At 41.2% G+C, this 144,179-nt stretch overlaps 1 protein-coding gene across 1 annotated transcript; it reads right to left on the bottom strand.

Moving 5' to 3' along the window:
* Positions 1–41,049: 41,049 nt before the first annotated feature.
* Positions 41,050–143,205, bottom strand: CPLX1 (complexin 1). Its single transcript, XM_058823580.1, has 4 exons — positions 142,992–143,205; positions 142,091–142,193; positions 78,433–78,608; positions 41,050–42,405 (listed from the first exon to the last, which is right to left on the bottom strand). Exons 2-4 carry the CDS (start codon positions 142,119–142,121, stop codon positions 42,208–42,210), a joined length of 405 nt encoding a protein of 134 aa, XP_058679563.1. The 5' UTR covers positions 142,122–142,193; positions 142,992–143,205; the 3' UTR covers positions 41,050–42,207.
* Between the last annotated feature and the right edge of the window lie 974 nt (positions 143,206–144,179).

The following is a 144,179-nucleotide window of genomic DNA, read 5'->3' as shown; positions in this document are numbered from 1 at the left end:
GGGGATGGCTGAAGAGATGGAAAGAGGCGAACTGGCAGCGAAGAGGAAAACCAATTTGGGCTACGGAAGAGTGGAAAGATATCGCTACTCGGGTAGAGAAGTTACCTGTGAAGATTCGCCATGTAGATGCCCATGTCCCCAGAAGTAGAGCTAATGAAGAGCAGCAAAACAACCAGCAAGTACATCAGGCTGCAAAGATAGGGGAGTTGAAGATAGATCTCGACTGGGAGCATAAGGGAGAGTTATTCTTAGCACGATGGGCCCATGATGCCTCAGGCCACCAGGGTAGAGATGCCACCTATAAGTGGGCACGAGACCAAGGGGTGGATCTAACCATGGACAGTATCTCTCAGGTTATTCGTGACTGTGAGACGTGCGCTGCCATCAAGCAGGCCAAGCGGGTGAAGCCCCTCTGGTATGGGGGGCGGTGGTCTAAGTACAAATACGGGGAGGCCTGGCAGATTGATTACATCACACTGCCTCAAACCCGCCAGGGCAAGCGCTATGTACTAACCATGGTAGAAGCCACCACGGGATGGTTGGAAACCTACCCTGTGTCTCATGCCACAGCCCGTAACACTATCTTGGGCCTTGAAAAGCAGGTCCTTTGGAGGCACGGTACTCCCGAGAGAATTGAGTCGGATAATGGAACTCATTTTAAAAACAATCTTATTAATACTTGGGCTAGGGAACATGGCATCGAGTGGATATACCATATCCCCTATCATGCACCAGCTGCAGGGAAAGTGGAAAGGTATAATGGATTGTTAAAAACCACCTTAAAAGCATTGGGTGGGGGGTCTTTTAAAAACTGGGAGCAGCATTTGGCAAAGGCTACCTGGTTAGTTAACACTCGAGGTTCCACCAACCGAGCGGGTCCTGCTCAGTCTGAGCTCCTTAATATAGTAGATGGGGATAAAGCCCCAGTGGCCCATGTCAGAGGTTTGTTGGGAAAGACAGTATGGATCAACCCTGCCTCGAGTACAGACAAACCCATCCGTGGGATTGTCTTTGCTCAAGGACCAGGTTATACATGGTGGATAATGCAGAAAGATGGAACAACACGGTGTGTACCTCAGGGAGACCTGATTGTGGGATGAGACTCATATATGAATGTCATTGTTTGTTGAATGTGAGACAGAAGGAAACTGTAAGTGTCAAAGGTCTGAGCAAGTAAGATGAGAGGAATGCGTAAGTGTCAAAGGTGTGAGTAAGTGAAATGAAAGTTTTTATTGTATATTCACGATATGGGATAAGGGGTGGAGTGTCGTGGGTTGACAGCCTTTATCCCAATATCGTGTGTTGTGTCTGGCAGCTGTGCCTTTTCTCTCTTCCCCCCCCCCGGCCGTCTTGCTGCGGCGGGGCGGGGAAGAGAGGGGGGAGTGTTTGACCAGGCCTTTTTGCTTTTGGCTTTTGCTGCTTGGCTTGGCTAGCCGCTTTGCTTGCTTGCTTTCTGCTTTTTTGTGCTGTTTTTTTTCCTTTTCTCTTGCTCCCTCTTTCTTACCCCCCCCTGAAGATACTGGACCGGCTCCGGACGTGACCTGAAGACGTCCAGGACATCCGAAGCTTGCAGAGAAGCGCCGCGCCCTCTCAACACACAGTCTGTTTTTTTCTGTTTTCTTTTCTTTTCTTGTGTTGGGGAGTGTTCTTTTGTTACTTGTAAATAAATAGGTTTTGTTTTCCACTTTGCTCCTCCGAGAAATTCCTTCCCGAACCCGGTGTTGGGGGAGGGGTGGTTGGAGGTTTGTTTTGTTTTTGGGGGGCTCCCTTTTGGAGATTTCCCCTAATTTGTCCTAAACCAGGACAATGACTAAGCTAAAGGCATCACATTAGTGATGGGTAATTGTGAAATCAGGTGTCCACCTTATGGCCAGTAGAAATCTTACAGACTGTGTTAAAGGCAATGATTTTTTCTTGGCACATAATCAGCATGCAAAGAAGATATTGCTTGCTACAGAAGCTGGTGAGCCAAACAGAAGTTGCAAAGCATAGGGTGGAAAATGTGGAAGAAGAGTATAGAGTACTTATCAGCATGCTGGTAAGAAAATCTTCTGGTAGGGTCCTTCCTTGGCTGTGCTTAGGAGACTGTTGTGCCTCAAGGAGTTAGTGTTCTACAGTACAGCTAACCTGAGCATCCAGGGGCCCCTCAACGCTCCACAGACATGGGGTTCTCAGCATCTCAAGTGACATAAGATTTACTTGCTATCTATATTTCTCCCTTGTTTCTATCTTATTAAAGCAGCTCTTTTATTAAGCCATTTTTTGTCAGACCTTTCTTATTAAGACCAGAAGAAGATCTGTACCATCTCAATCTCTTTCACCTCACCTCTTTTCAGCTTACCTTCACACTCTCACTCATGCAGAATGGGCCAAAACCTTGGCTACAGCAGTGAAGGATCCCTAGTTTTGGGCCACTGTGCCGAAATAATTGTGTGGATTTGAAGGTGTAATGGAGATTTGTCTCTTGATAGGGGTGGTAGGAATGAAGAAAGGAGAACCTGTCAGGTGAGGGAGCTCTGAGACCGTGGAGCAGGAGGCTATGCAAAGGCAGATGGAAGAGCCATTGCAGAACAGCTCTCCAAAAGTTGTATTATGTAGGCTGGGGATGTGGGTGTTTCTGAGACAATGTTAGATATGGAGCTCAGATGCAGCCCTGTCTGTTCTGTACTATTCTTTTTGCTAGCCTTTGTCAGAGGGACTAGGGAGGACAATCTGGAAATAAATCTTTTAACATTCTTTCAAAGACAGAAAAAGAAATAAAGTGAGATAAAGTGTTTGCAATGTGGCTTTCCTTCAACATTATCCCTTGCTCCATTCTATTTATCTGCTGAAGGACTTTTATTATGGAATGCCATTTCTGGCAATCCTATAAAGAGTATTACAGAGAGAGGGTGGAAGGCAAGAAAGAGAGGGTTGTTTCATTTTCTGGAGGTGCTATTGTCAATCATCTGTGATCTTTCAGACATCTACAGAAAATTGCAGAAAGACAGCAAAAATAACTGGGGCTTTGCCTGTGGTCATGACTTTGTTTTGCAGCCTCACTGCTGTAGGTGCCTTGTGACCAGCCACTGTGCAAAGCAACACATCACACTGATTTGCTTTCTGAAACATTTCTCTTGACTTGCCTTCAGATCACATCCTTAAAGCAGGGATGGGAAAGGTAACACTTGTATGGCTTAATGGTAATGAAGTTATGAATCAGAGACAAAAGGATGTGCCATAAGCAGTGTTACAGCAGTGGAAATCTAAGGACCCCTCCCATTTCCATAATGAGAAATGGGAAACATCATCATCTTCTTTCTTCTTGCTGATGACCTCGAGGTGAGAAGATCTGTGTGGGAAGGGAGGAATGGAAGCAGGGACCAGCTTCTTGCAGAACTGTTTCCCACTCGTACGTGAGTAGATTGTGTTTTATCAGCTGATTTTGAAAATATGTGTACGACAGTTCTCTTTCTCTGTCTGGAGAGCCCTCGCAGCATGGTTGAGCTGGAGCTAGAGCTTGGAAATGTCTTACTAGATTCTGCAGTCTCAAAGATCAGAGGGAAGCTCTTTCACATCCTCTTTTAGGCTGTCTAATTCCCTCACAGGGCTAAGTGACCCCTGAATGAACAGTATTCAGGTGGCCTAGTGGCATTTTTATGCATTTACCAGGACAAAACTCATTATGATTTTGCATTATGATTTTGCATCTCCTCTCAGCAGTTCTTCTCTAATCATTCCAATTCATGCTTTTACAGCAGCGTCCATAAGAATGCTTTTAGTGCATTAAGCCTAAGCAGCTCTAGCTTTGACCCAGGCATCCTGCCTCTAGCTTTTGTTGATCATCATAAAGAACTGTATAGAGCAGACTGCACAGAACTTCTGTTGCTATGGAAAATGTAAGAGGCATGTCTTTGCACAGTAGGAACCAAATAGAGCTTTTGAGAGCAAAGTAAATTTCTTTACCAATCCTCTTTGCAACCCTTAACATTATTTGCTTTGTAAAGGAGGTAGAAGTGGGTTTTTTTCCAATGAGTTAGGAAGGAAATTAAGTGTGCCTATGAATATGCAGCAGCCTTTATGACAGTGGTCTATACAATAGGTTGTGGATGGAAAATGCTTGGTTGAAAAATAAGGTTGAAATAATGAAAAATATGGTTGCTATGTGCAACCTTATTGACTGCGTTTGAATTCAACCTACATTTGTCTGGTTGAAAATGAGAAACAAAATCATGTCTCACTCTCTTAGAGGTGAGGCTAGCTGCCTAGCACAGGGACATTATGGCAGAGGAAAGGAGCTGCCATATCTGAGGTTCTAGAAGTGACCACAGAGAGGTTTGGTCTCTGGTGATTCCAGGATTCTTCTGCAAGTGGGTATACCCACAAAACACAATTTCTCTGTGACCTTCCTAGGAATCAAACAACTCAAAACTGCACTCTCCACTGCATGCAAAAAATGCTGGAAAAAATTATTTTTGTAGTCAGACAATAGTCTGATTACAGCAATAGCCATGTAGGAGGTGTTTCTCAGCCTGCCACTCAGTTCAGTCAAGTCACTTTATTTCACAGGGCTCCAGTTTCTTTCTCAATAAACTGAATAAACACTCAGGTTCCTCTGAGAGGTACTTTCAGCTTTACCTGTATATTGTTTATAAAATAGCTATCCCTAATTGTTCTTCCTTAAAGAATGAATTAGTAGGCTATTTCATTCCTGTCAGTTTTGCTATTAAGGAAGAGGATTTATTTATTACATGTAATCACAGGATGTCTGTTGAGAGGGAGCCTCAGGAGAATCAGGAAGAGCTCTAGGACTACTGATTTATTCTCAAAGAAGCGGCTTTTATTCTTCTTAGCCTATGAGAAGGGAGACTCTGGCTGTGTATCCATTCACTCTTTCCATTTCAGTTTACTCAGGAAAGGGTTTTGTTAGATTTTTGTCTAGATGCTGGATATGGCTTTCAAAACTTGTAGGCTTAAAAATTATTCTCAAATTGAAACATGTTTTAAATGTGGTGGGATTTTTATCAGGACCTGCTTTTTTCCCCCTTAAGCATACAGTTCTCTGTAACTACATTTTATTTTTATTATCAGCCTTGAGTGTATTTTTATCTGTCATATATGCATGCAGGATCACGAATATCTTAAATGTCACATATAAATGAAGGAGTCATTTTCCCCATCATATTGATAGCACAGCTGGTGGCAATCATTCCAACTTCAAGCTAACTAAGGTCATCATATTTAAAATTCTACCAAGGAATTTTAATAAAGAAAGACTCGTGACAACAGCCAAAGCTTTACAGAGACTACAGATCATTGGACCTCTTGTGATTTATTTTTCTTTATTGGGATGGAGTCTTCCTGTCTATTAATTCCGATTTTTATACCAATTTCCTGTCTAAGATATTTTTCTCATGGCCTATCTCCAAATTTTTCAATAATCGTGATGATTCTTTGCAAAGATATCTTGCTAACTCCACTAAATTAAAGTCAAATAATCTGTGACAGACAAGAGGAACATAGTTAGAAGAAGTTTAATAACAGTATTCAATATTCACATTCATGTGTGGTTTTTTTCCTGGATTTATCTCTCCTAGTGAAATTCAATTTTTAGCATCTCCTGAGGTGTTCTTCAGCATGATATGGCACAATATAATAAGACTTACTAGTCATAATTAAAATCTCACAATTCTGAACTCAAATGTCTTGCAGGAAGATTGCCTCCCATTTCTAGAGATTCATTAAACATCCACAACAGCAAACAGTGTGTTGGCCAGTACAAATTGTGGTGGGAGAGCTATAATCCTAAGCCTGCTATTGCCTCAGACCAGTGCTCATTAGCCTGTCAGTGACTTAGCTGCCTTTGCTAACACGAGACTCTTGCAGTTCACACGTACACACACATTTGTGGATATGACAAGTACCATCATGGGGCCTGTGCCTGCCCGGCATCCCTTCCCCATTCCTGCCCTTGGTTCCCTGACTCACTGCTGGTCCAGCCTGGTGCCCACTGCAGACACACAGTACTTATGTCCCACTTGTCCCACCCCACACTCACGGGTCCCCCAGATCCCAGCAGGGACTGTCCACTCACCTGATAGCCCAGCTCGGAGCTGTCTCCCCTGCTCATCTGCGGTTGTCAGCCTGAAGATTGCCAGTGGGTGCGCGCACACACACACACACACGCACACACACACACGCACACACGCACACACACACACACACACACACACACAGACACAATATCTCTCTCTATGTCTCTCTCTCCGTCCATGCACAGCAGGTTTTGGGGAAGGTACAAACACCCACCACCCCTCCAGCAGCTGGCACCTGTGTGTGACCCGTGCTCCAGCTCCAGCTGACAGCGCTGAGACCTGCACGGGCACTGCTCACCCCAGAAGTTGGTTTTCAGGGCACAGACAGTTCCTGCCGCAGTGCTGGGGGTTAAAGACCCCCCTCGCTCCAGCTGCCGGCCCTGAGAGCCCCCTCAGTCACTCTGAAGCGAAGAGCCCGGCCAGAGGCACCACGGCCGCGGCCTGAGCGCGGCAGCCGCTGCCGGGCCTCACACGCTGCTCCCCCGCAGCCGCACCGAGTCCTTGCAGCCCTCACTGCCCGGCACGGGAATGAGGGGCCCAGGGGAGGAGGATGAGAGCGGCAGGGCACACTGTGGTGATCAGCTGCAGGGCTCCCCAGACAAGCCACTGAGCAGCTGCAGCTCACAGGCTGCAGGCCCCTTCTGTCCCCTTGTCTGCCCATCCCAGCTCTTAGTTCCTCCCTGCTCCCTCTTCCCTGCACATCTCCTCCATGGCTGGCGTAGTCTCACTGACCCACTGCAGCATCCCGGAGCCTGAACTTTAACATCCTTGTCTTTTGCAAATTTCCAGGTTTGCCTACAGATTCTTAAAGCTCATTAGCTGGTGTCACTGACCAGGTTTGTTTCTGGTTATTGTTTTCAGCAAAGGTAATTGCCCAGATTTAAGTCTGAGTGTTGCTTTTCCTTAATTTATTGCCACAGCTGAGAAAATAAAGATTCTCACACTGCATATCCATACAAAAGCATCTAATTTATAAGCTTTTCTGTCTATCCCTGTATTCTGCCCTTTTCCCCTACATGTCCCTTGATACCTTCACTTTCTCCAGCTGGTTGTCCAAGAACAGCTTGGGTTGGAAGGGACTGTAAAGATCACTCAGCTCTTAGCACGTTGCTGTGACAAGGACATTTTCCACTACAGTAAGCTGCTCTAAGTTCTATCCAACCTGGTTTTGGGCAATTTCAGGAATGAGGCCTTCTCTAGGCAACCTGTTTCAGTGCCTCATCACCATTACCATGCCTTGCTGGTATAAAATTCTCTGCTCCACTTCTTTCCTTACTGGTTAGTGCAACTGAACAGGCTTTTGGGCCATTGTCTTTATTCACAGCAATTCATCAGGACTTCTGTGAGACAACCATTTGCTCCTTCCTATCATCCCAGTTTTGCAAAGGCCCTTGTTAGAAAATCTTAAGGAATAAGATTGCCACACTTTCTATATACTTTCAGTCTTGTGTAGCACTTGTCTTCAACAGACTTGTCAAATAAATTCAGGAGTAGGTATTCCAGTTATTCATCTGGTTTGCCAGGTGAGGCCATCAGGTAGATTAGTTTGTTACTTAGTTTGCACAGCTCCCAGATTTCCGCTCTTCCCAACTATCTGGGCTTTTTTCCACAAATTAAATTATTAAACAAATTCAATCCTGCTGCTTATCTGTGTTTTCATTCCAGTTCAGGACAGAATAAATTGATATTTGAAAATTTGGTGCTTTTTCCAGAGAATTGAAAAGTCTGTTTTCTAGCTTACTCTTGGTCTTGATCTCCTTTGTAGAAACTTGGTAAAGTGCTAACTGCAGTATGCATAGTCACATACTGAGGAATTAATCACATTTTATTGTATGCATTTTTGTCACAGACAAAATCTCTCAGCCTTCAGAAATCTCTAGGGTTTTCTGTCTAATCTCACTGAAAATATGCAACTGAAAAATATTCAGGAAAATATCAGTCAAGGAGAGGAAACTAGCTGTGTATAATTACACCTGGCAGATTGATGGCTGAGGGAAGAATTAGGATTCTAGCTAAGCACCTTAATGAACTGAGCTGAATTAGATGAAAAATACTTAATTGACATTTCTAATGCAGTGAAATATTAAGCACAGGAAAATAACCATCCATTCCGTATCCTTTAGTACCTGTCAGGGTAACGATCAGAAATTCATTGTGAGTAGTGGGAATGGTCTTTTTAGCAGAAAAAATTGCCAGGGGCCTCTAGTATACATATTAATATTTCTCTTCACAAAAACTTCTGTATGAATTCAGCATACTAATAATAATACCATAGCAGCTCTGGGGCAAAGACCACTTCTTTGTGTGGGTGTCCCATAACTTGCATAGAATTTGGTTAATTGATGGCCACTCAATGCATCATTTTCTTTTCTTCAGCCTCAACATCCTCTCTTAATATGTAGATGCAATATTTATACAGTTTTTACTGGGGGATCCCCACCAGACACTTTTGTCACTAACAGCATTTCTCGTGTGTGTATGGTTGATCATTTCCAAGGGAACTCTGATGAGCTCAAAGGGCACCCCTTTCCTTTAACTACCAGATTCTGTGAAACTAGACACCTGGATACACAGGTGAAATCAGGATTTGAAAATTGCATCTGGCTACACAGCATTTCTTTATAGTGTCTTGGGACAATATTTAGAGGGCCTCTTGTTATGCCTCTGCCAATCCCATCTTTGTATAGAGAGATGCAAGTTGAGGAGCAAAGGTAAAGATGCAGCTGTTCATTGAGCACAGTTCCCATGTGAACCCACAGCATATAATGTGGACTCAAATGACAGGACTTTGGTTTGGGAAATTGCAAGAACTCTGTATCCAAACACTTCGAATCAAAGCCTTAGGGCAGAAGCAGCTTCCAGACATTCGGGTACTAGTAGAGTCAAACCGCTTCTTTCTAACTGTTAAAGTTCAGTAAATATTTTGTGGAGAATACAGATTTTTGAAATGAATGTCAGCAGAGCACTTTCTTCAGTACCAGACATCTGTATTTTGAAACACCCTTTAATCTTATTTTGTCTTCTTTAAGCATAACTTATATGTCCAGTGGAATGAAAATGTTTCTTGATCTCTCCATTCTCATTTGTCTCTCTCTGTTTATCCCACTGCAGACCTTCAAGTGGATCTGGACAGTTTTCACCAGTCAAAGAATGACTTAACCCTTTCCAAAACATTTTTTTTTTCTCTCAGCTTTTTCTTTTCCTTTTCCTTCCCTTCCCTTCCCTTCCCTTCCCTTCCCTTCCCTTCCCTTCCCTTCCCTTCCCTTCCCTTCCCTTCCCTTCCCTTCCCTTCCCTTCCCTTCCCTTCCCTTCCCTTCCCTTCCCTTCCCTTCCCTTCCCTTCCCTTCCCTTCCCTTCCCTTCCCTTCCCTCTTCTCTTCTCTTCTCTTCTCTTCTCTTCTCTTCTCTTCTCTTCTCTTCTCTTCTCTTCTCTTCTCTTCTCTTCTCTTCTCTTCTCTTCTCTTCTCTTCTCTTCTCTTCTCTTCTCTTCTCTTCTCTTCTCTTCTCTTCTCTTCTCTTCTCTTCTCTTCTCTTCTCTTCTCGGTACTTCCCTTCCCTTCCCTTCCCTCCTCCACTTCTGCCACTTCCTTCCGCCACTTCCGTCCTTCCTCTCTCTTTCTCTCTCTCTTTCTCTTCTCTGGCAAGATGAAAATTTTAGAAAACAGCAACAAAATTCTGAAAAAATTAAAATGCCACTGCTTTTCAAAGTTCCAAATAAAAGTATTATTGAAATATCTGACGGGTTTCGCTGAAAATAAAAAAATTGGTTAAAATTTTTCATAGGGCTTTGTGGTGGGTGGACCGGAAATGAGATTTCTGGGATGCCATCAGGCCACCAGTGGATGCTCAGATTTTAAGACTGGCATTTGGTACGACCACTGAGGATTAGATCCGCCTCTGAGAAAACACAGGGGTTAAAAACCAGAGCTGCAGGCTTGGCAAGCTGTTTTGGGACTTTGAGGGAAAGATGTCGGATCTCCCTCCCCCGCTGGGGAGACAGAGGGCCAGCTGGGCGGAGGAGGGGCAGCCCTGCGGTAGTCCTGGGGCTGGACAGAGATGGGGAGTGAGGAGGCCCTTGAGGATGGAAGGGTGGAGGAGCACCAAGAGACATCGGGCAGCCACCCCTCCCCCACCCCCCCCGGGAAAAGGGAGAGGGAGAGGGAGAGGGAGAGCTGGCATCTGAATTTGACATTGGCGCCGGCCCAGGAGGAGAAGGGGGGAGTGCGGTGAGAAGGTGCTGAGGTGCCCGGCAGGGCAGCGTGGGAGTTCCAGAGCTCTGGGACAGGCAGAGACTGAAATTTTTAACCGTTTTCTTGCATGATTGAGACCTTGCAAATGCTGATCCTCCTGAAGCTGAATGAGAAGAGAGATAAGAGATAACAAGGGATAGGCCCGAAGGAAGTGGAGAAGACTCTTGAGTGGGTTGAGTGATGATGGAGTGGCCTTTTGGCTGGACTTTTCTTGTGTGGCCATAGACTGAACCATTTCTTTTCCTGTGACACAGTGACTGCATTTAGGGGGAGGCAGTGCCTTAGAACCAGGAGGGCTCAGTGTGGGTGCCCCTCGGCCCAGGGGGTGAAAAATTTGCAGGGGACAGATGTCCCGAAGGAGAGACTGTGCCTTTGTGGAGTGAGACAAGTCATCTTTGAAAGACAGCCCTAGAAGCAGCTCTGGTCCATGCACAGGGGTGAGAGCACTGGGCATGGAAGGAAGATGTCACGATGGCTAAAGGACTTTCCGGGCGGTACTGAGTGACATGGAAACACACGAAGTTTCAGCGGGTTTCCAGGGGAAGCCTATGGTGCAAGAAGGACTCCTCTTCATGAACTGAAGATTGAGTATTCTAAAGGGTGGTGCCGGACTGAGAGTTGGTGATTTGGGGGAATGTTTTGCATTGGGAAGTTTGGTGGGGGGGAGGAGGAAAATGCTTTTGTAAGGTTTTCATTTTTCCCTTATGGTTTTTTTCTTCTTTTCTTGTAGTTTAGTTAATAAAGTTTTCTGTTGTGGTGTGCTGTTTTCCTTATTTCTAAGCAGGAGCCTGCTTTGCTTATTCCTGGTCACATCTCACAGCAGACACCAGTGAGAGGGTATTCTCATGGGGGCACTGGCATTGTGCCAGGCCCAAACCATGACAGGTTTTCAGTCCAGAAGGAGCACTGACAGATAGATGAGAATCTTTATGTGGAGCACTGATCTTCTGCATGTCTGACACACTTCAGGTGATCCCCATTCTTGTTCTTTCTCTGTCCCTCCTATTTACATGCAGCACTGTCATTATTTCTGTGGGATTTTGTTGTCCAGATCAAGTTTTGGACCTTCCAAATCCAACAGCTTTTTTGCCTCCAGTCACTGACCTGCAGAGTGCTATCACTGTGTATGTATCCTGGGACATCATTATGATTTCCATTATGTAGTTTACAGACACTAGGCCAATTCAGTCAGCTTTACAATTGATTTTATTAAAATGCATGGATACAGAGAAGTGTATTTAGATTCCCCAGTCATGCCTACATGAAGCCATGTGTGGTATTTTTCTGTTTCTGATGTTTCCAGAACAGATTCTGTCCATTTATTCAGAACATACTTTCATGTTATATTTCTGCCTTTTTAATAACACTTAGATTTCTTTTTACATCTAATTCATTTTCTAGGCATTGCAGTTGTTCTGCCTTACATTTTAATGAATTAATGAAAATAACAGGACCTGGTATCATTGTGCCCTCTACTTGTGAGCATTTCAAGTGTCCTTAGGGGTTTCCTTTATGCAAATGACAATCTTTTTTCATTTGGCTTTTATTGCTCAATTTCTCCCTAATGAGATGAAACTTTTTTATACTGCTTTGGGATACTTTTTAGCGTTTTTATATCAAAGGTTATGATTCTGTGGCTGATTCAATTAAATGGAAGAAAAATCCAGACAATCTAACAGAGCAAGTGTTTTATCTCCTAAATGGGAACACAGATCCTTGTGACTTCAGCCTGTCTTCTAATGATTTCTAATGTTTCATAAGAGTTCAAATTATGTAAGCCTTTCTGTAAACCATTATTTCTCCTATTACTTGAAGGTAGGTAAAAAGCACCGCATGTGAAAAAAAGGAATGTTTTTAACTTGCACAAAAAACGCAAACAGTAAACCACTGCTATTGACTGAAAACAATGGTTAGCTTAGAAAATGTAATGGTGATCCTGCTCTTATACTGAGCCTTAGTAAGGCACATCTGGAGAGCTGTGTCCAGACATGGAGCATTCCAGGAGCTCCATGTCTCTCCTCAGCACAGGAGAGACATGGAGCTCCTGGAATGAGTCCAGAAGAGGGCTATGAAGATGTTTGAGGGATAGGAGCATCTCTCTTACAAAGAAAGGGTGAAGGAGCTGGGCCTGTTCAGCTGAAGAGACAATTTAGCGGGGACCCCATCAATGTCTATCAGTATCTGAAGGGAGGGTGTCAGAGGAGGGAGCAAGAGGAGGGAGCCAGGCTCTTCCCAGAAATGCTGAACAAAAGGCCGTGGACAGAAACTGATGCATAGGATGTTCCACTTGAACATGAGGAAAAGTTTCTTTACTCTGCAATTGACCATGCACTAGAACAGGCTGCCCAGAGAGGTTGTCTCCCTCACTGGAGATATTCAAGAAATGTCTGGATGAAATCCTGTGCAATGTGCTCTAGGATGACCCTGCTTGAAACTTGAGCAGGAAGGTTGGACCAGATGGCCCACTGTGGTCTTGTCCAATCTTACCCATTCTGTGAGCCTGTGATACATTTATAAATAATTAGTTTTGACAAAAGTATTTGTTGAAATTACTTGCTTTTTGTCCTTTAAATCTAAATGCATTCTCTGTTCATTCCTTATGCTTTGCCACATTCTAGTTACATTCTGTCCTCTATATACTGTGGTATCTTTCTGCTGACACATGCAGATTCCCAAAATATTCATTACTTATATGAAGGTGCATATCCAATGTCTACCCAATGCAATATGCTTTTCCCCTCAGTTTTTCATATATTTGCAGTAGCCAGGAGTGAGAGAGCCATTCTTGGGCCATTGATGGAGAGCACCGAGTGTTTCCCTCCCTACGTGTAGTAAAGTAGTTCTCCAGCCAGATCTGGAGTTCTCTTTAGAGGGTAGAAAGTGTAGTCAAATGAGATGGTTAAAACACAAGCCTCCCAAGATCTGAGAGAAGGAGTAGAGCTGCTGGGGAGAATCCGGTCAAGAATCACTTCTCAAGGGAGAATACAAAACCACCAACATGATGACAACAACATGACACAGGATCTTCAGATCCATCTCTGAGACGTATTTGATTTACTCCAGGCAAATGAAACAGGAGGAACCTCTGGTCCCAAGCTGTTTGAAAGGTTTTTCCAAGCTGTTTTCTAATTATTCTAAGAAGGAGCAAATATTTTCTGAAGATCATTCAGAGCTGTGAAAGATTATTAAGAAGGACATACTAGGATGTATCACAACTCCATGTCAGCTGGGAACAGAAATTAATTAAAAGAACTTAGGAACATTATTCCTATACACATCTTTGAAATGGTTGTTGTGAATGAGACACTGAAGATTATTGACTGAAATAATTACCTCAGGTTGTGTGCCTCACCTGTCCTGAGAGTTGAGAGACATATCTATCTTTCATATTGATGAGTATGAATGAGACATTTCTCACCCTTCTTGTGGTGGTATTACTCCACTGTGCAAAACTGCCCCAAAGAAGTTGGAGCAGGAATCAACAGGTGAAATTTGCTCAGCGCAGCACCATGGACCAGGTTAAGTTTCATAGTAAGTACTCATGTCAGTATAATTTTTTCTCCAAGGATGGCTGAATTATAAACCTTCTTGCAGAAAAGGCAATATTATTGATGGCAAGTCCTGAAACTCTTTTGAAGTTTGGAGTAGGTAAAATTTGCAACTGTGCTATTTTTAGTTTCTGTGCCACAAAAAAATTCATTTTAATAGCTTTATCCAAATCTATATTTCTGTTTGAGCTGTATCTCTATGCAAGACGCTACAATACCAATACCTACAATGTGACTTTGTGCAGCATATGTTGCACAAGAACCAAACTAAGCCTAACATGCAAAGTGTTTTCTCTAAGTCTTATGAAGACTTAGCTAGAAATCATGGTAGCAAGAAATTACAATACATATGCATCTGAATCCCAGACTTTCCTGGAATTTTTGCCAAGTCATCAAGACTCAAGTAGAATGTATGGTTATGAATAAATGGGACAAACTTTGTTTCAGGCAGAAATATTTCTGCCTTTTTAATAACACTTAGATTCCTTTTTAAAAAGTTCCATGGAACTGAGGTATTCTGTGGTAAATGAAGAGAAGGATGTAAGGGATATGAAAATTTACAGGCTTACTCTAATAACTTCTGAGTGGGAAGGTGCCTCATTATCAGCAATTCCTAAACTTTTGAAAAACCAAACTAAGATTTAGCTGCTGGGAGTAATTTTCAATACTTGCTCATAGCATCAGAAAAGATTGGTTACATCTGGCACTTTAGTGTGTCTGCAGCATTTGCTGTAGCTGCATATATTCTGTGTGATGTTGTTGATTAATTATATTTTTGATAATAAAGAATAGTAGAAAACAGATGAACAAAAACTGGACTCTCTATGAAGGGCAACTTTTCTTGGTACAAAAGTCCTCTTTTTTGCTCTTGCAAAGCCTTCAGAGTTGCTCAAAAGCCTCACAGCTGGTGATGGAAATATAAGATTTTTTGTTTTCATGACTGGTGATAGGCTGGGGAAAGAATTTACAAAACAAACAATAAAACAAACCTCCTCAAAACCCCAAACAAACAAAAAATTAACAGCCAGAAAACATGGAGACTTTCTGAGTACCTAGCTCTTCTTCCAGGAGAAACTTTGTCTGTGATCATGTTCAGCTCCAGAAAAATAACAAAACCCCCAAAATTATTATGTGTTATTAAAAGAAAAACAAATCCCAGAAAGAATAATTGTCTCGCAAGAATTAAAGAAGGTAGTGTCCCAGACCAACAGGTTGAGTGTCTTTGAAGTGCCATAAGTTCCTGCTTCTACAAAAACCACAATCCTCAATTGGAAGTGAAATGAAAGTGAAGCAGTAGAATTGTGCAAAAAAAATAAAAGTCATGAAAAGTGCATGTGGAAGGAATAAGGGCTAAGCTGCTTGAACTTATTTGAAGTGTACTTGTCTTAGGCAGACACAAAATGCATATTGCTGAGCATGTGGCAAGGAAAGAGTAGTGTTTTGTAGACTTCTTTATAGGACAAGGCAAGACTTGGAGGAAGGGAGAGAGGGATGGGTGCCGAATGCAGAGGACTTCCAGATTTCAGAAACATATTGTGTTTATTGAAGTTTGAAATGTAAAGACATCCTTATGCCAGCTGCAAGAATAAAATGATCAATGATATTAATAATATGTCCAAAGAGGTACAATCTAGGAAAGCAGAAATACTGCATTTTGCCAAGTCTTATACCTGTGGATTGCTATATGACTTCAGCTGGAGGCCAAGTGGGGACTGCAATGTCTTCCAAATATCTCTTAAAGTCACATTTATGGACAAGAACTAAGCCAGAAAATCATTCATTTTTCTCAAAACAGAGTGGTCCATTCTGGATGCAGCACTGCAGATGAAACCTTTTCCCCTCCCCTGGAATGTGGATTCAATATTCCTATTAATACATCCCAAAAGACATGCAGCAAAATCTGGCTGCTCTTTGTGAGTTAGTTTCACCCTCAAATCCCTAACATTATACTAGAGACCTGGTTGCCTTTCTCATATGTGACATCTGGTTTTTTCCCCTCAAAATATATCACTTGTCTCTGTGGCATTTCATCTTGTTGACCCCAAGTCAACTGTCCAATTTGTAGAGATCGTTTCAAATTCTGTTCCAGTCCTCCTGCATGCACCTTTCAGTTTGGGTCATCCGCAAGTACTGTAAATGCACTTACTCTTCATCTTCCTAGTCATTAATGAAACAATTGAATAACACAAGGCTCACACAGACCCCCATGGGAACCAATTTGCATCTCTTCCCACAAATTACAATGAATCTTCAATAATTATTCTGGCTGCCTTCTAAGAAACACGTAGACCACTACCCAGCTGGGTCTTGGTTCCCTAGATAGCTCCCTAGAGGTTCATTGTGTGCTAACAAGGAAGTCATGTGCAGGTTTATTGAAACTGTTATGTATTACATCCACTGAGTGTACCCTCACAAGTGAGGCCAGCTACTCCACCCTCAACAAATGCCTTCTTCCTCTCTTTGCCTTCTTTTCCTCTACAGTGAGCTCTGTTCGGTCCCAAATTCTGTGGTTTCTGTGGTTGAAGTTAGAGTGATTACCCTAGAGCTCTCAAAGGATCAAATTTTCCTTTTAAGAAGTGGGTGTATGTTTTCCCTGCACTTTCACAGGGCTTCACATTCCCTCTACTACTTCTCAAAACCAGTAATCCTTATGATTACGTTGGCTGTTTCCTTCACATTTCTCCAAACTTGGCCAGGTTTCATGGTATGTTTATGCTGTTCTTTTCCTTACTGTAGCCAGTGGTTTTTTATGCTATAATGTTGTCTGATGACAGATAGTGAAGACTAGTGAGAAAGAAAAAGAAGTGCAATATTTGTTCGCATCACCCATTGTTTGCTCTTTTTTCCCATGTAGCAACAGATCTATTCTTTGTTTTCAAATATTCTGTTGTTCTGAAGAAGAGCTTTTCATTGCTTTCTCATGTGTCTCATACACATCCCTCCCTGTTTATATCATGGTACTGTAGCTTTTGAGCCTCTAGGGTAACATTTGTAGTAACAGCTGTGAAGACTTCTATCAGTGGAAAGGAAATTCGCCTGAAGATGAGATTACCAATAAAAATGCAGATGTGATGCTATAAAAATACAAAATGTGAGGAGCTGATGGGGCAAGCATTAAGTGTGGTTGGTAAGGTCACAACAGACTAGTAGAACTGATCTCTGAGAGATAAGACAAGAACATAACCTCACACTTTTGCATTCCCTTTGAGTTGCTTTATTACCTACCTTCCCCTTAGGATGTGGGCCGATATGATCAAGAAATAATTGGGGAAATAAGAGAACCTAGAGAATTTGGACAGTACACTTATTTTTGCTCTTTTGTTATCATGTTTCTAGGCCACAGACTTAGCTCCAGTCAGTTCACTAGGAATAACCACATGTAGTTGCTCTCTAAAGATAGCTGAATGTCTTAAATAGCTTGGTGGCATAACCATTTTATATATCTCTCTCAATGTGATGTTTCAGGCTAATGCATATTGCAGCCTGTGGAACTTCAAGTATAAATTGTTAATCAGAGTAACTGGAAGCCGTTTAGGACTGACATTGATAGAGAAGTAATATTTGCAGTTTTTCAGACTAATGTAAGAAAATTAAAGACCAATCTTGTTGTTGGCCCAATCATAAAAAGTAAACGCCCACAAAGTGACAGCACAGATGGCTTGCAAATCCTGTATGATAGAATTGGCATTAATTGCAAGGCTGAGCTGGGGAACAGTTTCAAATTCCTACTGTTGATTAGGGGGTTTCTTATTGCAAGACTAGTCATTACATATCAAACTGGATATGAAATGAATTTCCACTGGCTTGATACCTAATGGGTAGAGATATGAGTGACAGTACCTGACCATTACAGTGCTCATTCTCTAGGTGCCATCATGTCTGCAGATGCTGCAGGTTGATGAAACATCAGAAAACTATTTTTTTCTTAGTGAAGGAGACTGTCACAGCTTCTTGTGCCATGTGTACATGTGCCTATTTAGGAATTCTGACCTAACAGCTCTGATCAGCATATACCACAGTGACGATCAGAAATGACTGCATGTGAGATGACTACTTTTATCAGGTCAGCTTCTGCTCATGTGAATAAGAATACAGAGACAATGTGGTCTCAGACAGCAGGGTCACATCTGCTTGTCTAAAGAGCTGGTAAGCTGACCTTTTAATTTCTTGGGAATAAATAGAGGCTTTTGTCCAGATGACCTCCTTGAGGATTTTTATTAAGATTCTGGTCATCAGACCTGTGTGTTGAGTAGGCAATAGGCAGCAGATACGTGTATATGCTTAGCTGACTGATGTTGTGTGGCCTATTTGGTCTAAGCAAGTTTGGAGATACTATGTGTTTTTATTTCAAAAGCTACTTCTCAGTAGATTGGTTTTTTTTGGTTGACAAGACAACAAATAAGCCATAACTGACACTCAAGAAATGTTTACATGTAAGTGTAACTGACCTACATTCAGAGATCATTCTCCTACAATACTACTTCAAGTGAAGCAGTATTATGTATAGGATGTCTTTTGCCACCATGGAAAATTGTTAATCATATACAGCATGCCTGCTTGGAAAAAATACCCTGAAGTCTGAATTAGAAGAGCCCTGTTTCCATTTTCCGACATTGCATTAAATATGAAGCCTATTGGTACTTTTTAATGGGATCTGGATAGAGCACACAGAAAGTTAGAGACAAGATGCAAAGTGTTTGATGCTGTCCCACACAACATCCTTGTCTCCAAAGAGACATGGATTTGAAGGATGTAGTACTTGATGGGTGAAGAATGGCTGGATGGCTGCACAAGAAGGGTCGTAGTTGACAGCTCATTTTCTGTGTGAATAACAGTGGTCAGGGGTGTCCCTCAGGGGTCAGTACTGGGGCTGACGCCATTCAACATCTTACCAGAGACATGTACAGTGGGATCGAGGGTGTCCTCAGCAAGTTTGGCACCAACACCAAGCTCTCTGGAGCAGTCAGCACACTGGCAGGCAGCAATGCCATCCAGAGGGGCCTGGACGGGCTGGAGGGGTAGGGATGTGCAAACCCTGTGAAGGTCAACAAGGCCAAGTGCAGGGTCCTGTACCTGGATCAGAGCAACTCCAGACAGAGCTGCAGGAGGGAGGGGATTCTGCCCCTCAGCTTGGCTCTTGTGAGACCCCACCCTAAACACTGTAAGCAGCTCTGATGCCCCCAGCATAAGAAGGACATGGAACTGCTGGAGCAAGTGCAGAGGAGGGCCACAAATACGCTAAGAGGGCTGGAGTACCTTGCCTATAGAGATAGACTGAGAAAGTTGGGTCTGTTCATCCTGGAGAAGAGAAGGCTGTGTGGAGACCTCCTAGCAAGCTTGCAGTACCTGCAGGGTCCTGCAGGGATGCCAGAGAGGAACTCTGCATCAGGAACTGTAATGTAATGTCAAGGAGTAATGAGTACAAACTCCAAGAGGGGAAATTTAGGTTACATTTTGGGAAGAAATTCTTTACTCTGAGGAGGGTGAGACACTGGTTGCCCAGGGAGTCTGTGGAGGTCCCAGCCCCATCAGTGTTGAAGGCCAGGTGAGACAGGGGTTAGAGCAACCTAATAGAGTGGGAGAACTCCCTGCACAAGGCAGCAGGGGTTGGGACTGGATGATCTTTAAGGATCTTTAAGGTCCCTTCCAACTCTTCATTTGTAATACTATGAATCTAACCTATTCAGCTTTGCCTCACTTTTCTACACAAAGCTTCATGTCTCCTCTACTAGAATTTCTCTCCATTGAAAAAGGCAGTCTGCCATCCTCGGATTTCTCTTTATTTCCTTCAGCATGTCTCACCACTCATGGCTGTTGCTTCTGCTTTCACCAAGTTCCAGATTATTTGGTTTTAGTCTGAAGAGTACAATGAAAAGTTATAACTTGTTAATTCTGACTCTTCCTGCTCAACCAGTGGGCACTTCCTTTGCTGTCTTCTGTCAGAAAAAAAAAAAACAAAAGAAACCTGAATCTCTGGTCCTGACTTTGTCTATAGGAAGTCTTAATTTTTCTGCAGTTTTGCAGGGTGAGACCAAAGAGAGATGAAGCAAGACTAAGGAAAACTTTTTTTTTTTTTTAATGCTTGCTCCAGGACTGTCCTCTTCCTCAAGTCTAGAGCCCTGAAGGCTTTGTATTTTTCCCTTTCTTCTCCTTTCTTTTCATTTCAATTCTCCTCATTTTCTTCCATCAAGAAGATGGTTGGTTATTTTCAAGAATTTATGTATCCAGTCCCATTCACTCCAAAGCACCTGGATGGGAATGTGTCAAGAAGGAAAAACAGTTCTTGATTACAGTATCATAATAGAAGAAAAAGAGGTTATTCTGGAAATGTTCCCCTTTATCATATTTCTTCATGACATCTGTCGAGACAAGCTTCATTCCAGGTTCCCTAAGGAGAGATTTACCAAGCATGCTTCAACAGGAAGAGAGGAAATTGAGAAGTAAATTTTGGAGTTACAGAGAGTTCTGCCTTGCAGATTAGATCCATGTGGGTCTGGATCAGACTATCTTTAGCATAAAACTGGATGTTAGGTGTTCTGTTTATCACTGTTGAACAAAAAGTCTTACTGTAAGAAAAGAATTTACAAAAACAAACATTATAAGAAAAATGCAATTTCTAAGGATTAAAAACCTTTTCATGCTTAATTGACAAATGTCATTGTTTAGAAATGAAAAAAAAAAGTCAAAGGAATGGGTACATATAAGATTTGAAACATTATTTTTAAGCTATGAGGTTTCTTTGAAGTTTGACTTTAATATCAAAAGATTGCACAATCAAAGATAGTATTAAAGTCATTTATTTGTTTGTCAGGCTCAACACATCAAAAACCCAGACACCTTGGTCATAAAAGGTAGAAGAATTAAGGGGGAGGAAAGTAGTCCTGCAGCTCCACACTGTTTGCTTCTGCAACTGAATGTGGACCCAGTGTTATGTGCAAAGGGAGGCTTGCACTGGTAGAGAGCATTATCCCAACATACGCAGATGTCCAGCACTCCCTGCTTGTGTATGACCTTTCACAATAAACAGGTTTACACAGTTTGGGACAGAGCACAGATTATACTGGGTTGTTCATGATTAGCACATCTGGGAAGGCACATCAGAGCACCCGTGTGGTAGGCAGTGCTAATAATGCATAGTAAGTAGAGAAGGCAATGCTGCAGTTTTCTAAGAAAGAAGGCAAAGCAGCAGGACCCTACGGACAGCTTTGGACAGAGATGAAGGAATTCACAGGGATAAAGAGATGAGGAATATCTTGACATACCAAGTTCTGAAGAGGGTAGGGTAGAAGAATCAGTACTTGCTACAGAATATGCTGACCTGTTCATGAAAGCTTCATTAATTTTACAGAGGTTCATTTTTTAGCACTAATGGAATGTATTCATAAATATATAAAGTTAAAAGAGAGTTTCGGGATATCCTTAAGATATGAACAAGAAGGTAATTAAACCATCTCTAACTCAATGCTGTACTTTCACTAACATGTAGAAAAAAATGGCATCACAGCTTTGCGATGAAATGGGATGAAGCATAAACATTTTTGAGATGGAAAAATTTGAAAACTTTTAGGAATTCAGTTTTGCAGCAGAAGTGCTGATATTTCTGAGTGCAAATTGCTTCTGAATGAAAAACAGGTTTCTATTTATGGAAAATATTTTCCGTTAACAACCTTAGAAAAAATTTATGCCTTTGCTAGGGGAAGAACCATGCAATCAAAAAATTCCTGACCAGGAGTAGCTAAAAAATAGTTAGATTGATTTCTTTTTCTCTTCCATACTATTAAAACAAAATGCTACCCATGTAACTGTGTCTTTTGAACACTGTGCTTCTGCTAACAGCATAAATCACCAGGATTTCCATGTATTTTGAAGCTACAGAAAAGTGAAAATGAGAGGTCAACCAGACATTGTGTTAAGTATAATCACATCAAGACATAGAAAATAAGACTGCTTTCCTGCCTAAAAGAATTGGTTCAAGACAGAAGAGTTCACATGCCTTTTATCCAGGAACAATGCACAGTACAAGTTATATAAAGAGGTTGGAATATATTGACTGTGCAGTTGCTATCTGATTGTGATAAAAATTGCAAACAATTGTGCCAATTAGACAGCCATAAATCACCCATTTGAGACTAGATGTTGGTGAAAACAGCAGGAAATAACTGATCATGTCTATGCAAGCAGTATCTTATTTCCTAGAAGCGGGGAAATGAAAATGAGCATGGACCAGGCTAGTCAAGTGTGTCTGTCAGGTGTGCTGTGGAACACTGTACTAGATATTGTATTGTGTAATGAAACAAATCTCTGGAAAAACTACATTTTATTTTCCTTTGTCTCATTTCTCTACTTCTCTCAAAGCGAAGAAGGCAGGTCCTGGCCTCTGTACAATCAGCAGATGTTCTGAGAGTCATTTCTATTTTGGTTTTGGTGTTTGCTCTTAGCTTTCCCTGTTAATGGAGCTGTCTGGAAGAAAAAAGTACTTTACTGTTTTCTCAACAGTAAAGAATTAAGAATTAGTTTGTTTGGTGTTTTTTTGTATAATGTCTTTATGAAATTAGCATTTTCTTTCACTGTCAATTTCCAGAGGGGAATTTAATCTTGCTTGAATTTATGGGAAAAAGAAACTTTTGACTGGCAAATTTCCTCACTAAAGAGGACACAGTAAACCCTCAAATGGCATGAAATATTTACCAAAATAAAGCTGAAATATTTACCAAAAGAACAAGAACTTTTTTGATGCTGCTACTGAAAAACTGCAACAAGCACATTCCCTTTTCATGTTCTTTCATCTTGTCTGAAAACTCAGAAGAGAATAAGTATTGCGGAAGAATTCTCACTGCCTCTGACAAGATTTTTTTCTACTTACTCTAAAATCCAGAAGATTTTTTCCTACTAAAGTGAACATTTTTAACAAGCTCAGACCATTCCAAAGACATTGATGTCTCTGGGATAAATCTGCTGAAATGAGAGGACCTTCCCTGGGGTTTACTTTATAGAGCTAACCAAACTACCTATGGTGCTAAACAGTCTTTCACCTGGATTTTTGGAAGACTATATGCCCAGTTTATTTCAGCAAAATTAATTCTGCTGAAAAAATGCCACAGGAGAGTTCAGAAAGCAATCTCTGGACATCTGCATCTCTTTGTGTTAGTTCCTTGACTTTCTCCATCTTCGTAGACACGAGAAGGTGTCTGAAAGGGGACCTGAAGGGGACCTGAAACGTACTCAGATCGATATGCCTTTGCTATAAGGTGACTTCTCTTTTCCCCATGTTCAAGCTTTACTTAGGAAAGCATTCTACTTTATGCTTTGTGTCTTGAGAGAAACCTCCAGCTCCTTCTTTCTTGTGCTCAGAATTTCACACAGTACATTCTTTTGTATGTAAGAGAAGGGTTCTTGTGATGTGTCCTGAAAATCAGTGTATTTCTTGTGATTTGGATGAGCTTAGCCCAGTTCCTTCTGAAAACATTTTCAAAGTACGTGTTCTTATAGTGCACCTGCTAACCAAAGATTTTCTTGTATTCAGGCCACACAGAATAATGATGTGAACTGGATTACAGGGCATGGACCCTCCTGCCTGGCAGCTGTGGAAAAAGCCTTATTTTAGCACAGGCTACTAACTAGGCCTGCGTCTTCATGCAGATGGAGTTACTTCCTGGTCCTTCTGTTGCCATTTTTTATTCCCATTCGTTAATTTGATATCATTTTGACTAACAAGGATGGATAACATCGTAACCAAAACCTGATGCAAGAGTTAAGGTTTTGTACATGGTTTTAATAGCAGTACAGACCAGGCAGATTCATCACTACATAGGAGATAAAATTGCAAAAAGTTATTTTAAGATACCAGCTTTTTAAAAATTGGTACTCAAAAAGCACTCCTGGAAAATTGATTGCTTAGTTCACCTTGTACATAACACAGCTAATTCTTTGAATCTTACAGCATCACATGGAAAGGCAGTGAAGTGCAAGTCTATACTAAGTAGTGAGGTCATTTGCTGACATTAATATCATTGTGGTTTGCTCTGATCTTTCAGTACAGAGAAGCACAGCTGCAGCAGAAGGCTGATCCCTTCCTTGAGCAAATACTAATTCCTTTGGTCCCTGGAAAGCTTAAGTGAAGTCCCTGATAAACTAAGCTTTAACAGGCTTTAGGACCTTAATCATTTTCGAGTCAGCTGGGAAATCTGACCCTTTTCTGTTTGCAATACTGTTGTTTCCATGGGTTTGTACACGTCAGTCTTTCGCCACCCACTAAGGTTGTGACAGTAATCTAAAGGGCTTTTTATTCTTTAAATCCAAGTACTTTCTTCAGTTTCAACTCCTGAACTGGAACAGCTCAGGTAGGAGACTTTTAAGAGTACTCAACAGAATCCATATATTTCTTAAAATTAATATACAAAAAACCCCAACATGCTACATCAAAGTAATATTACACAAAAAAAACATTTTGGGAGCATAGCTGAAGAATCCACTGCTGCCACCTGTTCCTGCTAGGTTCCCGCATGACTTACCATAACAGAATTTCACAGAGTTCTCAAAGATGTTGGTCTCAGAGCACCTGTGCCAAGCTGTATGGTGAACCAAATGAATTAATCACATTAGCTCACACTAAAAGACTCCATCAGATATTTATCCTTGTAAATCCCAGTTGTACTGGATAATAAATTATCTTAGGGAGGCTGCTGTGCTCAACAGGACCATTGCAGTGCAAGTGGGACATCTGCTCCACAATTCAAGGTTCTGATACATCTCCCTTTACACTGCTTCAGTTCATGCTTATTGCCAACAGTAGTTTGTGCTTAAAGCAGATCTGCAGGCAGGGAGAGGTGATTTGGAGAAAAAAAAGAAATCTTTCATTCCTGGGTAGACTGTTGTCATTTTCTGGTTCCATAGTGGAAGAAGATGGTCTTGGTGAGTCCATGTTGGGTGACATTACTCTAGGTCCTCATTTTCATGCAAGCAAGAAGAAGCAGTGGGCAATTATCCACTGATTCCTGCATGGGATACCATTGGACCTTACAAACCTGAAACATCCAAGGCATCTGGATGAGCTACCTCCCAGATTCCAGTAAAAGGGCATCTACCATCCACATAGGTATTATTCTTCCCAGAATGCCGGCCTAGGGCTGAGTGTGTGTGGGTGTCTCTTTTTTTTTCTCTGGTCTCTGGGGCTGCTATGAGCAGCAACCTAGGAAGAGAGCTTAGCTTCAGCTGCTGTGCAATACAGCCAACTTTTGGTCACCACCTTCTTACAGCCTGTCTGTTTGTAGTTTGTAGCTGAGGGGTCAAAATCATCTGCCTCTCCTAAGAAACTCCCAATCTTACAGGAATGCAAGCATCAACATTAGCAGGAAGAGAAGCAATTCACAGACAACATAGAAATGCACTGTGGTTATCATGATTGCCATCACAAAAGGAACTATTGAAAAGGACTCAAAAAGGGAAAGAACCAAGGAATTCTACAATTGAGGCTTTAATTCAGCAGAACAACAAAAGGCTCACAGCTGAACTTTCCTGTCTCCTCACTGGTCCTTTGAACCAGTGCTTTCTGTCTTCAAGGAAAATGCATTCATTTTGATGGAAGCACATTATTCATTGTTTCATTTTACCTATATAGTCCACAGACAAATGCAAATTATAAAAAAAGCACTAATGTGAAATGGCAACTTCATGTTACCATCTATAAAAAATACCTGGAGGCAGTAAAGAACATTCTGAATAGCATTTCAAAGCTGTAGTTTTTAAAGCTATCTAAGAAATGATGGATTTTTTTCTTGATTACTCCATCTGAAAAATCTGTTAAGCTTTCATTCAAAATCTATGAGTGCTACCACTCATAGAAAAAGTGTGAAACAAGACAGAAATTAAGCTAAACACTACTGTCAAATGGTGAATTTTCACTCTTTCTCCACATCTGTAAGCAAGAAGTAAGGTGTCAGTGAAAGTGTGAGAGAACAAATACTAACTTCATCTGGTTAAGGGAAGAAATTAGAACAAGGAAATCCAAGGTTAAAAAGTCTTTTTCTCAAAGTGATATCCAGATCAGTTTTTTATATGAAGTCCATGGAAAACAAGTTAACAGAAAAACAGTATGCACTGGTCTCCAATTTCCACAAGAAAAGTGACTAATGACAGGGAACAGTTTTTGCAGAGTTGTTGGACAATCCACTCAGTATTGACTACTGAACTACTTAGAAACCCCACACATTATTATCTTTCACATTTTGGATGAAAGGTCTAGAAAACAAAGAATTAGATAGATTTTTTTAAAAAACCCTTTCTCGGACATGATGAATATGAAAATATCCTTCCTTTTGATGGTCTTAAGACACTTTAAGTTACTTTTCAGCATTACCTTTTGCCTTACTATAGCTGAATTGGGAGATTAACATGGTGCATATTTCATAAAACTATATATATTCTCTTCTGGGAGAACAGTGTCCCTGCTGTGCCTTCCATAGCCTGCTTTCTCCTGGCAGGCCCATTCAGAAGATTGATTGAAAATGAGTCATTCTAAAAATACATTGTTTTTTAAATCTTCTTGCAAATTCAAGAAGATTTAATAGTGCAAATATATCACTGTGACAAATTTAATTAAGAAAGAAAAAAGGCAGATTAAACCAATGTCTTTCCTAAATGATATGAAGTAACTTTCATCCAATTAAATGATGTCAGCTTCTGCTAACCATTTTCTTGAGAAGTACAATTAGAAAAAAGGGTCCTCCAAAGATAGCTGAGAACCTGTAAAAAATGTTCTCATCTGCTGAAACAATACCTCTTAAACTCCAATTTAAACTATTGTTCTTAGTGTACCTGCATCTTTGCAGGACTGCCACTGCTGAAACCCATTCATTCTAGAAAATAAATGCTTAGCTAGAATTACTTTTCACATGTTAGGAGCGTAGTGATTCATTGTATCCTCAGAAAGTTGTTTTAGGTAGGTGAGATTAGCTTGGGAATGATGCTGATCCAAATTTGACAGCAGGCCATCCTAGTTTGCTTTACAAAGACTTTATCTTCCTCCTTCTGTTGTGGGATGAGGGCTGAGCACAGATCCTGTTTAAGACAGAATTGGCATTAGTATCCACTACTCAGCCTAGCATGAACACAAAGCAATGTTAAATCCCCTGCAAACCAGGACTGGAGGAGGGAGAGAAGAAAATGACAGAAACTGGATTCTTAGTAAGACATCAGGCTTTATCCTTGAGGAAGAAGAACTGAAAAGGGATTCAGAAAGAGCACATAGCAGACCTGAAGACAGCAGCTATTGAAGCAGCAGTTCAGAGCTGTACAGACAAGGTAAGGGATGTAAGACAGTATCAACCCTCCGCCAATTTTGTTTTGCAGAGAGGCAGGTCTGAAAAGCAATGAACAATTAATTGATTGGAAGATTAGATCAAGCATTTAGCAGCAACAGGGATTAATATTATTCTTAAGCCCTGTAAACTTGTTTACGTTTTTAATTCAGTTAATGCCCAAAAACATGGAAAACTACTCTTCTACTAAACTCCATGGAATCTGTCAACATCATAAGCCACACTTAGAAAAGCTGTCGAAGGAAATTTATCTAAGATTTACAAAGTTTGGAGATGGTTTCAGTTTTATGTCACTTACCTTTCTATCATATGCATAAGTTTATAAATTATATCACACTCCCAAAAATAATATTTGACACATTAAATTAAATACCAATTAAAATACAAAATTAAATACAAATTGATTAGTAACAGGAAAATTTCAGGAAGTTACTATCTCTCTGCATCATTACAAATGCAAGAGGTTTTCTATTTCCATTTTCTCATCCTATATTCTTTAGCTCATTAACTAAAGATCCTCTCATTGCTCTGCTGCAGTTAAGCTGCATGACTCTATTCTGGTCTTCTCATCAATTTAAAATAGCACTGTCATTTCTTAACTGCAGCATATTGAAATGCACAATAAGCATGTGGTTAAAATCCAGTGTTGCCCAAGTTTTGTCAGAAAAAGTTTTTACTGTCTGTGGATCTCTCCTTTTCTAAAAAGTCTTGATGGTTATTGACTATGGATCTAAATTTTATGCTTATTCTTTTGTAGAAGTCCTATCCTCCAGCATGTAACATAAAGATGAGAGAATGTTTTTCTATATGTGGAAGCATCCCCTTGAGCATTATGATAGCTTTAAAAAATTGATACCTTCATTTATTTTGCATTTATAATTCATGCAGATTTCAGTTTGAAACAGCCTCTTTCTGGAAGTTTCTGCAGAAGGAAATCTCCTTGGAGTCTCAAATTTTTTTTTCCCTTGCAAGAGGAATCTAATAATTAATCCATACCATAGGATATAAACACCCAGTTTCTATGGATTGTTTTATTTTGAAAGCAGGTTCAGCTCTGTCTTGGCAGTTTTCTTCTTCAATGTAAATAAATATCTATATCATGATTTATATTCTAGGAGTGTCTCATAGTCCCAGACACCTGAAGCCACACTGGCACACAGCACCTGAAAAATCATCGGTGCAAAATTTCTAGATTTGAGGTGAAAGTAAATAAAAGGAAGAGGCAGAGAAAAGCCACAAAAGCCTGGTCTGGTGACCTAGCTCCTAGTCCATCTTTTTTTCTCCATGCTAGTGATGCTGCAGCATTCTTCCTCTGGAATGCAATTCACCTTCACTTGAACAAGCCAGATTTTCCCCAGGGCATGAAGAAGAGCATTGTTGCTCTGCCACCCTGAACTCATTCAGTCTGGTTTCATCTCAGCCACAGAGTATTCTAAGAGCAGGATGAGATACCAAATACTGAATCTTCATTTTATTTTAGTGATACCTTTTACTAGCTAGGTCTCAAAACCAAGAAAAAGGTTCAAGGAAAAGTAAGCACTCATGTCATGTTTGTCAATGAGAAAGGAGAATTTTGCTAGCAAGAGCTCAATCTTTGTGACATAACTTTAGCAGGTTTTCTAGTGGGCTAGGATATTTTGTCTGCCATATGTGTGTATCTGAGTGTGTTTGACTGATTGCATGTTCTATAACAGCCTTTTCTCTCATGTGGACTTTCTGGGTAATTTGAATAGGTCAGACTCACTCACAGCCAGCTCTGACAAGTGCTTTCATCTGCAGCTTCCTATTAGCTCCACAGTGTTTATCCAGTTCTTGTCCTTAGTGGGGGAGGTTTTCAAGGCTATGTTTATTGCTGTGGGATTAGTTCCTCCACTTCTCCCATCAGTTGTAATTGTTATTTTCAAGCAATTCCTTGACAGTGACAAATCTACACTTGCTTACAGGTTTTCATCCTCAAAACTGTGACTGCAATGAAATCCATACCTCATTTGTTGTTCTGTCCTGCCTTTTTTCCCCCCCTTTGTCTTGAACAGTTTAACTTTTGTCCAGCTGCAAAAGTAACTGGGATTCTTTTGAAGCATTGGTAAGCTGTAATGCTAAAATTCAAAGTAATGCACAGCTTGAATGGTGTGGCCCCACTGGATTCTTTTCTGCAGTGATGGCTACTAAAATACCGGTGCTTGGTAGTGTTCACTGCATTTGGAAGTTATTTTCATGTGGAGTGGACATGGTTTGGTCATTGTGTTTTACCTAACAATCTCACTGTGAACAAGCATTCCTGTTATGGCATGTTTTGTATGTGGAAGAGGTCTAAGGCAGAGGCTAAAAAGAAAAATCTATTAATTTAATTTTACCATTTTACATGCAATGCTATAAAAAGTCATCCTATGCTTTATATCTGATCTTGAATTTAAGAGAAAATTGGTGAGTAATTGCCAAGTAAATTGATAGATGTGGTTTTGTGGAAATGACAGGGGGAAACATTGCTAACTGGTGCTTCAATTTGTCATTCTTAGCTTTTGAGCATGAGTTCACAGAAGATGTGCAGGACTCCAAGGAAGGTGTAACCTTGTTATTATGAATTTCCTTGTCCTGTCCTCCATGCCATTTCATATTCTTTTGGAAGACATCTGCTACTTCACATAAGGAAATTTAGTTGCTCTTTTTTCTCAATGTCTTCTTGCCAAAGAAGAGCCAAGCTGTAACTGGTGAGATATAACAATGTATTATCTTCTTAAAAAGACATTTCTACAGCATACCTGACCACAAAGGAAGATTAGAAGGAGGGAGCTGTGGAGGGAACTCCTATTCTGTGGAGTCAAGTCTCAGTGGTGTACCATAGCCATGCATCTTCTGCCTTAACTTTTCACAAGAGCTCATGACACAGTTGAAATATGTTCACTAGCAATGTGTCCCTGGAAAGCAATTTGTCTTTAGCAGTTAGACTGCAAAAAGCTGGTAGTTTCCCAGTGGTTCTCTCTTCCATTAATCTCAGTGTTATCTGTACCACATTCTGCCCACACTGCTGCCTTGCAGTAGTGGCCAAAATATTACAGCTTCTATTTGGCACAAATAGGGTATGCTACAGGCACATGGCACCCATGGTCCTGCAGGAATGTGTTTCTCTGTAAAGTCTCATCACAGAGGGTGACAGAGTGACATAGTCACGTTGAGATGATGCCCACTTATGTGACCTCAGTGTCACTCAGAATTGCTTTGAACATAAAGACCTGGCTTTGGATGGAGTGCATTTTTTGTTAAGACAATTCAAAGTTTTAGGTATTGGAGGCTTTTGCCAGATAAGTATCTCTGATTCCCACTGGGAAAAGGCAGGAATGTGCATTGTTTGATGAATCAATTAAAATTAATTTCCCCACAGCCAAGCCATCTTTGTGCTCATTAATATGGGTAAATTTCTTGTTAATCTGTCATTTTTCATCACATTAATACCATCCCAAGAGCATGGGAAGCTTAGTATAGTTAATCCTCTTGAAGATGAGAGTTGTTGCTTTTTTTTCCTTACCTAAAACATGAAGGTCTCCCTTGGAGAAGCACAAATAGAGTTTCTTCACTGTCAACTGACAAAGTCTATTGGCAATAGCAAGGCAGTCTGTGAAAGATGTAAGCTTAAGTCTCCACCAATTAATGAACCAGAGCACTGTTAAATGCCAGCAGAGACCTAGGATGGACCAGAGCCAGACATTCTCTGCCAAACAGTAACACACTGGGGAAAAGTGGATGCATTAGCTCCAAATACAAGCTTACAGATGTGGCTGTCTGTTGTTTTTCTTATTTAAACATTCTGAGGTTACTGCACTTAAAATGTTGTAAAAACCTGGGTGAAGCTCTCACTCTTGGGAAAGAAATGGAGTAAGCCTGGCAGAGAAATATGTTTCTGAAGCCTACTGCTCACAATAAACAAATCCTAGGCTCCTAGGCAAAAGGAAGGTCCTGGCATTTTTACCCCAAAAGCAAGGAATCTCGGTGAGAGCTCAGGTGTCCTATTTAAGGGAAAGGATCTTTTTCAAATTTCCCTCTTTGGCCTACTAATACCCAGAAGTTTGAGAAGGCCCCAGGTTCTCCATAAACATATTGGTAACCAAATAAACAGGATGCCATTAGGCAGAAGGAAAGAAGCGTGGAAGCAGAAAGCAAAGTATCTTGCATGTTGTCACTGACTTTCTGTGTTCCAGTGACAGCTGGGCAACCTGCTGGCTCAGTGTGCAGTTTCTGGGGTGGTCTCCCAGAACAAATGCGGACCTCAGCTTGCCAAGCTGCCCTTGAAGACCAGGATGTACAGCCTGTTCCACTGCCTCAAAATTAATTCTCACCAGCTTCTTTCCTGCCTGGGAAAAGCTTCTAGACGCCTGACATGGCTGGCATAACTGACAAGGGTACAAAGAAGTTACTAATCTTGTAAATTGATGGTAGTGAGGGCAGAGGTCCCAGCTTCATGTCAACAGACAGAAATAATAAATCCTGCAAACGTGGCAATGGAGATATGAGTCATTTAATGCAAGGGTGGAGCTGGCCAAAAATGTTTTCACCTGGAAATGTCTCATCCTTTCTCTTTCCAGGCAAAAAAGAGAGAGGTTTGGAAGAACAATTACATGATGTGTAGGTCTGGGATTTGGAGTAGGGCATGTGTTTCTCTGTAATCACAGGGCAGCGCAGGAAACAGCTTTCCTTGCTAGGCAAGGAAGGCAAATGTGTTTTCTGGCAGAGATTAGTTGACATGAGAGATCAGTAGACAATGCAGCAGCCCTATGAAGCTCTTCTAATATTTCCACAGCCAAGCCCTGAGCTTCTCAGGTTTATGAAACCTTTCCCCTAGCAACTGCAAGTCCTTCACTGTCAGCAAGCAGGAGTACTGCCAAGAGTAACTCTGCAGAGACTCACAAACTGCAGAAAGGAGAGGTATGTCTCCTAGCCTTGTCTCTCCAGAACATTTCAAGGAGATGTTGAAATGGTCAACATTTCAGCCTTGCTCAGCAGCCTTTTCTTGTTCCATAACATGCCACATCGCTATTAGTATGTGTTTGTGCCCTTCCTCACACCTTTTGCTTTCATTTAGTCATAAAATCTGTGCACTTTGGAAAGAAGCAAGCCAGGAATTTACAAGCTGGGGCAGTCAGGGCTTAATAGGTCATCGGTGGAGAAACATGATGTGTACTTAGCACAGTAAGCCAATTTCTCAATGCAATGCTCTCTCTCTCACACACATTTCTGCTTTCTTGACCAGACAATCTCCTCTGGCGCAGGAGATCTGCTGGGCAGTGGGCTCCCAACAGGCCTGTGCCTCTATCCCAACTACAGCTGGTACCTGATATCTGAAACCTTGGGTGCAGCCCAGCTTGCTTCCATGGGGAACTGTTCTACACTGGAGACCTCCTGTCACCTGTCTGACAGTGACCATGGCCAGGCATGGCAACGTGGAACATCACTCACAATTAACTTGGCTTTTGTTCTGTACTAAGCATTGCTTCCCATGCTGACTACAGCCTCTCTTGGACACTCACTCAGAGCTGCTAATGGGAAAGAGGCAGGAAGGGGTCTCGCAAAAGTTTTGCTCTTTGTTATCTCTTACGTTATTAGTAATACGTAAAGCCTTTGGAGTTTTATTCTTTATCTGCTTTATCTGCTTGTCTGCTTTTTAAGAACAGTTTTTTTAAAAAGCCAAGATTTTTGTCTTCTTGCTCTTCCTTCCAGATCTTGCTCTGTAAGATCCTAGGCCGTGACTTGGAAGAACTCATGTAGAGGTACTTGACATTCTGCTTCTGCTGAGACTTTCTTTAACAACCATTTAACAACCAACAACATCTGCTGAATTACTTGACTGATGCAGGACTGTCTTCTCTCAGCACTCAAAAGAGGAACTGAGGACTTGAAGAAATTTTTTGAGCGGAAAACACTTGTAGTCCCTGAGAAATAAAAAACTTCTAAGTGAAAGATGGTCATTCTCTGGTCACCTTTAAAGAGGCTTAGATCAGCTCATGCAGAGGGGAAAAAGGTCACCAACAGATAAGATTTACCATCAATGAACATTTAATTGTGTTGAACTGATTACTCTGTATTGACCTGTTTGCTAAGCTTCTCTAAGGGAGCACTCCATGTGTTCTGCTGCTTAAGTATGGTGTAGAATTTAAAGCAGGTAAATAAATTTCCACCTAAAAATATATGTATTTAAATATCTGACTATCAGCTAGGTTGTTCTAGTTAATATTCTTGGTGTTAAAACCTGCAGAAACGTTTAGTAAGTGATATAATTTTAATCTGTTTCATCTCTTCAGTCCCAGGAGTCTTTCTGACATAGATTCCTTCGATGTTGTTGATATCTGTTTCAAGAGTCCTCAGAGAAGGCTGCTTATGTAAAGGACAAGGTGTCTTGCTGAAACAGCTCAAAGATGGTTCAGTACCATTACTCTCACTTCACTAGTGGATGAAAATCATTAGCTCTAGCTTCCCCTACTCAGGCAAGTGAACTGACAATGGGCACTGTTCTCTCTCTTTGCCTTGCATGAGGGTGGATCTCCACAACCTGCTTTTGTGCATGACTTTAAGTGTTCATGCTGAGCTATCCTTCATAGCACAGTAAATAAGAGAACTTGTATTGTCTGCCTAGGAAATTTCCACTAAAATATTCTACTCTCATTTTTCTCATCCAAATGTAGTGCAGAGCTCTGTTGAGTTAACCAAAAAAAAAACCAACCCCAAACTCATGAGCAATTACCATCTGCTTGCCCATTATTTTGAATGCGTTGTGGGCATTTCCCCCCCTCTTGTTGTCATAGCCTATTAAGCTATTCTGGCTCATGTCCATACTAAAAAAACCTGCAATACCACAAGACAATAAATGATTTTATTTTTTAGGTAATAATATGAGATCATTAGGTGTTTCCTAACACTACACTATAACAAAATGTGAAAAATTTCCAAATGCCTTACATCTCATTTCCATTTAGCACAGTGAAACCAAATTATTTTTTTAATCTATAATAAAATGTGAAAAATTTCCAAATGCCTTGCATCTCATTTCCATTTAGCATGGTGAAACCAAATTATTTTTTTAATTGTCTAAATAAGAAGCTTTCAATCTGTAACTTGATTGTCAGTTGGCAATACATGTTGGAATTTCTTCAAATATTACTTTGAAAGAGATAATAATGGGTTTTGTCCCCAAGTGTCCCAGATGAGTTTCAGCAGCAATATATTTTTTCAGAGAATCAATCTCTATTAATCTATTTATTTCTAGGTGCATTCACTTTAAAATGTTCAGACTTAGTCTGAGATTCCCACAGCATTCTCCTGGTGAAATGGTGTTTCTATGGTGCACTGTTTACTTGGTAAAAAACTGTCAGGATGGCCAGGCCCAGAGAGTGATGGTGAATGGCGTTACATCCAGCTGGGACCACTCGCAAGTGGGGTTCCTCAGGGCTCAGTTTTGGGGCTGGTCCTCTTCACTGGTACCTGGATAAGCATGTCCAGGGAAGGGCAATGGAGCTGGTGAAGGGTCTGGAGCTCAAGGCCTGTGAGGAGCGGCTGAGGGAGCTGGGGTTGCTCAGCCTGGAGAAAAGGAGACTCAGGGGAGACCTTCTGGCCCTCTACAGCTGCCTGAAAGGAGGGTGTACCCAGGTAGGGGTGGGTCTCATCCCCAGGCAGCAAGTGAAGGGTGAGAGGAAATAGTCTCCAATTCCCCCAGTAAGGTCTAGACTAGATATTAGGATATTCTTTTTAATTTTTTTTCCTGAGGAAGAATTGTAGAACATTGAAACAGACTGGAATGGGGAAGTAGTGGGTGGAGTCACCATTCCTGAAAGTATTCTAAAAATGCTTGAATGTGGCCCTCAAGGACATGGTTTAATGGTAAGCATAGGGTGGAGCTACATCAATGGCAGGGCTTGAGGATCTTAAAAGTCTTTTCCTTCCGTGATTCTATGATTTGCCATGCTCAGACTTCTCGAAAAAGAGGTTTCTTTGTGGCTGAGGGGTGAATGTCTGATGAGCGTCTGCTCAGGTCATGATAAAATATAGAAACCTGAAAATGTGTCTCAATTTCAATAATTTAAAAGCAAGCTGCTAGATATTGGGTTTGTATATGCAGAAAACTCACAGCTTATCCAGCTATGAAACTGATGGTTTCATATCAGCAATACACTGGCTTCAGGTTGATAACACACATAAAAAAATTAGAAATGATCGTACTCATACTTTGGCTATTTTCAGCAAAAGTAAAGTGAAAATTTAAACAGATTATGAAGTATGTTTACCTTAATTTCATTTCAGTAAACATTATCCCTTTTTGTGCAGACCGGCTTTTCTTGAGTTTGACTTTTTTGACCAGCAGCTGAAAAAATTGGAAAGATATGTTCTATTATCTGTAAATTTAAAGATTTTTTTTAATTAAAAATTTAATAGAAATGAACTATACTTTCAGTCACACATTTGTTGTTTGTGATGGTCTAAATCTCTCATAGCCCAGCTGAAATGTTCACCACACAGGTTTTAAATAAGTCCTTTTCTAATTCCAAATATGCTCAGCTGCTGCAGCTTGAGGTTCCCAAACACATTGTTATATCTGACCCTGTCATACAAAAATAGTTTTTTCTGAGAAAAGCAAATCTCAAATGAAAAAATTGTTTCCATCTCATAGCACTAGCAGAATTCAGCTTTTCAATACCAAGGGCTCAGGAAAGCATGGGTGTTTGACATCACACGTTCCAGCCATTTGTCTTTTTCAGAAATACTTTTACCACCTATCTCAAACTAAACTGTAAAATCACAGGTGACAGGCTGTAACAGAGTTATCTTCAACAAGGAATACCCCAATACAGTTACATTCTTGATGTGAGGTTTTTTTGGTGGTGGTGATGGGTTTTTTGGTTTTTTTTTTTTACTGAAGAGGGGAGGGTCAGTTACAGAAGAAATAAAAATCTCAGTTGAGATTTTTAAACTGGGGATGTTTACGGTTGCCACAAACCGCTGGGGATCCCAATATACAGAACAGCATCGTGCCAGCATTGTTCAGTAGCCTTCATTTAAAACACATTTTCAGAGAGAGCTTTATGGACCCTAGTTCATCTGTGGCACTTCAGGAAGAAAATGAAATTAACACTTTAAAATGGACTTAATCAGGACCACGATGAGTATCTTTCCATCCAGACTTTCATTTGGAAGTTAAATATTTGCCCCAAATATGTAGTCCATGCCACCCCTGCTGTCAGTGTGAAGAGAAGGATCTTGCAGAAGGGCTAATCATTTCACCCTTTCATCCTAGGATCAGTGTCTGAGAAATAAATCACTAATGCATCTTCATAACTGGAGAAATTTTTAACTCCAAAGACCCTAATCATGATTTCTTTTTTTTGTTTTCCTCTGGAGAGGATTTTACCTGACAAAATGTACTTTTTAAATGGGAAAAGGTAGATTGCACCAGCCTAACCCCTGGAATTTATCCTTCTTCTTTTTTCTTTTTTTTTCCTAATAAGAAAGCAGAAGCTGTTTAAAAAGAAACATTTACCTCCATTTCAAAATGAAGCCTTTCAAAATCCCTTGCTTTCATTCCCCAGTATCTGGATCTTGTCCCCAACACTTGTCTGATATGATAGCTCTGATTCCCTTAAACTGTCTGTTTCTTGAGGAAACCAGTGAATGGTATATTCTTGCCCTGTTATCTTTGTCAAACACAGACCTCTCCTGGAACCTGAAGCACATGGAGAGGCTGCCATTGAACCCGTAGGCTGCAGCAGCATCAGCATGTGTCAGTTTTGGCAGTGTGTTCTGGCACGTAAATAATATGGTCTGATTCTCCATGACAGTCCTGTGGCTGCTTCTGTTAGTAAAACACCCCAAAAAACCAGAATGATCAAGCAATTGTCCTAAGGAAGGGTAGGTAAAAGGGTATTGGGTTTTCCTATGAGTAATATCTCTTTCTAACGTGATGCAACACTCATGCTGAATACAACTGCTCATGATTCGTGCCTAAGAAAGTAAAATGAGGCTTAGCTGTGTGGAACTTGCCATTCAAAGAGTTTTGTTGTATATGTCACAAATTCTGGATCCTGAGATATATTTCATGTCATTGCAAATCAGTGTTTCATATTTTTTGTCTTAAGATCCAAACATATTCTCACTACACCGTAGCTAAATGTCCATGTTTCTTTCAAAGGAGTGTTGTTCTGCTCTTCTTACGGAAAACTAATTCCTAGTAGCAAAATTTTTTAAAATTTGATCATCACCTGTACAAATTAAAAGTCGTCAGTGTTTCTGACAAATGAAACAATGAGCATATTTATTCAAATAACATCCATGTTGCTCCTCAATTCTGTTACCATTCTATTTGTATATGAGCCTCCATGCTTCGATTTCCAAATGTAGCCTGATAGGAATTTCACAGGAAAGCATTGCAAACAATTTATGAAATCACTGGGGTTTTTTATTGGCTGTGATTCCATTTTAAAAGAACATCATACCACTTACCCACATCATGCAGGAAAAAATACCAGTAAAATAACAAATTAAAATCACATTCACAATGTCTCTACTTTAAATAATCTTCAAGTACTGCATGCATCTGAAAGAAAGCTGGGGAGCATTTCTACTAGAAAATGCATGATTAAGTTAAATTTTTCTCTGTGTGTATGAAAGAGAGAAACAGGCAATTTTTTAATGACAGTACTGAAACATTTTACTAACTCAGTGCATGAAGAAACAGTTATCTTGGTAACATATATTCAGAACAAATACAGACAACTTTCAGATACAGAAGACATTACATTTAGATCACAACAGCTAGTCTCTAACAATGCTTGTTCTAGCACAAAAAGCTTGGCAAAAAGATGTATTCAGCAGCACTGGTATGGTCTTTCTTGATGAAGGAGAGAGGCTGGGAGAGATATGAGCCAATGTATGATACTAGAAACATAGACAGAGGAACTCCAAAGTGATTAAGCACATGATCTTATATTTTGTTTTATTCATTTTAAACACAAGAGGAGCATTGATAATTAATATTGCAGTCTGATTTCATATGGCTTTCTCTACATACAAATGTGAGTTCTCAAGGTCAATGGCAAACTAAATCATTTACCCTCCAAATGAGAAGGCCCTTTGACTATTTTTTCACTAACCTGTAAGGTCTTGGAGTTGTGAGGGAAAATGACTGCAGTGTCTAGCCAACAACCTTTCTGTGTAAATAAAAACTAGTTATAAAACTAAAATACCTCATTTACCTGAGATTGAACAGACCAGTGAAGCAAATAAAACAATGCCATGAAAGACAAAAAAATATTCAGAATCCAAACAATGAACCATGCTTCTCTTTGGTCTCTTGTTTAAGTGCTTCATCACCTGCTTGAATGCCAAGGGGAAAAATGTGAGAGACAATGTTTCTGACTTCCACACATGAGCCAAAGGTGTCTGTGTCCCTTGTTACCAGTTCTGAGTGGGAAGGGAAATAGATGGGCAGAAGAGAAGGGAGAGTGCCTTGCTCTCGAGTCTGTTCAGCATGGCTTAGGCACTTCAGGACTGTGGAATGACTTGAGGAGAGGTCCACTCTCATGCAATGTGCCAAAGTTGTATGAGGCAAAACCAAGCAAAACCTATCCAGTACCTGTGACAGATCTTCTGTCATGTTTCTTATGGCAAGAAAAGGAAAATGGGAACGAGCAGCTCACACCTGGATGAACTCTCTCCTGTCGATGGAGGAAGGGCTGGTGCAGGTGTGCCTAGCTGAGATGCAGAAGTGATGAAATGGCTGAGCTGGGAAGCCCCCACAATGAAAAAGACTCAGTAAACTACTTAATAAACCACCTTCCCTTTACCTCCTACTCTATGAACCTGGAATGAAGCCTATATGACTCAGTACAGTGATTCTATGGCCCTCTTCAGGTGTTCAATCCAGATGTTGACACAGCTCAGGAGCTCAGCTCACAAGAGCAGTATTTTTACTATTCTGAGCCCAGGGATAGCACTACCTGCTTAAGAAATTTTACTACAGTCTACACAAGATCCTGTCTTAGACCAGTCATTCAATGCCACATCTGCTGAGGCACAATTACCTAAAATGATACCAAACACTCTTCGTTTCTCTCTCTTCCCCCCATTTTCTCCCAGTTCCCCACCTTCCACAGATGTGTGCACAAACATGCACAATCAAACTGCCAGAGAGACTGTGAAAACAATCAGCACTAACATTCTGCAAGGGGAATGCTAGGCAGAAAATTCTGATCTGACATCAGGAACAGTATTTGGTTGGATGAGGAAGGGAATCAGTAATGGGGGCTAGGGAAAGGTCAGCAAGCAAGTGGTAGAGAAAAGCCAAAGTAAAGTGGAATAAGCTTATCTTCTCATTTGTTTGTTTGTTTGCAGAGTTCTCCAGCACAAGGCCAGGGGAATATATGAATAGACATGTTCATTTTAGCACAGGCACATTTCTGCTGGTTTTACTTATGTGTTAGAGGATGCGTGCCACAGAAATTAATCAAGGCATTTCAAAAGTATTGATGTCTGTATGTCAGCGATCTATGTTAGGAGATCTAGTGACCAGTGAGTGGCTGAAACGAAGAGCCAGGCTGTGCTTTTTAGCTTTTGGGGATGTTGGATACTCTGTAGCAGAGCATTAAAATGAGCTGCTGCCCTTGTGACAGAAATAGAGTTTCCAATTTTGTGAGATTTACTTAAACAGCCTCAAATTACTAGTTGCAGAATTTGCATGGGGTGAGTAGGATACTCTTCCTAGAAAATGGTAAATTGTTCAACACTACTATGCTGTACCCAAGCACAGATTCATAAAGTGTTCTGGGTTTACTGAAAGTCTCAGGAGGGAAGCAGTCATCTTGCTTTAAATTAAATTCAGGCGGAAAAAAGTCCTGCTGACATTATCCAAATGAGTAAAACTTGCCTTCTGGATAGCCCTTGGCAGCTTGTACTTGAACAAACAAGTCTTTTTCATAGATCCAGCCAGAAACAAGCTGCATCTTTATCAACTTGCTCTGACTTGTATATCAGTCAAACCTCTTCAGCCTCTGCCTTGGATTCCATAGAAAGTTATGTTTGAAATTATTTGAGAAGAAGCAAGGACTGTAACACCTGAACAAAAATTGTATGAGGAGGGCATATTATATTATTCTCTTTCAAAATACTCTTTTCCTATTGCAACAGATGCTACTGGAAGGTACAGAGCTCTCATGCTCAATTCCTTAACCATGGTACAGATTTCTTCTGCTTACCTGGAAAGGTGATACATGTCTTCTAAAAGATCTTATTCAGAATAATATTGAGATGTTTGCCTAAACTCAGTTGCACTGAATAAGTGGAAAGAATTTCCATTGAAGTAAAATGTTTAATTTAGGTACATAATGAAGCATCTGATATTATCCTCCTTTTTGTTGCCAGCAGAAAGAGTGTATTTGCTTTCAAATCTCATCCATGTACTTAGGAAATTTTTGTCATTCCCAGGACAGGGACAAGCAATGTTAGTTCTGCTAGCCAAACCCTGATTCTCCTGACAAGACTGTGAGACTGAGATGGTGAGTCTCCAGCATCAACTACAGAGACCTAGCTAGATGCAAAATTTCAGGATTAGCTCTTCAGATGATAAGCCAGATACCTGTGGACCTGTGTTCAAAATAGGTCTATCTATGTATTGAATCTATGTAGGTATTACCAAGTCAACATCTCCCATAGAATTTAGATTTTCTTATGCAATTATGTGACATCTACAGTGTTTCATTGAGGAGACCTCTGTACCTGTGTCTGCACAAGGCCACAAAGATAATGGTGAGAAAAAAAATCTTCTCCCACCTGTTAGCATCAAGGGATACCACATACTTCTGTAATATTAATTAGCTCCTGCAGAGCCCTAAGAAGCATCCTCACTATACGCTTTTACATAGGTAGAGACTGAAACCTACATTTTACAGGTGAAGAATCTCAGTGGGGCAGAAAATAAGTGACCTCCCAAAGGCAATGCAATAATTTAGCACAATAAATGTAATGGATATTTATGGGTCTGCCATGACTCACATTCAGACCACCACACACTCCCACACACTGCAGGAAAGGGTGGGCAGGACACAGCCATGACAATGTGCTGGGACCCAAATGTCCAACCCGCAAGCACTGCTGGAAACAGGATGGTTGAATATGGCAGAAAGAGGAAGATTGGTTAAACAGAGCAGCAAATACACTTGTCATTGGCTTCAGAGGGGTTGGGGAGGTCCTCTACGGTGCCCTCTTCTCTGGTTTCAGCTCTCTGTACGGCAAGTGCCTGACCAATTTGCTCATTCAAGGTAAATGTATGGCTAATTCCCAAAGTAACATGACTCTTGCTTAGATTCTGAGGCATTTAACTTCTACAGCATCTGAGGGCAGATGATTCACTTTTTCCACAATTCTGAGTGATGTCAGCTGTGTAAGTCATGCATGATTTACTTTCCAAAGGATCTTTTATTTATGTCACAGATGGAATTAAAACATAAAAACTCTGCTTCCATGGGAGAACTGAGATATCCCTTCTGAGAGCAGATGTGCTCAAAAAAAAATGGCTAATGTGACCCAATCAATAGGAACATTATAATAATGACTAATTATTATTAATAATAAAAATAAGATAATTTTAAAAAATTAAAGAGGCCACTGTTCATACTTAGTGAACACTCATTCTTGCATTGGATGGAAATGAGATTGTTCCTTTTCTATGCTTGATGTGCAGTGCTGTATTTAACATACACAGTACTATGGCTTATAATAAAAGTTGTGTAGTCTGCAGCTTTTTAATCTTTACATCCATTCAGAGGCATCTACTGGATGTGACTATGTACAAAATTAAGGAATGGATGAGTCTTGGGGCAGAGGAAAGAGGCAGTTGGAAGGGTATGGGAAGCGAAGGGACTCCTAGTGAGCAGTAGAGGGAGGGCAGAGGTGGGGAGGACTGCGGGATGAATGGCAAGATTTAAATCCCCATTGGGCAAAAGAGAAATCCTTTGCAGTACTGTTTATGCCCATCTAACAGTCTGCAGCTATTACTTCTTGAACATGTCCTGCAGGGGCCCTGGTAAGTATTTGATGACTGTGTCTAGGATGCTCTCTTCTTCTTCCTCCTCCTCATCCCCACAGCCAGGAGGGATCGCCTTCTTCGGGCGTGTCAGACTCCCTTCAGCATTAGCTTCCAGTGCAGCCTGGGCCTCTGCTTCCTTTTCTTCCTTCTTCTTTATCCCATACTGCAGAGGAGAGATAACACATTGTCTGAATCATAATACGAGAAATAACACATCTGCTGAACAGGAAGCCAGCCATTGCATGTGGTGCCTCATATTCTGCAGTAAGAACATCACATATTCTCATTTTGCTCTTTTGCACAGATACTAAAAATATCCATACTAACAACCCTCCACTAAGTATAGCCCAGTGGATGAACAGCCTTCACAAGAAAAGATGCTGAGATCCCTCAGAAGCAAGCACAGAGGAAAAACTGGGACTATGCAGCTAATGGGTCACTAGTAAAGAGAATATAAGCTCTGGGTTAGTGAAGTGTTAGGGAGGCCTTCTACTGATGTTGATCCTCCTCTTTTCTGTTCACAAGTCTGATGCTTAGGTCCATCATCTGCAACGACTTCGAAAGTCCATCTGCAGCATTTTATGGTTTATAGATGTGGCAAAACTTCAGGGAAAAATTAGTTACCCACAAAAGAAAGCAAACAGGTCAGGACAGACAAGACAGCAGTGAAGACAACAATATTTAGATATTCTCATGTGGGACATATCCTATAACATTCATTCATGTTCTCTTTATATAAGTGGGACAGAAAGACCTCTGTGAAAAATAAACGATCATGGGAAAATCAGCTGACTATTTGAAGAGAAACACTCTGAACCCTGTGAGTAGAATGGGTACTTGAAATTTGCTACTTCCACTAAGAATTAGCAGCATGCCACTAAGACATTAGATAAGTAACCAGAATCCTATTTTATGGTATTAGATTCAAGAGGCTACATTTAATACAGGACTAAACATATGCATATGCTGCTCTTTCCGTAAGTGTTTTTCACACTGCTTCAGAGATTAATGTTATAGACAAGGAAAAAAAAATCAACTCAAACTGCCACATGCAAATCTAGAGCAAAATGTCTACCTGCAAGCTATCCTCTGTACTATCGAATCATAGAATGGCTTGGGCTTGGAGGTGAATTTCAAGGCCATCCAGTGGCAAATTTCAGGCCAAGCAGTGAGTAGGAACATTTTCAGCTAGGTTAGGTTGTTCAGAGACCTGCTTTTTTTATTCAGATCAATTCAAATTTCCCAGACTGCTTCCACTTTTTCTGATAATAACTGGAGGCTAAACTTTCTTGGCACCGTGATCGTGATGCAAACGCAGGGAGTGTCCCATTTCTCAGTGCCCAGCTGAGCTTCAAAGAAGCCAGCTGTACATTTCAAGGATGCTTGCAGTCCCCAAGCTCACAGCTCCCTGTCTGGCAGCAGTGTTCTTCTGCTTATCACTTTTACCTTTTGAAAAGCTACCTTAATGGCTGCTCACTATCAGCTCCTGAGCCACCACCAGTTACCTCACACACACCTGCTCAATTGCTTACAATCCATGTTGCATGCATAAACTTGAAAACAAAATTATATATGATTTCAAAAACATCAAAGAATTAACTTGGTACCACGCACTCAGTATTTTCAAGTACCAATAAAACCTTACTGTTGAATAGACATTAATTAGATGCTATTTTCATTATTTTTTCTTTTCATTTTTTTCTACTTCTAAAATTAGTACAAATTGTTAACCAGTAAAACCGAAAGTGCACTGCTGCATTCATGACTTTCTGATTTCCGAGGGCTGTTGGGTGTGACTTTTCATCCTAAATATTTCTGAGCAAAGGCATTATTTTTTATTCCTTTCTCCATCATAATTTATATTTAAGATGACAGCCTGCAAAGTTGAAAGCAGGCTTCGAAACACTCAAGCTCTCTAAATCAATTCTCTCATGCCAAAATGTTCATTAAGGACATTTGTCTTATAATTTTTATACCTACTGGGTGCTGGTCACATCTGATTTCACTGGAAAGCTATTAAAGACAAATGATAAATCCATTCTCATGTGAGATGACTAACTTGTAGTTACAGGGCTGTACTCCACAAAGGAGATTTAACACAGGATGAGCTACCACGTGTATGGAATGACATCCAGTGCTAGATTGGAGCCAGACTGCCCCATTCTCCCTCTCAGGCCACAGGTAGATGTTTCTAGGTGATTCCCAGTGTAATTTATACGCAGATTCTGCCTTCCTTCGCCAGCTAGAGGGGAACACTAGTGGAGACACCATAAATCACAGTAACACACAAGTACACTGCATGCTGTCAAATCCTCCATCTCAAAACAAGTATCAGCTCAAGATGCACTGATCCTCTAGCTCAGGAACAAATATTCAGCTCACAGGAAGGAGTGAGTGGAACAAAACCAACCAGTAATGAGAATCTAGTATTGTCATTTAAATTTCATAATATTATGTAATGCTTTGCATTAACAAAAATGTAAGCTGTGAAGATTCATAGGTAAATGGCACACTTTAGGTTTGAAATTGTTTCAGAGGAAATAAAATTACAGAAATTGAAGTCTTAATATAAGAAAAAATTTAAAGAAGTGTCTTCATTTGGAAGAAAATTATTTCTTCCATGAAATCATTTGTGTGAAGTCAACAAATTATTTTTAAAAACATGACTAAAAATAATCTTTCTGGTGCTCTGGTTTCCCTGAGGATAGGAAATATTTCATAACTTACAAAAAAAATTGAGGGATGAGAATAGTTTCATTTTTATTCAGGGTTCAACCCCACAAAAATTAATACCAAAAGCTGTATCATTACCTGCTTGGCCTTAGTCACATATTCATGTCTTCTACTATAAGCAGAATTATGGACCTAACCCAGGAAGATACTGAAATGTTTTTAGTAAGTCTACTAGTAAGTCTTCTGCCACTCGTAAAGTTATTGCTCTGTGGCCACATGGGGATTGGATAGTTGTCACTGGGTTATGTTAGAGAAATACTGTCAGCCTGGAGTCCTCAGTCACCAGCTGGGAAGAGAAGGGAAAAAATACCCAGGCCCTCACTGATGGGATGTCAGGAAAAGACAGACTAACATACTAACATACAACATCAGCCTCCTCCCTGTCTCTTTTCTTTCTTATTCCTCCAGTTTTTCACAAGGCAAAGTAGGTGCACGAACTGCGAACATTCTGGAAATTTGATCTAATGACAGTAAGATTGTAAGGGAGTAGAGGGCTTTTGAGCCAATGAGATCTGCAGGCAAAAATGTGAACCTATCATAAATACAGTTACAATTTCTTAAGATGAGCCAACAATTTCTACTGAAAATGAACATGTTTATCTAGCAAATATCTAGGCCATGGAATGAATAAACTGTAATATCCTAGTTAAGAGACTTGCAGAAGTAATAGCACGTCTTTGGGTCAGGAGTGGAACTGACTCTGCAGGAAGACAGCAGCAATCAACATGCAAGAGAGTGATTTTCCTTGGATGAGATTTGGAACTGCCTACTTAGAAACAAGTAATTTATCTGAAAAAGCGAAAGAACTAAAAAAGAAGGTTTATGGGGGATACAAAGACTACTTGAAGACTATATGGTGAGACAAGAGAAGTCAGGAAACAACTCTTCCCTCCAAGCGCTCTGAGAGCTTGAAACTGGACCTCAGTCCAAATATTACTGCATAGGAAATAATATTGTGTGAAATAATACTATGTATTACATAACACTGAGCTTTGTCTTCTGGGAAAAGGTTGGCATGTGAATTGTAGTGGTTTCGTCTCTCTTCGGGGAATTGAACTTTGCAGTTGTTTTGCTCAGCTGCAGGTAGAGCAGCACTGCTGAAACTATGTCCAAACAGCTGTGGCAGATACAGCCATCTTTGGAATTACTATTTTATTTACTAGCTAAGGTTTGGAAAGCTACTGAGAGATTTAAATGCTTATTCCTTATCTTGCTTCCTATAAATGTTATGGGATATAAAAGTCAGTCTATACTAACAGCTCTGTCTGTTAAGTTTCATTCATATTCTGAACCTCAATGCAAAAAAAGAAAAAAAAAATTAGCCAGACTTCAAAGCATATGGTTAGAAAAGACACTGGAAGGGCAACATGCACATCATTTTATCTCAAGAGTTAACCTGACCTGAATAACTCTTTTTCTTAGACTCCAACTACTGAAAATCTCTCACCTATTCTGGAACTTAACTACCCTTTGCAAATAAAGTATTTCTCCTCATGTCAAATGTGATTTGTCATAAAATGACTTTAAAAAAATCTGAAAAATATGCAGCTCCTCCAAAAAGATTTATCTTTCACCTGTCTTTTCGGACCGTATTTATCAATTGTGCAAAGTTCTTATTTTTCTCTCCCATTAGCAAAGAGAACACCAGCCCAATTTAGATATTTCCAACACTAATGCATGGTATTTTCTACCAGCAATAAATGTAGGACTGAAACAAACCAAGAGCAATGGGTAGAGTTCAGACCTTGAGTTCCACAACTGTGAGAGCCTAGGGTACAGAAAAAGACTCCCTTTTTATTTGATTTCCACAAACTTAGAAGTCTTTCTTTGGTCTCTCTCTGAGTGAACAGGCTGTCAAATACAGGAGGTGAGGGTGCTGAAACCCAGAGTCCTAAGCACACTGTTCTCACCACTGTTTAAAGCACAGAGCCTACTTTGATGTAGATCTGCCCAAAAATGTGCCCTGGCTTTTCTTTCACCTCAAATCTGCTGATTTCATTTTGAGCTAAATTTGGCTCTTTTTGCTTGTTTGTTTTTGTTGGTCTACTTGTCTTTCTAATTAGTTCATTCATCCTGAGCTTGATAGTGAGGATTAGTACCCAGAAATCTTGTGCGGGAGCCTTTTAACACATATTAAAGGAGGACACTCTCTTGGTCTCTCAAGTAACCCATTTAAGTGCAAGGTCTGCCATGCAGTGTTAGAATTACACTGACTGTTTCAGGCAACTCAGACACCCTGACCCTAGATAATCTCTTTGCTTTCTGAGGAGTAATGAACAAAGAATCACACCCTGCCACTTGGGCAGTAATGCCAATTTCAAGCTGTGGCAAGGAATGAAAGGTATGAGAGAGAATGCAGAGTGTCTCAGTCCATGACACACCAGCAGGGTGCGTGGGGGCTCTGTGTGGAATGAGTGTAGGTGTGGGCACTTTCGTGTCTCTAAATGCTGCTGCACAGCTCTGCTGACCCTGTCAATGTGTTAGCAGAAGACAGCTGATTAATAATGGAAAAGAACAAGGCAAAGTCTGGCAACCACAGTCCCAAACTACATTGTTCAATTGTGTGTGAGCCAAACCGGAGCACAGCTCAGGAGAGAGGTGGCAGAGAGAAAGAAAGGAAGACAATTAAACTTCAGGTAGAGGACACTTGAAATGCAAAGCCAGAGCCTCCTCTCACCTGGAAAAGATGCTCCAAAACCATCTCCTTGGGGGCTGTCAGACTTTTCCAGGCAGTTTTCCAGCAGTGATTATTTGTAAACCTCACTCATGTCCTTTGAATCCTTTACCTCATCCAAGGTTCTACTTCCCCTGTGGCTACACATGCCTTGCTACTCTGTGCTAGCTCAGGCTTTCAGCTCTGTCAAAATCACAGCAATTCTTCTTGCATGACCTGTCTTGTTTTAGGTCTTTCAGTATGTTCTTCAGTCTCATCCCCCTGTTTCTCTCAGGGGGCTCTCACAGCAAACACAGAGGCCTGCAGGTTTTCTCTTGGACCACAAACATAAATCGGATGCCAATACAGATTTCAAAGGGTTCATGTGATCTTCATTGGCCTCCCATCAGCGTCTTCTTCTGGTGACACTGGGTGAATCTAGCAGTCTTTCCTTCTCCCCCATGGCAATATTGCTGCCTGAGAACCAAGCCCCTGGCTTCTGCTTCAATTAGCTGTGGAACTACAGAACAGTCCTATGGGAATATCCAGTGCCCTAAGCATCCAAGAGTAATGCTACTCTAAACAATAGATGTGAAATTTGCTTTTCTGCTGCCCCACAACAGATGGAGAGCAAGATAAAGCACTGCTCTCTGGAGATCAGATCTGTACTCAACAAGCCTTGTTTGTTTACTTTGATTGAAAACAACATCATATCTGTCCACTATCGCTGTTTAAGTGAAAACCAGAACTACATCAGGTTCCTGATTGCAGAAGCCATCTCTGAATTTTCTGCAAACTCATATCAAGGGGAATTGTTTCTCTGGTTTCCATAGAGACCGGCCCAGACAAGCCTAGTGAAAAGAAAGGGATCATAGGATTATAGAATGTCTTGGGCTGGAAGGGACCTTACAAATATCTCCAAATCATCCCAAACTCCCTACATGCAGGGACACCTTCCACTAGAATAGTTTGCTTAGAGTCCCATCCAGCCATGGGAGAGAGGAGAGGTGCACCAGGCCTCTAATCATCTTTGTGACCCTCCTCTGGACTTGCTCCAACAGGTCCCTATCCTTCTTATGCTGAGGAACCCAAATCTGGACACAGAGCTCCAGACAGGTCTCATGAAAGCACAACAGAAGGATAGAATCACTTCACTAGATCTGCTGGCCAAGCTGCTTTTAATGCAAGCTGCTTTTAATGCACAGTGATTTTCTAGACTGCAAGTGCACATTGTCAAGCCATGTGTCATCCAGTTCTCAAAGCCAAAGTTCTCATCCACCCTCAAGTCCTTCTCCTCAGGGCTGCTCTCAATCCATTCACTGCCCAGTCTGTATCTGTGCTTGGGATCTGTGCCTCAGGTACAGGACCTTGCACTTGGCCTTTCTGACCTTCATGGGGTTTGCACAGCCCCACCTCTCCAGCCTATGCAGGCACTTCTGGATGGCATCCCTTCTCTGCAGCACGTGGCTGCCCCACGCAGCATGGTGTCTGTGGCAAACCTGCTGAGGGTGCCCTCGAGCCCACTGTCTGTGTCACTGACAAAGATGCTAAATAGTGCCAGTTGAACTCCGAACCCTGAGGACACCACTCATCTCTGTCCACTTGGACACTGAGCCTTTAACCACATGTACAATCCTAGAAGACGATGCTAAATGTACATAGCTCAAACACTGATAGTCCAGTAGCTGTGGAGCCAACCATGCTGGTAATTACAGCCAAGAATTGTTGGTAGTAACATGCCATGGGAAAGAACAAGACATGGCTGGAGATGGGGGCCATGTAGAAGTAAGCGCAGAACTTTTCTGGGACAAAAATACTTGTTCTGGCTCCTGTAGATAAGCCCAATACAGCACAACACAAATGAGGTAAAGAAGTGGGCATGGACTGTAAAGGGGTAAACAAGAACACCCACGACCCCTAACAACAGAACTTGTCCTTTCCTTTCCTTTCCTTTCCTTTCCTTTCCTTTCCTTTCCTTTCCTTTCCTTTCCTTTCCTTTCCTTTCCTTTCCTTTCCTTTCCTTTCCTTTCCTTTCCTTTCCTTTCCTTTCCTTTCCTTTCCTTTCCTTTCCTTTCCTTTCCTTTCCTTTCCTTTCCTTTCCTTTCCTTTCCTTTCCTTTCCTTTCCTTCCCTTCCCTTCCCTTCCCTTCCCTTCCCTTCCCTTCCCTTCCCTTCCCTTCCCTTCCCTTCCCTTCCCTTCCCTTCCCTTCCCTTCCCTTCCCTTCCCTTCCCTTCCCTTCCCTGCCCTGCCCTGCCCTGCCCTGCCCTGCCCTGCCCTGCCCTGCCCTGCCCTGCCCTGCCCTGCCCTTCCCCTTGCCCTGCCCTCCTTGCCTTCCTTCTGCCACTTCCTTCCCTCTCTTACTTCCTCTCTAATTCATCTCTTCCCTTCTCTCTTTCTTTTCATCTTAACCCTTTGCCCAAAATCCACTCCATGTGCTTATATGGTAGGTCAGGGGACTAGCTAATACCAATTTCCATGCCAAGTGTGTAATTTACTAATAAAATGTTGTGAGTTTTTGTGGACCCTCTGACTTTTGTTGTTACTTTCGACCACAAGGGTTTTTGAATTTTGCATGTTCCCTCCCCTGTAAGGATGGGATGTTACACCACAGCTCTTCGTGTCAATCCAACCAATTCCTTAACAACCAAGTGGTCCAGCCATCAAATCCTTGTCTCTCCCGCTTGGAGGATGTGCTCCAGCATCTTGCTGGGCTTCTTTGTTGGGATTCATTGCTCCTGAGTTTGGAGGTGGAGATCTATGTATATTGAACAGCATTTTGGACTCCTGTTCACTTCAAACTTTATCCCATGGTATTCAGCCAAGCAGATCTCTGAAGAGCCTAGGGTCTGCTCTCCTGACACCCAGTAACAGGAGCCATCACCTCACCCCTGTGGTGCCAATAAGGCCCTGGCCCTGCAGGCACACACCTGTCTCTAGCTCCTCCTGTTTTGCCCCCATGCTGTGTTTGCATAGAGGCAGATGGGAAACACATTTTGGCTTAATCCACTATGCGTGCTGACTCTGCCAAAGCAAACTGGCCATTCTGCTCACTGCTCAAGTCACAAGACTGAGCTAAGTTTTCCCACACAAATGCCTTTTTTCCCCATTACTACACACAGGCAGTGTGAACTACAATTTGTGAACAAATTTACTACTCTTTGGAAACCAAGACTCTGAGAAACAACAGAACAGGTATCATATACCATAAATTTTTCTGAATACTCAGTAGAAAGCATGTTTTCATTTTCTCTGTGTTTGCAAATAAGTTTATTTTGTTCTGTTTGTGTGTACAGCATCCATATTAAAACAATGCCTTTCTGCAATATGGTCAGCCTCAGTGAGAGGGAATGAGGTCTTGAAAGCTTCAGGAATGGACATAATTAAATTACTGATGACTAGCAAAGTTCTCCCATTTTGTAATCAGAGAAGAAATCTCCAGAGTAAGCAGAGAGTATCTGACTCATGAAGAAGAGCATAGGATCAGAGGCTCCAAAATACTGATTTTAGGTACCTGGAGGGTGGACTGAAATCAGTGCACTGACTCATGACCACAGGGCCTAAGATACAGTACATACCAAAATCCTAAACCTGTTGGGTCCAGTGGAAAAATTTCTCCTCCAAAATCCAACTTGCAGCTTCAGTTAAGAAAATCTGGGTCAATTTTATTCTTCAAAGCAGTTAAGCAGGATAAGAAGAAAGAAAATTTACATATTCCACAGTAACAACTGCAGTTTAATTGCTCATGGGTTACTCATAGGAAAGTTTAGATTGGCTCCATGATCACCAAGATGGGGTCAAGGTGAGGCTGCAGAAGGTTCCCATGAGAACAGAGGCATTTTCCAGAGATGCAGGTGTGCTCCTAGCCAAAGCAGGTTTTGATTTCTTGTGTTTCAAAGTCTACATTTATCTTTCCACAAGAAAATCTTCCCAGAAGCCAATGGCAGGATCCTGGTAATGGATAAATGCAGTTGCTTGTATGAGTTTAGAAGAATTTACGTTATAGCTACATATCTGATAGCATAAATAAATCCATAGGATAAATCTTTCTTTATGTGTGTGCTATGTAAGATCAGAACATAGAGCATAAGCTGCTCATCCTTCTTCGTGCCTCCTGCATGTATTTCCTTTGCCAAATGAAACCTTTTATTTTAGTACAAGGCTGGTATAATTATTTCCCCAGGATACTGAAGCAATTTTGATTAGACACAACTATTTCTTTTCTATAGCCTGCGTTTACCACGTGTGACAGCTGTTTTTTGTTTTGTTTCTTGTTTGGTTTAGGTTTTCTGGGTTTGTTTTTATTTTTGCATTACTAAATCTTATTTTGAAAGCTCTAGTCCAGTCAGTACATTTTTTAAAAGAACCTAATAATACAAGTGCTCCAGAGGATAAGGAGTGGTTCACCACAGGATAAGGAGTAATACTTTTTTTTGGAGTACAAAGCATGATGAAGTTCCAGGTAACTGTCAAAAGAAATATAGTTTGTACTCTCCCAGGCAATAGGGAATTCATTGTTAGCACACAAGGCTTAAAAATTAATTATTATCCCGCCTTGCGACATTTGTTCTTGGTGGGGTTCAGCATTTCATTGCCTTATTGATCATAAGCACTTTCACAGATGGGAGCTTGAAGCCAGCTGAAAATTCAGAGGTTGAGCCCTAATTGGCTGATTTAAGTTCAGCTTTCAGCAGGTAAAGTGTGTGAGCTCTCTGTGTCTCATGTCTGCAAATCCTTGGGAAGCCATGAAAGCAAGATTTTTAAAAAAACAATTTTTTACTATCAGTTTTGTTTCTAGCATATTGCTAGAACATTTCTCTGTGCACACATCAGTGAAATGAAACATAATGAAACCTCAGGTAATCCTTGGTGTTCTGTAGTACACTAAAAAGAGCTCATGAACATGTAGGATGGTGTTAGCAGCAAAGTAATAGGTTAACAGAGCTCATCACAGCAGAGCAAGGAGGAACTTAGAAAGGATTCTGGAAGTGGTACCTTTGTACATGACTGAAAATGTGCTCCAGGTAAATTTGTGCTCCCTAGTGTAGTTTAGCACTACAGTGAGGGATAGTTGCATTTGACTGTAGTCTTCTATTAGACAGTAGTTTTGAGGGAAATTAAAAGGATAATTTTCTATCTAAAAATATTCAACAGATCATAGATTATTACACCAAAAAAAAAAAAAAAAAAAAAAAAAGAAGAAAGCAAACTAACAGGCCCAGGTATAAAAGTAGCACTCATATCACTACTGCTAAGTATTCTGGGAACTAACCTGGGAGGAAAAGAGGCCCTTAGACCAACATTTAGGTATGCATCTGCAATTTTTCTCTGCTTTCTGTGTGACCACATGGGCGACAATAATTAATTTCTTCTTGGTGAATAGACAATTTAAGTAAGATTTACCCTTCTAAACGGACTACACTGTAAGTTCTGAAACATAGTTATTGCTTACAATGATCCCACACTGAAATATTAGAAGTTGTTTCTCTGCCATTTTCATATGTTATACTGTCCTCAGTAACTTCCCTGGGTTGATAGGATAAATTTGACAGGACAATAAACTGCCTCAAACTTTTCAAGGAGAACTTTTTTTTAAGTAACCTACACCAAAGTTGTAAATGCTGACTTTGTTGACAGCACAAGGTAATGTAATTCAGCAATAGTAACAGATCAGGAAATATTAGTTAGGTGATTATCTTTAGTCCTTGCTTTGAGACTATTTAATTGTTGTCATCAATTCCTTGGGGATTTTTCTGTGTGGAATAAATCCTGCCACTGGATCTAATTAGCACAGCCACTCTGCCAGTACCTTTGTGGAGACCAAGGCATTGTCACAAACTCTGAGCCAAGACTCAGTAAAATCAAAGGTAGTTAATCAATTAGTTTCAAACCTTTGACACACTCTTGTCTCTGAAGTACAGAGAGTATTTCTCAATCCCATTAACTGGCAACAGAAGTGAGAACTCTGACATCAAAATGCTTTAAAAATAGGAAGAAAACTTCTGACATCCAAAAGAGCAAGTAGGAAATTATGAGTGTTAATTCATATGCTGCAACTTTTCAGAAGGACATGAAAAAATGAAGGGCAAGTCACTTCTTTTTCTCTAGCCCTTTTTGGACAGGCACGCCAGCCTCTTCCTTACATAATTCGAGGTAGTTTTCTTGCTTCCCAAGAGACTAGAGAAGGCACGTTTGTAGTGAAATCTGGCAAGGGAAAATACCTGGTTCATCTTAACAACCCAGCCAAACAGCAATAATGCTGTTGAAGTGGGAGACCCACTCAGTCTGTATAGTGTTGCTATAGTTGGGTTGCCATGACAAACCTCAAGAACTATCTTCAACTGTAAATAGCCATGGCATAAAAAAAAAATCTCAGACCATTGCAACAGCAAGCAACTAGCTGGGCTGATAACTCAAAATCCATTCTAGATGAGATGCATGTTTATTTCCTCTGTGTGGAATCAGCTGTTGAGCTTTGCTCATCCTCTCTCTTGGCTGGACATGGTCAGAGGACAAATGTTTTGTATTGTCAGGGATTTGTGAGCAGGGGCAGAGCCCATGGAGCTCACAGACCACATCAAGAGCTGTACAGCAGAAGGGGGAGACAAACCTTATGCTGAGGAGCTTGCTGACTCTACTGTACATTTCTCCCAGGCATACCTTTGTCCTATGGCAACAAGACAAAGGCATTTCATCTCCTACAGACATCCATTCACTAAAGTACCAAAAGGAGCCTATTCAAAGGCCCTTTAATAATTTCAAGAAATTTCAAAATTTCTCAAGGTCTTGGCTGGGGTCTCCAGTTTTTTTTTTGCCCTCTCCATATATGCAGGACCTCACAGCAATTCAGACAGAAGGGTATGGCACAGCTGAAGTGTTAACCTCTCAATACATGGAAGCATTCATCTTCCAGACAGTGAGTCAAGAAACAGTAACAAGCCCATTTTCTTTCTCTTTCTTGATCTAACTGGGTGGGGATTTTCTGCCACAGAAGTGGACGGAATTCATGCAGCATGTTTGATTTTTTTCATGCCCATGTCAAAAAGCAGCAGTTCAAAGAACTTACTTATGGGGTAACTGATACCCAGCAGTGCTCATCTTATTCTCTGCAAGCTATGCACAGGGAAGTTGGCTGTCTATTTTATTTTCATATTGCCTGAGCACTTTAATGTCATTAGTGAAACTTCCAGTACCTGGGTGTGGGGTGTGGAAAGCAGAGCAAGAGGGCAGAGAGACCCTAAATCACACCTGGGATGACCTCAGGGGGCAAGGAGTGCTGGAAGGGAGCACACTGGTAACTGAGCCTGCACATAAATGTGACCATGCACATCCCCAACATGCTCAGCTGATTATGCTGCCTTATATCCCAAACATGATTTATCACCTTCCCATCATAAAATATCTGTACATGCCTAGCAACATCATGAGGCACTAGGAATCCTATTACTTAAGAAAATTATAGTGCTTCAGGCCATTAATGAACAAGTATTCTTCAAATGCAAAAAAAAGAGAGTAATTAAAAAGGTCAAGAAAGAATACACTTGACTAGCTTTTTTGGGATCACCTGAGCTTTTTTGCATCAGCTGCTTGGGGTTTTTGGCCAAAGCCTTAGCCTTTTTGGTAACGGCCCCAGTTATCCAAATTCCTGCTAAAACCTGGAATCTTTTCACGTAACAGGTTTTGTTGAAAAACTGGAGAAAAGCCATTTCAAATCTCAGTCTTTGCTGCCATAAGAGAAGTCCTGTGTTAGTGGAAGCATGCCTTTGACTAACAGTAGAGTTCTTTAAAAATTACTGCCATGAAAGTACACGCAGAAGTTAGCACCAACTCATGGACAAATCTAGGAACTCTGATACTGAGAGAAGGAACACTGTGACTTTGAGATGCACCTGAAAAAAAGGGCTCTATGTATGCAGAAGAATGAAGCCGCCAATAAGCTCAACCCACACTAGAGCCTGGGCAGAACAAAGAAAAAGTAGAAATACTTCCCTGTGTCTGAGCTGTCTGGGCTGCAGGAGTGGAAAGAGGTGTTGTTTTATGCCCACTGATGGACAGGTCCTGGCATCATGACAACAGGTCAAGCAAGTATATACCCTGTGATTACCTTTCAGATCTTGCTTAGCAGATGCTGGTGTGCCTGGTTCAGGTACTTATTGTTCTTGACCTTATGTGCTTCATGGGTGGAAATCTGCAGGATTTTTGTCAGAGAGATTTGTAGAATGTGGGAGGGTAGGAAGTTTGCACATTGGCAAAAAAATAGTGCGCAGATTTTTAAGTTGGGCACAAGCTTCTAATTCTGGAGTATTTTCAGGAAGAGTGGGAAACATGGTGTGCATCTCTTTGTTGATAGAAAATCTCCCTTTTATTTATATATTCATGCATTCTCAGCATCTTTACTGGTAACAGCTTGCCTGTCACTTTCTCGGTGTGGCAGGTTCCTCAGCCCCAGTTCCTGCTCTTGTTTGACTTCCTTCTCACCACAGACAGAAACTAGCCCCTCCCACTCATGTCTCAGACAGACACAGCTCCGATTGTCTCAAAACAGGCAGAACTCAAAGACACAGCATGATCATAGCTGGCTCTAAAAGCACCTGCTTGCTCTCTAGACTGCCCCTCAATATTCCATCCCTCACCTGCTTCCCAGTGCAGCCACTGCAAGCCTGAGGACTCTGTGCTATCATTCAGTAATGCTGTGCGAAAATATTATTTGTTTGGTTGTTTGGCCTTGTGTTTGGAAAATAACTTTTCTGGGGCACTAACTTCGTCAGCCTTTATCAGAGCAAGTATGTGGCTCCCAGGAGAAGGAGCCAGCTTATGCTGGAGGAGGGACAGAAACACTGCAGACAATGGAGAGCATAGGAAGAAGAAAGATGATTTGCTTCAATGAATTTAATTAGGAGACATTAACAATATTTTTCCACTTTGCCCTGTGGCTCTTCCTGCTTTGATACAATCTGAAAAGAATATTTAAAATAAAAAGCAAAACTCCAGACACTAGAACAATTAACCTCTGAACCTCACCTTAGAAATGCAGGCCATTTCTACAGCAAAAGAGACAAAAGCTGGGAAGCTACACAGCACTGGGTTCATATGTCCAGGTGCTGACAGCAGGGGTCTTACAGGAGTGGCCTCTGTGACAAGAATTCAGAGGCTGCCCTTTGCCAGACACAGCCATCTTCAGCTCCAGAGAGAGAAACAGACAGCAAACTGGTTTAAGATTACCTAAGCTGCCTCTTTAGCATGATGTTCTCCCATTTAGGCCCTCCTCTACACAAGGGCTTTGCAAGGCACCTGGCAATAGGAGACAATGAGTGAGCACTTGCTCAAATGTTTGACAGCTACAAGTTAATCATCTGTTCAAAGCCCTTCTGGTCAGTGGGGAGAGGCATACACTGTGGGCAGCAGGACACTCCATTCCAAGGTGTGCATCTGGAACATCATGCCCTCAGGTATGCACTTCTCCCTACCGAGTACCAAGGAAGAAATGACTGCCAGCTCAGGTGGAGACAATGAACAGCTTGATTGCTAAAGGTTGGTAAGGTAAACTCATTGGTGAACCTGGTGATCCCTATAATGATCCCAAATATTCTCAAACCTTTCTCATCACCTGAATTCATCTCACAACTCTGATCTCTGCAAGTGCCCATTGTGAAGTCCTTCAATTTTTTGAAAAACAGGTACGTAATTACTCATTCTCAGTCTGACTGATTCACTAAAACTAGAAGAATTGAGATTCTTCTTCCATTTTCTCCCTCCCTCTTTCTCTCTTTCTTTCCTCCCACCCCACCTCATCTTAGGCATAATCCATTCCTTCGACCAAATTTATGGTTGTTTCCATTCAAAGAAATGGAAACAACCATAAATTTGGGTTCAGCTAATGAAAGCTGGTAATAGCAGCTTCCTGCAATTCTCGTTTCCCTACAAGGCCATTTTTGTTGCTTACCAGACACTTAGCTCTTTTTAAATGTGGTGCCTATCATTTTGAGCAGACCAAAGATAAGTGTCACTATCTCTGATGACTAATACGAAAGACCTTCCACAGAGTTAATGGGTTTCCAGTCAGGATGATAATATTCACTACCTGCCCAAAATTATAGTTTCAGCAGGGGGATGTACAGTAGGAACAGATGAGCTCTAGCAATGTCAAAGCTTGATGCCCCACCTCACTAACCCTGTTTCCCCCTGTAATCTGTGGACCTTTTTCAGTGATGTGGCTAAACTGGATAATTACTTCCAGGAAAAGGTCAAGGAATGAGCCTGGAATGGTTTTTTCTGCACATCCTGAGCTACAGTAAGAGCCATCTTCCAGCAGCTCTTCTCTTTGGGTTCTGGCCTGTCACCACTGCTCTCCAACAATCTGAGGCCCTCGAAGATTGTCTCCTTCAAAGGAGCGAGTGGGTCTTAAGCTTTGCATGGCTGCAGGGTATTTAAATCTAAATCTCATTGGCTAGTCAGACTTTTGGAGAAAATTTTCTGTTTCTGCTGAGAATTAAGATATTGCTCCAAGAATAAGGTTTCATCAGATGCCCCTTTATGACAATCTGAAGAAATTATGCCAGTAGCTGTGTGTTGGGACAATCTGTGAAACTGAAGACCATGTATGTTTCTTGCAGCAGAGGCGGGATAAGACTGAAAGGGAAAGGAATCTTGGGCAGAGTGTGTGAAGGTCCATAGTTTTCAGAGTCAAGTGCAGAAAGATAGAGCATAATACTGTGTAAAAATATTATCTCCTCAGTATTTTTCTGGTAAGTACTATCTAGAAGACTACAGTGACTTTGTCTTCCAGCCATCACATTAAAATTTTATAGCCTTGTTTCAGCATCCCAAGCTCTTTCCAGTCCTGGCACTCTCCTAGCAACCGTTTCCTTCACTGCAGAAGATAAAAATCATAGCAAGGTCTTCTTCTGGGCTTCAAGCAGAGCAGCTGTGCTGTGGTTTGAAAAACGGGCCCCATTCAGGTTCCTTCCTTTCTACACTACAGTACTCAGATACATTCCTTGGGTTCGGGATGAATAAAGAGGAAAATTGAAGTAGAAAATATGGATTTGTGATAAGAGTGATTTCTGTGCCCACCAAAAGGGGAGGGGAGGGGAGACACAGTCACCAGTGTTAACAGCCCAGACTTACTTGTTTCTTTATATGCAGTAGGGATAAATCACTCTCTGGACTTAGAAGGAAAAGAAAGGAAAAAAAAAACATCACAGCTGAAAATGCATAGCAGGAATACAATGGCACAGGGAAATCGAAAATACTATGTTACAAAAAGAAGTTGCTGCTTGGAGGAGGATTGCAAGATTTAGGGTAATATTAAATGATTTTGCTCTGGCAGCAACTACTTTCAACCATCAGCAGTTTAGGCTCATCATGAAACCAAGCTTGCATTTGGATTGTCATTTATCTCTTCTCCATGAATGGATGGAATTTTTTTTTTAATCTTGCTGTTATATTTCTCATTTTCAATTCTATTTAAAGACTGCAGAAATTATTGAAATGCTTGAAAACTGTGTGCAGGCTGCAACTGCAACCTGCACACACTACCACTGCAACACATCTGAAACTGTGACAAGGATTTCATAAGATCTGCAAAGCCTTACGTCCCTCCCCCCCGATGAGCTGCTAGGGTGACTTGCCAAATCCCACTCTTACTGGGCATCTCTGAGAATTGGCTGAGATGGGTGCAATTGTCATACATTCTTCTGAGCTTTAATTTTGCAGCATCATCCATCAGATGCTCTTTAAACAACAGCTAGAGAATGAACTACTGCATTAAGATTAAATTTCAGAGAGCAGGAAAGAGACTGAGTGTTGAGGGTGGATGTGAGCACTCGTTGATCTGAATGAGTGCTCGGTCAATAAAAAGGTCATTATTCAACCAAATGTTAATAGTTCATTATATTTATTCAAAGATATATGCATAGGGCTAACTCTACAGCCACATGGAAATCTGAGTTCTAGCAAAGACTGAGTCCTGGAGAACATGCCTTATAACTGGTTTCTCTTGCTCAAAGCTTTAGTGCAGAGTTGGGACACATGCTTAGAGAAACGCTTTGGTGCACAATCCTCCCATTCTGTGTCTTTTTAGTTTTTAAAGCTTTTTAAAAAGTCAAAATAAACTTAAATATTTAGCGAAATCAGTTCTTTCCAATTCCTCATTTGTCTTCTCTGTCTCTTTTCTAGGCAGAACTGAAATAGTTTTCCAGTGCGTGCATGTCACAAATACTGGTAATTTACAATTGATTAAAAAAAGCTCAGAAACACATCACCTCTTTTCTATGTTTCAGGAGTGTATAATTAAATAATTAAGTGTATAATTAAATAATATAAGAAAAAAAAAAGCTTTCAACATTTCACTAAATACATATCAAATAATCATAAAATCTATCCTATAGATTTACCACACTGTTCTTTATAATTAAGTGTTATCGTAAGACTGGTCTGAAGACACAGACACAGGTCAGAAATTGCTTCCTAATTTTCCAGATGTACTAATTTCTAATTGCTATGCTTACTCTTTCCTGAGGTAACCCTATCCATATCCTTTACCAATTTACATTTTATAAATATTAAAGACACTGGGACCATATTTTATTTATTACTTTGGGTCCTCTGATCTTCATACAAACTTTCATTTCCTAATATATTTCTTAATATAAGATTGCATTTTCAACTGTGGTTTCAAGCTAACTTAGTGTTCAAAAAAGATCAATTAATTCCAATTAACATTAAATAAAGTCTCTCAGTGATTTCTCCAAGCAGGGATCAGTCTTGGGACTCTCCTATTTCTTCTTCTCATCTCTGCTCAGCTGAATAATTTTTACAAATATTACTCGGCTAATTTCTTCAGAGCACTTGCACCAGGCAGTCTGTTTTGCCTCATCTGCCAAGATCTGATGTACATGAGTGCTTTGCCTTTCTCCACACCACATCAATAGTGTCTCAATCAGACTCCCTCTCTTCTTACACTATTGGAAATCAGTGGGATTACAGACTCATGCTGTAAAGCCATACACTTAAGTAGGCATAGGTGTGCAAGGAACATGAAGTTTTTCCAGCTTTGCCACTAAACTGCTAGGTCGTCCTGATGGTATCACTTAACTCATTTTGCCTCCATGTTTTTTGTCTTTTCTCAGCTATTCTGAGCTCCCTATAGGCATTTTTCAACATTCCCTAACACCACTGAAGTCAATGGTATTTTTGCTTTACTTTAGGCTTTAAAAAAATCCTCAAACTTTTGCAGTTTTGAAAAACAGCTCTCCATGTTTGATTTTTTCCTTCCTCAGAGCCTGAATTGATCTGTTTTAGTAAAATCAAGACATTCCACTTACACTGATCTTTTCACTCACTGTCAACAAGTCCTTTTTTGAAGAGCTACTCCAGTGTTACATAAAACTACTGTTTCCTGAGACAGGGATGCATCATCAGGCCACAAGCATTTGGTTCTTCTCTTGCTAGATCAAATCTCTTTCAAACTGATTTATTTTCTTCAAGGATCTTCAACATCAGTGTTTTCAGCAACATTTTCTGCTCTGACAAGGGGTTTGATGGAACTTTCAGAGCTACCCACTGCATACATTCTTTTTGCTGAACAGTGGTTTTGCTTTAGGTCTCTAATGCTCCTTTGACCAGAGTGGAGATACGCTTTCAGCAGTCAGCTCAAATTTGCCTGAAATTCATCCTGCACCTCTCTGTTCCTCTGGGACAGGCAGAGAATTTGAGCCAATGAAGCTGCAAGTATTCCTACCAGGAAGGGGGAAAAGCAACCTGAAACCCATTCATATTTCAGAAAGGTGATTCAGTTGTGGCTGAAAGCATCAATGGCTTGGGGGTAGCTAAGTGAAGTGAAGTCATCAGTAAGCAGAGCTGGTCTCCTATCCTAGCATCATCCAAAACCTAATTAAGTGTTTCATTCTTTCCTTTATTTTTCTGAAAGAATGCAAAGCAATTTCCAACTGTAGGAAGCAGTTTTATCATTCAATGCCTTTTTCTCCTTTTTCTTTCTTTTAAAAATAATACATAGTTTTAAAGAGAATCAATAATGGCTCTGCAACTCTGTAAATCTGCAACTTTTGAAAGAATTGGATCTGCCTTTATTTCCACTACTGAACCACAGGCTTGATTGCTGAAATGAAACCCACAGCCATTGTTATGTCACATGATGATTCAGATGAATTTTTCATGGGACATAATAGCTCTTAATCTGTCCTGCACTTAATCTGTCCTGCAGAAGAGAAAACAGATTTTTTTCTTCTTTCTATACACAACTGCCTCTCTCCTTAATAAAAGCATTCATTAGGTCTAGAGCCAAGGACTAATTATCCATAAGACTTAAAAGCTACCTATTTGACAAGGATTCTGTTGGGAAAATCTTTATTTCTCTAGTAAGTATTTCAGGCTAACAATTTGGAAGAGATAAAACACCAAGTCTATGAATGTCCTATTACAGGGCGAACCAAACTTCTAACCTCACACAAGAACCAATTCTTCCAACCTCATATCATCAAATGTGGTCTTACTGGCTCTATGTATTTTTATTTCTGCTCCTGATGTACCCACCCTGCCAGCCTCATATCTAGTACCTACAATCTTAGTCATCCAAGTTTCCTCTTTTCACTTCAGTGCTGTTAGCTTGCATCATCTTTGGCTGTGAATAATGTTTATAATTTTCATCTCACACACGTTGTTTGCATCTTCTGGACCTGGAAAAAAACTTCCAGCATTATTAACAGTTGTGCAAAATTTATTTAATAGTTAATTAATATTATTGGAACTATTTTTTTGGGGGGACTAGGGTTTTTCTGAAATAAACATCCTATTGTCTTTAATTCTGCCAGTTCTAGAGTTCTGCTTCTTCTCTTATTCTTCCATTACAAATTCTGGTACATTTTAATAACAATCTTGATGGTACTATTCTTTCACATTTTCTTCATTCCAGTGTATTTTCTATTTTTAATACTGATTTTTTTCCCCTCCAAGACTGCCAGGATTTCTGTATAATGTGGGCATGCACATGAAAAGATTTCTTCAACAGTTTCAAATTATTAATTATGTTCTCCTAGTTAAATATGATGTTCTAGCTCATTTAGCCCATTATTGTTTTGAACTTTCTAAAGCCACCCACCAGAATATTTAAACTTAGCCTTGCAAACACATTCAGGCCATAATCACTTGAATATGAGACTAATCCACCCTCAAGTATTGAGATGGATTCCTACTTTCTGTCAAGATGAGGCATTAAGACAGAATTTCCCTGGAACTGGTCAATTGGCTTCTGTAACAAGTGGCAGAGATCTACCACCATTTGCACACACACTGAAGTTTCTTGCATGAGTTACTGACACAAGTAAAGCAAAATTCATCAGGACTTAAAGAGCCGAAGGACAGAAAAAATACTGGCAACTCATCTTAATACGTAGACAACATCTCCAATCACGTAAGAGGATATTACATATAATATCAAGTTATGACATTTTATTATCAGTTGACATTTATTGTTTCAAAAACGTGAAATTTCACATTTCAAAAATGTGAAATCACCTACAGACTGTGTGAAAAACAATCATGGAGCAGAAAGACTGATACCTTGTGTCAGATAAACCATAAAAGCTATCCCATGAGCACATACACCAACAAAACATGTTTAACTCTCAACACAGAAAGCATTGCAAAGCTTCCTCCTTCACAGAGCATGCATTGTACATAGCAAAACAATCCTGCCCTTTTTCCCAAAGAATATGCTGGTTCAGAACAAAGAATCAGAACATAGGCAGTTCTTATTCAACAGACAGGAAAAAAAATCCTTGAAGTGGAAAAGACAAAAAATATTTGGATTAGCATAACAATAAAAATATTCATGTATTGATCTATAATTTTGCTTTTGAACAAGTTAAATAATGTAGGATATTTTTCTGCAGTTTCTAAATAAAATTATAAATAAAATTGTCAGTTACTTTGAATTGTAGATAACATTTTGGGCTGGTTTTTCTAAGTGGAAAAATATCCATGCATTTATTATCCTGTTTAAGCTTCAAATCAGCAACCTACTGTGACTCTGAATGAATTGGCATTCTTTATTTTTTTTTCCTGCTCCGGGGGTGGTATGGAATCCAAAGGTGATAAGAGTCATAGACTCAAAAGAAGCTTGTACCTGTTCTTGCTATGCTCTGTGATGGTCTCCACAGTGGGGTGTCTTCTTACATGAATGGTGTAGCACAAGGGATAGGAAGCATGACAGATTTAAGTTCTGCTGTCATTATTAGGATAACACTCTATAGTAGAATGATTAATAACTCTTCTCTATCATGGTAATATTCTCTTAGCTGCGGTATTATCTTCCTAAAATGTTCTGCCTCCCAGCTCAAGGCAACCAGCTGAGTAAACGAGCCAGAGAAGGACGTGCAGCACCATAAACCAGTGGCTCAAGTAGGATGGAAGAAATCACTGATGACTAGCAAAAGCCCTGTCATGTGGCTAGATCACAGCGCACCCTGTCTCTGCATCTGCTTTCCTGTCACTCTTCCCAGCTCTCTAGGAATGCCCACAAGACAGTGGGAACCTTGTGGGCATACATAAAGCACATGCTGCCCTTCCCCTCAAGGACTGGGGAGACCACCTCAACCATCTCACAGCTTATCTCAGACAAGAGATGGGAACAGAAGCTAGTCTGAGATGACAGAATCATGGAGTCATTAAGAAGAAGACCTTCCAGATCAACAATCCAATCATTTACCTGGTGCCACTGTGCTCACGTCTAAACCACATCCTCAGCTGCCACATCCACACATTTGTTTAACACTTCCAGGAATCCTCTTCTCCAAGCCATGCTGGAGGTGAATGTGACAAAAATGTTACTTCAACTTTCACCCTGTCACAGTCATCATAACTTCTATTTTGGAAAGCCTGAGGCTGCTTACTGGGGTAGAATTTACTGCAATTCCCAGATTATAAAGCTGCTGCAATTCCTGAAATTTCACAAGCATTACCCATAACTACAAATGAGGTTCTTTCCTTAAAATTTCTACTTTTGTAAATCAGAAAGTTTTAGCCACTGTGACTAGGATCATATTGCGTGCAAGACTGGAGGTTTTTAAAGGAGCTGAGCTGCATTAAATAGCATAATTACTAGAAAGTGCATAGATTACCCTTTTAATTAGACTTGTGATAACAGTTTCGTGTTCTGTTATCAAAACCATGATAAAACAGTCCAACATAGCCTTTTGTTATGCACCAACTTAAAAATTAGTCTATTTCACAGGCATCATGTTGTGCAGTTTGATTTTTCATTCATATTGTGATGTTCACTGTGTCCTTGAGAACAGTAAAGCCAGGGAGACCTGGCGTCTCCTAGTGAGACCCAGGTGCTTTAATAACTTTTATTCCACTTAGCCAACACTTCAGAGCTTTCAGATTTGATTTTAATTAGAGGAGCTGTGATATTTTTAGTATCTTTTAAGCAACTTCCTTACTGCACAATCATGATGCTCTGATTACAGAAGACTTGGCAAACAAGCACTGTGCAATGCTGTTGTAAGATAATATACTAGAAATAGCCACAGTTTTGTCCTATGGGGCTTTTACCAAACTCCTCCAAAGCTGTGGTTACCTAGAGTTAAGCTTTGAACTTGTTATTTTGGATTTCTTTGTCAGAACTGTGTACTATGTGCACGGCAATGCAGAGCTTACCACATTGCTTCTGAGTCATCACTGAGCAAATGTCAAGAAATTCCTCTAAAACCAGTAGAATTACATTTGTTGCTGAAACTTGAAGGGTGTACGGATGAGGTAACCTTTTGTCTGTCCTGTTAGCACTAAAAAGCAGGAATGGATTTCCTGCTTTTTAGTGCTAACAGGACAGACAAACACCTGCAGTGGTTTCTTTGCATCTCAACTACCTCCATCCTCTGTAAATCAATAGCTGATTTCTCAACTCCATATTACATCAGGTTTGGGTGGAATTGAGGAATTTTTACATTTTACATTTACCAAAGATTTAAATTCATTTCTGAACTACTTTCTACAACTAGAGGTAAACAGTCCATGTCAGCCAAACAAATATCTTCACTAAACTTGAGGTATACTTTTTTCTTTTCTGGACATCCTTACTAAAAGCAGATGACAAATCAAACAGCTTTTCATAGAGCTATTGTGGTTATTCCAGTGCTCTTATTTACACTGATCTGTGGTTAAGACACTTGCCAAGATACACATTGTAGAATTAGACAAGGAGGACCTTCACACTATCATCTCCTACAGGGCTTCAAATATTGGTTTTGTCTGCCTCAATAATATAGGAAAAAACACAAGAGGTGCCCAAAGCACCAGGACTGGAAAACAAATTGTCTCAAAACTGTCTAAGTGGTGAGACTTCTTAAAAAACATAATATCACTGAGCTCAAAACCTTTTATGAAGAAGTTTTATCAAAGGTATGGTTTCATAATTGTCTTAAGCAGATTTAATTTATTTCAGTGAGTTCAAAATCTGTGTTACTGTCAGGTCTTTGCTCTCGTTACCAGTTATGTGGCACCTCTAACATGCATGCATTCATGTATGGATCATTAAACTGAACAAAAGTGACAAAGAGTTTAGACAGGCCAGTTCCCAGTGACTCAGTGTGGCAGAATCTGAGGCCTGGCTTCTGTCCCTTTCCTGATGCCCCTGTAAGTGCTCTCAGTATTTCAAAGTCCCAGGATTACCCTTGAGAAGTAGCTGTATTTTGCAGAGAGAAGCTGCCTGTTGGAAACCCAGAACCAGCCAGGAGAAGGAAAGGAACACAATCTTGTTTGTTTTGAAATCTGATTTTGCATTAGTGAGCCAAGAAGAGATCAGAAGCAGAGCTGGAAACATGAACTGACCGTTTTATTTGAACCACACAAGTGAACAGCCAGAAGGCAGAAGAGAAAAATCAATACAAATGTTGGTCTCCTGAGTTCTCTCATAATCTGTGATTTCTTTTTCCCTATCACTGTGATGGCTTCTGCCAACGAAATTCACTCACAAATTCTTGTAAAAACTATTGCTGATCAGACCTGTGACTCCAGTTTCTGGAAGGGCCCAGAGGATACAAAATGCCTTTTACACAGGCTCCAGTGTGACATGTCAGAATGAGAGGCAGATTATGAGTAGTGTGACAGGCCTTTCTCCTTGACACTCACTGAGCCTGTCAAACAAGGTCAAGTGCTACATCTCTGAGAAAACTGAAGCTTAAACAAGGGACTGCACACACTTGTCAGGGGAAAGAGCCTTCAGAGTAGTCCTGAACCAGTCAGATTCCTATTCCTTCCCTCAGATGCCCTGCAGAAACAGGCATAGCTTGCCAGCTTCTTATTTGACATTCTCACCCTAGCTTCAAAGGGAAGACCTGAAGTACCCCCTACCTCTCTCCACCTCCAAATCTACACCACAAAGCTGCCTTAAACCACTTGCCAGACACTCAGCCTGAATGACAAAGAGGGGACATTCATCCAAAGACAGATCAGTGCTTTTCCATTTATTTCTGTTTGCACATCACACTTCCCTAGCAAACATCTTAGAAGTGGAAAGAATACTTTCACCATGCACAGAAATTTGACAACAGCACATTGCTTACCTTTGCAACAACCTGTAAAAAACATAACATATATTCTTACACTAAACCTGTATTTGAAACTAGTGTTTTGGGATAGTATGATCACTTTTCAAACATCTGTAGAGAGATGTACAGCATTCCCACTGTCCAAATCACACTCCTCAGGCAAGAACTTAACATAATGCCCCTTTGCAGCTCAATCCGTGGTTCTCAATTCCTCCTCTGGAATCCATCTTCTTTCATAAGGCAAGGGAGAAAGGCAGATGAAGAGCAAAAACACATATCTAGACTGAGACTCTTTCAGAACCACATACAGCTTATTGACTTTTTTATTGAAAGCTATTTTACAAAGCACCATCAAATTTTCAGGAGTTAACTAAAATGCTTTTGTTAAACAGCATCAGACTGATCCTGTGAGAATTCAGGGAACTAACTGTTGATTCATATTTCCAGAAGGCTCTGTGTCATGTACAAGGCTTTGCTGAGATGCAATCATGCCTCAAAAATATCCCTCTCTGTTTGCTCTTTATAACTTTCCATTCATCTCTTATATCAGAGCTGATCAGAAGAACAAGCACTGCAGAGAAGAGCTGTAGCATTAGCAATGAGATATGGATAGAGACTGTCTTACAAGATCTAGTCTTCTAGAACTTGTAGCCTTACTTCTGGATTAAAAATCAGCTAAATTTAAGCCACAAATTTGAATTCCCAACTTGATCTAAACCCTCATGTTATTGGAAAATAACTCAAAGTGGACAGGGACAAAAATGTCTCCCTTGTCACTCAAACAGAGATTGTCTGCAGAAATTGGTGGTGCTGCCCTTACTTCATTGAAGGCAGTTTACTAGATCCTTCCCTTCTAAACAAATCTAATCATCCCTGCAAATTACAGTGTATGGAAAACCGTGATTACAACACCAGGATGTAGGAAGCAAGAATTTTCTGGCCAGGTATACAGCTGTATCAAGCGCACAGACATGATGAAGCTGATCCTCTGTTTTTCTGCAACATTGTTTTTCCACTTCCACCTTTGCAGGCCAGGTTTATAATTTAAATTGGTAGGTTCTGCCCAAAACATCGTAGTCACTCATTAAATAAAAGAAAGAAATGCTTTCAGCACCACCCGCTAGTCAACATCCAGGGATTCATCAGAAAGCTCCGAATATAGGAGAACAGTTGAGGGATTTTCAAGAAAGGTACACTGGGATGCCTCTATCCCCAAAACAACCTGGCAGCAGCTGGAATAAACTTTCAATCAGGCATGCAAGTCCTGATTAAAAAACACCTAGAAACCCCGCTGTGCTTTCTGCATTATCCAAGGAGCAATTTTTCAGCTGCTTTTCTCACATCAGGCCTTGGACTATTTCTATCTCTGGCTGAAGAATCCTTCCTCTAAATTACAGTCAGCCTGTTACACAAGAAGACAGAAATTACATACCTATAACTGAGCATGACAGAAATAATCCAACAGCTATAAAATTGATAGTGAAATCCTACAAAAGTATGTGGTGTCAGTTTCAAAAGTAAGCTCAGTCCTGTTATGACCCTAAGGGGCTGCTCGGAGGTCTGGCTTGGGACCCACAGCATAAAAGCAGTGTACATACTCCACAGTACTTGGTTTAGACTGATATTCTTGTGAAGACATGTCAACAGTTTCAGGAAATGATAGGAAAATTGAACGTGGTGGCCTGGAGTTGAAAGGCTGCATTCTTCCTCCCTCCATCCTAACCAAGCAAAATACACATGCCTCCATGAAGCCTTCAAATGAATAACTGAGTCTGTGCTTCCGAGCAGGAGCAGACATAGAAAGATTCAAGGCTGTACCAAAAAGGAAAGGACAGAACCCTAGAAAACCGTAGACAACAGAAATTATGAAAAAGCAAACATTTCCCAAAAAATTCCCTGTTTCCCTCCCAGCAGCAGCCAGCCTGTCTTCTCCAAACTCTCACAGTCTGAGGAATGTCACAGCCTTTCTTCCGCACCAGCGAGACAATTATCCTGGCCTGGAAACCCAGGGAGGGCACTTTGCACTGGAGTCTGGTAAGATTAGGTTGGCCCTCTTTATGACTGCCTAAAAACTGGCTAGTGAGGGAGAGAACTCTTGAGACCCTCAGGAAGGCCACATGAAGTGCCAGTCACTGTGAACGGCACATGCAAACTGTCCTTTTCTTTCCCAGCTTAACCATAATCAATAAGAGTCTATGGGGAAATGAAGACACAGAGCAGGCAAGGCTACACAACTATGACAAGGAAAGCATGGTTAAAACTTTATCACCCTGTCCCATGCATGAACTCAGACCTTGCCTTGGATTAGCCCTTCTTCTTTCAGGCATGGGCGGACTAATTCCCTCTGACAGTCTTAAATCCCAAGCTGATGTAACTGAGAGCACTGCCAGAACAGATGCAGAACTTCATGCTGATGCCAGGACAAAGTCACATCTTGCTCTAAGGAAGCACCAGCATTTCAAAAGCTCAGCCTGGCTCTGATGACTTTCATCAGAAAAGAATTATGCATCCATTAGCTGAGCCATGAAGGTGCCAGGCTGCAGTCTCAAGCAGGCATAACTCCACTGGTCTCATTAATTCTTGGTGAGTTATCTGATCATTCAGGACTCAGATAACAAAATGCCAAAAGAAGAGACATAATGTGGCTATTGCCTGATTTGAAGCACTAATGGGAGCTCTTTGGCTGCAGCAAAAATGGAACAGACCTTTTAATCTTGTTTGGTGACCTTCACAGTCCATGTATTTGTTTGTCATAAAAGAGAATCAATAAAATGTACAAGCCCTTCCCCTTACACCTGATTTGTAAGCTAGGAAAAGAAAAGTTACGTAAAAAACAATGGTGCAGCTGTACTTAATAGAGGCAATGGTACTGATCAAATTACTCTCTTGTAATTGTCTGCATTTTTTGAGGCTGACACAGGTAGTATGGCAGTAAGATCCAGAAGGGTCCAAAGGACAGAGCTGTCTACCTTTAAAGTTAAGAGGAATGAAAGATTTAAAGTGGCTGTGTTTGAAAAAACTCAGAGCTCCTGCAGCCACTTAGTCAAACTTTATACCACCCTGACTGAGGTTTTTTTTCCACCAAGGAAACAGTGTTTTATTCCCCAAAGCAGCAGAGCAGCAAATAAGCTGCTCTGTTTTTTGATGTTTTCCCTTTTTGGGTTTTAACCAAGAAAAGATTCCATGTAGTCTTAGCTCTACTCGCTAAAGGAATTCCAAGTGGACAGGAGTGGGCATGGCAACCAATTCTGGAGACCAGTGGCGATGGGAACATGTGTCACACAGACTCTGGAATTTCATTTTTAAGTTCTTCTACTCCCTGTGGAAATGTCCATGTTTTCAGGAGGAGAAGAAACCCTATCTTCATATGGGTTAGACTATATCCCCAGTCCTTCAACACAGAAATGTGATTTCCTACTCAACTACTGTATGATTTTGGGCAGACTGCCCAATTTCTCCATCTGTAAATCACACATGCAAAAAATTAATATTAACCACATTATTAATTAAATTAATAAATAATACTTTATATGGTATGTATTATATTATACATTATATAATTTGCATATATAGAATAGAAATAATTCAACTAACTAATAATCACTTAAAAATTAGATTTTGGAGATCTCTTGGGAAAAACCCGTTCCTCTGTGCTGCTGGGTCTTACTGGCTGATATGAGTAAGATTCAGCCACATTTACAATCACAAAGATGCATCAAAAAGCCAGAAACCGAGCTGAATGGTATTCCAGAGGTGAATGTAGAGTTGTACTAGTACTGGAAAAGAGCTTGCAAATGACCATTTGTTGAGGCATATATTCTGTGTCTTTCCAAGTACATGAGCCAAATGCTTGGAGTTTCAACGAGTCACACCCAGGAAGGTTTGAGACACCATTCAGATACCCCTCCTAGTTGAATCCCAGCCCTTCTAACTGTATGTCATATGTTTGGGGTTGTTTTGCACCCAGTCCTGAGTGACTGAACTTCTCAGTGCCATGTCAGCAATGTGCACAGGTTCTTTCAGCCAACAAGACAAAGGCTGTTTAAGTGAGGATTTCAGCTGCATCATTGTAAAGGACACCCTAGCCAGTGAGTAACGCTAAAACAGGCTGCATTTCAAGAGACATTTCAGTAACTTCAGAAGCATCACCCAGTGGGATTTTGTTAGCAAGTATCCAAAGTGACATCTACTGGTGCAGATTTGGACTAGCGCAAAACACAGAAATCAAGTTAGAGCAAGGCAGAGCTGCACAAAGAAGCAGACTAATGAGCCCCAAATGTACTAGTGAGGTAGTCAGCACCTGGTTCTGCTGGATAATTGAACCCCTGACTATTATCAGATGAAGCAGATGAAAATTATGCCAATTTTCTTCTGAGCTCCAATGGTTTGCTAAAGATGCCTTCCCACTATGAATTTTAAAAAGTAAAATGGCCTACAGCTACAGCACAGGAAGGAATGCATGCAGGTTTTCCCATAAGGAAAGTTCTGTTAGTTAAATGCCAGGAGATAAGGCCTGGAACACACATTTTCATTCAGACCACCTATGGAATTCTATAGATCTACCTGGCTGGATTCACCAAGACCAAGACATGGTGCATATCCTGGGATCCTAAGGAAATATAAAGATAAAACTTCTCACTTCAGGTAAGAACAGATTCTCTAAAATGCCCTTGAAGATAGCTTTGTCTAATAATGGACTTGGAGGTCCTTGGCAGGAAAACCAATCCCTTTTCTGTGTTGAAAAGTGTATCTGGGAAGGCACCAGTTCCCTCTCAATTTGCAAGAGAGCCTGCTAAACTTAGGCATACCCAGATAACTTTATCATTTTTTTTCCATTTGTTATTGTATTTCCTCTTACTGGAGTAGGCAAGTTGGTTCATCCTTTCACAAAAAACAGTCACTGCCTTACAGACAAAGGGATATTTTTGGAGATACAAACCAGAAAATTACATTTTGTCTGGTATTTCCAAAGGTAGAACGTTCTAAAGAAGTGGGTGATTTAGTAAAATTGCCAAGGGAGGCAGTTTGGAAACAAGTTTGATGGTAAAAATCTGTACTCAAGTCCATGTAAAAAACTGATAACAGAAACTCCAGAATCTGACTCAGAGGCAACGTAGGCCAGTCAGGACATCCTTGCATACAACTGGTTGGGGGTAAAAGTCCTGGCAGAAGGGCAGAAGTCTTGTCCAGGTCAAATCACTGTATCCCCTTGGAAGCCTCTGAACACCAATATGAAAATGATCTGCAGGGTTATACTGCTCTTGAATCCCAATGCAAAAGTGTTTCTTTCTTCCAAATCTGCCTGGGCTTCCTACAGCCTGTCCTCAATAACCAGCGTATCAAATGTGGGCAGAACACCAAAGGATGCTGTCTTTGCAATGTTCTTCTTCCAGGACAGCCTGCGACTTAATGCTGCAAAGAGTGCAATTGTTATCAGTTTTCACCGTTAGTGCTGTTATGACTGTTCCCAGTCATCCCACTCAGCCACTTCACTTCATGGAAGGCACAGCATAATCCTGCCTTGCAAAGTATCCCACCGGGAGTGTCACAGCCAAGTCTTTTGCTTCCTCATAGCCAGAGGACCTGTGACCCAGTTGTAAACACTTACGTCTCTACCACAAAGAGAATCTGCACTGAACTAAACTAAGCAGGATAATTTTTACTCATCCACTGCAGAAGCAGAGGAGTCTGGTTAATGATACCTCTCCCTCTGCACAATACATACAGATCTCTGAAAATCTATTTTAAGGCCCCAATACTGAACAGTAGACTCATCTTCATTAGATCAGAAGGGCTGGATAAAAATTTACATCATTGGTTTAATATCAATGATTTAAAAGGGAAGAGATCAGACAGAATCTTCATGTTCATAGTAAGATTTTTATCTTTGGAATTAAAGAAAGCGATTCATTGCTGAGGAAAATATTTTCTTTGAGATCTTTAATTTTATGGCATGCAAATAACATAACTTCTACACTTTTTTTAGCTGCCAAATGTCTCCAATGACAGATAGACTATTATATTTCTTGCTCACAAGGCAAAAATGCACTATCAAAATTAAATTTTCTGGCAGTGAAATTTCACTCCTTTGTACAGGGATTTTTAAAGCCCTTGGCAATATCTGCATCTGAAATTATACAAGAATGAAACACCAAATAACATCTAAGAGTTTAGCTAACAGTGTGAAGCTATTTTATATCAACAAAATTCTATCAAATTCAAGTTTGCGCTCCTGAACTGGGAGTTTAGTTTCAAAGCTCTGTTGTTGCTGAAGAACAGACCCAATTCACATTCTGCTATTTTTCCTCCCCTAAAACGGGATTTTAGGAGCTATGCACCAGTTACATAAGGAAATATGCTAATGAAATATTAAAATTAAATAATTATATGATATTGCATCTTGATTATCTGACATAAAAATCTAGGACTGCAAATCCTGATTGCCCTGTTGTCTGAGTGATTTAGTGCTAAAAGTAAGTTCAGCAATCAGATCAAAAAAAAAAAGAGAGAAAAACGTTCCTACATTCCTAAAAAAAAGTAAATTCCAATATCATCTACCTTGAGCCATGAAAGACCAGGAAATTACATGAGTTAAATCCACAATGAACAGAATAGTTTTCATGGTTTTCTTAGGACACAGAGTGCTGTGTCCAGCTCTGGGACCTCCAACATGAGAAGAACATGGACCTGCTGAAGAGAGTCCAGAGGAGAGTCACAAAGAGCATAGTAATAACAGCAATAGAGAATTTAACCCTCAGCTGAGGAAATTCGTTATACTGCCATCAGAATTTTGATATTGCATAGTAAATGATCTTGAGAACATACATTGTAAGACACATCAGAGAAGAAAAACTGAACATCTGTTTATTAAGAAAACAATTACCTTTGTCTTATGTGGTGGGAAAGCTGAGGTTCCTAGAAGTATAAAAAAACAATAATGCACTTTGTCACACCTTTACACAGTGTTCAACAAGGACAATTACAATTGTAGAGACAACTTTAAATCTTCCACATTACAATTTTCTATTTGACACTTTTCCATACTTTTCATGCAGATTTCACGCTCCATTGAAAGGGCAGAAATCCTTATTAATATAATTAAACTTCTGCTTATTGGACATAAACTATGTGCTCTGTAGGACATGAATCCATAATAAGGTAAGCACAGGAATCCTTATTAATGTCCTATAAACCATGGCTGTATAGCATATACATGGCTAACCAGCATATAAGGCTAGTTAAAGACAAGCTGGGCCAGAGACACTTCTCTCTTCCACTCAGAGACCTAGTATATAAAAAAACTACTGAAGCAACTCATGCTCCAACTCCAGTATGGACCTAAACCTAATATCTGTCCTGCAGTCAAGCTGTTTGGACCATGCTTCCATCCCTTTTGGTTTAAATACACTATTGTACAGATATCTCTGAGCTTCTGCAACCTTTCAACAGGATTTGCAATGCTGGCTGTCTAAAACATGTCTGAGATTTTCAGGAAGCCAAACTGTGGACATTGTCTCACAAAGACAAGTAGAGTGTTAACTACCGAGCATGGACTAGGGGCTCCTCAGGACTGGACTCTACCACAGTGGTAGAAATAATTAATTATGTAACTAACTGATAATGACAAAAAGAAAGTAATTCACTTTCACTGCTGAGGTGCACACATACACAAACAATTCATTTATAGAAGGCAGTATTCCACCCAAGAGCACTGGAAGGAAAGCTGCTGCAGCATGGCAAGCTGCTAGTACTTGCTATTAGCAAGGTAGCAGGGATATTGGCTATCCATAGCCTCACCTGCCAGACAAAGGGGCACTGGAGGCCTCTCAGTAGTCATGCCTGAGCTGGTCAGGCATGGTAACTCTCCACAGAGGCAGCTGGGATAGGGCCCAGAAGATCTGTGAGGGATTAGTGTCAAGACCAAAACCAGATCAGATCAGAATGTTAGCTGCATGCACCCCTCCTGAGGTAGGAGGAAGCTGGAGTATACCCCAGTTATCACTACCAGATGCTGGACTTTGATATTGGGTAGTAGCTCAGACTAGTAGCATTGGGTAGATATTGGGTAGTAGCTGAGGTGGTCCAGTTATTTTAAAATGTCATGTCCAAATGTTATTCCTAAAATTTCATTTCCAAATGAAAATGCATCATATTTTTATAAGGTCGGGGGGCGGGGAAGGAAACCCAAACAACTCATTTCTGTGTAATTTGTACTACCTCTCCATAAGTAATTTCCACACCCAGCTGCCATGCTGGGTTGAGGGCATACATGTCTCAATTTCTCAATTTAATTGATTGGATTTGAAAGTTAACGCAGGCTGGAATGTATCTGTGGTATTTGTCACCATTCCTTTTAAGCCCTGCCATAGCTCCCATATTTCCTGAAGCCCTAAACAAGAGAGTGCATTCATAACACTTGCTGGAAAGCCAAGGCAAAAAGTCAAAAGCAACAAACATGATGAGTCCATCCTTTCTGTCAGCCTCACCCAGAGCCATATGAGCTCACTGGTGAAGCTGTGATTCCCTGGATTGCTCCCCGAACATCCTGCAGCTGCACTAAGGAATAATTGTAACTGTGGGTTCATAACCTATGACACACACTTTCAAACTTTTACTCTGCGTAAATAAGCAGTTCCTATTCAGTCACTCAAACTAATTGCTCATTTTCCACTCTCTCACATGAGAAATGAGCAAATATTATAGTGGAGTTTTTTAACTTAAAATGTCTTTGATTTTATTCATACCTGCCAAAAGCAACTTGTGCTTGTATACGTATCAGACAGAACATGTGTTTCAGTTTTCTTCTTTTCTGCATTTCTGTTTTTAGTGGAGTTATAGAAGAAATGAAGGCAACTGCTAAATAATCAAGTAATGAAGGAAGTAATCCATCTCTTTTCTAATTTTTTCAACATTTGCTTCATATTTCCAACCACCAATCATCACTACTAGAAGACAGTCTTGTATATAATCAAAACCATCTCTTTGTCAGGACAAGGTGAGAAGAAAAGAGGAAGAGATACAGCTCCTTTCTACAGCTTTATCCATCTTTTCTGATTCTGCAGAAAACACCTTCATCTTTCAAATGCATGCTACTTAGGATTATTCCTAGGAAAAAGAAAACTGCAGGAAACTGGGCTCACAATCCAAAGGATTAGCATCAGGACTTCCTGATGCTAATCTCAAAGGTACTCCACCACACCAGTCCAGAGCCTTGACTGAGGTCAAATAATGTTCCTTCAAGTATTCCTGTTCTCCTTTTCTTCAGACCCAACTCCTTGACAAATTTTCAAGGATTCCGTGCATTTTTAAGAGATTTTGTCCCCCAGTGCTCAGCCAGCTCAGCAAAGTCCAGGTAGTTGCCAGTATCATAGGGAAATCCCCTCTGGCTGTAGCTCAGGCTGTGTGCATCCTACTCATGAATGAGATCACCTTGAAATTACAACACAGGACATCTCAGACTTTTTTAATGGTTTTACAGCAGTTTTCCCAACAGCAAGAAAAGGGCAGCCCCTATCTACATCTGGGAGCAATTCAGTGGTCCAGAAGAGACAGTCACTAGTGAAAACTGGGCATTAGCTCATTTGCCTGCAACTGAGAAATTTCCTACTCTTTTTTTCCCCCCTCATGACCTTTGTCAGTGCTTAAAAACAGTTCTACTGTAAACACACCTTTAATATATTATGCACACATTGGTATGCTTATATTAATATACTAGATTCTCTAGATATATATTCATTAAATACATTATTGCTGGGGTTGTTCAGCCTGGAAAAGAGAAGGCTCCAGGGAGACTCCATTGCAAACTTCCACACCTTGAGGGGGCTTATAAAAAGGAGGGAGAGGAACGTAGTGACAGGACGAGGGAAATGTTTTTAAACTAGAAGAGGATTGGTTTAGATTAGATATTAGGAAGAAATTATTTCTTCAGATGTGGTGAAGCTCTGGAACAGGGAAGCTGCGGCTGTCCCATCCCTGGAAGTGTTAAAGGCCAAGTGGGATGGGCTCTGAGCAGCCCAATTAGTTAAAAATGTCTTTACCCATGGTAGAGGGGTTAGAACTAGATGATCTTTAAGGTCCTTCCAACCAAAACCATTTGACAATTCTATGATTCCATTATTAAAAAAACAATTTTGACCAGGTAGAGGTTCTGCATTTCTGTCATCCTGTCAGTAGCCTTTTTAAAATTATCATATAGATAGCTTTTTTTGGCAGTGTCAAAGGTAGACAATTCCCTCTAAGTCTTTTCTTTTCTTAGAAGCATAATCCCAAATTTCTTTATTTGCAGAACAATTTGCAGTAACTCTTTGCAAGCTGCACTGTGTCTCCAGAGAAATTTACCCTCATTCATGCTTCCATCATGAATCATAAGAACTGGGTCAGAAGTTTGGTCTAATGAAGATATAGTTTTGTTTATGTCTGTTCCAAGACATGTTCTTAGAGCACAGAGGTAGGAACTGCAAAAGGGAACACCTCTTATAGTAAACAAGACTTCCTTGTTTTATCTACAGGTATTTTCTTTGGCACATCCTGTGAGTCACCTGACAGGCCTTCATCATTAGAAACCCCTTGTCCAACCATTGCCCACATTTATTTCCAAGATACCTGAATAACAGCAGACCTTCTTACAAACATAACTTATTCTAAAGAGACAGTTTTGACCTGGCTTTGAGGGTGAGGCATCAAAACACAAACACACATCAATCCCTAATAGTTAAGGTATAAAAATTTTCTTTCAGATGAATCCCATGTGAGTGGTAGAAACCTAAATATTAACAATAGAATAGATTTGTACCATATCACCTGGTCAACACAATAAAGCTTTGGAATCAATACATACGATAACTGCAACAGAAAATCACTCTCAGAAACTCACTGAATTATGACTTTTCTCACAAAACACAAATGCAAGCTTGGAAAGCACCCTCAAAGGGACAAGGAAGCCTCTAATAATTAATTTAATGTGAGTGCTTAATAGATGATAAGAAAAACAGATGGGTTCCTTCCCTCTCCTTCTCTCTCTATTTCAGGTTTGCAGGGCTTTGGTCTGTGGCAGGCGTGTTTAAACAGGAAGAGGACTTGAGGAAGAGTGCACAAAATGACAAAGTTCTGTGTGGCAGAGTAAATACCTGGTTCTATCTGGGTGCCTAGGGAAGGGAACTAGTCACAAATCAGCTGAAAACAGGTGCTCTTTACTGGGCATTACAAGCTGACCATCGTGCGTTGAAAGCCAGTTACCTACCTTGTCTCGAATTCCTTGTCTCATAACTTCTCTTTCAGCCTCCATCTTGGCATATTTGGCTTTCCTCTCTTCCTCTTGTTGCCGAAGGGCTTCCTGTCGTTCCTCTTCTTTCTTAGCAGCATCTGGGTCTTTCTCCTCATCCCCACCCAGCATCTTTCCCATGTCTTTGGTAGCCCCTAGAGAAAGCAAAAGAGAAAATCAGCCCTGTAAGAATGTGGTGAGACCCCCAGGATGACAGCTCTCCCCTTCCCCAGGCTCAGGGCCATCTGTCATTCCCTCTGCATCTGCATCAGTGAAAGGTTTCTGCTTTCACTGGGGAGGCAGCACACTCTTCCCAAGCAGGAGGTGGGCAAAGCACTTAACCTGATCAGGTAAGTTACCTGGAACTGGCAGGAGAAGCACAGCAGCAAAAGGAAGAGACCAAATTTGTAGATCTGCATGATGGCAGCACAGTTTGTTTGCAGTCCTGAAAAGGACAAGCTGCCATCCACACTATATTTTCACTTCATCAGCTCAGCCAAGTGACTGAAGATTGATTTTGAAGGGTCTTTAATGTAATAGGCAAGTAATACATACAGAACAAAATGACACCAGGGCTGGGAAAGGAGTTTGAAATCTTGATTGCAGGGATGAGTAATCACACTCTTAACTGCTGTCAGAAATTACTAATACCATGACAGGTAGGACCACATGGCATTAGCAAACAGTTTGAGTTGATGAATTCTAGGCTCCTACCATGGATCAGAAAGAAGCATCATCTCTGCGTGTCTCTTAAGTGTTCTTGGACACCATCACCTCTAAGGCTTAGTGAGATCATGGTTTTGTCTTGTTCCATTGCTGAATACACATTGTTCCCAAATTTTCATTCCCTGTGTGCTCCTGAGGCAGTTTTTGGTGTTGTGCAAAGCCCTTGCACAACTATGCAAATGAGGTGGAGGTTTCCTGCATGCCCTTTTATCCCCAAAGTGCTGCATAAATCCATTTATCCTGTATTTCAGTGACATTTTTATTAGCAATGGCTGTCAATAATCCAGCTAGGAAGAAAAACAGCGACTGAGGAAAGGGGAAGAGCATGTGATGCAGCATCATCAGGGCACTGGAGGGCAGCAGCAGGATCAAGCCTGGTTTCATGGATGAAGAGAAGACACATACCCTTTAGAAGAAGTGTTGGACCTTCCCTGCAGCAGGAAAACACTCTGCATCTTTTACTAAAGAGATTCCTTCTTCCTAGAAAAACACTGCAGGTTCTTAGATGCTGAGTCACAACACCTCTATATTGGCTCATTGCTGGCTGAGATTTAACTGATTTAATCTGAGATAGCCTTGTTCTTATACATAGTCACAATTACACACACATTCAGCATCTCTTGTCTTCCATAAAGCAAAGATTTCTGGCCTTTACAAAGGCTTGGGCTGGAAGGAGACACTATCGAAGACCTGCCAAGTAATTGTTGGTTTCATGAAAGGCTTAGTGAAGGAAAAAGGTTCTCACAATCCTTTATAAATTACCCTTATAAATTACTCTTGGTTTGTCAACACTGCTGAAGGAATGTGATTGCTCTTGCTTTCCACATCAGTTCTTGGGACAGTGATTGTGAAACCTTGATCCTGAAGGGAAAAAACATCTGCAACCTGTCACAATGATTCCTCCTGAATTGCTGTAGTGATGGCACTTGCCACATCAACTATTGCTTCTAATAACCATTAAGGAAGTTGTAAAGAGGTAAGCAGATGCCTTTTTTCTCCACACTTCGTTTCCAGGTTAAATGTTTTCCCAGAACCCTAAGCTGAAAGCAACCCTGAATCAAAAATAATCCTCCAATCTCCCAAAATGTCACAGAGAAATGTCCCCTTTACATCTCCTTCAGAGAATCATGGGGAAAGTGGTAATTTTAAGCCCTACAAGATCTGGTTGTAATACACAGGGTTGGGGGTTTTTGCCAGGTGGGAAATAACAACAGTAAACATGAATGTCTGTATTCAGCTGCCTAACCACACACCTCTTGATGCTTCCATTGCTAGGAAATCTGTGGATTAAAACAAAAAGGCACCTAGGAACCCCAGACAAACCACACCTGGAATATTCATGGTCCCTGTCTACTGTCAGCCTTCCTCTACCACCATTTTGCATCCTTCATTGCAGGATCAGAGTAATACAGAAACTCTTGCATATTGATGGAAAATTTACCCAGACCATCTGGCAATTTCTTTTCTGTAGTGCAAGGAAGGCTAACTGAAATTGCAAGTAAGCTAAAACTTCACAGCAAGCAAGAAGGAAATATGGCCTAGTTGTGTCACATATGCCTACTACAGGAATCTCTCTAAGCAGCCTTTTTGTTCAAACACCAACGATCACAAATCTCACTAACACCTTTAACTTCTGGGTTCCCCTCAAATGATTTCTCCACTGATCTTCAAACTGATTTGGGTTCAATAATCTATTGAGTTTATCCCTTTTTAGCTTCCCTCCACTTAGAGCTACTCAGACAGCATAAAACTCCAGTTACTTAGGAAACAGAATTCAGCAAAAGAGATTCTTTTTTTTCCATTCCAAGCGCTACTTCTAGACTATCATTAAGCTGTAATGTCAGCTCAGCTCATCACATAAGAAGTAAAATTGCATAACTATTTTTTACTTCTTAGGCAAGACCAAGCTTTTAAATACGTAAGGCATTTTGCTCTGCAGCCATTCAGCGTACAAGACACTTAGAAGAACAAGAATGGATTAGGATCCTCATAGATGCTCTTAATTCATCTCTGATTTCAAAGTCACCTTCTAAGTGTTCAAAATGCTACACTGTTAACTAATTAGAAGGCAATGTATTATGAGAACCAAAATTTTACACTTCATTTTAACTAAGGACTCTTGTGTTACTTTTAGAAAAGCTTTTTTTCCATCTCTTTTGTTCTTCATCCTAAACTGTAGACTTTGTTGTTAGCATTCCCTGGATAACAGCTTATGTTTTTAGCAGTTCAGCAGCAAAGATTCCAGACAATTCATCTACGTGCAACTGAGATGCACCAGTTATGGGCACAAGCAAAAGGAAGGAGCAACTGTTCTGTCCGCTTTTGAAGCTTCCAAGGAAACAGAGGATGGACATGCTTACTGAATCTGTTCATATGATAAACCTGGGAGGTTTTGTCTTTTTCTTTTTGTCTTTCCCACCCCACTCATGACATATGCCTTGATACAAAGAGAAGTTGTGTCAAAGAGACACTGCCACACTATTCATCAATCAGTATGGTGTTTCAATCAACACTATTTCTAACATCTTTAGACAAGACTACAGAAAGGAAACAGAAACGGCTAAAGCTGCAGGACAACGTTTGCCAACTGTCAACTTTCTGGCTACAAACGGGGACCTGCCCTCAAAGAACAAAAAACTTCTATATGGAAAAAATCCCAGAAGCGTGTGAAAAGAAGTGGCATGGAAGTTCTTTCAAAGTAATAGTAATTCCCCTAGTCCATATAGGCTAAGTAGCTAAATAAACAGGTGTTAAACCAAATATTACAGGTGCACTCAGATATGATGTGCTGGTTTTGGCCAAGATGGAGTTAATTTTCTTCACAGAGAACTACTTACAGGTTGCATTTTGGATTTCTGCTGGATACAGTGATGATAGACACATTTTTGTTATCGTCCAGCAGGGCTTACACAGAGACAAGGCCTCTTCTGCTTTTTGTACTGTGATACTGGTGAGGAAGCTGGGGGTGAATGAAAAACTGTGAGGGGACAGGTCGCCCAAACTGATCAAAGGGATATTCCAGAACAGTATTTAAAGTTGGGTGCAAGAAGGAGGGAGGAGGGAACATTTGAGTGATGTTATTTGTCTTCCCAAGTCGCTGTGAGGCATGAGGGGGCCCTGCTGTCCTGGAGATGCAAAACACCTGCCTGCTCAGAGGAACCAGTGAATTAATTCCTTGTTTTGCATTGCTTGCATGCATGGATTTTGCTTTCCCTGTTGCCTTTATCTCAAACCGACAAGTTTCTAGCTGGTGGGGAAGTGAGTGAGCAGTTGCATGGCGCTTGGTTGCTGGTTCGGGTTAAAACATGACGTACGCATTTGTGTGAGTTTTGCTGGGTTAAATCATCATTATGCATCTGAAAAATATTAATATGGTTGTTCAGGTGCCTGTGGGAGACATTCCCCAGCAAAACAGCAGAAAAGCAAACCATCTGTCTGGAAAGCAGTTTTACAATGAAAGCTTTGGGGTTATGGTGGACAACACGAGCTCGCAATGTGTCCTTGCAGCAGAGAAGCTTAACAGTCCTCTGGGCTGCATTAGGAGCACTGTTGACAAGAGGTGGAAGGATTCTTCCCATCTACTAAGCCCTGTTGTGACCAAATTTGGAGTTATACGTGCAGTTCTGGGCTTCAAGATACAAAAGAGAGATGGAGCCACTGGAATGAGAAAGCAAAGAAATGAGACAGCCATGAAGACATTTAGGATGCTCAAGGACCTTTGATACAAGAAGAGCCTGAGAGAGCAGGGACTGCTTAGCCTGGAGAAGAGAAGGTTCAAGGGGTTGCAGGAGTATGTGTAAACAACAGAATTAATATGAAGGAGACAGACAGGTACCCAGTGACAGGAGAAGAGATAATGTGTACAAACATAAGTACAGAAAATACATTTTGAATATTAAAAAAACAAATTTAGTTGCAGAAAGTCACTGTGGAGTCTCCATCTGTGGAGATATTTAAAAATTCATGAGCCACAGCCTTGAGCAACCTGCTGTAGGTAACCCTGTACAAGAATAAGGTTGGACTAGACAACCCTTGCAGATGGAGCAACAGCTTCAGTGTGTGGCTCTGTGAGACCTCGTAAGTAAGTGTTTTGAATTACATCTGGAGGGCAGCAGCAGGATCAAGCCTGGTTACATGGATAAAGAGAAGACACATACCCTAAATGGTGAAGGTGTACATGCCCAAACATGTGAAGAGTACATGCCCAAACATATCCTGTATCTGAAGAAAAGTAAATTCTTAACTGCCAGACCTGTTACAGAAGCACCACCAACCATGAGCTAACCCATGTCAACAGCTGACTGATACCAATCCAGCTTTCATGAAGAAAATGTAAACCCACAAATCAACTTGCAAGAGTGAAGTTGAATTTGCCACTTGATTAAAAAAATAACTGTCCTAAATATGGCAGGCAAAGTTGTGTGTTGGGAAAACAACAGGATTAGGATTACTACGGATGACTTCCAGAGAAATAGGAACATCTTAGGCCTCCTTAATTAATTAAAGAATGATGAAAATTTGCACACAGCATTGTTTCAGATAATTACGTGAAATCAAAAGCTTTTCCTCTGCAAAAATCTCATTTCATATTGTAGACCAGTAGTACCCAAACCTGTGCTTCAAAGTCTACGCATGTGTGTATGCTTAGATCAGAGAATGGTGATTCAAACAAGAAGCCAGCACTGGGCTAATACATATCTGTAATTGAAAATGATCCTATAGGTGTTTTTCCAGGCTGAAGCAGGTACTGCATTTTATAATCAGTTTCTGAAAGATGTCAAACACTCTTGATGGCCTGTCATTTCCATCTGATTTGTATGCATCAGAGTAAGCATTCTTCTTATCTCATACTGCGCCATGCACTTTTGATTCAGTATAGTTTATATCTCTGAGGAATAAGATACTCACTTCAGTTCATTCATTAGCTTGCGAAACTCCTCTGCTGTAAAAAAGAAAAAGAAAAACAAAACAAACAAAACAAACAGAAAAAAAAAATAAACCCAAACAAAAAACCACACACTCCCTAGCTGAAATACATTCTTCTGATATTCTGTGATGGACTCTTTGATTCTCCTTCTGCTCTGTGACCTTTCATGAAGCCTACCAGCCAGCATGAACAATTATTTTCTGATACACGAGTGTAGGCCAAATATCCATAAATATCGTAAGATGACGCCATTTCATGCTGATAAGTACAAGATGGTGGTACATTATGAGGTGATTGACACAAACATACAACACAAATGTGCAAAGACAGAAGCTGCAGGAAGGTTATCAGCTACTTCTGATAATCTTGGGTAGGGTGAGGCTTTGCAGAAGAAAGAAACTTAGTTTCATTTGTAAACCCATTTCACATTCTGCATGGGTTTTATTTTCATCTGACTGCATCATTCTGCAACTGAAACCATGGTGAAGCACTTCTGCCACTGCCTTTGAAGACACACAGGCTGTTAGGAGAAGCTATGCTTCAGTCACTCATAAAAGCAATAATTGCATTGATTGGAAACAGATTGGAAATGTCATGAGTTCACATAAGCAAGTCCTGTTGAAGATGAAAACAGACAACTGGATCAAAGAATAGAATTTTAATACATGATTTATATTCCAGTTTTGTTATACAAGGTGTTACTTTGGTGTGGATATGTGTTTAAGTAGCACACCCATAACTACAAACTTGTCATACAAGGAAACACCTGATGACGCACATGCAAAGGTCAGTGTTAGCAGTGTCAATGTGTCTGGGTCAGCCTGACCCAGAAAAATGCCTTGGGCTAGGGACACATCATCAGAAAAATGCAGCTCACCACGTTGCTGTCTCAGATCCCTCCACAGAGAGAACTCAGGCTTTCTCTCACACATACTTCACACAGATACTTTACTAAACAGGCACTGTGATGGAGCACCCTCCCTTCCCCATTCCACACTGTTGCCTGTGCCCACTGCAGAAGAGCGCTAGGTTGTGAGTCTTCAAAATCCTGCAGCTGTGCAAAGAGGGCCTGGAGGAGGCATCTCTGTTCCTGAGACCAACGCACACAGCAGGCAGGTTCCTGAGACTCCTTTTACCACCTCCTGCCAGTCAAATCCTGCTACAAGGCGGCAAGAGGGAAAAGCAAAAAGCTGGAAACAAAAGCAATCATCAGTCTTCAGCATCAAGCACTAAAAGAATATTCAACCACTGTGCCCCCACTGGCTACAGGCTGCTTGCACAGAAAGAGAAATGAAAATGATGCAGACACAATGGGGAGGGATTCTGGAGCAGCAGACTGAGCAGCCAGCTGAAGAGCGCAAATGTGACTCTGCTTTTGGAGGGATCATTACTACGCCAAGATACCTGGAGGGCCACAGTCTTCTGCTGCAAAGTGTGTGCAACCCTAGCTAAAACACACTCTGCCTTGCTTTCAGGCACCTTGTATAAGTACATTTCCAGATGCACTACACAAAAATAGCAATCCATGCACTGTTCTTTTGGACTACAACACAAATCTTTTCCCTAAAAGACAGAGTGATGCCTTTTATTATTTGGTAAGGGACTAAGAAACATCTTAAGATTATGAAGATTTACAGCAATTAAGATAATATAAGTTTCTGTTACTGCCTCTGCTCCAGAGCTGCTGCATGCAACTCTGGGAGGTTCTCCCATTTCTCCTTCTCAGGAATTGTGTTCATCTTCATTGTTTGCATTGTTAAGCTGCTGGATGCAGGCAATTTTGAGCCAGATCTACACCTGAAAGGGTGCAATCGCTTTTTCAGAGCACTCCATGCAACCCTACCACTATAAAGCAGGAACAGCTCCCTGTATAACATAAATGCAGTGCCTTCTGCTCCAGTTTTGATCAATAATCCCTGGCAAATGCTTGGCTAGTGCTCCTGACTGCTATGACCCAGCTAGGATGTAGCAGTAAATAATCTCTGAACAGGTTCCCCTTCTGCTTCATGGAGGTCTACTCCAGCTAGTCACGGATCTTGGGATGAGATTCTTCAAGCCAAGTGGAAGCACCCACCTCAGTAGGAGAATTCTCCTCTGGACTTGCTTGCCTGATATCTACTGATGGAGAAATGAATGTAGGCATCTTATTCACAGGAGCCCACCTGCACTGCAGCATTCTGGCATTAGTCACATGCAGCTTGAAATTCCAGCAGGAAAAAAAAAAAGAACTTGAAAGCAGATCTGCTTACCACAGTATGTATTTGCTTGTGATTTATGATTGTTTTGGTCCTGCTTCCCTGCTTCAGAGAAATTATTCACTTTGGCACAGAAAGAACAGCTGAATTAAAAAAAAAAATTGCTAACTGTGTAAATCTCTGCTGCTCTAACAGATTTCCTAAATTCGTCCTGGTGACAGATTCCAGACCTTCTCTGTTGCCTTGGAAAATGATGGTCTTCTCCTCAGTTTCTGACTGACAAGGATGATGAGTCTATTCAGAAACATCAGTCTGTAAAGTAATCCTCCTGACTGGAAACTTCCTGTTGCTTTAAAGAAAGGCTAAGAGAGATTGAAGCAATGCCATAACAGTAGATTTGGTGACACGTTTAGTACATTACATAGAATGTTTCCCAATTGGCAGCCAGCACAAACCTATCTGAAAACAGCTCTGAGACCTAGGAATTCAGAAGAACATGACACCTCTTTCTGGTAGGAAGCAAATCACCTATCTCTGTTGCCATGGAGGGGCAAATGCTGCTCCTATATGGACTTCCAAGTTCCAGATTAGTCATGTTATACCTGGGGCAGGGGTAGAGGAGGATGTGAACTAGATGACCTTTTAAAGGTACCTTCCAAAAAACTATTCCATGATTTCTTACCAGATGCCTTAAAATAATATGCTAGCACCAGAGCCAGATGAATTTTTAAAGTAGTACTAAGAGCAAAAAAACTTTTTTTTTTAATTAAAAAACAAAACCCACAAAATCAAACAAACAAGCGAAACAATATTAAATAAACTGGAAGACCAGACACCTTAGCAAGATATTATGGCTGCCTCATTTGCTTCCTCAGGGACTTGGCTGGGAGATTGCAAACCGTTCTCCTGGGCCCCTGAAGATTTTCTAAGACAGCTTGTCTCCTTGAAATATTGACCAAAAGAAATGACACTGCATAAGGGCACTGGGATGAGCCATAAGCTAAACCACCACTGAAACACAATATCTTCACCCAGGAAGTCAAATTTCCAAGAATCTTTATGAGCTTTTACCATGCAGTTGAGTTCTTATGGTGAGATGTCATTGGGAATTTCTACATAGCAGCAAGTGAAGTTTAAATAGCTCTAATGAGCTTAGCTGGTAAAAATACTTACATAACAGGAAAGATAGGAAACTCCTTAGAAATAATTACTTCACCTTCACTTATTTTCTTAATATACTTCTTGGTAACAGCAGTGTAGCAATACACTGGTGCTGTGGTGCTTCTTGGTAGCTACAGTGATTTCAGTGGGATGATACTATACCAGAGAAAAACATTCTTTGTTACGCGCCTTTACTCAAGTCAGGAGCTTGTAAGTCCCATCTTACTGAATAGAATAAAGTTTTCTTTGAAAAAATGTTAACATAATTTCTGTCAGTGATCTGTCATGTTTTCTCAAGCCTGAGGGCCAGTAGGCAGGCTGTGAGCGGAGGAGACAGGGTTTTCATGAGAAGCTGTGGAACTTCCATAGTGAAGCAACACAAGTGATTGCAGACACATTGTGACCAGGAAGAACTCTTTAAATTTAGGTTGCTCTCAGTGGTTTCTTCATACACCCACAGACAGAAACACAACATACACACTCACACACACACAAGCATTGTATCTGCTAGCCAGAGTAGCTCTCTCTCCTCTCCCTGCAGCTTGGGTTATTTCAGTTCTATGTGGGAGTTCCATCTACGATGCAGCACTGATGGAACAGACCAATCTATCCAGAAGAAAAAATTAAAGACTAAATGTCTAAGTGTGCCTCCAGGACTTCAGGAACAAAAACTATCCAAAACATCATACTTTCCCTTAATTAAAAAAAAAATCCTTTCAGAGATGTGACTTATCAAATCACTTGCATTGTAACCACCACAGGCTTATTAACAGATTTGACATCACCTAACATCATTGAGGATGTTTTTATAATACCATTTAGTGGACTATTTTTAGAAATCTGCAAAAATGAATAGAAGTACCCAAAAATAGAAGAAGTACTGCTAGAGTACTTGGTCCCTTTTAAGTTCAAAGCTTTCAAGAGATATAAAATGCCAAAACTGACATGAGAAGAAAATAACTGAAGTCACTTTCAGTCTAAGATTTAGGGATTTATTTGAAACATACTAATAAGAAAAATCAATGGCAAAGCAGTAATTAATGTATTACATTGTTTTATATTCTAACAGACAAAGTTGAAAACGTGTTTTTTTAAATAAAGGATAAAAATAAAACAAGAAATATGACTTAAAGCAAAGGTCTGCTGAACTGTTGTTCATACTTCAAGTATGATAATTAGGTAAGATGTGTGAGGTTCTTTTCAAAACTGTCATTGTTTAGTTACTATGTGGTGGCTGTTTCTCACCTACAAACCTGAAAATCTTTGTCCTGGCAAGATGCAGATTCAGTATGAAACCTTTGCTCTGCATAAACTTCCATAAATAAGTTGCCTTCATAAGCATGGAGCTAAAGAATGTCAGAATGTAAACCCCTATCTCTCTGGACTCGGGAAATACAGCTCCCATATTTGCCCTGTGGCTATTGTCTCTTTTCATGCCCACCACACTCTGGTTTAGCCTTTAGTGTTGATTAACACAACTCTGAACTCCACATCATTATCTTCCCCTCTGTGAAGGTGACTTCACACTCTTTTCACTGACTGCAAATGTTTTTCAAGGGTCTCAATACACAGTTTGCAATGCAGGCCTTTGAACACCTCAACAGAAAAATGTCCTCATAGACTGTGAGCAGTGAATCTAATCTGACAACCAGAAAAACCATCTCTCAGACTAAGAAAGTCCATTTCCTTAAAATATCTGAAAGAGAAACATCTATTCCCAAACTGAGGCATGTATCTTTCTGTTGAACTGGTTCCTACCTTGTAGGTAAGCCTTCTCTCCTACTCCATTTGTGCTTCTGGGTCCTGAAGACCCCTATGGGTCCCACTCTCAAAACAAAGGCTGCTCTTTCTTTTTTCTTGGGCAGAAACAGATTTGTGAGACAGTTCCCCCAGTAGGCTTCATCATTTATTGACAAGCCTAAGGCCACTCCAGCTATCTAACTTCATATCTACTGAAGCCTGTACTTCAGCTTTTCTCTTGGTGCCTCTTTCATGTCCTGGTGTTTTGTTCAGTTTCCATCTGTGGGAACTGCACAATCCATTTTGAATATGCAGATGTCAATACAAATGTTCCTAAAGGAAGTTAGGTAAATTTTCTTGCAGAATTTCACAGTAATTTGCTTCAGGAGACAAAAGCCCCACAGGGCTGATGAACACTCCAGAAGCAAAGAGCTCCTGTAAGTCACCTTGTAGCCTTGACTGAAGAAGATGTGCTTGTTCTATTTTCAGTCTTCCATGAGTAGCTCCTTCTTTCACCCTTTTTAATATATAGGCCATGCCTGCTATTGATCCACACATTTTTCAGCATAGTATGGAGTTACCTCAGTCTATAGAATTTCTCAGAAAAGCTCAAGGGAACAGGAGATAATTGAGCAAGAAAAATAATTGATGTAATTTCTGTACTTTTTACTTCAGGAGAGTGAAAAGAAAATTGAAGGGCATGAAACAGTTTTGAACCACAATAAAATGGTTTTTGAAAACTTTTCTATGAAAGACTTTAAACTGTTGCCTAATTTGAGATTTCGCATCCTCATTTGAGGACAAAAGATGACAGAAACAAGATTTCAAGAGTTCGCAACTCTGTATTAACCTCAACTCAGAGAAATATTACATAAATGAAAAGGTAACAATACAGTACTAAAGCAAAAAAATATTTTTATGTATGCCTATCTAGTGAAAAGGACAAGGGAAGAGTTGTTCTGACTGTTCCTCTGACTCTTTGAATTCATCCTGATTTACATGGAGAAAGCTTACTATGTAAGCAACACAGCTGCATTCACCCTGCATTCATTACTTGTATGAGTATCACCTTCTCCCTTGCTCCAGAGGAAATATTCCAGATGATGGTCAGGGCTGCTCAGACAGCTATAGCTCAAGCAAGCACTTTTTCCTTTGGGCAATGTTGTCAATTGGTTTTTAAGTCTACTAAGCCTGTTCTCCAGACACACTCTATACCTCTTCTTTCCTGAATGGAAGGTACAGCAGGAGTGTAAAAAACAGCCTTCCACAAGGCTCTCTTTACAAGCCACAGCCACACCTTTTGCCTTATCTGAGCAATAGAAAAGTCAGAGTTTGAAAGAGCCTCTGAGGGGACAGCCCAAAATTTGATACTACACTGTGGTATAGGCAGGGCAGGAAGTAACATATATAGTTCTAAATACCCAAACATCAAATCCCACACAATCAAGAGGGACTATATCCTGCTCTCTCTAAGCATTTTAAGGTAGGGGCAGCAGAATCTCTCAGAGTCATGAAAAAAGGACAACCATATTCTTTTGGTGTATAAAATGATTGTTTCCCATAACATGCTAAAAAGCAGTTTTTGTCTTGTGGCAAATAGATATTCAGGCACATTGGTCCTTTGTATTCATAGATTCACATCTGAATTACTACCAAACCAATTGTTTTACAAATATGCAGTTTGGGTGGTTTGTCAGGTAGCTTAATTTTGTTACAGACATCACACCAGGGTCTCTAACCTAGAGAAAGACGAGTATCAAAGTATCTTTTTCCTTTTTTTTTTTTCACAGTATATCCTCTGTGGATTATATTGAATGTAAATATGACTTAATATGTCATTACTGCCAAAATGGAACCAGAAATAGCATCATTCAGACTTAAGAATGGACTAACTGGAAGATAACATGAGACTTTGGCAATAGCTTACCTTGAATAGAAAATTCTGCAGCTCTGAATTTGGTCCTGTTTGATGTTTCTGCCACCTGTCCTCTAGACTCAGGAATTATCCACACACAGGTGCATTGATTGCACTGACCTCTCCTTGCTGTGATTCTGAGCACTGCAGTTTTAGCAGTTGGTAGGAGGAGAGAAAACTGTGGTCAAATGTCAGGACAGTATTTCTGGCAGCTTCTCCTGTACCTGCTCTAGATGCATGCTCACAGTAGTAGCTAATGTAGTTGAATTAACCCAGATGAGACATATTCAGGGCAGGTACTCTAACACATTCCTTTCCAAGCTCTCACTACCAGTGCTGCTCAACCCAGGCATTCCCAGCCACCTTTGAGCCCACTGGGTTCCCAAGACTTCCAAGAGACAGAAGGGAAATACCAGAGCATTTCAACACATTTGTGATTATCTACAGAGTCATCAGATCCAGAACCAGAGTGTTCACTGTACAATACCAGTGATGTCCTTCCCCAGCTCAGGGCAAGAGAAAAAAAGCCCTGGATTTTTAATACCTACTTACAGCCATAACAAACATAAAGCATCCTTTGCTACAAAGAGACTTGTTCAGGTTTAATTTTTTTTGTACCCTTAGTACTTGCTCTGGAATCAAAGGTCACAGGAGCAAGGCTTTCACAGCTATAGCTTGTTTGCTGTTTGAAACATAATCCAACATGTAGCCTGCTGTACTAGCTGACATGTAATGCTGCAGTCATACACACAGACACATGCAGAGGAAAGGAGGGAAAAGCACAATTACAAGCCTTGCATAGAGAAACAAGTACTGGTCACTCCAATAGCCAATTAAATATTTTGAGGATCCTCACTTACAACCAAGAACTGCAACCATAAGGAGGGATATCAAAAGGACAGTTTCAGCATTGAGATATTTAGTAAATGCTCTCCCAGAAGGATCACGAGGAGGGACTGTTATTTTCAATCTGTCTGTGATTACAACTGCAACTGAATTCAACCTCATTTTTGCAGACATATGGGCTGCAATACTGAAAAGCCACCCATTTTTTCCTGTGAAAAGCCAAGAGCTTGCCATTCACTCTATGCTTAGGGGAAAAATGAATAAAAAAATATTTAAAGTTTATATATCCTCAGCTATAGGAAGTGAACACATTTTAAATAGAATCAAAAAATGCATCCTAGTCAAAGATCTTTGAAAAGATCTTCTAGCAGTGGAATAAAGTTTATGAATTCACCTACAGCAATAGTAGTCTGAAGGAGTAACCTAAGAGAAGAATAGTGGATTTTGTGGGGTGTGTAAGCAGATAGCACCTGTCATGAATAGGTACACATTCATGTTTATATGGGATTTAGACTCCTTTTGCACTATATGAAATGTCTGCGCAGTTTGTCAGGGTAATTGAGATGCCATGAAAGTAGGTCATCAAGAATGACGGGAATGGGACAGCCTGGCTACAAAAAACTATTAATGGAACTTTCCAGTCAGGGAAACAGACACCTTGCTGGAGCTCCTCAGAATTGGGAGTGACTAGGAGAAGGAATGGCTTCTCACTGTCTTTTTAAACAAAAGACCTACACAGAACCTAAGGAGAAAGCAAGTTTCAAAGAGTTTCAAACAGTCTGAGAAAAACTCTGAAGAAACAGAAGAATGTGGTTGTTCTTCAAGCAAGTAACTGGCCTGTGAAGCTCCTTGCCACAAGATGCTGCAAATCCAATGCACTGTCATGGCATGGAGAGGAGAACAGAGAAGCTCTGGATGAGAAAAAAGAGGGCTGCTAAATATAAAGAAATGGCTTTCTGACAAAGAAGTTCCTGAACCAGAATGGCTGGAAACTGGAAAAATATCTTGGGAAACAGCATTCTAAGCTTCCTCTATTCATATAGCCTTCACTGTGAGTACCCACAGGAGAAATAACATGTGGAGTTCAAATGACCGGAGCTTTGATCCTCCTGGACTGCTGTTCCAGACATGCATGATGTCGAGCCTATAATAGAATTAATGTAAAATTGAGAATTATATCCATGGGTTATTAGGTTTCAGGACTGGGCTGGGAGTGGAAGAATGGGTGGGAATTAAGGCCTTTGTGAGGAAGGAGGGAAGGAAGGAGGGAAGGATGGAGGGAAGGAGGGAGGGAAGGAAGGAAGTGTCGGAAGGAAGGAAGTGTCGGAAGGAAGGAAGTGTCGGAAGGAAGGAAGTGTCGGAAGGAAGTGTCGGAAGGAAGGAAGGAAGTGTCGGAAGGAAGTGTCGGAAGGAAGTGTCGGAAGGAAGTGTCGGAAGGAAGTGTCGGAAGGAAGTGTCGGAAGGAAGTGTCGGAAGGAAGGAAGGAAGGAAGGAAGGAAGGAAGGAAGGAAGGAAGGAAGGAAGGAAGGAAGGAAGGAAGGAAGGAAGGAAGGAAGGAAGTGGCGGAAGGAAGGAAGGAAGTGGCGGAAGGAAGTGGCGGAAGGAAGGAAGGAAGTGGCGGAAGGAAGTGGCGGAAGGAAGTGGCGGAAGGAAGTGGCGGAAGGAAGGAAGGAAGTGGCGGAAGGAAGGAAGGAAGGAAGGAAGGAAGGAAGGAAGGAAGGAAGGAAGGAAGGAAGGAAGGAAGGAAGGAAGTGGCGGAAGGAAGTGGCGGAAGGAAGGAAGGAAGTGGCGGAAGGAAGGAAGGAAGTGGCGGAAGGAAGGAAGTGGCGGAAGGAAGGAAGTGGCGGAAGGAAGTGGCGGAAGGAAGTGGCGGAAGGAAGTGGCGGAAGGAAGTGGCGGAAGGAAGTGGCGGAAGGAAGTGGCGGAAGGAAGTGGCGGAAGGAAGGAAGGAAGGAAGGAAGGAAGGAAGGGGCGGAAGGAAGGGAGTGGCGGAAGGAAGGAAGTGGCGGAAGGAAGGAAGGAAGGAAGTGGCGGAAGGAAGGAAGGAAGTGGCGGAAGGAAGGAAGGAAGTGGCGGAAGGAAGTGGTGGAAGGAAGTGGCGGAAGGAAGGAAGTGGCGGAAGGAAGTGGCGGAAGGAAGGAAGTGGCGGAAGGAAGGAAGTGGCGGAAGGAAGGAAGTGGCGGAAGGAAGTGGCGGAAGGAAGGAAGGAAGTGGCGGAAGGAAGTGGCGGAAGGAAGTGGCGGAAGGAAGTGGCGGAAGGAAGTGGCGGAAGGAAGTGGCGGAAGGAAGGAAGGAAGTGGCGGAAGGAAGGAAGGAAGGAAGGAAGGAAGGGGCGGAAGGAAGGAAGGAAGTGGCGGAAGGAAGTGGCGGAAGGAAGGAAGTGGCGGAAGGAAGGAAGTGGCGGAAGGAAGGAAGTGGCGGAAGGAAGGAAGTGGCGGAAGGAAGGAAGTGGCGGAAGGAAGGAAGTGGCGGAAGGAAGTGTCGGAAGGAAGTGGCGGAAGGAAGTGGCGGAAGGAAGGAAGGAAGGAAGTGGCGGAAGGAAGTGGCGGAAGGAAGTGGCGGAAGGAAGGAAGTGGCGGAAGGAAGTGGCGGAAGGAAGTGGCGGAAGGAAGTGGCGGAAGGAAGTGGCGGAAGGAAGGAAGGAAGTGGCGGAAGGAAGGAAGGAAGGAAGTGGCGGAAGGAAGGAAGTGGCGGAAGGAAGGAAGTGGCGGAAGGAAGTGGCGGAAGGAAGTGGCGGAAGGAAGGAAGTGGCGGAAGGAAGTGGCGGAAGGAAGTGGCGGAAGGAAGTGGCGGAAGGAAGTGGCGGAAGGAAGTGGCGGAAGGAAGTGGCGGAAGGAAGTGGCGGAAGGAAGGAAGGAAGGAAGGAAGGAAGGAAGGAAGGAAGGAAGGAAGGAAGGAAGGAAGGAAGGAAGGAAGGAAGGAAGGAAGGAAGGAAGGAAGGAAGGAAGGAAGGAAGTGTCGGAAGGAAGTGTCGGAAGTGTCGGAAGTGTCGGAAGTGTCGGAAGTGTCGGAAGGAAGGAAGGAAGGAAGGAAGGAAGGAAGGAAGGAAGGAAGGAAGGAAGGAAGGAAGGAAGGAAGGAAGGAAGGGAATTTCCCAATATCCTAGCAAGACATGATTTTTTTTTGTTGTCATTTATTTCCCAAAGTGAAAACAGTCAGTGGGTATTTGTGTGAGTATTTTACAATGTTTCTATTTGACATGGATTTTTTTTTGGTGTTTGGAAGTTTCAGAAGGGCTGTTACCATCAGAACACTTGGACATACCAAGTCTGTTCTACCAGAAAGATCCTTCAGTAAGTAAAGTGCTTGCTACCATTTCTCCCCCAGATGGTGAAACATTCCTTCAGGCCACAGGAATGGACTCTTGTCAAGGGAAAGATCATGCTGACATCACTTTCACAGATGAACCGAGTGCTGCAACAGAAGTCTCTTGCTAAAAACTGAACTAGTCCTTTCTGTCCCTCAAATACACTCATTTCTAATGGGATTATTTTCTCCTTCTTGTTCAGGAAGAAGCTGTATCCAGCACAAAGGACGTAAAATGCAAGGAAGATATAACGACAGCCTGACATTACATAGCTAAAATGGATCTCTTCAGGGCAACTAAAGAAAACCTTCTAGCATTCTTATTTCTACCTCACATATAAGAACTGCATTTGTGGATGACTAAGTAGATAAATGAGGTCTAAACCATGTAACAGTCAAGTAATTGTTAGTGAAGGTGAAAAATAGAGCTAGACTGAAGAGTATATTTTATCCTTTAGCATGTGGAGCATATTACCTACTGGCTTATGAGTTTAAGAAGATAAGCATACTGTTCAAGGTAATCAGCTCTTTGGTTACAGACATTCAAATTAAGCATCTGGATATTTATTTCTGCTAGTAATTTAAGTGCACAAGCAACCTAGTCACTCAGAAAAAGCATCTGGAAGATAGCATCCCCAAAACCAAATAGAGCCATTTTTGTCATAATTTTGTTTTGCCTTGAAAGTTAACACTTTCTCTGTTACATGTGGAACGTGCTTCTACCCAACAAGGAATTTTGAAATAACTAGATCAACAAGATATCCAAGAATACTTCTGAATTTTGAAGTACAGTGTTAAGTCTACATATTGTAATCCAAGGTTTTTGGAATTCAATATGTCAACTAACATACTTCAATGTAAAACTGAAGGTCACAACAGAAATTACCATGAAGTTAAGAACACCATCAGAATTTGTAGCAGGACAAGGAGATAATTCCAAGCGTATCATAAAACATTTTATTTATCCATAAAAAGATTTTATGATTTAACAGAAAAAAGGTAAGTTGCTTCTTTTTCATACAACTTCATTCTTTTGCAAGAACACAGATGTATGTTCTTTAATCCTGCAAAGTCCAGAAGTTTGAAAATAGTTCAATTCTTTAAAAATAAATCCCATTATATAAGCCTACCATTTCAACAGGCTGCATTCTACTTCATCAGTATTTTTCCATCAGCAGTAGTCAAACTTCAGCTGGGAGGCTTCCTCTGTGATGTACAGTGTGCTGTCTATATGGAATACAACATGCAAGTATCCTTCATCTCCCCATCTGCTCAGTGACAGAATTACAGGGCACCCCACTGGTCATGCTTTGTCAAACACTGACACAAGTACTTCTGGATTGAATTGCAAATTTTGGGGAGCTATTTATCTAATACAAACTCTCCTCAAAGAGGCATTTACAGTTAGTGGATTGTTCCCTGAAGAAGGAAGAAGGGAAATATATATCTTCAGGATTTTTCTATTCTGTACTTTATTTTGGCATTTCCTTACATTCCAGGTTCTAACTTTGTGCAAGTGTTTGATGTTTGCCTGTGATCATACTGTTGTGCTAAATGCTGCTCCACAGTGTAGCTGAGACGTATGGATGCAGAAAAACTTGTCATGAAGGAGTCTGGTGCCCAAAATCTTCTTTGCTTTTTTCTAGAAGCAGGTAAAGAGTCTCCTGCCAGGCTAGTAATTTCTGCAGTTATTAATCAAATTGTACACACTAGTTGATATTTTTCCCTCAGTCACAAAAAATTATGAATTCCCAATTCATTCCCCTTACTCCATCCTTGCATTGTACTCCCAAATGTTCCTGTGTAAATCATTCCAGGGCTCTCCTGAAGACTGGGATCCACTACAGGCCACCTAATCAGGGGGAGGTACCAACAATGCCTTCTTGCTTCAGATACAGGAAGCATCATGTTTGCAAGCTCTCATCCTGATGGAAAATTTCAACCACCTGGACCTCTGCTGGGAAAGCAGCTCAGCTGGCGCTTCAAGAAACCCAGGAGACTCCTGGAGTATGTAGAGAACAACTTCTGGTGCAGGTATCAGGCAAGCCAGCCCGAGGCGCGACGTTCCTGGGCCAGGCACTCACCAGTGCAGCGGGCTCACTGCAGAGGTTACAGCTGGAAGCAGCAGGCACAGCCTGGTTGAGTTCAGCATCTCAAGGAATATGAGGCAGCAAAGAGAAACTCCAGACCCTAAAATTTGGAAGAGTGAGTTTCCAGATGTTTAAAGGGTTAGTGAATGAGATTGCCTGGGAAACTCCTTAAAGACAGAGGGGCTGATTAGAGCTGGCAGTTCTTAAAAGACACTTTTCTTAGAGCACAAGAGCTCTTTACTCCTGTGTATAGGAAATTGAGCATGGCAGGGTGGAAACAGGGTGGAGCATAGATGAGCTCAGTTTTCTCCTCAAACTGAGGAGTAAGATGGTGGAACCAGATACAGATGACATAAGGAGAGTAAATGAATACTGTTTAAATAAATAGAAATAGGCTCAGGAAAGCCAAGGCAACACTGGAACAGGATTTGGTAAGGGGTAAGTATACAGGTCAGAAAAGAAAGGCCAAGGAGAGTGTACTGCCACTGATATACAAGAAGGGTGAACTGGTGACAACTGATATGGAGAAGGCTGAGGTAATCAATGAGTTCTTCCCCTTTTCTTCACAGGTAGTCAGGCTTCCCACTTCTCTCAAACCCCTGATCCTCTGCAGGGGAGAAATCCCTCCCAGTATAAGAAAAGAGTAGGTTCAGGATCACTTCATGAAGCTACATAGCCACAAGTCCATAGAACTTGGTGGCATACATGAGGAAATTGGCTGATGTTGTTGCCAAGCCATTATACCTCAAATCTGACAAGCCATGTTGGTCAGGGTAAGTCCCCAATTACTGGGAAAAGGAATACATCTCCCATTTTTTAAAAGAGGAGACAGGAAAATTCAGAGAACTACAGATGGATGAGCATCACCTTTGTGCCAAGGAAGACCATAGAGCAGCACATACACCTCCTTGCACATTTACCAAGACACATAAAAGACACAAAAGTGACCTGAGACGGTCAACTTAGCTTACTGTAGGCAATTGTGCCTGACCAATCTGGTGGCCTTCTGTGACAGAGTGATGGCAAAGACTGACAAATGTCACCTACCTAGACTTCTGTAAGAACATCAGTACAGTCCCATATCACATCCTTATATGCAGGTGAGAGAGACATGGATTTAACAGATGGACTCTTCAGTGGATAAGGAATTGGCAGGATGGATGCCACCAGAGCATTGTGCTCTCTGTCCAGGTGGAAGCCGTGACAAGTGACATCCGTCAGGGCTGGGACTGGTGCTCTGCAGTGTCCTCACCAATGGCACAGACAGTGGGATGGAGGGCATCCCCTGCAGGTTTGGAGATGACACAAAGCTGAGCAGCGCAGCTGACACAACGAAGGATGGGATGCCATCCAAATGGATCCAGTCAAACTTGAGAACTGAACCTAGGAACTTCATGAAATTCAACAAGTCCAGGTGCTGCACCTGGATCAGCAATCCCAGACATAAATACAGACTGGGAGATTAACCCACTCACTGAGTGCGACCCTGGGGAGAAGGACTTGAGGGTTCTCATGCATGAGAAGCCAGACACAAGATACCCGTGTAGCTCAAAAAGCCAACTGCATCCTGGGATGCATCAAAGGTAGTGTGGCCAGCTGGTCAAGGGAGGTGGTTTTCCCCCCTCTGCTTAGCCCTCATGAAGACCCACCTGGAGCACTGCCTGAGTTCTTCAACACAAGACATGAACCCATTGGAGTGGGTCCAGAGAAAGGTCACAAAGATGATCAGAGGGATGGAGCACATCTCCTATGAAGACAAACCAAGAAAGCTGAGGTTGTTCAGCCTGGAGAAGAGGCTGATGTGAAGAAAACCACATTACAGCCTTTCAGTACCTTTAGGGGGCTCATAAAAAAGTAGGGAGAGGGACATTTTATATGGGCAGACAAGGGGCAATAAACTGAAAATTTTAAACTGACATAGAACAGCTTTAGATTAGATGTTAGGAGGAAACTCTTTACTGTGAGGGTAATGAGGCACTGGCACAGGTTACCAGTGAGAAGATGTGCATGCCCCACCTCTGGCTGCATTCCAGTTCAGGTTGAATGGGGTCCCAAACAACCTGACTTAGTGAATGGTGTCCCTGCACAGCGCAGGGGGTTGGAACTCAAGGATTTTTAGGGTCCCTTCCAAACCTAAATATTCTATGATTCTATGGATGGCAACCTGTGACAGAAGAAATTGCTGTACTGAGGACATCAACATCCATGGGAGTACATCTTGCACTATTTTCTTCACAGCATGTGAGGCTGAACATAAAACCAGAATATTTTTCAAAAGCCTCAAGAATCCCATAGCAATATAGCTCTTTTCAAAAAGCAATCCTCTTTGCTGTGAACACATCTATATAGCTAGGATTCATTATGTTCAGGCATTAATTCCCGTCCCTTCTTTTTCCTACCAGAAATTATCTTCCTAAAGTCTTCAATTCCAAACATATGGCTGTGATCCAGGATAACTATGAAATCAAACTGGCCAATTTGATTGGTTTGTGAGGCCCCCAATGTCAGGGAAGCAGATGAATGATACTTTTCTGACCCTTCAATATATTCAGCTGTACAAGGAATTTTGCTATGAAATACACACTAATATAAAGGTAATTCCAATCCACTGTTAATTAATTCCAGGTCAGGAAAAAAAACAGGTTAAAAGAGTATAAGGGACTTTGATACAAAGCCTGATTGTCTTTGAGTGCAGTCATATTATCAGCATAATTATGTAAATATATAATTAGGTAATTATACTGGTATATTTTCATATTCATCTAGTAATTTTTCTTTGAGACCTCAATGCCTAGTACAAGAGTACTAGGACTACACAAAATACAGTTTCCTAATAATAGACTCTGAGTTACCCAATGTATAGTTCAGACTACAATAATAAGAGACTCCAGCTTAGTATTAAGGGACTACTCTCAAAAGCAGTTACTGTTGCTAGTTATAATGAGTTCCTGCTGGCCCAGACCCCACAAACACCACTAACAGCCACAAAAGGATGTCAAATTATTCCATAAGACTGCTCCATAACAGAGCATCCAGTCTCAGTGTCAGTAGCACCACACACCATTCCTGGCAGTATATCTTTTCCAGCTCCACCTAGACCATTAAGGACTGTCAAGCCAAGATTTTTCACAACTAGCTTTGTTCTCATCCCCTCCAGGCTAACCAAGGATAAAACATTTAGTATGCTCCAAAATGGAAATATCACAAACAAAACATTTAAATCTCTCCATACAATGCTAGGCTTTGTAGAGACAGTCTCTCACAGAGGGTCTGTGTTTAAAGAAACTGGAGAAACATCAGAAGGACCAAGATTCTTGTGAAGTACTGGGACAATCTTTTGAAGAAGCAGTGAACTTGCTAACCTATTCAGACCAGAGTGAGTATTCCAGCTAGAGAAAGTCTGACTCATGCTGAAGCAAAAGTTGCAACAAAAACAGTGAAGAGACACTCACTGACTTCAGTACACAGTGGAATATATTACATCTCTGAGCACTAATAAAACTACAGATCTCCTAATAACAGGAAGCCTAGTGCTTACAATGTCTTATCAGCTGAAAAGGATTCCGAGAGGAAACAAAAGTGGTAACTTCTGACACAATTTTTGGGATAGACTAAAGATGTCAGTATTGAACTTTTCTTCTAATCCTTCAGAAAACTCAGTGCTTCCTGCCTTGGGAACAATTATCCTTTCACAGGTTCCCCTGACCACAAATCAGTCATCAGAAGACAAGATAACGTTCAAACTAGAACATATATACAACTTAGATAAAGAGTTTCTTTTAATTAGTTTCTAGCTTACCACAGCATACATTCCCTGTACTCTTCTGCCTTTTGCTTTTCAGAGAACATAGAACATCAGGTTGAAATATTATTTGGTCCAAAATTTTCTTGAAAAAAGCACAGGATAGACAAGATGGACCAGAAGCCCATCCAGATAACTATTAAAAGTCACCAACTCTGGAGCATTCACCACTGTCCTGGGGAAACTACTGCAATTGCTCATTTTTCCTATTGTGAAAAATGTTCCTCCCATGGTCAATTCACCAGGATCTCACCAGGAGTACCCTGTACCCTTCTTCATCTTTTCCATGTGATTCACTGTAGAAAGGGACTCTTCATCTTCCTTGTAGTCCCACTTTAAATACTGGAACATGGTGTTAAGGTCTTCCCTAAACCTCCTTTTGCCAAGGATGAACAAACCCAGCCCCCTCAGCTGCTCCTTACATAAGGTGTTCCTCTGTCCTTTGATCCTCTTTGCTATCCTTCTCTGGACCCTCCCCAGTCCATTCATAATATTTTTTCTTACAATAACAGTACCATTTAGGTTGGAAAAGACCTTTAAGATCATCAACCAACTACTAACCTAACACTGTGAAGTCCACCACCAACCATGTCCCTAAATGCCACATCCACGTGTCTTTTAAACGCCTCCAGGGACGCTGACTTCACCTTTCACTGGTCTGATGCAATGCGTGAGAACCCTTCTGCTGGGAACATTTTTCTACATATCCAAGCTAAACCTCCACTGGAACGACTTGAGGCCATTTCCTCTCACCCTGTCCACTTTTACGTGGGAGAAGAGACCAACATGCACCTGGCTAAGACCTCCTTATCTCTCCGGTAGAGAGATAAGGTCACCTCTGAGGCTTCTTTTCTCCAGGCTAAACAATCCCAGTTCCCTCAGCCATTCTTGATCAGACTTGTGCTCCAGACTCTTCAGCAGCTCCATCGCTCTTCTCTGGTTGTGCTCCAGCCCTTCAATGTCATTCCTGTAGTGAGGGGCCCAGAACTGGACACAGCACTCAAGGTGTGCCCTCGCCAGGGCCATGTACAGGGGACAATCCCAGCCCTGGCCACACTGCTGGCCACACTATTGCTGATAGAGGCCAGGATGCCCTTGGCCTTCTTGGCCACCTGGGCATTTGATGGTTCATGTTTGGCCAGCTGTCAATCAGCAGCCCCAGGTCCTCCTCAGCTGGGTCACTTTCAGCCCCCAGCCTGTGTCGCAGCTGGGGGTTGCTGTGACCCAAGATGCTCAAACAAACGGCCTCAGCACTGCCCAGAACTCTCCGCAGAGCCTTCCTACTCCCAAGCAGATCAGCACTATTCTTATGTTCTATCACATTTGCTGCTGGCAAACACACCAGCCTTGAACATCTTCTGGGCTTGACATACTGACTCTATTTGTCATTTAGTGACACGTCTTGAAATGTAGCTGTTCTTCACAAATTCAGGAAAAATCACAACCTTCCTTCTCGCCCAAACTGTAAAATGAAGGGATTTTCCCTGACTTGCCTGAGTTTGTTTTTGGGGTTTTTTTAACTAATCATCAGTTCTGAAATATTACATTTAGCTGGCAAGCTGCATCAGGCTTTCTGCTGATCTCCCTGCAATGTCAGCTTGCTTTTTCTCCCTCTGTCATTTTTCTTGTCTGTAATACAAAACATAAACAAGATCTAAGAGAGAATTGGCAAGAGCTTTATTTGCAGTGTAGGTAATGTTAGATTTGTATGCAGCCATCAAAGAAATCTACTCTGAATATTAATCTGATAGTGCTAAAAATTTATTGTTAAAAAACAATATATCAGTACAACAGTTTACATATTAAGATCAAGAATCCATGCAATGAACTTCTCAGCATTTATAACTAAATTAACTATCATAATAACTCTAAATACAGTCTTGTTTCTGAGTTTCAGGCTGCATTCAAGGCATCAGTCAACAAACTGCAACGGTGCAGCCTGATCTACTACCAGCTGGGCTGCAGCACACCATATGTAAAGCTCAGATTCTCTGACAGAGCCCCTTGCTTCCATCAGTATTTCTAGCCTTTCTTGAGTACTTCTTCAGATACCTTGAAAAACTCTGGTCTGAGTCTAATGCGGATTGTCCTGTAGAATAAAGGATAAGCAAGGAAAGAAGATCTCTTCTCACACATTTGCATGGACTCTCCCATATTACTGCTAGCCCAAAGCATAGAAAACTGCTAATATTTACTGTCATGCTGGTCAAGAACACATTTTCATTCTAATGTTGCACAGAGGTGAATAAGAAGATAAAGAGAGGATGGGGAATGCTTATCTGCTGTCCTATTCTGACTATGCTGGAAGTACAGTTTCATTTTAAATGAGGCTTGTGTTTTTACAGCTTAAATTTGAATACAGAATTCAGTTGTTTTCACCAAACAGCACAGGCAGGCCCTTGAATACAGGAGTGCTATCCTTGGGAAGAATGCTAGGCCTGATTAAGTTGTAATTATAGAGTACATAGTGAATCCTATCCCATCACTAGAGAATGATCATTTTGATGCTTCCTCCAAATCTCCAAGCAGCCATTGGGAGGGAGAGTCCAGGTTCCCTTCAGGGAACGGACTGGGCAATCTGTTCAACAGCAAAATGAACATGTCAATATGAAACACAGAGTCTAAACCTTCTATTACAGACTTTGCTATGCACCTTTTCCAAATTATGTGTCTTTCCTGGCTAATTCACTTATTGAAAGCACTAGATAAAAAGCAACTGGGCACCCTACACATGGAAAGAATATTGCAGATAATATGGGCAGTTTTGGCAAATCTGTATATAAGCAGCCTTAACCCTCTGAAAACCATTAAGTCATCACTTAGCACTTGGCATCAGTGTGCCATCCAAACAATGCAGATTTTTTGTGCCACTTGGGAGGGTCATGAGACCAGCTGAACAAACAGCAGCATGGTGATTTACATCTACTTTTGTCTACTCAGCATAGGCTCCCCAGCCCTTCCCTAACAGCACACAAACCTCATACCTTCCATTTAAAATGACATTCTGAGACAGACCAAGGATTCAGCTTTAGTCTTTCAGAACACGTCCTAATGTATTCAATAATATTTTATATCCTTATATAAGGATAATACCATGCAGTGCCGATCTTCCTGTGTTCCAGAACCTAAGGCAACTGGGTTGCAACAATACTGCAACTCTGTCTTGCATCCTTTTCCAAATGGATTTGGTTTAGTATGACATGATGCAATTTTAATAAAACATATGTTGACTGGCATGGATTAAATCACACACATTGTAGTATGCACTTACCTTTCTTGTGAGATTTTCTCGATCTTTCCAACATACAGATGAAGCTGGATCATCCTCTTCCCCTTCAAACATTAACAGTTTTCTTCTTGCAGTATTTAAACAATGTACCATGAAAACAAAATCTTACTTTTTCAGATTTCCCTGGGCAGCAATTTTGAGATCTTGCAAAAGCTCTCCTTATCTTAGGAAGGAAATATTTCACCACTTTTAAGCACTGTGACTGTACCATTTGTTCTACTAAAAGTATTTACTGAATGTATTCCTTCTTGTGCAAAATACTCACATGTCATTGAAGAAACTAGGTGTAACTATTTGCCCACTTGGTAATTTTTCATGCCTCCCTCTGTGTCTGATTGCGTTTTCCTTTCTATGCTAGCTTGTGCCATTTAGCTAATATATCCACATCATTCACGCTAATTTATTGCCAGAAAAATATTGCTTCATTGGAAGTTTTTGCTCAATACTTAAAGCACACACACTATTTAAAAATATGGGTGAATGGTGATCAGGCAAGAAACATAAATCTGACTCTAAGAGTATTTTCGCTTTTCCGAGAAAAAATTTATTTAAATTACTGTTTTTACTGCTCTACCACCATGTAGAGAGTTGTCTGCCTAGGCATCACTCTAAAACACACACATATTATCTCATTTCCATTGATAAGAATAAAGGCTTTTATTAAAAGAAAACAAAACATGCACACAAAAAAAGCCCCACAGTGGCAAAATCTATTACTGTGTTTTCAGGAGCTAATTCTGATAGCAGCCACGAACTTCTGTTAGTTACTGGTAAGAACTGTATGCTAGTATGGTCAACAGTCCTACATAATGCAACTTGCCATGTGGCATATTTCACCTAAATCATCCTTCACATTAAAAGAAATAGAAAGTGTCAAGTGGAAAATCATTGAAAGGGAATTAAGGTACCCTGGACTCCAACTGATTTTGGAACAGGCACATTCAGACACACAAATATTCCCAGATGAACTGTTCCTGAAAAAGGAACATTCAACTATAGCTTTAGAGAAGACGGGTTGGACTGCATTGCTCGTTTATAATTTGCAGAGTTTGCTTACAGACAGAGTCACTAGAACGCTAAGAAGTACTGGAAATATCAGTGGAGCTGCCAAACCCAGGTCTAAATTTACAGAAGAGAAAGTGTAACAATTCTAAACTACAGCAGATGCTAACAGGAAAAGAACTTGTAAGTCTCCAGTCTTAGGAATGTAAGCCTATGATCTCCAGGAAACATGAGGCTCTATCAAATCTGCTCTACAGAAATGTTTCATCACAAATTTATCTGATTTGAATCAAAAATTAAAAGCCTGCCCACAAGAGAGGAAAGATGAGGACCTTTCCAGACCCTGGTTCTATTGGAAGATCCTTGAAAATAAATCAACAGGAAGTTTTTTGGGTGACCTTAGAGCAGTTGATAAGGGCCATCTCATTACAGTGACCAACAGAAGAAGATTTAACACTGGATGAAGAAGAATCACAGGGATGGGTCAAAAAAAAGCCTGCAGAGCTGACATAAAATGTTGCCCTGGTTTCAGCCAAATACAGGGTTAATTTTTCACAGTACCTGTGAGAGGGTGGAACATGGAGCTATGCAGGCCAAGAAACAAATGCTGTTTGTCTTTAATAATTGGCAGGTTCAGAGAAAAGGGATTCTCTCTCTTCCAAGAAGGAGATCTCTTTCTGGTCAGGAAATCAAGCGTGGTAGGCATAGGATCTCTCCACCATTGTTTCATTGTCCTGGGTTTGTTGAGCATTTTGCACATAAATCACCCTCTCTTTGTAAGCTTTTATTTCTAGTATTGTTGCTGATGTTTCTGTTCAGTTTCTTATCTCATTGCTTTTCCTAGTAAATTGTCCTTGTCTCAGCCAATGATCTTTGCCTTTTGTGCCTCTAAATCCTCTTGCCAGACACCCAGAAGGGGAGGGGAACTGAGTAAGCAGCACTGGTTTTGGAAACTCAAGGAGGGGGGGGACTAAATTTGGGAATACCATTCCTAAACAGCTACAAATGTAAATTGAGGCAGTGCCAGACCTTGCCTTTTGAATAAGGCTTGGTCTATCAAGCCTTCTCTTCCTCTCCTCCGTTTTCCTCCATTGGTAGAAGTATAGGGAAGCTGGCTACTGAAATACATCAGGCACCAAAGCAGGATTTTGGTGACAAGGGTTTGGAGGGAAAAGCTCTCCCATGCACACCATCTGCTCATTTCTGATCTGTCCTTCAATTCTTATCCCCACAGTGAACAGGATGGGCTGGTAAACTCAGGTCTGGATCACTAGCTGAAAGAATAAGGTCAGAAGCACTTCAGGCATTAGCGTAGCATCTTTTGGCTGTGGGTACAGACCATCATGCTGAGCATTTAGGAGCTCTAGAGGAGATTATGCTGCATGCATAGTCAGAGTCACACAGGCAGCAAAGAGGTCTTGATGAGCTCCCAAAATTGCAATTAAATTGATTTTAATTGCACTATTTCTTGCCTATGTCCCAGCTCACTTGTTTTATTTCATACATGTCAAGGACAAAGTCTGAGATTTCACAGTCAGTACAGAAGACATTAGCAGAAAGTCTCATCATGTCCAGAACTTTTTAATGACACTGGGGCTTTTGAAAAGCTCAGTTAATGATTGATACCCCCAGTTTCTAAGTTCAAGCATCAACCTCGGATAGATCAGACCATCAAGATTTTTTGGTTTGATACTGATAAACCTCTGCAGTCCCTTGACTTTCTGCTGTCTTTTGAGAAATGGATGTTTCTGAAAACATAAATCCAAATCTATATTCTTTTTCTCTGCCAGCCTTACCTGCTAAGATCAGCTTTCCACTAAGGACAAAGGTACAGTTTGTACAGCGAACTGCCCTGCACCCTGTCTCTTTTTCTGTGTTATATATTTCTGTTCAGTGGTGATGTGAGACAAAACATCTTTGGGTGTTCCCCTACTGCATTTTGGCAATTTCACAATCTCTGCAGTCCCAGTGATTCATTCATTCTTTTTTTTTTTTTTTTTTTAATTAATTGAGGAAGATATTCTTCAGGAAAGCCAAGGCCTTCCAAGTATGGCATCTAGAGCTCAACACACAGTATAAAGTCCCAAATACCCTCCTACAACTCTAACAATGGCTTAACCACTGAATATTTCAAGCTGGAAGGGATCTCTGGGGACCTTTAACCAAAACCTTCCCTAAGCAAGACTAGCTACAAAGTTAAATCAGGCTGTCTAGAGCCATGCACAGTCATGTTTTGGAAATCTCCAAGCACAGGAATACCATAACCTCTCCCTTTAAAGTGATTGTCTATGTGAAAATGCAAGAATCATAAAAGCTTACAGGGGGTGTTTGCTCACCCAAAATAACTGGAGGGCAAAGCCTCTTCCTCATCCAGATGTCTGGTACTCTTCAACATCCACACCCCTAATATCCCTGACCAAAATATAGAATCATATCAAGATCTTCAAAAATGCCTTGAGATGTTTCTATCTGCCCACTTTCTATCATGCTCATTGGCACTTACACATCTTTGACTCCCTTTGGAAAAGCAATTTGAAGTTCTGTTTTGAAATTACAACAGACTGGGCGACTCTTTACCTTGTTTTATTTCCAAAGGTCTTCACCTTGCTGTTGCAGGACTGTCATGTCCCACCCTTATTTCCCCCCTATAATTCAGAGACATTACTTGTTTTTATCCTAGATACCTGTCTGTCATACACAAGAAACTGATCTCACCCAATGTACTCCTCAGCCCTGCCTCTGTCCCTTTTTTCCCCTTTATGCTTTGTAGATAAATTAAGGACTTCAAAGAGAAGAGCTAGGAAAGAGTCTTTATTTTCAGCTTTCCCTCCTATTTCTGTCAGACATGGTTTTATGATGACATAGACATTCTGCCATCTCTGAAACACAATAAATAGCAGCACACAATGAACTGCATCACATGGCTCATTAAATACTCAATGCCTCAGAAGTAAGACTTGTTTGGGAACTGACAAAATGGCTCAGCCCCACAAGAGAACCTCCCACAAGTTCTCTAGGATCCTGGCTTCTTTGCAGCCTTTTTTCATCTTTGCATTAAGTACTTCTAGTCCAATAACCTAAAGTCCACCTGACTTCAATTTTATGTTTAAATATTAGCAGAATGATCAGATTTTCTTCCCATTTTAAGATTCAGTGTACCCTGGAAGGATAAAGAAAATTTATTTATTTGACTACATTCTCTTTAAATAAAAAGAAGAAATCCTTAGTAAATAGCAGCATGGGTTGGCACTGTTTTCCAGGGTTCTTTTTCTGTTATAGCATAGATCTATTAGGCAAGAGTTCAAAAACCAAATATCATATCAGACACTGAAAAACTAGCCCTAAAAAACCCAGACAACTCTTATATATGTCTCTGTCTGAAATTTACTGAAGGTTTACTTTATAAAAATATATTCTGAGTCCCCTGTGGTTTTCCAAAAGCTCTCATCATGTCACAGTCCACAAAAGAGTGATTCTGCGCATTACCAAAGTCCCATTCTCTGGAACTTTGCTGAGTAAAACCACTACATCTTCTTCTTTGGTTTCCAAGGAAAAATGTCTGAACAAGAAGTTGATCACACATTTTTTCATAGTGATCATGAAGAGGGAAACTCTTACAACTCACTTCAGGTCTTCCATCATATTGATGCTATTTTTTCCACTGCTTAGGTGGGAGTCTAAGAAAGGACTAAGCTTTAAAAGTCCTAAAGAGGCAGCAGCAGGCAGTTTTCCTGCCTTCCACCCCTCATGTGTGTCTTCTTTCTGCTGCAAAGCTGGCCCAGCTATTGTAGAGGTAAGCAAACCATTTCCAACACAGACACAGTCAAACTTAATTTAAGGATTTGGGCTCTGTATGAGGAGCCATCCAGACACCTTGCAATGGATGTGGGAAGAGTTATCAAGCCAACCACACATCCCATCCTTTTGGCATTCAGTCTTCTGCAAAGACTGCTTTGCAGCCAGGTATAACCCATGCAAAGGTTCATCTCAGGTCTCGCAGTACAGAAAGTGTGCTGACAAGGATGTGGCCAAAACAGCACCCTGGCTTCTTGAATTTCATCACCAGCAATCAGGGTTCACAGAGTAAAGAGAGTTCTGACTAAGCAGAAGAGCTTTTTATCTCAAGTCATTAATGTCCACACATTTTCCTTCTGCTAGTCTCATTTCTCCTTTATTTTGTACTTTCCAAGGTCATGACAGAATGCTATACAGACTTTGCTACATAAATAATAACACAGCAGCCCTCACCACAGGTGAATGGGGAAGGGGGCGTCATGCTGCTCTTGGTGTGGAATAATGCTGAAGCCAGTGATTGACTCATCAATCCCAAAGCTAAACATCCTGACAGTGAGATGAAGATGCGGCAGAGAGGGCAAAGGACCTGATAAAGGAACAAAGAAGTGATACTACTGATGACTTTACCTAAAGATACTGAGATGACACAGCTGGCCTGGAGACATCTGACTGACAATTATCTCAGTCCCACCTTCTAACAGCAGAGTTTTTTAACATACCCCTTCTAGGAGAGTGCACAGAAAATTTTGCTAACTTTAATATAGTTGCTTCAATATAACTGCTTTAATATAATATTGCATCAATATATTTCAAAAATAGTGCACTATACTACAGTAGTCGTTATAGCTACCTATGCTGTGCAGTAAGTAATTCTGATTAATATCTCATCTTTTAATCAGTATCATAATACATCACTTCTATTTATATAAATATATCTGGTTTGCCATCCTGAAACATGCAATAAAAAGTTGTATAAAGATTCAGTTACACATACAGAATCCTTTAGTCATAAACCATTGACAAAGTCTGGGGCTAAGAGTGGATCCAGCCACACATAGACTCCTCCCTGAGAAGGAGTTTATAAAGCAAGGCAGTCCTTTCTGCACCTTGTGACTCACTGGGAGGGCTTCTCTAACCAACTTTGTCTGAAAATCCCATTCTGCCCACAACAAGCAGGGAGCAAACACAAAGGTTAAAACAAAGGTGAGAATGTCTGAGGTCCAAGTTTCAGCATCCAGTCTCCCAGGTGGGCCTGTGTCAATGTCTCATACACTTGTACACCAAGTAAGCTGAGTGGATCACCCAAGCCTCTACAAGGCTTGAGCATCAGTCAGCACAATGGCCTTGCCTGTTCTTGCAGCACTTAGTCTTCTAAACACTTGGCATTTACATCCTAGCTTTGAAATACTAGATAGATACAGGACCAGAATGGGAAAAAAGCTGGTTTTTTATCAAAAGCACATGGGAAGTTTGATCCAGAGAAAAATAGCTTTTCAGAAAATGCCTGCCTTTGAAATGTGCTGACTGAAAAGATGGTAAGAGCTGAGCATTGCACTAGAGTTTTGACAAAGATCATAGGTGCTCCCTCAGCTGCCAAACAAGCGGATCCATAATGGCTCTGTCCTCACTCAGCACACTTCCTTTCAAAATCAGAAAGAAGATTCCCTGTATTTCCAAAAAGCATAGAAAATGGTGGGAAGGTATTAGTTATTTCAGCCCTCAGCATTGGCAGAAGTCATCTGGACTCTAGACTGCAGCTAGACTGGGCAGGGAGGTGAGCAGAGCAGTGCCCATACCAGTGTGAGCATAAGTGAATGCAGGTACACTTCTACCCCCCAAAAAACTGCTCAAAACAGGATAAAGTGACCCAGGTGTGACACATACTCTATTTGACTTTACGCTCTTATGGCTCATTGCAGAAACCAAGAGGTGAGCCAGCGCCGTCCCTGGAGGTTGCTATCAGCACTGTCTGCAGGCCTTCCCAGCACAGGAGACTGATAGGGCCTTGTGAAGGAAATTGCTGCTCTATATATATAAAGAAAAACACATACACAAGTGGAAAACAGGCTAATAGTTTTGTGGAAGCTCATTTGTTCATTACTGCAGACAAGAAGAGACTTCAACCCTGTTCTAACGTGCAAGTGGCTGCCAGTCCTCTCTCTAGCTTATTATCTGGGAAACATCTGTGACACTTTATCTGCCTCCATGTAACCGAGGTCACACGACCCTCTCCACTGAGGCATTTCTCTTCCCCAGCACCTCCTACACTGGAGCACAACAGTATGCTCAAGTGGCCATCCTTCTAATGGCTTGTGTTGATCTTCACCAGCAAACAAGTACCCATTACTCAGATCTTCCATTTCCCACCAACAGACAGGTTCAGACCACGTCTTCAGAGGACTTGGGAGTAAAACCTATTTTGTAGCAGCAGAAAAAGTTACCCTCCAGAGCTGAATTCCACGTCTCTCAAAGAGACCAGGAAGAGAGGAGCACAGCATTAGGCACAATGACAAATCCAGTCCTGTCTTGGGAGCTTATTTTGCCAGTCAGTTGTCTCTTAGGTTTTGTGACAAAATAAACCAATCACAGAGAGGATGAACTCTGCAAGTTTTGTTAGTGGTAAAAATTGTTCTTTACTTCCCTGATCACGCAGGCTGGGAACCTGAGTTTTGGATAAAACCTTGTTTCTCTTCCAAGTTTGGAAAAAAGAAGTTATAGTCTGGCATACTCCTTAAATTTTTCTGTGGCATGAAGGCTGTGATTCAGTAAACCTAATGACCAAGCTTGAAGATTTGAGCAAGATCAGTTAATTCCCTGGTTAGACTGTGAGCCCTTGAAGTACTTTTCTCATTATCCTCCTACTTTGATTTCAGTTTCTCCCACTACCGAAAAACCTGACTTAATTCAAACTAGCAGATTTTCCCTTTTTCCACTTTAAATGAGAAAGAGAGCAGTAAAACTAGTAAGGAAAACTTTGTAATCTAATAATAAGATTTCTGTATATCTAGATGTTCAAAGAACACCCCTGCAGCAAGGATCCTAGTTTCCAAAATACAGGAAGTCCCTGCAAAAATAATATTTCAATCAGTTTCTTAGCACAATATTCATAAAGCAGATAGTTTATTAATCTACAGGCTTTTTTTTTCTACATCTTTAAGTGATTACTTACTACAAAAGCATTATTTTCCAGGGGAATCCTGAGAAGTTGCCAAAACTTAGTTTACATTCAGTCAAAATATCTGGAATAGTTGGACATCGTCTTTCTCTGAAAGACCTCTCTTGGCAGGGCTGGATAGGACATTTTTGTCTCTTCAGAAAAAAAATATTATCTGTACTACCTTCTGCATCTTTTGGTTTGGTGTTTTGATCTATTTGCTTAGGTTTGAATCTTCCCTGACTGTTAGTTTGCTTCCTTGGAAGCTTATTAATATAACACCACCCTGTGGTATAAACTATGCCACACCATTCTTCTTTCTGCTCTCCCACTGACAGAGGGATACAAACAATTTCAGCCCTGCTTTCCAGTTGTGCACAGATAACATGGAGCAGCCTTATAACAGTATCCCAGCTACTTTTCATATCCTCTTTGTTACCACTCCTCATTTTCTTTGTCCTTTCCTAATACTGCCTATCTGTATGGTCAGCATTGGTGGTTGAAGAAATGCCCACTCGTTTTCGGATCAAAGCCTCTTGGGCTAGTAAAGGTCATCACCTCCATCCTTGTGAGTGCTCATCTCAGTTCACCAATCCTTCCTTATCTTCTGCCTTTTACATAACAAGTATCTTCTAAACTTACCCTGACACCACTGAGCAGTATCACTGTGACACACAGAGACCTTGTTTTGAACAGTTTTACTTCCACCAGCAAGTACTTCCTAAGACCATCAAGGAATGCTGCTAGCTATTACCTTCCTGTCTAGAACTAAGACAAAGCGAAATCTACCCAGCAGCAGACCCACAATCAGCTAGCCATGCATCTGGTGTTGGCTTCACTCACTGCCACAGAAACAACTGTGGTAGGAACCAAGCTGGATCCTTGACTTCACATCATGATGACTTACCAAACTTCACTGGTTAATCCTGGAAATGCACATGTATAGTGCACACTCAAAAGTCAAAAGATGACACACCAAATCAAACCACAGAACACTGCAACCATTCCAGAAGAACAGCTGTCTACCAGAGAAAAAAACCAAACAACACCTCTACCCATCCTCCAAAGCCCTAAAACACTTCTTAAACATGTTTAAAGACAGCAAAAAGATGCAATACCAAATGCATTGTATGGCAGAACTCAGGCTAGCTCCACAGTGTGAAAGAACTCCCACTCTTAATGAGATATTTGGAAGTCATTCCTCATTTTAACAGTGATCTTATCATAGATTCATGCTCCTTTTTGCACCATCACACATCTTATCAGAAACAAATGGGCCAGGGTGACGAAATTTAGTGCAACTTGAACAGACCAGGTGAAAATGCATCATCCAAACTGCACAGTGAGAAAAATAAATGTATCTGAAGGGAAAAAAATCAATTACAAACAAACAACTAGAAAGAATGAAATTTGGCAGTTCCCAAAGAACAAGTTAATTATTACTAATGAAGTAATTAACATTTTTTAAAACCTCTGAAAAAATGAAATTGGCTATGCAAGTTCTAATTAATACTGTAATAATTTATCACAACGTAAAATGAGAAATCTTTGCTCCTCATTAAAGCAATAACTCAGAAGAATTTTATCAGGAAAAAACAACCATGGGAAATAGGGCTTGAAAAATCCCAAAGAAACCAAATACTCCATTCTCCTACCATGACTAGAAAGCTGTTTCTGCATCATTTTATCTGATGTATTCTTTTTTTAACTGTTATTTCTTCAGAGGAAGAAAGTCTACCTCATCCCGAAGAAGGAATACAGATTTTTCTCTACCAGTTATATGAATTCTGTCCACTTTTCCCCTCCCCCTCCCTACACCAGTATAAACTTTGCCATCACGTGCATGGAGAACAGTCATCTCTTCCTTCAGTAGTAAATATGGAGATGTTTCAAGCCTGTTTCTGTACAGTAATGGGTAGTTTAATTGACCCTGCTTAAGCAGGGAAGTTGAAGATCTCAAGAGGTCTCTTTCAGTTCCTGATATTCTGTGCTTCTGTGATAAAAGAATAGGAAATATCCAAACCCCTGTCAGGTAAGGATTTAGTCGAAGGCAGACCAGCCTGCTTTTCTGGGATGGAAACAAGCTACTTGAAGATTTCATTAGTTCACTTTCTCTAGCAGTCATGACAAATTTTTGTCATCCAGATCAGTCCTTATGTATTATGGACAGCTCATTCAGGAATTTGCCTCAATACAAGATATTGTGACGGTATGGAGCAAAAACAGAGCTCTAAAATGCAACCATCATCTCCATGCCCACTACGTGCAGCAAGGGACTCTGCTGTCACTGCTGTGACACCTCACTGCACAAAACAAACAGCACATGGTCCAGATGACAGCTGTGCTCACAGCTGAAAAGGCAAGAGCAACTGAAGGACAAACAAAGATCCATAAGCTTTTTCTGAGTGCTAAGGAAATTCTGGGCTGTTGGTTGAATCACAAATAACAGTTTGCTGTGTGCCTGGAACAACAACAAAAGCTTCCAAGGCCTCCATTCTTTTAGTTGTTTTCCCAGTTTCAGGTGTACTTTAGGACTTAGATCAGTTACCATGAAAAAAGTAAAAAGCGCAACAACAGCAATATTTCCTATATTATATTTTTCTCTCACCACAATGATTTATGAGCAGGCCGAGTGTCTAAATATCAAAAATGGATTTTAATTTTCTGCATGTGCAAAATTTTCTTCAGGATGACACATGAAAAGCTGTAGATGACAATAACTGGTGCACAGGGAAGCCATTAAAAGCTGGATACTTATGTTTCCTCAAATCTCTTATCCTCTTCATGATTCCACTCACTCCTGCTGAACATCAAATCTAAATGGTGTTTTCTTTCCCTTGCACTCTGGGGATTGAACTGTAAACTGACTCCTTTTCTCCAATCAAGGCATCCTATCAAATGTGCTTAGCACCATATTAAGAAAAAAAAACCTCACCGTTCTCCTCCAAAACCACTCAGACAAGGGCAATAGGTAAAAGAATGCTGCCAATAATTTCATCTGGTAAAACTCATATCCACAGGCAAAATATTAAGGAACTTCTCTGCTTCAAAAGAATCAGCAGCCACATGTGTATTTTTTCCCCACAGAAATTCATCAAATGGATTTTATGGCCTGAAGAACAATGTGTCACTAATGGGATTTTTTTTGGAGGAGAATGAAAAATGGAAAGGCACAGCCAACACATTTTACCTGAGACCCTCCAACAGTTTGACAAAGACAATCGTGTACTACAGACTATGGCTGTTTGATAGTCAAAAATCATCAAATTTTACACCACAGAAGCATGCTAACATCTTGAACTAAGTTATGCTGTACAACTTCTTCCTGGCAGACAAGGAAATATTTGTGTTTTCACTAGCACGTTGACTACCATCCTGGTAAACCCTTTCTAATATACCTTGGCTGCAAGTATAGGCAAAATTGTTGCAAGGCAAGATTACTTTTGCTAGAGGAAGGCAAGAGAAGCAAGCCAGTTCTATGACCTGCACAACATACAAGGTTCCTGGGAAAAGAAAAAATAAAACAAAGAAACAAACAACTTCCCTGCCCAAAAAAAAAAAACCCCAACAAAACAAAAAGAAAATTAAACACAGCAAGAAAAGCACTTGTGCATTATACTTGTACACAGAATTTTCTATTTAATTTCAGAAGAATTTTTACTGCCATCTTGGGCAAAAAAAGTGCCAAGACTTGACATATTTCAAGGCCGACCATTTTTTCTGACAATTTTACAGATATCCTGTGCTAAAATTATTATACTGAGTTCGATAATAGAGGAAGTCTGAATTCCCAGACCATGAAAGTGTTTAATGGCCTAAGTCATGATTTAATCAACTAAAAAGTCTTGAAAGTTCTTAGGTCTCATGGCCAACAACATAGTATTTGTACATAGTCATGTGTCTGGTTTTAGCAAATGACACAGGGAGTTATGGAAAAAATTATGCTGGAAAAAGTGGGCAGTTTTTTTACATCATCCCATTTTGCTAAGAGCTGAGCTTCACAGATTTCTAAGCATCTACCTTTAGATTTGTTAATTCAAATTTATTTCAAACAGGTGGCTCTCACAAAACCAGTGAAGAGGAAAGGTGCAACTGCCCAGTTTCTGCTCTTCTATAAAGAATTTCCCACTTCAGCCTCTACCATTTGATTTACCATTAGAGCATTTTTATCCATTTTTTAAATTAATGCTATTTTTTCAGATTAGCTTAAAAACTAAACACAATAATAATAATAATAATAATAATAATAATAATAATAATAATAATAGCAATAATACTTTGAAATTATCAAGAGAGAGCTGTCTCTTTCATCTGAAAGCAAAAAAGACAGAGAAAGCTAATCTGTTTTCATTGTTGCTTTTCTTTAAGAACCTTATTTCTAATCAAATATGTGGGGCAGTGACCTGGCTTCCTATCTAAAGCCACACATCAACTTTTATAAAATCAAAATCATACCTGAGTGAATTTGGGAAAGAACAAACAGGTGAGCCATAATATAATTATTCCAAATACATTGTTATTTTGCCGCAAATTTAGCAGTATCATTCCATCTTCTTTAATATCTGGGTTGCTGTTGTTCATTCTTCACATTGCCAGCAGATCATAGGCAGATGACTGGCAAGTGATGGAGCTTTCAGAACTCATCCCGCTTCTTCTTTCTTACATCAGAAAAATAACTATTTATTCAGGTGAGAGAGCATTTTCTATGGCTCCTTAACTGATCTAGTGAATATTTAGAGACAGCTTTGCAGAAACAGAAAGGTTTATGGTAAGTAAACAAATAAATTCCATTAATTTATGAAGGCTAAGCAAGTGTTGTATAGCAAGAAAACTGTACAGAGGCAGCGCTCTTGATTGATCAGATTCAATTACTACTCTGGATCAGAGCTAGTGCTTTCAAGAGTCCCATTTCCTACAAGTGCTTTTCAAGAGTCTTTGTGAGTCTGCTTCAACAGCACAGCAGTGTACCCTCTGTCTTTCACAAGTCCTCCTACAGTACCAGGAGACAATGTGGATTTCGCCACTGAGAATGAGATTTCCCATTTTGATTATGCAACCACCTTCAATAACAATTTCTTGAACATTTGAAATGTGCCCTGGGAATCATGCACCTCAGAAGAATTCCTTTAGGGGTGGGGTCATAACAGATCTCGCTGCATTTCCCCATTGCAATTTAAGTTCCAGCAAATTAGTTGAAAGATCAAGTGAAGGGATAAGAAGCAAAACGCAAAGCCCTCATGCACTAATGGATCTTCAGGCAACATCCAGCAGGCTGGTGGAACACCTGCATGTAGTGCTGCAGACAATGGAAGGTTCCAAAGGTTCAAGGACAGGCTGGGCAAGCTCACAGCAGATAATTCCAGTGAGGATCATTAAAAGCAGAAAACCTACCTATATTCAGAAAGCCACTGACTAAAAGTAGAGAATGAAAGAGACGGGAAAATATTATGGGAAAATATCTGCCTTGTACTTCTATTTTCTTAAAAAGCATTCCTTTGGCCGGTACTGGAGACAGGATGCTGAAATGCAGCAGACCATCGGTTTGATACAGTGTAGACCTGCCCTCCTACACACCTTTCTGGAGTATTGGATCCCAGAACAGTAAAAAGGCCCTACAGTGAGCAGATGATGTGAGACTCTGGTGAAACAAACAGTGTCAGCTGCCCACACCACACTTAGGATCATAAAGGTCTGTGTTTCCCTGCTCAGCCTTTTCAGAACTTTAAAAAACCTACACATTAACCTCAGTGGTACAGGACGTAGGCAGAAATCTGCCTACCTCTCTGCAGAAAAGGACAGTCAAAGCTAGCATCCAAATGACAGTAGGCAACAGCTTTTTGGTAAGATTTTCTAAATATTATGTATCCTAATTACACAAATGGACAGCCAATGAGTGGCAAATTCCCCAGTAAAGCCTGCCTAGCACAAGATCTTTTAATTCTACCTTTGAAGTGAGTGATTTACAGGAAATGAGCTAGAGATTTCAGTGCTGACTGCAATCAAGACCCTTATCTTTACAATGAGCATGATTTATCGCAATTTTATGCTAATAGCTCTCACCCATCATTATCACAAGAGAGAATATATGTCAAAATTCTTTATTCACCCTAAATCACACATCAGTCAGGCTTCCCATTCAAAGTATCTGATTGGGACCTCCAGAAGTGGAAGGCACAGCTTGTTGCACTCAATGACTTTCACAGCCTTTTAAGCTCTCCTCTTACTTTGGACAGCTTATAAAATGGCAGAACATTGTTTTGAATGATAAATACAATTCAACACAAACTGCAGGTTTAGGGGTGGACATCCAGTTTTAGAAAACTGATGAATATCAAATTTTTGTTCTTCTTCAAACATGATACCTAATAATTTTTTTACATAAACACTTGCACTCAAATAAAGAACCACTATGACTATCAGGTATGTACAGAGATAACATGCAAGGATTTGAAATCCACAGCTACTGCAGGCTGAACAGCATTCTGAGGTAGGTTCCCATTACACTCACACATTCGCTGCCTTCCCAACACATCCACTGTTGGAGGCAACACTGGGCTAGGCAGTCCTTAGATTTGATCTGACAGAGTCCTGCCTTCTAAGATGCCTTTGAACTGACCATAGTGAAACAGACTGCACATAGTTCTGCTGTGCCCACTATCCAAAAGGAAAGATTAAACTTAAGCATGAGGGTGTGCAATAGAAATTAAATTTTGAGGGAATTTCAGGGATCATAGGTGCAAAGCAGCTCCTAGGAACTAACAGGAGCCAGGGCACAGAAACAGAATTTTCTGTATTAAGGTTTGTCTGCCCAGTGCTTATTCTAACTGGATTTGAAGTGAAGAATTTCAGCCTACATGACTGGAACTGTGTGGTTTTCAATGAGCCAGCCCAATCCCACAGCTTACTGAGCAGCAGCACTGAGTGCCACAAGGTGGTATCTTTCTTGCTCAGCACTTTTTCACTTCCTGTCAGGATCCCCTCTGTTCATCCTGCATCTATTTATAACAAATGCTTTCCTATAGGCCTGCTATGCCAAATACCAAAAATTGCTCCCACTCACTGCAAGGCAGAAATTCTATTCCTGTGTAATTTATTCTGTCTTTACATTTCTAGCCTAGATTAGAGTGCAGATTCCAACCATTTGCAATCTTTCATTATTTTCAGATATGTGTATACTGCAGCATGCTTCTCCCACATAGATTAGTTAGCTGGCATCACCAAGAAGTAAGCACATGTGATGGGGACACAGAAGATTCTGCTTTTGAGAGGTATCTGTAAAAGATGAGTTCTTACATTTTGTGAACTGGCCTGTATCTCTGTGAAGTCATATCAATGGAGAATATGCCCTGGTAATTAGAAACAGGTAACCTATATGCACAGTGAAAGTCAAAACTGCGGCTCATGCTCAGAAAAAACCCCTGTTTTCAGGCGTGTGTCCTTGTTGCATAAAACTTGGGACTGCTTCAGGCTGTAATAATCAGTGTTTGATCAAGTATATATCCTTCCCGGGATAGCCTTCTGGATCATTTGTTACCAGTAAAAATATTGGTATCTTTTTTAATACCCTCCACTTAATTACTTTTAATCCTTTCCAACTAGATTGTGGATGCTGCCTGCATGTATGTATTTTTTTCTTCAGTACTCTGAAGTTTCCACATGAGAGTTGGGCCTTCTCTCAAATTCATATCTGGGAGGTATGCCCTGTATTCACCTGCATGCATGAACAGCTGCTCAAGACACGTTTCTCTGTGGGAGCTTCTCTATATGACATCTGCCTCACTGAGGATGCCTGATTGACCCCAAACTCTAAAAAAAACACTACAAAAAATCCCTAATCAAAACAAGACCAAACCACAACTATTGACATCTTATCACCAAATCCCCTCTCCCGAACAGAACCATCACACAAAATCATAAAACTAAAACAGAAAACAACCCTACAACCTATACAAAATAACCCTACAACTAAAATTGAATTAAAAAAACCGAAAAACCAACCATACAACCAATCCTAACACAACCCCAATCACAATTTCCAACACAAACACCAAATAGCCATCAACAAACCACAAACAAAATATTAGCTCTTTCAAAACTTCAATCCTTCCTCAAATTAAAAAAAAAAATACAATTATGTGGATCACCTGTGCAGAGACCCTTTTCCGTGACTGGTTAGCCACACTCCTGGGATCAGATTGGTCAGTGCTGTACAGGTAAGACCTCTCACACAGTATAAATAGGACGAGTATAAAATTAAAAGTGATCATATGCATGCACTTCCTTTTGGTTAATCTTGTAGTAACAGCAGGTTATTATTAAGAGAAGTTGTGGGTGTTCCATCATTAGAAGTGTTCAAAGTCAGGTTGAAAGGGTCAGCAACCTGATCTAGTAGAGGACAGAGACATTGAAAATAGATGATCTTTGAAGTTCCTTTCAAATCCAAAACATTCCGTGATTCTAAGAACTTGATGAAGGATTTCCAATACTGCTGATTCAAGCCCCCCTGACCCCAATCAGATTGAAACTATCTTCCTCAGGACATCAAGACACGGTGAAAGAGCAAGAAGCACAAAAGAGGGTAGGAAAATAGATACTAGAATGAGTGCCCCATCCCAAGGTTATCTCATGTACCCACCCCCAAGGTACAGCCTCTGCTCACTGAGTACAATGTGTAACTAAAGTCACTCAAGCTCCACCTAAACATAAAGTAGTAGTATAAAAATTGTTAAACATAGAGAAATTGTTGGAGCAACAAGAAATGTTAAGGGGAAGACTCCATCATAACTTCTGGGATCTCTCAATGCGCTGGACCTGTCTTCTGCCTCCCCAGGACCACCTATTGGGTAAGAAAAATATTCCGTGCCTGCTGAATTATTATCTCAAGGGGGGAATTAGAGCTTGTTAGTGTATTGCTTTGAATCAATAGTACTTTGAATATTCTCACAGTCATATATCACCTGTTACAATTTTATTAATAAAGAGAGTTACTTTAGTCAGGATAGCAAATTCACCCACTTCACATCTCAGTGATTGGTATTTACCTTTGAGCTTTAATTCACTCTTTTGTGAAAAACAATAAATACCTTCCACCCTCTGGAAAATACCTTACTGTCTGGCAGTTCTAAAGAAGCAGGATCCATTGTTAATACCAAAATATATTCCAGTGCATGCAGGAGGGATTAGGAGGGTACCACCTCTATGGCTGACAACAGTGTAAGAAATCTATCTGCTTTCTAAACAAACGGTTCATTTTGCTGCTACTTATCAAATGAGAAGAAAAATAGTGGCTACTGAGTCCCAGGAGGATGGACAGTCTTCAGACATTGTAATTACAGGGTATCATAAGCTCCCCCAAAATGCAAATGAAAATATAACTGTCTCTGTGAGCTAATGAGCCCCTAAGCCTCAATTCCAACTAGCAGCTGCTTATCACAATATAAAATCTGCTATGCAAAAGAACCCAGAATCACAGCTGCATCTTAAGCAATACTGGAGACAGAGAACTGTTGCAAAGAAAGATGGGACATGACCTAGAAGCATAGCTGGAAAAATGTGTGACTTCACACTCTTCAAATGGGCCAAACACCAAATGTCTAAAATGAGGGGTGAACAAAGTTTTCTGCTGCCAAGAATAAATGCCAGTGGCTTCATGAAACAAGGTCTAAGGACTGTCTTATAAAGAGAGTTATAAGACAACTGATGACTGTAGCCTGGATCTCCTTAGAAGTCTCAAAATGTCACAGCTCTCACTGAGGTTCTGGCCAGCTGTCAATAGCTCTGCACATATTTTCAGTTTTCTGTCATGCAGAGATCGCAGTCTAGGTCAAAACAACAAAGAAGGAGAAAGTAGGAAGGCTCTACAAGTTTTAGTTTCCTCACGATGTACAGAAAACAAGAGCCCCAATCTAGTAAAGGAGCAACACATATGCTTAATTTTAGCTCGTGCTTTTTACTTTACTAACCATTATGTATAGCTTTTCAAGATTAGACACAAATCATTAGCTGGGATCACAGCAATCCCATTGATCTACATCTGCTAAGCATCCCAATTTTTCAGCAGTAGACAAAGTCATGTTTTAAGACTTCATTGGATGAAGCCTTGTACTGTTAAGGCAAGAATCAATGCAACTATTTAAAAGCTGATGATTTTTTTCACCCCTTTTAAGTTTATGGCAAGGTGAACAGATAGTGACTTAAAGAGAGATCGAGAGATGGAGGGAGATGGAGAATATATTTTTAAGCATTATTTTTTACACACTATTTTTTTAAACATGGTTTTTGCTTAGATACTAAAGCAAAGTCCCAGTTTCAAGCAACATGAAAACGAGAGAAAACCAGAATAGAGAAACATTTGAATGCTCTTGAGGAAAACTTTTTTGTTGAGCGTCATGCCTCAATTGCAAATGGGACAATCTGATTAATCCTCGAGTCACTTCCATTCCTTTTGCAAACACCACCAAGGAATTTCTAGTTGTAAAATTTGAAAAGAACAGTCCGGGTTATCTTGTTTTGAGTACAGTGCTTCCCAGTGCAAAAACAACGCTCCCCACCACCATGCAGGCAACCTACACACAAGGGGCCACTACACTGGCCACAATCACTAGGAAATCACATCTCCTCCTAACAGGTGGCACAAAAAGATGCCAGGGCTGCTAGAAGAAATCTCAAACATGGTCCTAAATTAGCACACCTGAAGACCACCATGAGTTTCGATTTTTCTCCTTACAGAATGGAAGACAGAATTAAGAAGCATTGTCTGCATCCTCAGGCAGGAAGCTTGAAGCGTTTTTTGACTGGTTGGTTTGTCCAAAAATTCATGTGTCAGTTGTAAGTTTATGCCATTTACTCCTGTTCAAGAGAAGTACAACTGTCGTGAATAGTCAGAAAGAAGGACAGAGGATTTTATTCACAGCAGCTTCAGGCAATTGCTCAAGGGACCTACTCCTAGCACATGCCACTGTACTCTTTTTTTCAGCTCCTGTAAATCCTACTTCTCTTCTTGTGAACATGGCAATCTCAGCTATTTTCCCCCATATCCTTATCTCTCATCTTCACTATCTTGGTTCTTTTTTAAGACCAGCCTCCTGTTGATTCTGATAAGGGAGCCACAGCACATAAAAATGGCTCATGCTAATTATGTCTCCCTTTCAATCAGAATACAAACCAATGTCCCTGAAATACATACCACCATGCAAACTGCCTCTTGCATACTGATTTAAGGGTTAGATGCTCCCTGCTCTGATGTGAACAGAGTACTCCTTTGAGAGGACTCCCACAATCATAAAAGGTTTCCATTTTTTCCAAAAAACACCAATATCCATCAAACCACAAAGCAGACTGAAGAGTACATGAAGAGAGGTAATAGCACACTGCTAATAAACAATAACCTGTTCTTTGCACTTATAAAGAATCCAATACTTTAGAAGACATAACACTAATAACAACTTGGTGATTGGTTAGAGTGTAACACCAATCACAAAACTCATAAATGCTTTGTCAGCATTCCTATCTAAATTCTAGAAGATTAAGGGCATGTCTCAATTCAAGGATACCGACAGCTCTGAGGCAGGTAATGAGACCTGTCAGACACCATACTTTGTTGTCAGGATACATCCTCACAACACTCTAAACCTTACTTAGCTCCACAGTACCTCTCAGAATTCCACTGCGCTACCAAATTTTCACAGGAGCAAGCAAAGAAATAAAAAGAGTAAACCATTGCAATAAACCAACAGACTGCTGTTTAGCAGACTTGAAAGCAACAGATCTTCTTCTTCCTCTTCTTGCAAACATTCCAAACCAGTGTAAATTGGGTCTGTAGTTGTGGCCTCTCTACCTTCTGCCAGGAGGAAAGGAACAATCCTGGAGGACTGGAGCTCCTGACAGAAGCAATCTCAGCAGGTACGGTACAGAAACACTGCTGATGTTCTCTCCTATCACCTTAAGGGAAGCCATTGCCTCTCAGAGGTTCCTTAAAAGGTCAGTAAATATTGCATCTTTGAGGGAACCTCAAAATTTCCCTGTTAACAGTAATAGCTGTAGCCATCAGTATGTTTGTAGAAGCTACCACAAAAAGGCTTCTGCAAAACACTTATAATGCTTTGTCAAGTATGGAAGCTGATGCACAATTGATTTGCTGTCAGGTTGGAAGAATGTGCTGCTGGTAGAATATTCTGCAAGGTTTATCCTTCATTTTAATTACTGGTTTGAATGACAACATGGACACTTATCCCGTTGTAAAGTGCAAACAAGGTGATGTAACAAAGCAACAGATGCAAGGTTCATTAGGAGACAGAATACTTCGCATTATCAGAGAAAAAACAGAGCAGCTTTCAAGCACAATGGCCTTTCCACATTTCTGTATCTGGACGAAAGCAAGCAAAAAAGGGCTGCCACACAGAGTAAAATCAGCATTATAAGTCTTCTCAAATAATGGAATGAAACAGACAAAGTGCAAAACCAACAGTTCCTACTAAAAGAGGGATACTCAAGTGCACAAGTACTTGAACCCTTCCTGCAAGGAACTCACTGGCAGTTTTGCTGAAAAGATAAGGACAGAAATCTAAATTACTGTCACAGCTAAGGCATGGAATACATGAGATTACATTTTGCCCTGCCCCTACAATTATTACAAGATCATGATGAGAGGAAGATCAATGCAGTGTGCCAGGAAATAGCTATACAGGAGCTTAAAGGGAAGAACTACTCATCCTGACGTAGTGTGAGTATATCAGGCAGAAAATCCTCCCAATCTTCTGAACCATTGTGTTCTGCTGGAAATGCTTTAATGACCTTACAACTTTTACCCTACTCTTTTAATTAGTGGCCAGAATATATGCCAATACTGTATTTCATCCTTCTCTAGCAAAGAACTACCACCTTTAATCAATTAATTATCACCTTTTGGATCAGAGAAGGAACACATGCTCACTTATAGGAAGAATCTGTAAATGTTCCCCAGAGATCTGCTTGGGGAAGGCACATTTTTCAGATGTTCAATAATGAAATACTAGTCTCTAGTTAAAATGATACACGTTACTTTCTGATATCAAACTCACCTATCCATTTGAGTTTTGTAATGAGCTTGGTCAAGATCTTCAGCTGGAATATTACACAGACAAGTTAATCAAACTGAAGTTGAGATAATGAATAGCTTTTCATGACAAATACCTCCTTTCACCAAAATGAGTCCAGGGGTCTGCACCCTTTGATATTGTGTGGCTTAAGTGGTGCATAGTACAGCCACGTATCCATGCTTATGCTCACCAGCACAGATCACACAGCAGTGGAACCATTTTCTCAGATAGACCATGACACCTAAGTCCAGCCTACTTGTGCTGTGACACTGAACTGGAACACTAAAGGCCTTGACGCAAAAAGCAGTGGCAGCACCACTGCCAGTCCAGCTGGTTTCCTCTCACATATTTGTTGCTATAGGCACAAACTCAGGAGAAACTAATGCTGGGTTCATGCACACATTCTGCCCTCTGGTATAAAACACACTGAGCTTCTCATAACCTAGAGGCCTGTTGACAATACACTGGCAGCCTTGAAAAAATGTCCAACGATTGATTGCCATCCAAGACCAGAGGTCAACAACATGTCAGGAATGAGAGCTAAAGAAGTAGCTCTGCTTCTGATAGTGGGCTGAGGTGATGGTGAGCAGAGGAAAGAAAGGTTTTGGCTCACACCTTCTGTTCCTCAATATCCTTCAGAGGCCCAGAATACTCTGGAAAGCAGACAGGACTTCCCATATCACCTGTGAAAAATTATCCTATGGGCCAGAAAATAAGAGAAAAATCTGTAGCTAGACAATTTCTCTAATTTACCATACTGGCCCATGCTTGCGACCAGAGTCAGCTAAAGTCAGCCAGTTTTCTGAGTAGCTGATTACAAGCATTTTGCTCTCTATCCTTTAGCAACAAGGCTGCAAGGTCAGGCCAGCTTCTCCAAGGAGCTGACAAACTGTGACAGTACTCCTCTCTCATCTCACTATCCACGTGCACTGCTTGTTTTGTTTTTGAGGACATGGAACCGGATTTAAATGAGAAGAAAAAAATCTGAACAAATCCTGTTCTACCCAACACAACTAATTTCTTATTTTTTAGAGGGCAATTACTGCCAGTTTTAATACATATCTTAATGAAGACTGATTCATGAGCTGACTCCCTTATAAGGGCTTTGTAGTTAAAGAGACTGGGAATAGGAACCTTGTTAAAATAAAGCTCTACTGAGCATTTTGCATTTCAAGACAGTTACCACTTATGACTTTCTCTATTTCGTTCTCTAATTAAAAGGTTGGCAAACATGAACAGGGAGCATTTTACAGAACATAGGGAACCTTAGGTCTCTGTGCTTGAGCCCTGAACTGAATTTAACTACTCAGAGACTGTCAGTGATATAACCACGGCACATTAACCCCTACACATATGCTTCACTGGCAGTTGCAACAGCTCTTTCAGCAGCACTATGTGCATATTAGCCCTGTAATCCAGACTGGTGAGCTGTGCAAATTCATGGCTATCATTTCTCTGTCTTTGTCCCCCCTGCTGGGCTCAGCAAACACCTGGCTCTAGATACTGGCAAGCATCAGAATCTAGACACATGCCTTGCAGGAAAAATGTTGCAGCAGTTCAAAAAAGGGTAACAGGTTTATTGGTGGGTAAGTGGAGAGCTGAGCCCTCAAACAAGAATTATGGTTTCACTTCCCTCCTTCATCATTGTGATCCATCTTACCAAATCACTGGTAAGAATAATCCCCAGAATTTCTATGAAGCACAGACAGAAGCTCTAGCTGTAACAAATACCATTAGCAAAATGTCAGTAGATTCATGCTGTTACCACCCACCAGCTGCACCATTAAAGGGTGTCTGCTCCCAAGGAGTACATGAGAAAAGGATGCCCAACAGTGCCATGGAGGTAGACAAGGGTGATTTACGGCTCTGTGCAGGGTGATAACACAGACATGAATCACCCAGGGCCTTCAGAGAGAAGCTAGATTGGAGTTTGTGCGGTGAGGAAAACAGGAAAGAAAACATTATCAGATCCAAGTCCTGTCCATCTTTCTTATATGGAATATGTAAAGCATTCTTGACCCCGGGCATGACTAAACAAACAAATCCCCTCTGTGACTTCTCAGGACACTGCAGCAGTCCTGAGGTAGCTGAGACAAGTGATGCCAATTAGATCCTCCTGTTACGCACCACATTTTAGATAAAGATAGTCTGATCCTGGTGGATACATCTCAAGAGACAGTTCCTAAGCTCTCCCGTTAAGTGGTTGCAGTGCTATCTTAGCACAAAAGAAAATCAAAGAGATAACATTCTGACATCAGAGTTCTTGGTGCAAGGAAAAAAAAAAGGAGACTGAAACACAAGCCAAGGTCCATGTCTACGCCTGTCAGCTATTGAGAGGAAAGAAAATTAACCATTGAAGTCACTATAAAAACAGAGGTAAGAAGAGGCACAGAAAAGAATATGAAATCATGTGTGTGTCTCAGATACTTTCAAATTTCAATTGGCACTCCAACCATTTGAAATTAAGTGTGGCCTTTTCCATGATGTCAGCCATCTTCAAGACAAGGTCTTCTAGAACTTTCAAGGTCTTCAAATTACACGACTATCTACTATATTCTATGCTATCTCTGATTAATCCCTCTCAAAAGACTAAGAATGCCTTACAAAAATGAATAGCACTTCACTCTTATAAAATATTTGAAGATGGAGCAATGTGATCTTTCTCTTTCGCTCTAAATGAGCTGTACTTGGAGCAGATCTGGCCCTTGTCATAACCAATGAACTCAGTCCTCAGCCTTGTACACTGTCTCCCAGAATATCTGCATACTGCTTCCTTACTAGCCCACTCCTTCCTGATGGGGAAGTTCAGCGCAATTGCAAGAAGGAGGATTTCCAAAGGCCCTTGTCCATCAGCTCTTCTCTGATCCCTGAGAAAGTTCTTACCGTCCAAGATATGAAAAGAAGATTTTGCCATAGATGGACACTTCCTTCCTGTTTTGCTGAAGCCAAATGGGAATCCAGGCAGATAAGGAGAGCAGCCACCTCATACTGCAGAGAACAAACTCTCCAGCTCTGAGATGGCTTTCAAAAACTGAGCAGCAAGACACTGCAGCTTAAATTGGGTAATGCGATTTTCAGAAGAGGTAGGGGTTGGCTTCCCCTGTTCTGCCATCAAGAAATGTATTTACAGAATCAGCTTTCCCCACTGACAGAGACAGAAGTAACAGCAGAATTCCCATTGCTTTATTTCACCTGGTTAAGTCATCATGCTTGAATGTGCAGGAGGCAACAGTGGTGCCATAACACAGCAACCAGCCACACACAGCATCCAGCCCAAAGAGACAAGCCAAGGTCCTGGCACCTGGAGTCACTGCATAAATCTGATGCTGGGTTCTAACCACAACTTCATCCCTGCTGCAGATACCTCCCCAGAGATATTTGCCTAGAAATGTAATTCTACGTGTCTTCAGGGTTTATGGGTTCTTACTGGATCCTTTCCCTCTTTAAACTTCATGGGAAGAGGAATTTTACTTTCCAGATTACCCTGCACTGAACAGATTTGCTTTTGGTTTGTTCCTTGGGCCTAAGTGAGGGGAGAGAATAGATGAGGAAATTTACACAACACTAAGCCAATGTCAGTTTTCATTAACTATAGTGTTTTTAGCATGGAACCACATGCTACATGGCTGTCATTAACTTAAAGGGTAATTTTATTACCAAAGACTGCAGTATGGGAGCTCCTCCTACCTGGATGATTTATTTACCCTCCTAATGCCTCTAATGATTTATCAGAGAATTTGCACTGCATGAAAGTTATAAATAATGCAAAAGTGCCAATGTGTTTCATGTATTCACTTCAAACAAAATATTAACCATGCTGACCTTGCATTTACTGACTGTGGACCTCTTCTGGATTTAAAGCTTATTTCAAATCTTCCATAAACTAGACTATAACCTTTTTTTTTTCTTGCCATTAAATGTACACCTTTTCATATAATCACTTTTGCATTCCATACCACCAGCCAAGGCTACTGTGAAATATCTGTCACCCAAAACCTACTAAACCAAATGTTTGTCACTTAATCCTAATCATAATTTACAGCTAACTAGTAAGGCAAAAAATAAATTACTTTATCAGCTCCACTCTTTTTACATCTGCTTTATTCCCAACTGTAACATAACCAGTTATAATTGAGTTGCAGTTTAATCAACTAAGTGGGCCACCCTGTGAGGAAAAACAGAGGGAAAAAAAAAAGGAAAAGAGGGAAAAAAAAAGAAAGAATCTAGGTCACTCTGTTCTGAAGACAGCAAAATAGATAATTGCTTCACTCCACAGCATCCATGCTGCACTTGAGGTATGTTTGAGATCTTATGTAACTAATACCATCCCTAGGTTAGCCAGACCACCCCTAATAACATGCCATAAATATCTCTTCCATGCACATGAAGGTGATGGATCTGACTTACCCTTTTCAGACTGTGTTAAAACGAGAAATATTCCAAGCCAGAGATTTTGAGGGGAATTTTGTGAGTTTTTAAGAGGAAGAAAACGCCTTTGATTATTTCATTTGCATCTGCAAGAAATTAACAAAAATGCCAAGTCTTCAGCTGCTGTAGATTGACAGATCTCTGTCAAGGAAGCCAGCTGAAATTTCTAAATCACATCATGCTGTATCAAAGAGGTGCCTGTGAGTGCTCAGGACAATGCTGTGTAGAATACAGCACTGAGTTTCCCTGGCCACCCAGAGATCATCCCTGTTGGGCTAGATTAGTTCTATTGTCTTTTAGTTAGAACTGATTTTTGAGCACATAAAAATGACCCAGTATAGAAGGATCTTCTACAGTACAAAGCAAAATGTACACTAAAGTGATCTCTAAATAAAAAACAGACAAATAACTACATAAGAGCCAATAATAAGACAGGAAGTTTGTAACAGAGAGAAAAAATTAAGGCGTGTTGTTAATTCAGGGCAGCCAGGTCACAACAGTCAACTGGAGTAAAAACAGGATTGAAACTGACATACTCTACATTTAAACCAGGAAGAGGATTCCCCACGTGAAGCAAAGTCAAAACTTTGCACTTTGACTTCATTTTCCTGTGTGGAAACAGAACATTCTTGTTTGTGGTTGTGGTTGAGAGAATGCCTTTTACCCAACTATTTTAAGCAACTGTTGTTGCATCTGCTTGCATAGCAGGAGCACATGCAACTGTTTTGGAGCAGAGGTGCTGAGTACCAGGCAGAAGGAGTAACACCTGTAAAGTTCTACCAGACGACATTCAAAACACAAAACCAGAAGTCCCAATCAAGCACCTCAGCCATGAGGCAAGTCATTGTGTCCTCAACAGGGGATCTCAGGCCACATGACCAAAAAAGGTGTTCAACACCTTGGCACGGTGCTCGGAGAGATGTGGGATCTCTGCCTGGCACAATGTTCATTGGCAATATAAGAAGATGCACAATCCAAAGAAAGGGATGGCACATTCGTCCTCTTCCAGAAGCCAATATCTTGCAACGGCAGTGATCTGGCTTTCTACCACTCACCTGTGTGCCCTTGCTGAAGGTTTTGGTTGGGTAGGCACTCCTGAAACAGTCAGGCAATTTGAAGAAGACTTGGTTGAAAAGTTATCAGCCATGGGGAAGGAGCCCAAGGCACCCTCTGAAATTGCTGCCTAGGTAAGAGTGAATTATGGCCTAAGCCATACTGTAATGTGAGCCTGAATCTGGAATACTGAGATAGCAGAGAGCAGGTGACAAACTATGGGGCATATCTGAGTCTAAAAATCAGGAAAGTAGTAAATATTGATACTGAGGAAAATGTAACATCTTAGTTTAGGACAACTGTTAAAAACCAGGGAGGGGTCCTAGAGAAACACCTAATTCTTAAATTACTTTCATCTCAACAGAAGTATAAAACCATCAATTACCAAATCCATTGAAAATAGCTGTTTCCATGTAAACTGCAGGTAGAAGTCACCATGGAGGGAATTTCAAGCTATGCTTGTAATATGAAACTCAAAATTCTTACCTGGGTTGAAACACCACAGCTGGAAAGATATCCAGTATAGTCATCTTTTCTAGAAATTAATTTTTAAATCCACCAAGTCCTTTGAAATAAAATTACTTTTAATCTGAATCCAAAAGCTGATTTCAAATCATCCATGAGCATGGACATAATATAGCTGGCAAACCTCTTCTGTTATACAAACACAAAGGGGCTAAAATGTTTTCAGAAAAGGGAAAATTTACCACAGCTCTGTAACTAATTCACCTAGACGAACACTAAGCTGGTTCCCACTAAGCTGGGTTTGCATTCTAACACCATTAGATGTCATCACAGACTGGAAAAAACCAAAATTTAGTGTAAAAACTAAACCACTTTTTAGGCAAATTCTGTTATTATGGACAATCTTACAAGTGAAGACTCAAAGACATGAACTCCCTACTGAGGCATTCAGGATCAATAATTATTTCCTGCCTCACTGGCCCTACCTCTCTGAGCAGGTACAATTATTGCAAATGCACCCAAGACTCAGCTTCCATTTCTTCCTGCTTGCTGCAGCAGGAGGATTTCCCAGAGAGAGCACCTCTCTTCTCTCCCACAAGTCAAGCGACACTAATTACTGACTCAAGGATGCTCATGGCCAATTTATTCACATTATCCTTTTACCAATATTGTCCCTCACATTAAGTAGTTCTTCCTTCACTGCAGTGTTCACCTCTCTCATGTATTTAGAGGAGTAGCGGTGTCCCTGCTTAACCTTTTTCCTCAGCATTTTAATCTATCTCCATGTAATTATAAATTTCCTTTATGCACCTTTTATTCTTGTCTTTTTGCAGCCTGGGTGACATGGAACAGAAACGTCTGATATTTAAAGGAAAATACAGAAGTGAAAGATGCACTTGTCAAGAAAAGTTTTTAAATACACTGAATTCAAACAAACAAACAAAAACACAAATCAAAATTTAAAAATACTCCTCTGTTTCTAATGAAATTAATATTTTTTCTAAATATCATTCCAATCACTTTTATTCCAGCTACAACTGTATAGAGGAGGAACTATACACATATATAGGCAAAATCTCTGAGTACTTTCTCCTTCTCTTCAGTTTTTTTACTTACTTGGATTCTGTTCAGGATTTTTTTTTAATTTTGGATTTAAAAAATCTGAAGGAAACTACAAAGAGAAATCTAATTCACAAAGAGCAAAACACTTCACTCAGACTCAAGGAAGAGTAGCATGCATAAACTTAACTTCAACATAAAGTAAATAACTGCCAGAGATTAAAAAATACATTGGTTTGGACATGATGTCTTAGTCTCAGGTAGTCTTTCATGCTTGCAAGATGTCTTCTTTACTTGATTGCTGAGAAAAAAAAAAACAAACTTAGGTGTTTAAAAGCTTTTTATTAAAAACAAAAATCAACACAGCCTTAGTAAAACCTTTCCAAAGTCCCCTTGCAAATTAAGATTTTGATTAATATATGCATTTTCAAAGAATTAAAGAGATAGACACACCTAGGACTGGCACTGGAACAGAGGCCAGGCAATCCCATCCAATTCCAGCCCCTTCATGCAGTGTGCAGAAAGTTTCACACTATACTCAGTAACACCATGGCAGTGAAGTAGAAACAGCAAGAAAGTTTCATTGCCAATATCAAGTCAAGGACAAATTTTCAAGTCCATTAACTCCAGAAGTTCAGCTCCGTCTAGCACTAAGAAGCAGAAGGAGTGATAGAAGGACAGAAGAATAGTGTTCACTTCCCATGAAGGCAAGGGCAGTTCTCAGAGCTGAGCATATGTCTAGTTGAGTCTGTTGTTTTCCTGGGATAATGGTGTCCTGTAATGCTTTCTATGCAAGGAGACTGGGAAAGACACCATTTAACACAGAGATCAAGTGACCTTCCCAAGCACACCCACGGTTCTCCCATAGACAACGCCAGTAATTGAGACAACCATCTCACGCTCAGTTATCTTCTACAGAAGGTTCAAATGTCTTTATGTCTTTTCTGCTGGTCAAATTTGCCTGAGCTCACCAGCAAAAACAAAAAAAATGAGACAGAGCCAGGGACACAGAGACATGGCAGTTCAACTATTTGTCATCACAGGCATTGACACACATTTCTTTCCCATCCTTTTTCCTTTAATTGTTGTCTGCCTTCCCCTTCATTGCTCTAATTCTCTCAGGAGACTGAAGTTATCAAAACAGCTCCATCATTCCCCACTTGTATTTTTTTTTTGTTTGTTTCTTCCCTTATTTTCCACAGAAGGTAATTCACATACATTTGAATCCCAAATTTATGCTTATGTTGTTGTATGTTTGACATTCCTTCAAGGTCAGTATCATTGCAAATAAGCCACGAGACTCAAATAATGATGCAAAAATGTAAGCAGCTACTAAGCAGATTCATTCTTGTAGGTAATGACAAATTCAAATTGCAAAAAGATGCACTAAGTCAGCAGATTAAATTTGTTGTTTGTATTAATGCACTTCTGCAGTGACAGCATCCACCCAACTCAAAAACAGCTTATTTAAAAATACAGGAGAGAGTGGAACAAAAAAACAATCCTCAAATTGCACAGGGCGGTTGTCAATTTGTCTGCAGCAGAGAGACCCAATTTGTTTGAAGTATTTTGTTTCTGATATGCACTGAGATTTGTACCAGTGACAGACCACTAGTAGCCTTGGCCATGTCTGTAATTTTAACTGTTACCCTTTAGCAAACCACATGAGCATCTGTTCAGCGACCAGTTGAAATTTTCAGCCTTCTCAGCAATGTTCTACATCCTGAGACACGTACTCCAGACCCAAAAACTAACCTGAGAGAAACACAACTGACTATTCCAAGCTCTCACAATCAGACTGTACGTGAGAAAGTATGATGGCAAGCAGAAAAAGTGCTCAAAGCAGTAAGTTAGCAAATGTTTAAGGTGCTGTGTTGCCGTGTTCAAGCAATTTATTTCAGCACATGGAATGAATATACAAAGGCAGCACAGAGGTGCAGCCTCACCTCAAAGAAGACCATCCAATGCTAAGGCAGAGTACTTTCTGCCCCACCACTGAAAGAGAAGCAGAGACACAAAATTTGGAAGCGCCTTCAGGATGCTGCTGAGGGTCTTTATGGCTGTTGGAAGTGGGCACAGAAACTCTGCAGCTTTGATGGGCTAGCCAGTTACCACTTCATGAACCATATCCTCTCTCCAATGGCCTGAAAAACTATGAATTCTCACCCCAGGTAACACTAGAGCTCGTATTTGTGTCTGACTCTCAGCATCAATGTCAATTCTCTCTGTTGTCTGAACACTATCACAAAGTTCAGAGAAGGGACCTTGGCCCTGAAACAGAAGAACATGCCTTTTGCATGTAGCCCTCTGATACGAGACAAGCCAGTGGCAAAACACTACAGACCTGTCCCTTTCTTTCTGCCAGCCTTCCCTGTTTATTGCCACTCCTCTTCCAGGCTTCGTCAACAATTTGGCAGATTTCAAACACTGCTGGAGGACTTCTCATCTCCATTCAATTGCTACATGAAATTTCCTGTGATACCATCTTGTTTTCAGGGTGGATTTTTTTGCTGTTGCCTCTCATTCCTGTACTGGCAGGATGCCTGTCTTCCCTTAGTGGAGTGTCTGCAGAGGTTACTCAGAGATTTTGGAGCCCTGTACTTACTGCAGTGCTGACAAATACAGACCATACAGTCTTGACTTCACTCAGCAAGACTTCTACACCCAGGCAGCCTTCATAGATTTCATTTCACAGCTTTATGAATTCAAACCTTACCCTTCTACTCAGAGAAGAAAGCCCTTCCATGTACATCAGCCTTCATAGACATCAGTATTCTCTTCTGTCTGTGCTTTCGCCAGCACATGAGCAAGTGAGTAGGTCTCCACAGCTAACAGCTGAACTACATGCTGAACTTCCCTCTCCTTAAGGACCAACACAAATGCAAGCCAGTAGCTTATATTTGGAGCATCCCATTTCACCAGGAAGATCTCAGTAACTGTAATACATCATCCATTAGGCTCCTGCCCAGATCCAAATCCACTGCTGCAGACAGTATTTCCTATGCAACGCAGGCTAAAATTTCAGCACTGACAAACACTATTTGCGCCAAAACCCTGCAGCTGGCAAGAAACCACCACTTTGCTTCTATTATGGAAGGTAAAGAAAGAGAAAAGTCAGAAAGATGCAGGTATTAAAGCAACAGATATTAAAATTGAAAGCATGCAGACCTTCCTTCAAGTGGACAGAAAAACAAAGGAGAAGAATCCTTTTTTCTGCCATGTATAAATTCTAGACAGACTACTTAACATATGTGAAATTTTGTTATTTCTCCCTCTCCGGGAGAGAAAACTTCCTGGTTATCCGTGTCACTCCACTCCAAGCGGGCTTTTGACAAGCAGATAGCCTGCAGCACAAATCTTAGTTAAGCTCTTTGTGGCCCACCTCTACAACCAGCTGAAGGTTGCACATTTCCTCCAAGGATACTTCAATAAGCACACTGCTCACAGTGCCTGCTTGCAAGTAAAACAAACATAAGAAAAATCCCAGCAGACACAAGGGAAAGCTTTGCGTGATTCTAACAGCAACAGGCCAAACAGAGACAAGCAAATATAAAAGGAAGCTTTCTCCAGAAAAGAACAGGGAAAATGCACCAGGTCAGTTTTTCATCTCCTGGTTTGGATCATGGATACAATAAATCAGCTGACCATCACTGTAGTTGTTTCTCTGGTATCATCTCAACAGCAACCATTTGCTTCCTTGGAAGACATCTTGCAACTTAATCAAATTTCTTAAAGAAAATCTCTTTGCCACCAGTTTACATTAGGGAAAAAAACCACTTTAAATACTATTCCTTGTAAAAAATGTATGCCACCTACCCCAGGTTCCTGCCTCCTCTCACTGGATCCCAAGAAGAAGGGATCAGCACCTCCCTCCACACTTCCTCTCGTCAAAAAGCTGTAGAGAGCAATGAGGTGACCCCTCTGCCTCCTTTTCTCCAAAAGAGAAAACCCAGGTCCGTAGCCACTGCTCAGAAGACATTCATTCCAGCCTTTTCACCAGCGTTTTTGCCCTCCTCTGGATGTATTCAATGCTTTTAAAACTATTTTTAATTTGTGGGGCCCAGAATTATACACAACACAGGTGAAAGTTATCTGAGAATGAAAGTAAGTGGCCTCCCAACACCTACCACATGCTACAGTGGTCTTGAGATCTCATGTCTCTGGTCAGATTCTCCAGTCTTTGTAATTTGGATGCATCTGACTGCAAAATGAAAGACCTCATGCGTTAAATGTTTCAAGGATTACAGACAAAAGAGACCTCAGAAGTCAATACCGGCACTATTTGTTAGGATTAGGACTTGCAGTTTTGTATTACAGTTTCTGTCCTGCTCTGGAACTTCACACTTTAACATGAGCAGTGGAGCACAGCCCAGTTGATGCATGAGGTCCCAGTGCAGCACAGGGGCTCAGCAGAGAAGTGGAAATGTGAGAAACAAGAGAGTGAGTTGGAGAAGGAGAACACAGAAACCCCTGTGTTCCACCCTGAACTGTATTGCCTTTGACTGCACTCAATCTTGCTAACTTCTGCAGGAAAAATTAAGGACTTAATCCTCACTTCACAAGCTACTAAAGTCAGGCAAATGCAGCAGTAGAATATACAGAAGATCACTGCTAAGATGTAGAATACTAGTGTGGTTTTCATTCAGGCTTATCTGGCATTCACACACCCTCACATCTTCCCTAATGTAAGCTTAGCACAGGAGCTGCTCTTTCAGAGCTTAAGTCACACAGTGACTTAAATCCCATTATCTTCATGAGGGCTTGGATCTCTGTCTGTCTTCAAGAACAAGGGGACTCTCTCTGGTCTGTGTTTTGTGATATACCCAGCTGAAACAAGGCTCTGGTAAGGGACCTGAAGTAGGCAGTGCCCCGCTGCTGGCATGTTACAGATAGCAATCTGGTTGCATTTGTCTTGTGCCTATAGTAGTTTAAGAATCCTTCTGAACCAAAAAAAGTGTCCACTGATTCTTGACAGAAGAAGCAGATGGGAAGCAGAAATCCCCACTCTGAACTGCTGCCAATAAATCAGCAAATCATGCCTGTATTATCTATCATAGTGAATATCCAGAAACTCAGATGTACCACCCTTCCTCCTATTGCGGTTGCACTCCACTATGAATTCAAGGGATGCTGGAAGCATGAAGAAGAAATTTAGACAGTACTATTCATATGCACAGTTACATGTGAAAGGATTTGCATAATTTATCCACAGGCTGACATTAAAAAAATTCAATATTTAAGGCAGATATTCCAACCTTTTACCATCCAGTTCTTGCCATTTCTCCCATTCATGGCAATAAAAGTAGCACATTAAAAGGGCTCTGTGCAACATCATATTTAAAGCTACTTTGTGTTCTGTATACCACAATTTCACAATATTCTGGTCTGCAGAATGTTGCTTTCTTCAGTAGGAAAACTCTCTCTCTTCAAACACATCATGATCCAACATTCCAGCAACTTCTCCTCACTTTCCATAGGTTTCCTCTTTTCATTTTCATAAGAAAATATCTCAGACCCTGGCCCTCAAATCACCCAGGAACAGAATGACACCCAGAATATCTTCATGAAGTTCATTGTCTTTTATTTCAAACCAGTTTCCCTACTTGTCCAAGCCAGCAGTGACAGAGGAAGTGATACAGTGTAGTACAACATGGGAGTCAGGTGTTTGTGCACAATTTGCTTTCACTCAAAGTCAGCAAGAAATAAGCAATACACAGTGAAAAGTATTATAGCTTAACTCCTTCAGGACACATTCCAGATCCTCCAGTTCCTGCTCTCTCCTGGGAAATCATACACATTGGTCATTATAACACTAGCCAGCTGTGACCTGGCTTGGCAAAGAGCACTTCTAATGTAAAATATAGTCATGAAATGATTCTGATTGTCTTCATTTAAAGAACTGTCACAGGAACAGCAAAGTGACAAATCACCCTGGCTCCACACCTCTATCAATGTCTGTGATGTAGCAGGGTCAGAGGTACAAAATATTCCCTTGCTGTTACTTATGTGGCAGAAGAAGCAGCAATTTTAAGCCTTTAACCTCTTGCTACTTTCTTCTCATTTTATAACTAATTTTAACTATTTATAACTAATAAGGAACATTACTTCTCCATGGCTTCTGTCACTGTCAGACAATAAATAAATAGTGTGATTTCCATATAGAGTGTTGAAAGGTCTGAGAAGCACAAAAAGGAAAAATAATAAAAAAAAGCTACAGAAGGAAACCAGCCGAATAACCTACTATTTTGTACTGTTTTTCCTGGACAACAGTCCCCACTGCTAATGCTCACTCTCTTGCTAATGAAAGAGTCAAGGATTTTGCCATGAAGAGGCCATTGATTTAAAAAGACACATTTCAAGCTGGTCAACCTTCAGGCAGAAACTCTGCTGCCAACACAGCAGCAAAATCCCAGTGCTGGCACAGCAGAGGATGACCTTCCACTGCACAGACACAGCAGACTTCTGCACACCCTCTTTTAACAACAAGACCGGGAAAGGACACATTCTACCTCAGCAATACAGTAACTGTCAAACTGATTTCACAAAACCTAAGTACCCTCATCAAACCTTCAAACAAAGCAACTTGCCACCACATAACTGCCTTTCCTTGGCTGCGAACTTAGCTCACCTACCCTTGAACAACTCATTGCCTTCCTCCCCTATGGGCAAAACTCCAAGGAAAAGCAAATCTGATCATTCTATGCCATTAGAGACAAGACTAATATCTTCAAAGTTTGCTTCAAAGGCAATGGCAAAACTCCCACAGAAGCATTCTGCTAAGGTTTGTGCTACTGCTAATTAGCAGAATGAGACCTCATCTTCCTCAATAAGGTGAGTGAGGAGCTAGGAGAATGATGTTTTTCTATCAGTACCTTATTTGACCACTCCCAAAGACACAACCTGGTTCCAAACTCCTCCAATGCTTCAGAGACCTGCATAATCTTGTACACTAGAGAAAGGTCAAAAGCAACCACCTGCAAATAGATTTCCAGGCTCTTAGCTATCAAAAGGTCTGGCCTAAGCTTCATTTTAGGGCTGTATGCTGGGAAGATAAAAATGACTTATGAAAATTACATAACCATTATGCTCTGTCAAGGACATCCAACTGGCCCTCAGATGGTGAATTTTCACCATCTGAGATAGCTGAAGGGTTAAGCTACCTTAGCTGTAGGTGTTCAGCAAGCAGAATCTACAGCAGGTCTGATTCTGTATAGAGGGGACCTAATGACAAAATTGCAGTATTTTTTTCTTTCTTCCCAGAATGCCATAAGAGATTATGAGAATGGTATAAGAACTTTCGCACCATTCAAAAAATCCTATCAAACAGAAGAATGAATTCAGAGGTGTTCTGGGAAAAGCCATATTAAACTAAAATCAAAGAGCTATGAAATCCACCCAAAGACCTCCCAGAAAGTGAGGATAACAAAAATGGTCACTAGCAGATCAGACCACATCCTACCCAAAGCAAGCCTATCAACTAGAGGTTTGGTGCTCTGCTCAGTTTGACCATCCTTGTGGACACAATTCACAGATTATTCTGAGCTGGAAGGGGACCCAGAAGGATCATTGAGTCCAACCCTTAAGTAAATCTCCCTTTGGATATCAGAACTGGCAAACAGAAAGGGTTCTGGCCTCAAAACTAAGGAATCAAACTATAGCCTTTAGTCCTTAGTTTGCTGTGCCAGCCTGGCCAACTTGGACGATTTCCATCAGCTTGGGCTTTAACTCCAGGGAGAAACCAGTGTCCAAAACCACCTTTATTTTCAGTATTATATTTGCACTGGGAGATCTTGTTTTATCTTATTGAAACTATTTGTAATTTAAAAATAGGACTCTGCTTAATGAATTATTTCCTGGATTTTACCACTCTGCAGAGACTTCTCCTTTATTGAGTAAGTGGGTAAGTTCCAGACACATTAAGTCATCTGGCAAAGAGCTGGTGCCCTGGACAGCATCTTAACAGACATCCAGGAGCTCAGACTTCACTAAAAGATGCTTTTTGAATTTACCTTCTCAGAAAGTCCTATTATCATACAAATCCTGATCTTGGCATGCAACATCTTGTTAGAATGAAGGTCTGCCCAGGGTGAATGCTGTTAAGCACAGGCAGACAGTGCTTCCAGCTCATGTTAAGTCACCAAGCTGCAGAAGAAAGCAGCCATCATAGATGTTATTCCTTTGCTGCACCCCGCCTGCCCCCACCTTTAACTGCAGTCTGTAAGCAGTTATTTCCCTTTACTGGATTCATGGATCTCCAGCTGTAGTGGCTGTATCTCCAGTTTGCAAGTACATTAGTTCAATTCTGTGCAACCTTGCACTACAGCAAACAGTGCAAAGCCTTCACATCTTAACACTAATTCCCTTCAAAACAGGCACTGAAGAGTGAAATGAAACACAGCACTGCTACCACACAAACCGCTACCTTCTCACATAGATGTCTTCATACCTCACTATTTTGTGCAAACAAATCAGTCCCTTTCTTCTCCAGTTCGATCTCCCTATTCAAAATACCCCAACTAAAACTTTGGTTGTTTCTTCTGTTCTTAACTGTGAAAATCTTGCTCGTCTGGTGAAAAACACCCACCACTTTCAGAGATTAAAACATTATTTCCGTGTCATGGGATAGAGTCCTGCAGTAAACGTTGAAGTTGTATATGACATCAATATCACCACACATTAAACATTTACACAGCCTCATGATTCTACAGTTTCTTCAAAGAAAAAAAGAATGAAAAATGCACACGTGAGCTAGAATACAAGAGAGAATTATCAACTTTCTCTGAGGCCAATATTTCAGTTCCCAGCAGCATCCAACATCATCTCAGTGATGCTTAGACCATTGCTTAGACCAAATGTCCAGATCAAGCAGCCTAGAAAGTAACTGTGGCAGAATAAAGGAACATCATTCCCAAATATTTGTTCAGTGTTTTCAATTTCTCCTACACACATCCCTAATTTTTTTATTTCACACCATTAGGTTAAAACAATTCCTCACGCACATAAGCTAATATACAGAAACCCATAGAAGATTGGCCTTAAATCCAGATAAAGTGTGTAGGAATACTTTATTATAATTTCCATCCTTATTGTGGTAGTGTTCTTACTAAAATTAACTCTCAAAATATCAGAGACAGAAATTTCTACACTGGGCATTTTTTGCTCAGGATTTGGCCAGTCTTTGGGGCAAAGATGAAAGAAGGCTTACATACGTAGACAAAATGTCACTCTTTGGGCTTACTCTGCCTAAACCAGTCTTCGTCCTTTATAATACCTGCCTCTGTGACATGGCATGAAGCAAATCAAGACTTGCACACTGCACAGCAGGATATGCATCCAGGTGCTGGCCCTTGGTCATGCCAATTAGGGCCAGCACACCCTTTGTGGGAGGTCTCTCTCTGACTTGGGGCTTTCGTCTCTGCTTGTTGCTGCCCTCTCCTGCTCAGACTCTCCAAACGCTCCACTCCGGGATCACGAATCAGGGACAGGTATACTGTTCCAAGTCCTCAATAAGCTACTCCAGGTGCAGACCTACCACAGCAGACCATCCCCTCTCTTTCAGGGTGCAAAGGGGAGGGGTAGGTGGCCCCTTGTTTGCCAATCACACTTACCTCCTAGAGCTTGTTTCATAACAAAATCCATGATTTGTTGCTTGGGGTCCTGCCCACCTTCACACCTCACATGCACAGAGACTGGGAATCCTTGGAAGGCAGCCTGCAAAGAGGCACAATCAAAACAGGAATAGTATCTCTAGGAGAAGAAAAAGCTAATGCCTGATCTTCCTCAGCTCTCTCCCCACAGCCTTCCTCCCTTTGTCTGAGTGCAGACAAGTTTCCAGCCCTCCATCCTTTCAGACCCTGCTTTGCACGACAGGGCACCCGAGGGGCAGAGCTGCATGTTGGCGAGCGGGCAGCGGCTGGGAGGAGTCGGGGATACACGGCGGCTCCCCCAGACCGGGCATGTGCCCGGCAGCAAGTGCGGAGGACAATGCAGTCCCCTTTCATGGCTTGTTATCTGCGGACGGGCACGAAGGAGTTAAACCTTTGAACTTTCTCGTTTCCCCGCCTGCTTCTCGCCCTCTCGGTTTTCAGAGGGTTTGCTCCGAGGTGGCAGGTCCGCCCGGGACCGCCGAGGGGGCATTTGAAGGTGAAGCGCCCTGCAAGTGCTCGGAGAACAAGCGGGGGATGCTGGGCGATCAGAATGCGGATGCAGTCCGGGTGGCGGGATGGAAAGTCCCCCGCCGGAACCCCTTGGAAAGCCCCCAGCGCAATGCCACGGAGGGCTGCACCTCCTCAGGGTGAGCCGGGACGGCTCAAGGTTGAGACCGGCCAGCCCCAGGTGCGGCATAGCCCCGGTTGCTGCATCCCACCCCCCGCCCGACTTCGGCACCGGGTCACGGCCGTGCCAGCATCTGGAGGGACAAGAGCTGTGCCCGTCTCTGTGTGCCCGCACCCCGCCTCTCCTCTCTGCCCTTCCCGGCTCGGCACGGCCCGCCCGCCCCGCCGCCGATACCTCGCTGGGCGGCCGGCGCTGTGCGGAGCCGGGCCGGGCCGGGGCAGGTGGCTGCGGCAGGTGCCGGCTGCTGCGGCTCCTTCGTCTCCCGCGGGCTCCGGCCGGCGCCCGTGTGCCCGAGGGCTGCCGGGGAAGTTGCGGGCGCGGAGCGGGGGAGAAGGAACGAGTCCACAGCTTCTCCCTACTTTTCCCCGGCGCCCCTCTTTTTATCACAGCATTTCCGGACCATCCCACCGACACGGTCCCTCCTTCCTCCTCCCCTCGTTGCGGGAGCTGGACTCTCTCCCTCCCCCTGCCTCCGGCTCCCCCGCCCCTTCCCTGCGCCGCCCTCGCCCCTCGGTGCTCGCCGCCGAGCAGGCCGGCAGCGCTCTCCGATGCCCGCGGAGGGGTGCGTGTGTCCGCCTGCGTGTCCCCCACCCCATCCCCGGCTGTCTCCAGCAACCAGGTGTCCTTGGGCTTTGCCGTGGGGGGAAGGAGGAGTGGCTGCTAGCCCGCTGTTGCATTTTGCAATGGGTTCCTTGCCTCTCCTCGGGAGTCAGTGTGTGTGCCAGGGGAAATCTCTGCAACCACGGCTTCCTGCAAAAGGGGGAGGGTGTGGGAGAGCGTTCTGCATCCTCTGTTCTGAGTCCTTCCCGGAGATCCCCTCTCATTCACTAGGTCCTGGAACGAGTTAGAGAGGCAAGGAAGAAGACAGGGAGGGAGAAGACTTTCTCCTCCCTCTTGCTTCGCCTCGGATTAACTGTGGCCGGAGAAGAATCTGTGCTCTCGCTATCCAGGCTGGGGGGGGCGAGGCCGGGGGGAGGGACGGGGCGGGAGGGGGGATAAGAGGAAAGTCCTCTCCCTGCGATTGCCGCTGAAGGACGCGAGTGCAGCGATCCGTTGTCCAGCCCGGATTCGGGACGGCATCTGAAGGTGAGAAGGAAGGAGCTGTGCACGGTGCGAGCGCTGCGTGGCAAAGCAGAGCAACATCCACTCCAGGAGCACCGGCGCCCACCTTTAGGGATGCCGCCAGCCGGCTTGGAGCTGGATGGGGAGGAGACGAGCTCTGCTGCTGATCCGCCGTTTTGTCGCTAGCAGGAGAGGTGGGACAGCAGCCCCCAAAGTAACCTCTGTGGGTTCAAAAGGAAGGAGGGGGCTAGAGCGGAATGCTGCCGGCAGTAGTGGCAGCCCGGGGATGGGGAGCAGCGG

This window comes from Ammospiza caudacuta, chromosome Z (genome assembly GCF_027887145.1).
Source record: "Ammospiza caudacuta isolate bAmmCau1 chromosome Z, bAmmCau1.pri, whole genome shotgun sequence".
NCBI classification, from domain to species: Eukaryota; Metazoa; Chordata; class Aves; order Passeriformes; family Passerellidae; genus Ammospiza; species Ammospiza caudacuta.
Note: the sequence above shows the minus strand (reverse complement) of the source record. Positions and strands in the feature narration are given on the sequence as shown.

What these genes read in the sequence shown, in the direction of transcription:
- CPLX1 (XM_058823580.1), bottom strand. Translation starts at nt 142,121, where the DNA reads ATGGATTTTGTTATGAAACAAGCTCTAGGAG. An exon ending in TATGAAACAAGCTCTAGGAG is followed by an intron (nt 78,609 to 142,090) that starts GTAAGTGTGATT and finishes TGCTTTCTCTAG; the next exon opens with GGGCTACCAAAGACATGGGA. An exon ending in GACAAGGAATTCGAGACAAG is followed by an intron (nt 42,406 to 78,432) that starts GTAGGTAACTGG and finishes TCTCCTCTGCAG; the next exon opens with TATGGGATAAAGAAGAAGGA.